Source organism: Choloepus didactylus (genome assembly GCF_015220235.1).
Source record: "Choloepus didactylus isolate mChoDid1 chromosome 11 unlocalized genomic scaffold, mChoDid1.pri SUPER_11_unloc2, whole genome shotgun sequence".
NCBI classification, from domain to species: Eukaryota; Metazoa; Chordata; class Mammalia; order Pilosa; family Megalonychidae; genus Choloepus; species Choloepus didactylus.
In genome coordinates, this window is record NW_023637579.1 from 5,032,381 (window position 1) to 5,175,997 (window position 143,617).

The 143,617-nt window shown below is 46.9% G+C and overlaps 2 protein-coding genes and 1 long non-coding RNA gene across 3 annotated transcripts; 1 reads left to right on the forward strand and 2 right to left on the reverse strand.

Annotated features, from left to right (window-relative positions):
* Positions 1–24,234: 24,234 nt before the first annotated feature.
* On the forward strand, positions 24,235–26,632 carry LOC119524603. The gene is made up of 3 exons (XR_005214861.1): positions 24,235–25,161; positions 25,813–25,977; positions 26,359–26,632. It is a non-coding gene; the product is annotated as an uncharacterized LOC119524603 (long non-coding RNA).
* Positions 26,633–26,711: 79 nt separating this feature from the next.
* Positions 26,712–54,722, reverse strand: LOC119524602 (serine protease 38-like). Its single transcript, XM_037823321.1, has 4 exons — positions 54,667–54,722; positions 29,124–29,398; positions 28,112–28,254; positions 26,712–27,020 (listed from the first exon to the last, which is right to left on the reverse strand). The coding sequence occupies exons 2-4, from the start codon at positions 29,365–29,367 to the stop codon at positions 26,781–26,783; spliced, it is 627 nt and encodes a 208-aa protein (XP_037679249.1). The 5' UTR covers positions 29,368–29,398; positions 54,667–54,722; the 3' UTR covers positions 26,712–26,780.
* A 20,022-nt stretch (positions 54,723–74,744) lies between these two features.
* LOC119524541 (serine protease 38-like) lies at positions 74,745–100,074 on the reverse strand. Its single transcript, XM_037823219.1, has 5 exons — positions 99,864–100,074; positions 99,404–99,566; positions 98,570–98,841; positions 75,512–75,654; positions 74,745–75,032 (listed from the first exon to the last, which is right to left on the reverse strand). The coding sequence occupies exons 1-5, from the start codon at positions 100,072–100,074 to the stop codon at positions 74,781–74,783; spliced, it is 1,041 nt and encodes a 346-aa protein (XP_037679147.1). The 3' UTR covers positions 74,745–74,780.
* Positions 100,075–143,617: the final 43,543 nt, after the last annotated feature.

Consider the following 143,617-nt stretch of genomic DNA (forward strand, 5'->3'; position numbering starts at 1 on the left):
AAAGGTTTTACTATGGGGCATCTGGACCCCGCGCAGACCACTGCTTCTCCCAGACCCCCTCCCTCCCCTGCCACCCCCACCCGCCCCCAGACCGCCCCACCAGCCACAGCGGCCGGGTTCAGTTTCTGCCAAGTATGTGATTTGTTTTGCTGGGGAATTTCTCACGCGTAGCCGAGGAGGTGGGACTGGATTCCCCGAGCTCACCGCAGAGCTGGGAGGACACTTGGGTTGGGTCCCACTTCCCCACCCCAACTGAAGTTTCAGGGGCTGAGCCTGCCTTGCCTAAGAGGCAGCCTCGGGGACCCCTGTGTCCCAGCTGCTCCTACAGCGCGGAGCATCCTTGGAGCCCCCCGAGAGCTCCCCAGGGGTCAGGCTGAGGACAGCTGCCTTCAGTAATGGGGACAGAGGGACAAGGAAGGCCAAAGACTTTCAGCACTGCACACAGTGGTGCTCATATATGCTCGTGACACTAGAGAGGCTAGAATACCAGGACTTGGAGGCGGCCAACTCGGGACGCCTTTCTTCTTGAGGGGCCGCTCTGCCCCCCCTTCTTTGGTAGGCATCAGCTCTGCTGGCAGGTGGCAGCTGCGTGAGCCCTCTGGAATATTCCAGAAGGGAGAGTGGAGGGTGGCTCAGACACAGCCCTGGGAGGAGATGCCCATGGCGGATGCCTCGGGAAAGGGGCTGAGGCCACAGGAGGGCCGTGGCCCTAGTGGGGTGGGGAGAAGGAAGGAGCCGAGAGAGAGTCAGAGGTGGAGCCCCGGGACGGGGTGGTGAGCAGTATCCCAGGGTTGATTCCCCTCGGGGTCCAGGTAAGTCCCAGGGCCTGGTCTAGAGCCGCCATGGCTGTGCACTCTGGGCACATGGAGGCCAGGGCTTTTGCTTGGCTCACCCTGAGAGGTGGCACGTGGTGGCAATTTCCCAACCACCTACCCACGCCTGCCCGGGCCAGCTTCCCAGGCTACCCTCGTGGCAGGGTGGGCAGCCAGAGCTCCGAAGGGCCCTGTCCTCAGGCACCGGCCCCAGAACCGTGGGGGGAGCTGACAGCGGGAGCTCTCCAATGGCCCGTCTGTCCCTGGCCGTTTACTGGGTTGGGACCATGCCTTCCACATCCCCACCAAGTCCTGCCAGGGACCCTGCTTGCTCCAGCTTCCTGCTGTGGGGGTGCCTGGGTGGGAGGGCCCCCCCTCGAGCACCACCCCCATTCCTGGGTCCCTAAGAGGCTTCCAAGGTGCTGTCCTACATGGGAAGGGTGGGTGGTGAAGGGGGGCTCCAAAGCAGGCTGCACACACCTGGACATTGCTTTTCGGACTCAGGGATGGACATCTCTTCCAAGCCCAGGTGGCCTCCATCCCAGGTGGGAGCAGCTTTCCCTTTTACCTCCTCCAGGTGCACCTGACAGGGACCTCAACCCACCCCTCAGCTCTCTGAGCTCTCCCTGCTGCTGTCGCCAAGCCCCGGGGACTGCTGGTTCTGTGTCCTGAGTCCTGGGCAGGGCCTAGGCCTGTCACCCCCTTGACAGCTGGGGAAACTGAGGTTTGGGAGTGGGCTGCCCAGGATACAGGCCTGCCCTGGGCAAGGAGGTTCTGGTGCCCTCAGCACCAGGGGTGGGCTTGAAAAGGGCCAAGGTGTCAGCCCATGAAGGTCCCCCCCACCAGCCTCTGGCGGAAGGTTCCTTAAAACAGCTGGGGCTTGGACTTGAGTGGAGCAGGTCCACGCTTCACCGGGAGCCTGGAATGCAGGGGCCGCCGTGTGGCCAGCTCTGTGCACGTCACAGCCTGTGCTCTCGCCCGGGTCACCCTCATAGCGCTCTCCTGGCCAGCCCTTCTTAACTGGGTCAGGGATGAGGCCATTTCTCCAGACTCCCAGGGCAGGGCCGTGTCCCCCAGACCCCTGAGGCCTCTAGTCTGGAATTTCCAGCTCGGGATTCGTGAATCTCTGCCATCCTTCCTGGTGGGCACAGTGAGCACAGGCAGGAGGTGGGTCACCATCTCAACCAGGACAGAAGGCGGGCACCCTCTGGGACCCCCACTTGGGTGTGCACCCCCCAGAAGTGGCAGGATTAAGCCTGTGGGCTGGTGGGCTGCAACAGCACCCCATCTTTGCCAAGAAGTGCTCCCAGAAGATCAAGGTGGGGGTGTCGGACACCTATGCCTAGGGGGACCTGGGCCAGTTCCCTGTGCAGCCTCCCACCTGGGCATGCTTGCTCCATTCACCTGTCTGTCCATTTTTCTCCCCCCCAGGTACCCGACCTGGCTCTGGTCTCTCCCTGGGTGGGGTGGGAAGGGAGCAGCTCTCTTGCTTCTCTCAGGTTGCAGGACAGCGGGTGGTGCCAGGTAGAGCCTTCTGTTCCCTGACCCAGCCCACCCCAATGCCGGCTGCTCCCCAGCTCCAGGACGGCAGCTGTAGCACCCTCTCCCTACTCACCCACAAACTCCCCCTGGCCCTCTCTGGAGCCCCTCTACCTGGACCACCCTGGCTTTCTCATCTGCCAGGTGAAGTCCCGTCATGCAAAGCTCAGGGCAGCTGCCTCCTCCTGCAGGCAGCCTTCCTAGTTTGCCCCAGGCAGAGAGAGGGCTCCTGTCTGAGTGAGCCCTCATGGCCAAGGCCAAGGATAGGCGGGTGCGTGAACAGTGGCCAGAGAGAGAGGAGGCCGTTCTGCATTCAGGGTGGGCTGGCTGTGTCAAGCCGGGGGCCAGGACGCTCCCTCCCTGTGCAGGGTTCCAGGGTGCGCCCCCAGCCTCTTACACTGACCTGCAGCCCAAGAAGCCCCCCACAGGCGGTAGCCTGGCAACTGGAGGCAGCCTGGGAGAGGGGGAGGTGAGCTGGGAGAAAGGGGGATGCTGAGCAGCCCATAGACAGCCTGACAGCCTGCCTCTCCTCTCCACGGCAGGCCGATCCAGGGGCAGGGGAATATTTATGTAAATAGTGCATGCTGCTGGATTCTCCATGAATGAAATCATCGCCCTGCGGGGAGGCGGAGGGGAAAGCGGGCTGGCTGGGAGGGGCTGGGGAGGGGCTCCGGGACTGGACAGAGCCTGCCTGTGCAGAGGCCTTGGGGAAGATGGGGGGGGGGGCGGCAGTGAGGGGCGGGGCACTGGAGCATCTGACAGACACCAAGGCAAAATCTTGAGAACCCACAGGGCTCCCAGCTGAGTGTACCCCAGAGACGGCCCTGGGGGTGGGGGGTGGGGGTGGGAGAGGGCCTCAGTTGGGGTCCCGCAGCCACTTAGGGCCAGGCCCGCTGCACTGCCAAGGCTCTGTCCTTCCCTTTCCCGCCATCGCCCCAACCAGCTCCCAGAGCCTGCTAGGAAGGAGGGTCACTCATTGGGGTGGTCTGGGGGCCTCACCCCTCCCCAAAGCCAAGCCAGGCTCTGGTGTGACTCTGGGGTCTTTTCCAGAAGACTGAGCCCAACGAGGCAGGGTCTGCATTGCCTGCCCAGGGCTGGGAATACAGCAGGTGCCCAATAACTGCTGAGGGATGGAGTGCCCCGGGATGGAGGAATGGGTGGGTGGGTGGCAGGGGGAGGCGGAGGAGGGGCTAGAGTGGCAGGGAAACGGCTTGTGTTTACCTGAAGATACCCCAGGGCTCGGCCACACCCCACGGGGCTTGAACTCTCCTCACCATGCTGCAGGCCAGGGGTGTCTGCTTCTGTTGCATAAACTCAGGACAATGGAACACTCTCGAAGGCAAGGCAGGCTGATAAGTCAGCAAAGCAAAGAAAATAAGTACCCCCGAGAAAAGTGAGGCCAGGAAGGGTGGGAGCTGGGTGGGAGGCAGAGGGGCTGGGGCGTGGGGTGCCAAAGCCCTTGCCCAGAGGGGGCCGGCGTGGGCCAGGCTCCCTGTGCTGGACGCCAGGGGTCCAGCCACGTCCACGAGGAGGGGGGCAGTGGGAAATGGGGTGTGCAGGAGTCTGGGGTTCCAGGGAACACCCCGCTGGAGACCTGGCTGTGGGAGCCCAGGACACGCAGCCTGGGATGGAGAGGGACCTCCGAGGGGTCCAGGGCAGACAGAGAGGGAGCCCGGGACGTCCGGAGGGGCTGTTACCTTGCAAGGGGCTCGCTGGGAGGGGTGGAGCCACGGCAGGGGCGGGGGCGCGTCTTCTCCGATGGGAGGAGCCACAGGAGGGCTGGCGCCCACGGGGGTGGGAGGAGGGGGGAGAGGGAGGAGGGGGCGTTTCTGCAACGAGCCCCCAGGCTTTGGGCGGGCGCGGGGCCGCGGTTGGCCCTCGCTCTCCCCAGTCTCTTGCTTGCCCCCACCCGTGGGCTGTAGGCGGGAAACTGAGGCACGGACGGGGCTGTGGCCCTGCAGACCCCAAGCCACGTGGGTGCGCGACCCTCTTCCCTCCCGGCCGCCGGCTGCCTCGCCAGCCCCTCCTTCCCCCTCCGCGGCGAGGCATCTGCGCTCCCCGCGTTCCCGGGCGAGATGAAGGATCCCAGGTTCGCGGCCGCCGCCGCGCTCTGGCTCTTGGCCCTGGGTGGAAGGAGCTCTGCAACCACGGAGCATCACGCGAGCGCTGGGCCTCCCCGCAGCCCGCCCTCAGCCCGGAGGAAAACATCTGGGAGGAGGCGAGTCTGCGAGGAGAAGAATGTGCAGCTGAGAGAGAGGGGGACGGGGAGAGGCAGAGGGCTGGGAACGTGGGGGGAGATGAGGGGGAAGGACAGACAGACATGATGTTGGGTAGCAAGGCACTAGGAAGCACAAAGCAAGGCCAGCGACAGGACAAGGGGGAGTGGGCTGGCTGCCCCTGGTGTGAACCCCTGAGGAAGGGGCATCGGGAGGGCAGAGTACTGAGGCTGGTTCAGCCCGGAGCCCGCCATCGGCCCTCCCCTCCCCTCACGCTCTCTGCTGAGGGTCCACCGTGGCCCTTGGGACCCTGCTTTTTTGCCCCCTGCTGAGGACAGGTGACCCCACCCCCCGCCCAATCTTCCCAGGCCTGGAGGACCCAGCCAAGCAGATGTTGCCTGGAGATCCAGCCGTTGATGTCGACTTGCTGTCACCGCAGGCTCTCTCTCAGCCCCCAGTCCTTCCCCTCTGCTCTCTGCGCCCCCTCATAGCCCCCATCTCCACTGTGGGCCCAGTCAGGAATGGGCCCCTTCCCCTCTGCCCTTTCACATCAGCACCCAGGGGCCAGTGGCTTGCACGGGCCTCTGCTCTCTGCATCGGGGCTGGGCAGAGACTGGCTATCGGGATGCCTCGTGTCTCCGAGCCCCAGGGGCCTCCCCGGGGGTGAGGAGGGGCCTCCAGCTCAGAGTCCGGGACTCTGGAGTGGAATGAGGTCGGAAGGCTGCTGGATCCAGCAGTGTATGCGTCACAGCTCCTGGGCTTACCCCTCACCCCGGAGTCTCCCACCCCTGACCTGTGCCCGGTGGGTCAGCCTGGAGCAGCCTCCCGTAGGTGTCCCTCCTAAAACAGCTGGGGGAGTGGCAAGATGGTATAGTAAAGAAAAAACTGCTGGGGAGGGGTCAGGCTGGAGAGGAAGGTTGCACACAAGGGACAGGGCCTTTGGAACTCTGCTGGGTCCCTGATGCATGCTGTGTATGCGATGTGTGCTCGTGAGTGTGTTGGGTTTTGCATGCATGGTGGTGAACGTGCGGTTGTGTTGTGTGTGTAAGGGTGTGCGTGTTGGCGTGTGTTGTGTGTGGTTGTTGAGTATGTGGTTGTGTGTGGTTGTATACGTGGGACTGAGAGGGGGCTGTTGTGTTTACACTGTGTGGAGTGTGCCGTGTCGAGGTTCTGTGTGTGTGAGTATGCATGTTTGCATGTGTTGGGGTTCTGTGCCTTGTGGGGTGTCATGGCCTCTTCCTTGGGGCACCAGGCTGGCATACTGTCCCCACCATGGCCCCCTACAACCTGGCACCCTCTCAGCAGGCCCTTCCCCATGGGACCCCTGCATGGCCAGCTGCACCCTGATATGGGAGCAGGCAGCTCCTTTGAGTCCATCAAGGAGCTCCAGAGGACCAAGGTCCCCAGAGCTGGTGGTCCCCAGCTCAGCCCAAGCCCCCAGCCCCTCCACATGCTGAGTGGCATTTGGTGAAGTCTTGACATTGAGCCCCTGTGGGGGGTGCGTAGGACCCAAGAGGGCAGTGGGTTTTATCCCCTCCCACCATTCTGCTTATGGGGAAACTGAGGCCCAAGATGGTGGAGAAGCAGCACCCAGGTGGCTGGATGCACACACCCCTTCTCCTGACACCCGCATCTGTAGACATGTGGCTCCCCTTTCTGTACCCAGAGCTGGCCAGAATCAGCAACCACGATGCCACCTTGCAGCCACCAGGTGAGGTGGGGAAACTGAGGCTGGCTGTCCTCAGCATGGACAGGGGAGAGGCATTGAGGCTGGCTGTGCATGGGGAGTGGGGCTGGGGTGGGGGACTCTCTGGTGGTGGCCGGGCTCACCCGTCTAGACAAGGGGAGGGGCTCATGCCCCACCCCCATGCTCAGGGCCATGGCCAGCACTGGGTCCCTGTGTCTTCTCCAGGGTGGGCCCCTTGTCAGCAGTGCATGGGTGGAAAGCCAGGGCATCTGTGGTGCCTGCCCCCCACCCCCATCTTGAAGTCCCTGCCTCCTGCTGGCCCTGGTGGGGCAAACTATTTAAAATTGTACCACCCATTTCCCCAGCCCTCCCAAGCCCCCTTCCCAGCTTTATTCTAAGTCCCGACTCCTCTCCACCCTGGACCTCATGGAGGGGCTGGGCAGCCTTTCTGACCTGTCCATCCACGGCCAGCTCTGAGACCCTGAGGTCCTGATGGTGTTCCCCTGGTCAAGGAGATGTGGGTAGGAGTCCGAGGAGGCCACCCTGCCTGGGCAAGAGAAAGAAGGCTCTGTGGCTCATTTTAGACCATCCCTGGTCCCTTCTTCTGGCCTGGGATGCAGATGTGAGACTCGGCAAGCAGCAACCATCTTTGCACCATGAAGAGATGACCAAGAGGGAAAGGCTAAGACACTCACAGTGATCTGGGCCCCAACCTGGTGCCAAGTGATCTTCCTGCAGACCCTTCAGTGAGACATGAACTTGGGCATTGCAGCTCTCGATACTCACGGTGTGTTCTGCAAAACCACAGACCACTCATGCCGTGTGCTCAGTGGCAACACAGCATGTGGACCAGAATGTGCATTTTAATCAGGTCCCTGGAGGGGAGGCATGACATGCAAAAGCTAGAAAAACCACACTCCTGATCCCAGAGGGGTCCCATGTCCCCTTGCCCAGTGGCCAGCTTCTTCCTCCTGCAGGGATGCTCTCTCCTGGAGGGAAAGACCTGGGATCACGTAGCTGTGGGTCTTTCCCCTCCATTTTCATCTAGTCCCACTGCCTGACATACATTTCAGTCCAGTTTCAGCATTTGTTTTTAAAAGGAAAAAAGAATAATTGATTTAGTTCATTAATACTTGGGAGGTGGTAGTCCTGTTCTTAGTGGGGAAATTGTATACAAAAGGAAGAATTAACTTGAAAAAAAATTGTGCTCTGAGTTGGATGGTGAATTCTTTTCTACTTTGAATACCTTTGAGGCACCAGCCCTCAGGCAGCAATCTGTGAGCTGGGAATGACAACATTGTTTTGTGAACTCCTAGTCACACTGCAAAGCCCATCTTGTTTCACCCATGAGGAAGTTGGGGCTCTGAGTGGCAAGGATGTCCCCCCGAGTCAGGTGCAACTCAGCAGAGCCTGGGCCTGTACAGGTGGGACCGAGCCCCACTCGCTTCCTCAGGTACAGTTGGGGGCTCTCCTGTCCCTCGTTCCACTCAGGTTTCAGCCACAGGACACCAGAAACGTGGGCTCCCAGGTACCCACCTCTTTCCAGCCTCCCTGCCTTTGCACAGGCTGTCCCCTCTGCCAGAAAGTGTTCTGCTGTGAACACCGTTTCTGCTTTGTGAACTCCTAGTCACTCTGCAAAGCCCATCTCAAAGTCCTCTTTGCCCATATCCCTTTTCCTGACTGTGGGCCCCTCCAAGGTAGGGCCAGGGTCTGAGTCCCTGGGGCCTGGCCTAGGGCCAGCACAGTGATGCCTCGGTGAATGTGCAAATGAGCAGACAGATAGCGGGAGGACACCCAGCTGGAGAAACTGAGGCTTGGAGAGGGGCGCAGGCCAGTGAAAGCCGGGCCAGAGCCCTTCGTCCCAGCCCTCAGAGGACCCGCACTTTGTCCTCTCCTTGGGCCAGCCAGTGGGGCCACTGACCACCCATGCCCTGCTCCAGGGGAGGACGTAAAGGGTGCAGGCTGGGGCCTGGTGCAGAGCAGCCTGCTGGAGCCCGCCCTGTGAAAGGAATCCTGCAGGAAGCCCTATCCGATCTGGCCCTCTGTAGGAATGCAAAAAACGAGGCTTGGGGGACAGGGTGGAAATGAGAATGCACAAGGGCCGAGACCTGCAGTCCCGGGTGGGGTCTCCCTCCAGGCCCTGCCTCCACCCCCACCCCAGAGCCCCTCCTGGGGAAAGTGGCTGACGCTGAGCCCCAGTATGCCAAGGTCCTGGGGTGGGGGGTGGTGGTGGTGCTTGTGCTTATGCAAGTGGACCTGGGCTCTGGGGGCTTGCTTTTGCAAGCAGTTCCGTCTGGATTTTGGGGCGTGGGGCAGCACAGGTGGGCCTGGTGGAAAACCCAGGGGGAACTCACACGAGCGTGCCCCCAGCCCATCCGAGGGACTTGGAGGCGTGTACCCAGGGTGGGCCAGGAGGTAGAGCCTTAGGCTGAGGTTGCACAGCCTGAGGGGTGAGAGGAGCTGTGGGCTGACCCGGCCCACCATTCCGATCCCTAAACACGAGTCATTGGGGGGCTCTTGGAGGAGGGGGCGCCCTCTGGGAAAGCCAGCTGGGATTCCCCTGCCTTTACACCCCGTGCCTCTCCACCAGGCCTCCTCCCTCCTTGGAATGCCTCCTGATTGCCCCTGGTTCCCTCCAAGCTCCAGGGACCCCACATCACCAAATGCAAGGGCTTCCACGTACAGCCCTAGATTAGCGTGTGCTGGGATGAGTGTGCATGAACCAGCGTGTGAGCAGACAGCCTGAGGCTTCCAGGCCCCGGGAGCCGCACCCCCATCTGCTTCCCCCCATCCCCCCACCAAGGAAAAATCTGAAGCAGTCAGACAAATTCCTCTCCCCAAATCAGCGTTTCAAAGGGACAGGTTTATTTTTCTAAGGTTCAGGAGAAAAATGTCTAAAATGCTCCAAGAGATAAGACGATTCCCTTTGTCTTGTTTTTGTGTCTTGTTCCTTGCCGTTTCCAGAAATTCGCCTGGAAAGTTTTGGAGCTGGGGGTGCATGGGGTGGAGGGGAGCAGGGGGCACAGGCAGAATGGGTGGGCAATGCTGGCAGCCCCCCATCCCCATGTCCTGTCTGTGACAAGGATCTTCTTGTACCACTTCTGGGGAAGAAATTTGGGTGCCCCCACCTCCCTCAACCCCCTGACTCTGGCTCCCAGATTGGCCCCACCTGGGGGCTGTGCCAAAGACCTTAGAAGCCCTTTAGCTGCAAATGACCTGCCTGAAACCTGGGTCTCTCCTTGCACCATGGCCTGGCTGGGAGCTCTCAGATGCACCAGCCCCTGAACTTGGAGCATGAGATGCAGGAGGGGGTGTGGGCTGGGTTTGTGGAGGTCGGTGTGGCTGAGATGGGATAACCCTCATAGAGTGCGGTCGCAGTTGATTCGTCGGGGGGGGGGGTGGCGGCTGGTTGCTAAATTTTAGGCTCTTAGGATTGCTTGGAGGGTACCGGCGGCGGGGGCTCTTTCCCGGAGGCGAGGGCGAGGCGGGGGACTTGGCCAGGTCCCCGGCGTAGGCGTGCAAAGTATGGAGGGCGGCGAGAAAGGAACAGGCGGGACACGTTTCTTTTTAGGGTGAAGAAACCAAGAGAGTTTATTAGGGGAGAGTACAAGCTTATATAGGGCGTTTAGAGGGCAGGGTAGCTGTAGAGGTTAAAGGCTTGGATTGGTTCTGAGAGGGCGCGGAGGTTGATTGAAAAGGGGCGAGAGTTGTTCCGGTAACGGTGTCTGGCAACAATGTATGCGCACTGGTGGTGATGGGAGTTGCACTGGCAACGGGGAGTGTCCGGGCAAGATAAGGGGGTGGGGAAAAGGCGGTTCCCTCCGGCAAGCCTCCCCCAACAGTGGTATTTTGGGTGAGGAAATGGGGCCTGCCTCCGGCCTCACTTTCCCAGGCCCGGGGGGCTGCGGAGGCGCTGTCGCCCGTGCCCACCACCCTCCCCAGGGGCTGATCAGGTCCCCCAGCCCAGGCCCGCCAAGTCGAAGCACGTAATCAGTGTCCCGCAATAGAGCCTCAAATGCCAGGCAGAAAGGGGTCGGGACATCGTGTCTGTGAGCCGTGGGTCTCCAGGGGTCCTCCAGGGAGCAGACCCCCATCCCCACTGCCAACTCCTGTGTCATCTTTTGAGTGCTCTTAACACACCTTCCCTGGGGTCCCTTTCCGGCTCCCCAGCATGGGCCCTCCTTCTTGTGGAGGTTTCAGGTCCTCGATCAGTGGGGGCTTGCTGGGGTCCCCATAGCATCTGCTTTCCTTCTCTCTGAGCCCTCATGGGGCCTGGGGAGGGTCAGAGCTGCTCTCCTCTATCCACTTTCTGCTCTCTTGTCCTCCTGGGGCTGCAGCCATCCATGCCAGGCAAGCCCACCCTGCCTCCAGGGCCACCATCGGAGGGACTGAGGCCCACCCGTGACGGCAGAAGCATGACTGAGGGCAGTCGTAGCCGCGCAGCCACTTTAGCCACTCCCCATTCTGCCTGGACATCACCCAGGGTGGGTGCACCCAGGATCCAGGAGCTGGACGGCCACCCAGAAACCGTGCTTAGGAACCGGATGGTGTAGGCCCTTCGTAGTGGGCCAGGTACACAGGTGGGAGACCCCAGGCTGGCCTTTGGACCCCTTCCCTTCTCCCTGGGCCCTCTGCCTTCCCTAGACCCGAAAGTGCTGGCTCCATAGTGTCAGCTCTGCTGAGCTTGGTCCTAACTGTTGCTCCAGCTGTGGGTTGCTCCTGCTGGTCAGAGAACCTCCAGAATTTGGCCCAGGCTCATGTAGCACCCTTGCTCATGCAACACTCCCACAGGCCTGCCCCGGCCCTGCAGACTTGCTCTCAGAAGCTTCTGGAGCCTCTGTTAGGCCCTGGAACTCTGAGAGGGGGCTTTTGGGGGGCAGCTTTGCACCGGCTGCAGGTTGTCTGCCTGCTGTTTGCCTTCTCTCCCCCTCCCCGACCTCCCATGCCCACCCCAGAGCCCCTGCTGCAGCCTCCTTGCCCTGCCCCTGTGTTCTGAGCTCCATATCTGCTCCTTCCCCTGGCCATGCTGGAACAAGAAACACACCTGAACTGTGGGTGCAATGAGGCTGGAACTGGGGGCTGTACCCGAGAGAGTGCCAGGGAGCAGAGGCAAGCTGGGGCGGCTTCAGGGAGGAGGTGACCCGTGAGTGGGGCTTTGGAAGATGAATGTGTGTTTTTTGGGCAGGAAGAGTTGGGGGGTGGGGGAGCTCCTGGCCCATGAAGACTGCGGGAAATAGTCCTGGTGGCCGGAGCCAGGTGTCCAAGCAGGGCTGGGGAGGTGGACATACTTCAGGGTCAGCAGGGCAACCTTGAGCCTGAGATCAGGAGCTGTTACTTTGTTCTGATCACTCTCCTCTCTCTGTTTTCTCCCCCTCGCCTCGTGAACTCTGCGCATTTCCTCTCAGTCTTTCTGCACTGGGTGAGATGCATGGTTCTTCTTGGGCTCAGCCCTTCTCACTTTGCATCATTGACCCCAAGTGGCCTTGGCTTTCCTCAGGATTCGGATCCATGCCCGCTCTCTGACTAATGCCCACAGCCACACTGTTCCACAGAACGCAGGAACCTTGGAGCCAAGTTCCTCTTGCTGCATCGACTTGAATCCCAGCTGCTCCAGTTATCTGCGGGTGCCCACCAAACATCCCAGTGCTTAGCCATCGGAAACGGCATTTATTTTCCTTGAAAATGTGCGGTTGGAGCAGGAGCTGGCAGGGCTGGGGCTGGCATCCTTGGAGACACTGGGGGCCCACATGTGGCCTTTCCTGGTGTCTCGGGCTTTCTCATGACCTGGTGGCTGGGTTCCACGAGGGAGTGCCCCAAGAGGGGATGTGAGTCACGTGGATGTGACATCACCTTTTGCCCCATTCTCAAAAGACATGTTGTGCCATTTGCAGCAGCTTTCAAATGCCGAAGCAATCCAGGATCCACCTCCCAACTCGTCCCAAGTTTCCAGGGGAGAGAAAACGGACTCCCCACTTCTTGAAGGGGATGTGGCCCAGTTCTAGAACAGCACATGGGATGTGAAAGCTTTCCATAGTCATTTCTGGAAAATGCAATTTGCCACGATGGTACAAACGTGAATTTCACTGTTTCTCCCCAGGATATCTCCACATCAAAGGGGCCCTGCTGTCTACCACCGGGCACTGGGACAGAACCAGCCCTTCCCTCAGCCTCTGACTGATGCCCTCGGTGGCCAGCCCCCAGTCCCCATACCTGTGTCCCTCCCCCATGACCCTCCCCCGTGACCCTCCCCCATGTCTTCCCATGTCCCTCTCCTTGGGACTCCTTCCCTCACCTCATGGTGACTCTACAGCCCCTGCCATCCCCAGCTCCTGTCCCCATGGCCCCTGTCATCCCCTCAGGGATCATATCTTCTCTCCCCACCCCTCACCTCAACGGAGGCCTATGACCAGCTCAATGTGTCTCCCCTGCTGAGGACGAGGCCCAGGTGACCGTGAGTGTTTAGCTGGCATTTGCTGACCCATGCATGGCTCTCCCCACCACCTTCTCACCCCCTCTGAGGTTTGCCCACATCACATGCATCCTTCTAGACCCAGCCAAGCAGCCGCACTCTCCAGGGAGCCTGTCTCACTGTCCTTCCCACTGCCACCCTCTCGGGGTCCTTGTATGAGCTTGGAGGCCTCCAGGATGTCCCCTGGGTGGGGGCTGAGGAAGACAGAAGACAGTGGTCAGAGAGAGGGGCCCAGGCAAGGCCGGGGAATTTGGTGTTGTGGGAAGTTCCAGCTCCACTTGGGGTTCATTCTAGCCTAGTGGATGCAAGACGTGGTGGGACTGGGGTCTGGGGAGGAGAATGGTGGTGGTGGGGGGGGGTCCAAGGACACTGGAGAACCTGGAACCAGACAGATGGAACACCAGAAGAGGAGGAAAGAGGGGCTGGGAAGTTACCGTGTCTTGGGCATTTGCTACAAGGAGGATGCGTGTTGGCCAATGTCCAGTGTAAACTGTGATGCTCACAGCACAACAAATACCTGCAGCCCAAACCCTCCACTCCTTGGAGCAGCCCCTTCTGGTGAGGCTCCCAAAGACACACGTTGTTCCCGACCCCAGGCTGAGCCTGACCCTGATCCAAGGCTGAATCCTGAGCCCATCCCTGACTCTGACTCCAAGTCTCAACCCCAACCTTGACCCTAAACTGACCCTGACCCAGGCTGAGACTCAAACCCACAACCCAGCCCTGACCCTGACCCCAGGCCGAATCCTGACCCTGACCCTGACCCTGACCTTGACCCCAGGCCGGCTCTCTCTGGGGATCTCGTGGTTCAGCTTTGATGGACAGTGGGAGGGTGTGGAGACTGCCGTGTGCTCTGAGCCTCATTTCCCCTCCTGTGTCACAGCCAGGGTGCAGAGGAACTTGCAGCAGTGACACTGGGACGCAGGCAGCCTCTCCACTCCCCCACCCGCCTGCCTGGTCGTCTGGTGCATGCGAGCCCGGATGAAGGAGGGGGTTCTTGGGGAGGTACATCCCCACCGTGGCTCCTGGCCGGCACCTGGGCCTTGCTGCTGGCAGGATCCGCATCCCCAATCCCCGGTGGCTGCCTCGGGACCCCTCCTCAGACCCCAGTCCCTGGCTCCCACTTGTCTCCTAGTCCACAACCCGTCTCTTCCTCTGTGCAACCATGAGCAGGCCCTTGTCTGCAACCTTGTGCCCTCGTTACACTGCGGGACCCCAACATGGGCCTAGAACATTCAGTATTCATTGTGCTGCCCAGCTGGGGCTGGGGGGCGTGGGGAGCCAGCTGGGGTGACTGGGTGACCCCACTCCAGGCTACGGATGCTGGGGCCCCTTGCTCTCTGGCCAGCCCAGGGGGGCTTCCTAAGAGAAGTTTTCCCCGGGTTCCGAAGGGTCACAGCTTGAGGGTGGGAAAGCAGAACAGCCAGTGTGCAGTGGGCCATCACGGGGTGGGTGGGAGTGGGGGCTGGGAGGAGAGGGGCAGACTGGCAGGGGTCTACTGTTGGGTGAGCGCCTCGTCTGTTACCCTGCCCCCCAGGTGGCTGCCTGCTTGCTCTCCAGGCCCCGTGTGGCCGTTTCCTGGTGGCTGTTGACCCAGGACCTCCTGCCCAGCAGAGGCACCCCGGGCTGACCTAGACGGGAGGACAGATGGAGCCGGGGGCTTGACTCACGGGAGGACATGTTCCACCCCACCGATGAGGAAGCCGAGGCTCAGAGCCGCCTGCAGCCACGGGACAGGAAGGAGAGCGCAGTGGCTCCCCCAGCCTGGGCTGTGAGCCGGGATCCCCGCTGTTCCAGTTTGCTAATGCTGCCTTTTTTGCAAAATACCAGAAAATGACTGGCTTTTATAAGGGGGATTTATTTGGTAACAAAGTTACACTCTTAAGGCCATAAAGTGTCCAAGGTAACACATCAACAATCGGGTCCCTTCAACTGGAGGATGGCCAGTGGCGTCCTGGGAAGGCACGTGGCTGGTGTCTGCTCCAGAGTTCTGGTTTAAAAATGGCTTTCTCCTAGGACGCTCCTCTCTAGGCTTCAGCTTCCCTCCAAAATGTCACTCTCAGTTGCTCTTGGGGCGTTTGTCCTCTCTTAGCTTCTCTGGAGCAAAAGTCTGCTTTCAAAGGCCATCTCCAAAATGTCTCTGTAAGCTGCAGTTCCTCTGTCAGCTCCTGTGCATTTTTCAAAGTGTCCCTCTTGGCTGTAGCAAGCTGGCTCCTTCTGTCTGAGCTTATACAGTGCACCAGTCAACTAATCAAGGCCCACGCTGAATGGGTGGGGCCACACTTCCATGGAAATTATCCAATCAGAGTTATCACCCATGGGTCACATCTCCATGGAAACACTCAAAGAACTGTAATCTAATCAACACTAATACATCTGCCCACACAAGATTGCATCAAAGATAAATGGCGTTTTGGGGGACACAATGCACTCCAACTGGCACCCCGCTGAGCACAGAGGTCTGCTGGGACCCGTTCACCTCCACCTTGGCAGGACCTGCCCCTCCACACCTTCCCCCCAACGCCCCCGGGTTGGGCCTCCCCACCCTGCGTCTCCCACTTAGCCCATACTTTCTGCAGGCCACACCTTTGCCTCTTGATCCAAGCTGCACCAAATTTCGAGGCTCAGCTCGTCCCAGGCCGGGTCAGCAGACTGCAGAGAGAACAGCAGGTGCCCGAAGGGACCCTCTTAGCAGCCACAGTGGGAACAGCCGTGAGAGAGCGAACGCTTGCACACCTGCTGGGAGGAGGGGATGTTGAGCGGGGACACAGCAAGGGTCCACGGGAGCTGAGAGAGTGGGGGCTGTGCTCGGGCATCGGGAAGGACTTGGGGTGGGGTGGCCCCCAGGGGCCCTCATGTGGCACAGCAGAGCTACGATCCCCAGGCCCAGCCTCTAGGGAGACTTGAGAAGGAAGCTGTCTCAGTTCCCCAGACCAGTGGGTTTGAAGAGTAGAAGCTCCAAATCAAGGTGCCCACAGGATATGCTTTCTCCAAAGTCTGTGGCATTCTGGGGGTGGCTTGCCAGAAATCCACAAAACCCAATTCCTGCCTCTGTCCCCTGGTCTTCTGTCTCCTTCTGTGTTCTCCTCCTCACTCCTACTGACTCCTCCTAACTGGCTCCCAATTTCCTCTGCTTACAGGTCTCCAGTCACATTGCACTGAAGTCCACCCTGATTCAGTATGGCCTCATCTTCATATCTTAATAGGATCTGGGCCGAGGTGTGGGGATGCTCTTGGGCATGGGAAACTGGAGTGGGAGAGAGGCCTGCTTGGCCCCTGGGGTGCCTCTGAGCATGGCCTGTGCAAGTCAGATTTGCTTACACACAGACCCTGCTCCCAGCCCCAGCAGACCCCCACGATGGAATGAGAAGGGAACCAGGCAGGAGAAGCAGGGTTGAATTGATTCAGGATGGCCAAAGAGAAGGCTGTCCCGGCGGGACCAAGCTTGGAGCAGTTTGGTCCACAGGCCTGCGGGTGTCCCATCAGGCACCCCCGTTTGTCAGAAGACTTGACCAACATCCCCCAGCCTCAGTTTCCCCATCTGTGGAAAGGAGAAGGGCTTGAGCGTATGATGCTAAAACCCCTTCCAACATGACATCAGAAAGAGAGGACCCCAGTGTGTGTGCAGTGGGGGGATGTTTGTCACGTAACAGTAGCTGACTGCTACATCTTCACCGTGTCTTCCTGGGAGGACATCTTTCCTCCCAACCACCCACCATCACTTACTCTCTCTGCTGCAACCAGACTTATTTACACATGCAGAGCCCATGTGCCCCTTTGACAAAGCACATCATGTCCCGTCCAGCATGCTGATCTGTCAGGCCCTTGTCCTCCTCCCACCCCTCCCACACCCACAGCCTTTAGCACAGGCTGTTCCCTCTTCCTTGAACACTCTTTGCTTCCTTGGCTGCCTTCCTGGTCGCACCAGATCAGGTCACGGGCCCCTTTCACAGGCTTCCACAGCCCGGCCCACTTCTGCGGCTTTGCCTGTGGGATCATTTGATCTGAGTCCCTGGTGTCCCACTAGATTATGCTCTCATGACTCGAATCTGGCACACAGCATGTACATGGCAGATACCTCCAGCCCAGAGCCTCACACACACCCCATCAGAACTGGCAGGCCATCAGGGGTTCAGTGCCCACCCCGTGAGTCTGTCTCCATCGTCAGATCCCCACGCCTCCATGGTCTGACTCCTCTCTCGGGCCCAGAGCCCCGGCGCGCTGAAATCTGTGTTATTTCACCTGCTAAATTCCTGCATTCCAGAGCAGGGCTGGGGAAGGTCATAAAAACGTTGTGGTAACCTATATATTATTTTTATGCTGGTGCTTAACACGGCCTCCTTGACACACGTGCGGGAGCACCGTTGTAAATCAGGCCCCCCGGGTCCACCCGTGCACGCTTGCAGGGGGTCGTCCCGGCCCCTCACACGTGAGCTCAGCCCCGCTGGACGCCTCTTGGGAGCCGGGCTGTGGGGCTGACGGCCGAGAGCCCTTGGCCTGGGTCTGGGGTTCAGCTGCTGGCTGCATCCCCGTGCCCCCCCCAAGGCAGCTCCGAGTGCTGGGGGAGGGGCAGGGGAGGCCGCAGCCCCGCCTGGGAGCAGCCTCCAATGCAGTTTGAGGCCAGGGACCCTCAGGAAGCTCATTCTGAATTTGGCAACCGTGTAGGTGGTGCACATGTGAGTGTGTGTGTGGGAGGCTGCAGTCTCCAGAGTGTGTGCATGTGTGTTGTCCTGGGTATGCATGTGTGTGTGAATGTGTGTGTACATGCACAAGTGAGGGTGTTCTCCTGCATGTGTGCGTGTTGTCCTGTGTGTTGTTTGACCTGTGTATATGTGCATTTGTGTGTGTTGAACTGTGTGTGCATGAGTGTGTGCATATGTGTGAATGTGCACATGTGTTTAGGAATGTGTCAGTGTGTTCTCCTGCATATGGGCATGTGTGTGAAAGTGTGCATGAATGTATTGCCCTGTGTGTATATGCATGTGTGTATGTGTTGGTGAGTGCATTCTCCTGAGTGAGTGCATGTGTGTTGTTCTATGTATGCACATGTGAGAATATGCACGTGTGCATGCATGTTCTCTTGCATGTGGGCATGTGTGCGCAAGTGTGAGTGTATTGCCCTGTATGTGTATGCATGTGTGAGTGTGTTAGTGAGTGCATTCTCCCAGGTGTGTGCATATGTGAATGTGTGAGTATGAGCATATGTGCATAAGTGTGTTCTCCTGCATGTGTGCATGAGTGTTGCCCTGTATGTGCATGTGTATGGGTGTGTTGTCTTGTGTGTGCATGCATGTGTGTTGTCCTGTGTGTGAACGAGTGTGTGTTCTCGTGAATGTGGCTTGACCGAAAGGCCTGGCTCCTACCTCCACACGGTTCCTGTGTCCCCAGCTCTGGAGGGAACACGGTGTCTCTCCAGGACCCTTGCCCAGTATATGTCCAGGTTCCAGAGCCTTCCACCTCAGTGGTCTCATCCTCATCCCGGCTATGGTATGGGGCCTCAGTCACCCCATTTGCTGCCTACTGCAGGGCCCGTCTCCCCTCTTTTCTCTGCTGTGGAAGCACGTCTGGGCACCTGTACACCCCCCTGCCAGGGCTCCAGCTCCCAGCATGTCTCCTGGCTGCTGTGCTCCTTTGCACCCCAGCGTAGAGCCCTCTCTGTTGCAGAGTGATGACACTCACCCTTGGCGAGGGTGTGAGTGGGAGGGTTCACTGCTGCAGCCTCCCTGGAGGACAATTTGGCATGATATGCCAACGCTCTTGGACCCAGAAATTCCAGGTGCAGAAGCTCTAGGTAACAATGAAAGGTGGGTCAAAGGTATCTGTGTGCACACAGGTACACGCATGTCCCTCCTGATACAGCTTGCTGGCGGGATGGCAGATCATGCCTACAGAGGGAAATGCCAGCACACCTTGGAAACCACCTGTTAGATGGGTTTTAAGGCTATGTCCTGGTTGCATGATGAACCACCCCAAAACTTAGTGGTTTAACACAATAATTGATAATCGTTTTTTACCTTTATACATTTTGTGGAGCAGGAATTTGGACTTGCCCGGCAGTTCTGGCTTGCGGTTTCTCCTGCGGCTGCTGGGGCACAAACATCAAAAGCGAGGCGATTTGCTAGCTGCCGGAGTGGCCTCTTTAAGCCAAAGATCTGCCTGGCTCACCAGCCTGGGGGAAACGCTCCATGATTGCCTGGTGCCTAGAAACGTACTACTTATTGCTTTCAGCTTCCCTTCCACACCGCCTCCCCCATTGCCCCCACGGCCCCCATTTGTCACCTTTGCCATTAGGCTAGTGACCGTCACAGAGGTGGGGAACCACAAAGCTGACGCAGCAACCCTCCCTTCCTGCAACTCCTGGCCCCTCTCCCGCCCAGGGCATGGACATGCCCTGAGTGGGGTCTTGGCTCAGGACCAGTTCCCGAGATTTGGCTCAGGGCTGGGTGCGGGATACTGATTACGTGCTTCAACCTGGCGGGCCTGGGCCGGGGGACCGGATCCACCCCTGGGGAGGGTAGTGGGTACGGGTGACAGCGCCCTCCACAGCCCCCCGGGCCTGAGAAGGTGAGGCCGGAGGCAGGCCCCAATTCCTCACCCAAAACCAACCGTTGGAGGAAGCTTGCCGGGTAAGACCGCCTCCCTCGTCTAACCACTCAACCCCTCCGTTACAATGCAACGTCCCCTACTGCCAGTGCGCATGCAACAATCATTGTGCAACACCCAACAACCAAAGACAACCTCCGCGCCCTCTCAGAACCAATCCAAGCCTTTAACCTCTACAGCTACCCCGCCCTCTAAACCGCCCGTTATAAGCTCGTACTCTCCCCTAATAAACTCTCTCTCTTGGTTTCTTCACCCTAAAAAGAAACGTGTCCCGCCTGTTCCTTTCTCGCCGCCCTCCATACTTTGCACGCCACCCCGCCGGGGACCTGGCCAAGTCCCCCGCCTTGCCCTCGCCTCCGGGAAAGAGCCCCCGCCGCCGGTACCCTCCAAGCAATCCTGAGAGCCTAGGATTTAGCAACCGGCCGCCACCCCCCCCCCCGACGAATCAACTGCGACCGCAGCTGGGCCCTGGCGGAGGCACACTCACCCCCTCGATTCTAGGCGAGTTGGGGTCTCCTAGAAAAGATGTTCATTTCTTCCCACTCCAACTCTGACCTCTGGCTGAGCTCCGCCTCTGGCTGAGCCTCTCTTTCTGATTACCCCGCTCCCAGATGTGCCCCGCCCCCTTACTGGGCCCCACCCCCTGGCTGAGCTCCACCCTCTTGCTCAGCCCAGCCCCTGGATGAGCCCCACCCCCAGCCTAAGCCCAGACCCTTGACTGAGCCTCCCTTCCAAGTTAGTCCCGCTTCCTGGCTGAGCCCCGCCCCCTGTCTGAGCCCCGCCCCTGGATGAGCCCCGCCCCTAGAAGAACCCCACCCCTGGATAAGCCCCGCCCCTGGATGAGCCCCGCCCCTGGATGAGCCCGCCTCCAGCCTGCTCCCAGACCCACACTGAACCTGACTTCCAGGTGAGGTCTGCCCCCAGGTGACCCCTCAGCCCAGGCAGAAAAAGGTGACGGAGGGGGATGGTTGGGGTAGAAGCCCCAGACAGACTGCTCAGATAGGGCCAGGGAAGGGAATATTCCTTTCTTCAGAGAGATTCCCCCCATTTGCCTTGTGGAGCATGAGTGGAGGGGGGGCCGTGGGGGCATCCAGCTTCCCCTTGTATCCTCACACTCCCGTGGCGACTTCTGGTCTCCTGCTTCCCCTTTCCATGAAGTCTCCATCGATTCTGCAGACAGCCCTCACATCAGCTTGACAGATGCTGTCACAGGGTTAGAAGTACCAGAGACTCTGGCCATGGACCTTCCCAGCTGGATGGCTTGGGGATGTTTGCCGAGAGGCCCTGATCAAAGGTCCCGAGAAGAGGCGGAGAGCCTGGCAGCCAGGGGTCTTGCTCCAAGAAGCTCCCCTCCATCTCCCCTCCACCCTCCTCAGCCTTCCACCTGGCTCTCCAGCTCCCCCCGGGAGAGCTGCTGTTCAAAGTCATGTTCAATCCTAACCCCTGGTCCTGTCGGTGTGAACCCATTTGTAAAGAGGATCTTTGAAGATGTTATTAGTTAAGGTGAGGCCAAACTGCCCATACAATGTCAGGTGCAGTTCTCGTCCTGAGGCCAAACTGAATGGGAGTGGGTCTTAATTCAATAGGGCTGGAGGCCCTAGCAGCAGAGGAAGTTGAACACAAAGAACAGAAGACAGTAGGCAACAGAGGGTGACAGAAGCAGAGACTGAGTTATGGGTGGACGGCAAGCCACCCCCAGAACGCTCCAGATCCAGAGAAAGCACTGCCTGTCAGCGCCTCGATGGACCTCAAGCCTCCAAAACTGAGGGACCGTGAAAGCCTGTGGTTATGTGTCCCACAGCAGCCCTGGTATACGAGGACAGCTGTATGGGGTCGAAAAATTCCTTCCCTGGGAGGACTGGAAAGGATGAGTAGACAAGACGGTGACAGGTGGCACAAGGTGGGGGGAGCTTGGAATGGAACTCTCAGGGTGTGCTAGAGGAGGGCGTCTGGAGCCCAGGTTCAGGGCTAAGATTTTAGAGCAGAGGGATGCAGTGGGGGCTTTTGTCTACCAGGCCCCCACCTTCCCTGGGCTTGGGGAGGATGCGTGCAGATGTGCTGGAAAGTGGGGAGGCGCTGTTAGGGCGGACAGATAATGCTATCTGTGTCCCCAGGCGCTGCAGAGAGGCGCTATCAGCGCTGGCGGAAGGACCAGGCTCCTCCAGAGATATGGACAGGCTGCCGGCACTGACACCTGATAATGCAGCCCTCACCTCCCCGCCGTGCTGGGATGCAGGGCCCACCCAAGCCCTTGTGTGCTCTGGGCTGAGGGCACCTGGGTTGTGAGCACCTGGGCCATGGGCAATAATACTATGGGCACCTGGGTCATGGGCAATTGTGTGGCTTCCGGCCAATCCAGGCCCATGCCCTGACCCGAGGGGCCGGGACATCTTCCCAGTGAACCCTGGCTGCAGCAGGGGAGGGCAGGGCTGCTCGTGCAGGATTGGCCACGGTTGCCCCTGTGGTGACGGTAGAGGGGTGGCGCGGCAGAGCTCAGCTCTGCAGGAAAAGCGTGACACATTATGAAACACATGGAACACATCGGGTTGTAATTCAGAGCAAATGCTGGGGTGCCAGGGGCTGAGCCTTAAACCAAAGCAGGGGGAGACCCCTCCCCAGTTGGAGACAGACCTCAATCCCCCCACACCTGTATAAGCTGCCCCTCTGGGCCCCCGTGGGCCTGCGTCAGGCCTCTGGGGCTGGGGTTCCCCTGCCCTCCCCACAGGTCCCCACACATCACTGTCACCTCACCCTGAACTCCCAGCAGTGGAGGCACGTCACGGGGAGGTGGACCCCTCTCAGTCTGGGTCCACACGCACAACAGGAGACCAGAACGGTCCCTGGCCACCATCCTGGGCACTGCTTTGAGTTCAGACTTCTACTGAGCAGTGTCTGATATTCTGGGGTCCAAACCCTGGCATCGCCACTGCACCTGGAGACCCTGAGGGCTCTGCCCACAGGGGAGGGAGGCAGGGTGGGCCCCCAGCCCCACTGTGTCCCTGTCTGACCACTATATAGACGTACTGGAACAAAACCCATGCCCGGAAGCTCTCAGGGAAGCTGGGGCTGGCGTTCCTGATGCAGGGGGTTCAGCCCCTCCAGTTCCCTCTCTTTCCTGAACCTCAGCCTCCCCGTCAGAGATCTAGGAGAGCTGGGCACCCACCAGGGAAATGGAGGGAGCTGCTAGGCCAGAGACCCCACCGGCCCCCCAGCTGCACAGAAGCATTTTACATGGACATCGGAGGTGGTGTCAGCCTTCTGCTCCAATTCACTTTATTCGAAAGGAAGAGGAGGGTAGAAGAAAGAAAAATAAATGAGTGGCTCCCACAAGGACCACACACGCTGGCTGGCGTGCCGAGCTGCGGACAGGCCGCTCCCCAGCTGGCACGGCCACAGCCCCGGGCTGCCCTCGGGTCAGACAGGCCTCCGCTGGCTTGGGTAAGGAGTCTGCAACCCGTGCAAAGGGCTCTGCAGGGGCCTCTGATTCGGCCCCCTGACCCCACAGGCAGCAAGTTCAGGGGCTGCCGGGCCCTCCTGCTTGCCTCGTCCTGCAGGGCTGCCCAGGTGATCACGGGGTCCCACGTAGCCTCTACCCAGGACAGGGCCCTGGGCTCATCATGCAAGCAGCCTGTCCACCTGAGCAGCAGGGATCTGGGCTGCAGAGTCGGTTTGAGTTTTCCTCTTGCACAGCAGAGTTTTGGTTGGTACTTGGGTGGCCCGAGTATCTGCTCTGTCTCCCCCATCCCCGGCCCCCAAGCAAAGGCTGAACCCCTGGGCCTGAAGCAGTGGAGGTGTCGCTGGAGTGCTGATGTGATCAGGGACCCCCTTATTCCCCACCCACCTTCTCACCGGACCTTGCCTGGCCCCTGGCCCCACAGCTGCTCCCCCTCCAGGACACTGACCGACAGGCCTCCCCATCTCCACTCTCCTGTCCCTTCCTCACCAACTCTGCACAGACTCCTTGGTGGGGCAGTAATCCATCTTTTCTGGACCTGACACCCCTGGCACGCCCTCCTCCTCCCAGGATCCCAGGGTGATCCCCGAAGGCCCTGGGCTCAGGGTGGGCAGGCTGGACCTGGCTCACAGTGGGCGAGGGTCAAAGAGGGCCAAGGCCTAGTCTGTACCCCCTGGAGAAGGGGGTGGCAAGGCTGGAGCCAGCAGCACCCTCTCCTCCCTGCTGGTCAGCCCCACCTCCACCCCAGGACTGTGCACTTGTGGGCTTGACAGAATTCGGGAAGCTGATCTCCTCCACCCTCACCTGGGGGCCTGGGAATCCTTGAGGGGCAGGGAGGCAGCTGGGAGCGTGGAGATCCAGCCCCAAGATCCACCACACCACAGGGGTGTAGGATGGGCCCCAGGCCCCCCAATCAGGAGTGAGCCTGCAGGATGAGAAGCGTCCCCGGGACCAGCTCCTGGCTCCTTCTCCAGATTGGAGGGAGGGTTCCCGGAACAGTGTTGGCTTCAACCCAGAGCCGCCACCCCAGGCCCAGGGAGCACGTCCCCAACCCTTCAGCGGGAGACAATCGATGCGGATGGCGATGGAAAAAATGTTCTCATTGTGAACGTAAACAGTCAGCCCCGACCGCCACCAGATGTTCCTGGAAAATGTTTAGGATCCGAGTCAACAGACGAAATTCCCATCAAACTTTTATTAATCAGAAGGCATTTTTGTCAAGCCCCGCCTGATCCCCTGGATGTGAGCAGGGGCCCGCTTGAGCTGCATTCCCCAGGCAGAACTGGGGGCTCGGGGGCTCCCGGAGGTCAGCCAGAGGGCATGCATGCCGCCCTGCGGTGTCCAGCCTGTCCCGGATCGTGTGACTTCAGATTGGTTTCCCACCCTCATCCCTCCTTTCCCCTCTCACCTCCACCCCCGGGGTGCCCGGGCAGGGCCCTGCGGGGCTGCGGCCTGTCGTTTCCGGAGGTTCTGGACAGCACGCAGTGGTGATCTCTTTTATGGGGTGGGAGGCTCGTAAAGAACCGAGAGCCCCACTTAAGAGCTGAGAAGCTTGGCCAGCTCCCCACGCAGAGAGCTGGGGGTGGGGGTGGAGGAGTCCCAGAGGGGGTCTCCAGAAATCAGCCAGGCTCTCCTGCCCCTCCCTGAGTAAACCAGCATGGGGTTGGGACCCTAGAAACCCCTGAGAACCCACCAAGCCCCCACCCATCCTCCCTGCGCTGCACCACCGGATACCCCTGCTTCCCACTGGGCGTCCTGCTCCAGAGCAGGAGCTCAACTGATGCTTGTAGGGAAAGGGAACAGACGAGAGAGGTGGGGTGCACTCCTCTCCTGGTTCCCCAAGAGGGGCTGGGGATCACAGATTTCTTGGGAGGGCTCCGGGAAGGGGAGGGAAAGCAGGGGAGGGAGGAGATAACTGAGAGTTTAACACTTTAATTCCACGAAGATATATGGGCTGCTTAAAAAAGAATTGTAGGCATGCATAGATGTATTTTGGCCAGTTCTGGGTTCTGGGGTCAGGCTGAGCAGGGGGTGGAGAGAGGTCTAAGAACGGGGGTCCCCACCGCTGGCTCTGGCACCCAGGGAGCGTCAGCTGGGGCCTCAGTTTCCCTTCTGTAAAGGGACAGGGGCCAGCCCCCAGTCCTGCACCCCGGCTGCCCTCCAGCCCCCAGCCCCTGCAGCGCCCTTGGCCGTGGAAGCTTCCTGACGCACTCCCGCCTTCCTGTTGCCGCTCCCGACCTTATCGAGGCTCTGCCGCCCTGGCTGGCCCGGCCGTGGCCCTTGCTGACTCATCCAGCCGCCTCTGAAGATGAATGGCCTGGCTTGGGAAGAACAGAATGTGATCTCCGCCTGGGGTTCTGTGCTGGCCATGGCCTCGTCGGGTGGGTCTGCTTTGCTCATTAAGCCTCGGTGGAGAGTTGCGACCCGGGGGCCTGGGTGGGTGGGTGTGTGCGGTGGGGAGACGCAGGACAGGAGGAGGCTGCTTTTGTGATTAACTGGGAGCTCCTGTCCGCCCCCAGCCCTGGGCCGCTGGGCAGGAATGGGAAGTCCATCCGGAGTGTGGGACGAGGAAGCCAGAGCTCCCAATGACGGGACCTGGGTAGGTGGGGTGGGGAGACCTGAGGCAGCCCCCACCTCTCTGTGCTGTGCCCTCCCCACTTGGGCCTCAGTTTCCTCTTCTTGTGAGGTGGTGGGGGCAGTGGAGGCCTGGCAGAGGAAGGTGGAGGGGGTCTTGCAGAATGGCCAGGGTCAGCAACCAGTTCCAGGATTGGGAATCAGGAGGTGAGGGGCCTTTGCAAGCCGCCCCTGTCTCCACCATCCATCAGGCCACAGCCTGGCCTGAGTCCACACCCATGGGTGCCCTGCAGGCGGCAGGGGGTGGTGCTTATTTTGGTAAGGAGACCTGAGGCTGAGGGTGCAGGGGTCCCGACAAGGCCTGCCTCCAGGGGGCCTCTGCATCCCTGCGCTTGGGACTTCTGTTCTCTGGAAGCACAGTTGACACCCTGTCCCGGCCCCGCCTGGGTTACTGCCAGCTTTTCCAAGGCATGAGTGGTGAATGAGAGCTTGGGAACTGCCGGAACCACGGGACTTGCCGGGGCTGGGGAGGCGGGCCCCTTTCCAAGGGAACTGAACACGGCCTTTGGGAACTCTTCTTAAAATTCTCTGGGGACACTGAAAGCATGGAAGGCCCCACAGAGGTGAGAGAGCAGGTGAGGGGTGGAAGGGGAGGGGACTGGTGGGTGAGGGGGGATGGGAGGGCGAGGGGGGGATGTGTGAGAGCTTGTGAGGATGGGAGAGGCTGAGGGAGGGAGAATGGATCTGGGTGGGTGAGAGTGGGCAGTGGCGGGTGGGGGTGGGAGTGTGAGGCCATGGTGGGGATGGGTGGGGGGTGGGGGTGTGGGGGAGGGTTAGAGTGTGTGTGGAGGGGATCTGTGGGGGATGTGGGTAAGAGTGGGTGGAGGGTGAAGGAGGGGGAGTGGAGGTGAGGCCACAGTGGGGGTGGGCTGGGGACTCTGCTGACCCCTGGGGGTCTTCGCTCGGCCCATGCTCATTGGAGCTCAGCTCTGTCTCTTCCGAAGGTCATAGCTGGTCACCCACACGCATTGAGCACCGACAGCATGCAGGACCCGTCCATGAAAGGGATGGGGGTGGAGAACAGACAGACCCCAACGTCACCAACCTCCTTTGTGGTTCTCTGAGCCTCTATTTACCACCCTGCAAAGGGTTGGCTGGGAACAGGGAACCCTGTTCACACCTTTGGCTTGTACAGTACGAGCAAATCCTGCATTGGCACACATGTATTTATACATATGCATGTAAATTCTCAACCAGCTTCGTGCGCTCCGACGCGGCTCCAGGACCTCCTGTCTCCTCTCCAGGCCTGGGTGCCCCTCACCCCTGGATCAGATTGGGGGATGAGGAATGAGGAAGAAACGGGCCTGGGTGGGCGAGAAGGGCGTGGAGACCCCAGGCAGGCATGGGTGGGGCGGGGAGAAGGGGTTCACAGGGAGAGCAGCAGCTGCAGCAGGGGCGGCAGCAGCAGGGCCAGGGGCGAGGGCACGGCCTGGGCCTGGGCGTCCTGGGCGGCTGCGACGTTCTCAGCGATCCAGTCGGAGAAGTGCGAGACGCGGGTGTAGACGTTGGGGGCTGCGCTGGGCAGGCACACCCTGCCCCGGCTCACCACCCCGAGCTGCAGCCACGTGCGGTTCACCTCGCACACCAGGGGGCCCCCGGAGTCACCCTGGGAAGAGGGGGTTGTGGGGAGACTGGGCAGGGCTGCCCGGGTTGGGGGCCGAGGTTACCCCGCCCCCGAGTGACGTCAGGCGGGGGCTGGGCCGAAGGGTCGCCCCGCCCAAGGCTCCCACCACTGCGGGACACTGATTACGTGCTTCAACTTGGCGGGCCTGGGCTGGGGGACCTGATCAGCCCCTGGGGAGGGTGGTGGGCACGGGCGACAGCGCCCTCCGCAGCCCCCCGGGCCTGGGAAAGTGAGGCCGGAGGCAGGCCCCATTTCCTCACCCAAAATAACACTGTTAGGGGAGGCTTGCCGGAGGGAACCGCCTTTTCCCCACCCCCCTTATCTTGCCCGGACACTCCCCGTTGCCAGTGCAACTCCCATCACCACCGGTGCGCATACATTGTTGCCAGACACCGTTACGGGAGCAACTCTCGCCCCTTTTCAATCAACCTCCGCGCCCTCTCAGAACCAATCCAAGCCTTTAACCTCTACAGCTACCCCGCCCTCTAAACGCCCGATATAAGCTTGTACTCTCCCCTAATAAACTCTCTTGGCTTCTTCACCCTAAAAGAACCATGTCCCGCCTGTTCCTTTCTCGCCGCCCTCCATACTTTGCACGCCTACGCCGGGGACCGGGCCCAGTCCCCCGCCTCGCCCTCGCCTCCGGGAAAGAGCCCCCGCCGCCGGTACCCTCCAAGCAATCCTGAGAGCCTAGGATTTGGCAACCGGCCGCCACCTCCCCCCCCCAGACGAGTCAACTGCGACCGCACACCACCCACATTTCAAGCTTAAAATCCAGAGGAGGGAGGGCTTCGCTCCCGCTCGACGTGATGGGGTCCTGCTCCCCAGAGATGCCCTCTCTGCGTGGGGCTGCCGCCTCCCACCCCCTTGGAGAGCTCGGTGTGGGTGGGGGGCATCCGGTTCATTTCCAAGCCATCCCGCCTTCAAGGCACCTTCCCCCTTCCAGGGAGCTCCGGCCATAGGGCTGTGGGAGGCCGTGGGGGGGCATGGGGGGGTAGGGCCGCTCCCACCGTGCAGGCTTTGGAGGCTCTGCAGGACCGTGGGGAAGCTGTGTGGTGCAGGGCCGTGCTCACCAGGCAGGCCATGGCTTTGTCCTTCCAGTTGGCTGCACACAGGGTCTCCCTGTGGAAGGGGAGGGCCTGGCTCAGGTACAGCTGGCAGTAGGTGTTGTTGACGATGAACACCTGGGCCTCCTGGAGGGTCTTCACAGGATCATCTGTGCAGAGAGGGGCTGGCGCTGGGCTGGCTGTGGGGTGACCCCCCGGCTCCCGCCTGGGGCAGCCTGCAGGACACCCTCCCTCCCCTTGCTCCCTGGCCTGCACGTGTCCTCTCAGCCCAGGGCTTTCCTGGGGGTGGGGGTGAGCGGACCATGGGGTCGAGACCGCGCTGGTGGCCACCGGGTGCCTTCCATCTGATGGGGGCCGGTGGGGGGGGGTGTGTGGGGATGCTGATAGGGAAACGGAATCACAGAGAGGTCCAACTGCCTTCCCCAGGGTTTGGCCCAGCAAGCGGCTGAGCTGGGACTCCAGTGCCTTCTGCCTGCCTCGCAGCCTCTGGAGTGAGACATCTCCACGACCTGGGGAGAGAACAAGGGAGCCACGGGAACCCACACGGAGACATAGGGGTGCAGGCTCAGGGTCTGCAAATAAGTCCTCTCTAGCGTCCATCTCCTTGGCTCGGAAGCGAGGGCCCTGCACCCTGCAGAGTGGCACCGCCGAGAGGGTACAGGGGTGCCGGGCCACTGCGGGGGATGCAGTGGTCAGACTTGAGGCCCCGGCTGGGTCTTGTCTGGGGGGTGGGGGTCTTGGAGCTTGGGGAGGACCTTCTTGGCACATCCCCTTTTCTGAGTTGCGAGATTTGCGGCTGAGGGTGCCTGTGCAGATACTCACCCACACTGATGGAATACAACAGGGTGCAGAGTGCAGGGCCAGAGGTGGGGGGCAGGAGGAGCAGATGGTACCCCCACCCAGGCTTGACGCGGAGGGATGGTTGCAGTGGGGCCAGGGGAGGGACCATGCCCAGTTCCTCACTCCCCCTCCACCCCCACCAGGAGCCCCAGCAGTGCAGCTCCAGCCTTGCCCTCACCTTCGTCCTGCACCTGGCCCCAGCCGGTGATCCAGCACTCGCCCAGTGGCTGCATCTGGAAGGATGGCGGTGGGAGGCTGACCGGACGCACGACAGACGAGAACTGCACAGCCCTCTGCAGCTGCACCAGGGCGATGTCCCTGGCGTGCGTCTGCCTGGGCGAGTACAGAGGGTGCTGGATGAACCGCTTTATTCTGGCCGTCTGGCTCCTCCAGGGCCTCTTCTCGAGGTTGGTGTAGCCCATGAGGACGTGCAAATGCTTGGCGTCGATGGATCTGCGGGGATGGGGGCGGCTCACTTCACCAGCAGTTGCGCCCTGCACCTGTTATTCTCCCACCTGTACCTGGGGTCCCGTGGAGGGTCCCACCTGGCTGCCCACCCAGGCTTCCCCAGTGGCTCCCAGCCCTGGGCATCCTCCAAAGCTTGCCTGCGTGCATCAACTCACCTGGGCAAGCTCCACTTAATCTGGGGTGGGTGGCTTAGGTAAAACCGCCCCTCACCTCATTCCCAGAGTGCCCCCTGCTTGTAACCCATGTGCTTTCACATCTCCACCTATCCTAATCTTTACTTTGTACACATCAGGAGCAGCAGGTATCTGCTGCAGAGATAAGCAAGCTGCTGCAGGGAGAGGAAGGGGCTCACCCAGGACCCCTGAGCTGCCCCGGGAGTGAGAGGGTAGCCCAGCCCACGCCGCCCCCTCCCCCGGCCCCTGCAGACTCACTTGGGGAGGCAGTGGGCAGCCGTCAGCACCCAGCGGGGGCTGAGGATGCTGCCGCCGCAGATGTGGCGGCCCTTGTACTGCAAGCTGACCTGCCAGGGCCACCTGCCCGGAGGAACGTCCTGGCCCCCGGTGATCTTGCCTCCCGTGTCTACGGCACAGCTGCACCCTGGGGGTGGGATGGGGGTGTGGGAGAGGAAGACCACCCTACTTCATCAGCATGCAGCACGCAGGAGCTCTCCATCTTAAAGAGAAACCTGCTCTCAACCCCAGGGCCGCTGCCAGCTGTCGTCGCCACCCTCCTTGCTTTGCTTACCCACCCCCATGTGAGCCCCTCGGACACCTGTGGTCCTTCCCTTTGTGGAGCTGCAGGCTGGGGTGCAGGTGGGGGGAAGGTGGCGGGGAGAGGGTGGCAGGCATGGACAAGTCTCACTTGCAGGCAGCAGCAGCAGCAGCAAGATTAGGGACCCCCGCAGTGCATCCATTGGGGAGAGGGGCCCAGAAGGCTGCCCTGGGACGAGCCGCCAGCCTCACTCCGAGACGGTGCCCCCCGGTGTGCATGGATGCTAGCGCCCCAGGGTCGGCCGGCACAGCGCCCCCTAGTGCCCAGTTCTCCCAGGGAGGCCCCTGTGAGCACCCCTGCCCGGGCTGTGTCCCTGACTCTCATTGGCAATGCGTGAGGTCTTATGATTTAAGATACACAGGCTGTGCACATGTTTCTAGGTGGTTAAGATGGACAGGCCGTGCACTTGTTTCTAGGTGGTTAAAATGCACAGGCCATGCACATGTTCTAGGTGGTTAAGATACACAGGCTGTGCACAAGTTTTCTGGGTGTTTTATATACACAGGCTGTGCACATGTTTCTAGGTGGCTAAGATACACAGGCTGTGCACATGTTTTCTAGGTGGTTAAGATGCACAGGCTGTGCACACGTTTTCTAGGTGGCTTAGATGCACAGGCTGTGCACACGTTTTCTGAGTGGTTAAGATGCACAGGCTGTGCACATGTTTTCTGGGTGGTTAAGATACACAGGCTGTGCACATGTTTTCTAGATGGTTAAGATGCACAGGCTGTGCACATGTTTTCTGGGTGGTTAAGATACACAGGCCGTGCACATATTTTTTTGGGTGGTTAAGATGCACAGGCTGTGCACGTGTTTCTAGGTGGTTAAGATACACAGTCTGTAAGCTTGTTTTCTAGGTGGTTAAGATACACAGGCTGTGCACATGTTTCTAGGTGGTTAAAATGCACAGGCTGTGCAGATGTTTCTGGGTGTTAAGATACACAGTCTGTGCACTTGTTTTCTAGGTGGTTAAGATACACAGGCTGTGCACATGCAAGGTGATTAAGATACACAGGCTGTGCACACATTTCTAAGTTGTAAGATATACAGACTCTACTTGTTTTCTAGGTGTTTCCCCAAGTGCGGTCGCAGTTGATTCGTCTGGGGGGGGGTGGCGGCCGGTAGCTAAATCCTAGGCTCCCAGGCTTGCTCTGAAGGTACCGGCGGCGGGGGCTCTTTCCCGGAGGCGAAGGCGAGGCGGGGGATTTGGCCAGGTCCCCGGCGGGGGGGCGTGCAAGGTGTGGAGGGCGGCGAGAAGGAACAGACAGGACACGGTACTTTGAGGGATGATGAAACCAAGAGAGCTTTATTAGGCGAGAACACAAGCTTATATTGGGCGATTAGAGGGCGGGGTAGCTATAGAGGTCGAAGGCTTGGATTGGTTCAGAGAGGGCGCGGAGGTTGAATGACAAGGGGCGGGAGTAGTTTTGGTAACTGCGCATGCGCACTGACGGTGGGGAAGTTGCTCTGGCAATGGGGAGTGTCAGGGGCAAGATAAGGGGGTGGGGAAAAGGCGGTTCCCTCCGGCAAGCCTCCCCTACGGTGGTATTTTGGGTGAGGAAATGGGGCCTGCCTCCGGCCTCACTTTCCCAGGCCTGGGGGGCAGTGGAGGGCGCTGTCGCCCGTGCCCACCACCCTCCCCAGGGGCTGATCAGGTCCCCCAGCCCAGGCCCGCCAAGTCGAAGCACGTGATCAGTGTCCCGCATTTCCCCCTTTTTTCTAATTAAAGGAAGAAGCTTACCGGAGAGGTCCGCCAAAGGATGAGGGAAGGGGAAGGTTGGGGAGGGGAAAAAGGGTTGACGGTAGCTCAGCAAGGCTGGAGCTCAGCGTTGGTGTGGCACCCGGGTGCTCGACAGGAGCCTTGTTGCTTGCGGGATGGACAAGGATGGGAGGTTTAAAGTTGGAGGTTCAGATAAACTGGAGCTCGAGGTTGGTGTGATGTCCAGGCGATCGAGAAGGGCCTCGCGGTCGGCGGGTTGACCGGTGGCGGTGAGGTTGCGGAGGGTTGGTTGTCATCTTGGAGTAGGGAGCGTCAGAGGTGGCGAGTCGCTGGTACTGGATTTGCACGAACGAGGAAAAAATAGCATCTGTTTGTTTTCTTACAAGTTGGACGATTCTGCGGATAATGCAGGGTCCTAAAGTGAGAGCTAGAATGATCATTAGTAGGGGGCCGAGGAGAGGGAGGAGGTAAGGGAGGAGGGGGGTAAAGATGTGGGACCAATAGCTGGTGGCTTCACGGTCTTTTTTGCGTTGTTCTAGTCCCTCTCGGACCTTTTTTAGGCTGTCCTCGGCGAGACCTGTGGAATTGGCATATACACAGCACTCTTCTCCTAGGGCGGCGCAGAGGCCTCCCTCTTTGAGAAGGAGAAGGTCGAGACCTCGGCGGTTTTGGAGCACTACCTCAGAGAGGGAATTGACAGAATTTTTAAGATGGGAAATAGCGTCTTGTAGGTGACGAATGTCCTCGTCAACAGCCGCCCGGAGGTGAGTTAGGGCGGAGCCTTGACTGGCTAATGCAGCGATTCCGGTGCCAGCGCCTGCAAGACCTAGGAGGGAGGCAATCGTGAGAACGGTGATGGGCTCTCGCTTTTGCAGTGGGGCAGGAGCTGCAGTTGTTTCCAGGCGGAGGAAGAAGTCTTCCTCACTGTGGTATAGGACCCTAGGGATGAGGACAATCAAGAGGCAAGTTTCATGAGTTGTATTGAGGGTTTGTACATTAAGGCAGGGGGTAAGTCCTGTAGAGGAGCAGAGCCATTGGGAGGAGTTGTGGGGAATAAGAAACTTGGCAGAGCTGCTGGGAGAGGAGTAGTTGGCACAAGCTGTGAGGCTGGGAGAGTTACTCGAGCGAGGGCGGATGCACTTTCCTGTAAAGGAGACTGAATGAAAGGTTAAGGGGACGGCAGAGGTATTCCAATTGCATTCCGAAGGGCTGTCCTCTGTGTTTTCTGAAAAAGAGAGGTTGGAGGCGACCGGCTCATACAGGGGGGAGGAAGTGGAGAGGCAAAGCCAACAAGAGGAGGTGAGATTGGGGTTGGAGGAATTCACTGAGGTGAAGGCCGCTTGGATAAGGTCGAGGAGGGGAGAGGAGTAACGAGAGGGGGGTAGGAAAGGTTGGGGTGGTGGTGTTGGCGATGCGCTGTTTGTAGCTGAGGTGCGGTTTCCGGATGCACTGCTTGTACTTGAGGTGCGGCTGGAGGGCTGTGGACTAAGAGGGTTAATGACTTTATTAGGACCAATGGCAGAGGGGTTTTTTAGTACAGCCTCCTTTTTTATTAATATAAGGGAACCCGGGTCGGTCCCTTTTATGTAAATCCAAAAGCCCCAAGTTTGACCGAGGAGCCAAGAGGGATCAGCAGGGAGCTGCACGGTGAGATTTAAATGTGAGCAGTCACCTGTAGGTGCAGTGTGGTGATAACCTCCATAGATACCCCAGGTAATGGGTTCTTCAGGAGGCTGGCAGTTCAGGGGAGCCCATTTTAGAGTTAGGTAAAGATCAGTGGTGTAAGGCTTCCAATAAGTGGCTAATGTTTCACATCCCCAGTATGCACAGTAATATTGGTTGGGAGTATTACAGTAAGGTTTTCCAGAGTTTGAGGATGGGCACATGTAATATTGGGCTTGATTCCAACCAGTGGGGCGTACTAAAGGAGTGGGAAATAAATCAGTTGCGTTGACAAGAAAAGAAGGTCGCCCTGCTGTAACTTGGGTTTGTATAACTGTGGAATCTTCCCATCGTGCCAAGGTCCATTTCCAAGGTTGGTGGGGGGAGTGGGGCTGAGAGATGGCCCGGGTAGAAGAGGCGAGAGCCAACATGATCGTAAGAAGGGAAGCAATACTAGGGTGAGGGTTGTGGAGGTGTAGGGGGCTGGCTTTTGCCTGCCTATAGAGGCGTATAATTTCTCTTATCTCTATATTCTCTGGGGTCTCACTCGGGCTGGGGTTCAGGCTCAGGTGTACTGTTGTCATCTGGTGCACCAGGCTGCGGAGACGACGGCGTTCTCGTCTCGTTAGACGCTTGGTTGCTGGTGGCGGGCCGGATTGCCCTTCCTGGGATCCAGATTGGTTGTGCTGCATCATCTGGGAAAACACAAGCAAACCCGCGCCCCTGGGCGAGGAGTGGGGAGGGACCCTTCCAGGCATTATTCTCTGGGTCCTTCCAGTAAACCATTGGGGCCTGGGTGGGCCTATACGAGGGCCCCCAATGTTTATGTAGGGGCGAAAGCCCTTCTTTATTGAATGTGAGTTGCGGTCGCGGTTACTGCTTCTAGGGGGAGGGGCGGCCGGTAGTTAAGCCCTCAGCTCTCGGGGCTGCTTAAAGGGTACCGGCGGCGGGGGCTCTTTCCCGGAGGCGAGGGCGAGGCGGAGGACGTGGCCGGGGTCCTCGGCGGGAGGCGTGCAAGGTATGGAGGGCGGCGATAGGGACAAGACACTCTTCATCCAGTAGGAGTATGCGCCAAAGAGATTTATTCAGGGGTGATTACAGGATATATAGGCTGGTAAGAAGGGCAGGGCTGGAAAGGAGGTGAAGTAGCCTTAAATGGCAATACTGAAGGGATAGGGGCTAGGATTGGTTCTGAGAGAACGCCGGAACCGTTGCAGCGGGGCGGGGGTAGTTCTGGCCACGGTGCATGCGCGCTGGCGGTGGCAGGAGTGGCCTTGGCACCAGGGAGTGAGTGGGTAAGATAAGGAAGTGGGGAAAGGGCAGTTGGGAGAAAGGCGGTTTCCTCCGGCAAGCCTCCCCTGCCAGTGGCATTTTGGGTGAGGAAAAGGGAGCTGCCTTGACCTCGCTCCCCAGGCTCGGGGGGGCTGCAGAGGGCACTCACGCCCGTACCTACTACCCTCCCCAGGGGGTGATCAGGTCCCCTGGCCCAGGCCTGGCAAGCCGAGGTACAAGCTCAGACACCCGCAGTGAGTAGATTAAGGTGAATAAGGGCTGCTATGATAAGGTCCCCTGGAGTTGCCTGGGGGAGCATTGCCCTTTCTTTTTCAATTTGTGTTTTTAAGCGGCGATGGACTGCTTCCACAATGGCTTGCCCCTGTGGATTATAGGGGATGCCGAAATGATGGGTGATGTTATATAACTGAAGAAAGGCCGCAAAGGAGGCACTGCGATAAGCAGGCCCATTGTCCGTTTTTAGGTCCCAGGGGACTCTCATGAAGAGAATTCCTTGTCTTAGGGCCTTGATACAGTGTTTGGCCGCTTCCCCGGCAAGGGGGACTGCATAACACATGGCCGAGAAGGTGTCAATTATTACATGCACATATTTGAGGCGTCCAAAGGACGGAACGTGAGTTACGTCCATTTGCCATCTAGAATTGGGTTTTAGGCCTCGTGGGTTGACTCCCTGAGGTTGCAGGGGGCCAAGCGGCGCAAAGGGCGCACAAGTGGCACAATTGCGGACAAGATGTTTACAGGTGTCTAGGGGGAGGCCACATAAATGATGTAACGAGGTAGCCGAAAAGTGAAACCTGGAATGCAATAACTTGGCCTGGTTAACAGCATCCCCTGGAGGGGCTGCCGTGTGGGTTAGCATAGCTTGGATATTTTGAGCTGAGACCGCTTGGTCTACTATACTGTTACCATTAGCCAAGGGCCCCGGAAGGCCTGAGTGACTACGAATGTGGCTAACGAACCAAGGATCCTGTCTATACTCTAAGATGCTTCTGAGGTCAGAAAGTGCTTTATCGATGGCCAAGTTCCCGGGGAAAAAGGTGGAAAATGCGAGGACTCGGCAGACCTGATACGTGTAGAGGCTGTCTGTGAAAATGTTTACTGGGTGGTTGCAGTGGGCGTTTAGCGCGTATGACACCGCCAGAATTTCCCCCACTTGAACTGAATGAAGGTTGACATAACTGAATAGGCGGGGTTCCGGGAGGTCCTGAGAATAAGAGAGGAAGGCAAAACGGGTTTTGGAGGCGTCAGTGAAGACGGTAGTGGCACCCGGGATGGGTGCAGAGGAGGGGAAAGGATGGAAGGGGCTGCGGAAGGGAAGCTTGGCGAGTCCCTGTAACAGCCGATGGCTAGGATAGTGGCAGCTGAATTCCCCATGAAATCCTTCCAAGAGGATTTGCATGTCCGGGTTGTCACGTATAAGCAGGCGGGTTTGGCCTGTGTCTAGGGGCCAAACAATTTTTTCTGGCGGCTCTCCGAATACATGAACAGCCAGGGTGACTAGATCTGAAGCTAGGCTGATCCAGAGCCGCACTACGGGGCAAATTTTCCTAAGCCGGCTTTTAGCAGGGTGCACCCAAAGCAGAGGGCCTTCCTGCCACAGGCAGCCCATGGGTGTGCCGGGCGTAGGAAGGATGAGTGCTATAAAATTACCCTCTTTAGTGCTAAACCTGTTAAGACAACAGGCAGCAAGTGCCTTGTTAATAGCGGCAATGGCTTCCTTTGCCTCTTGGGTGAGTTTAATGCGCCGAGAGATTGCTAGCGGCGGGGCTTCAGGAACACTCAGCAGCATAAAAAGTGGTTGGAGCTGCGCGGTGGTGACCGGCAACGCAGAGCGGAGCCAATTGATCTGACCGCAGAGCTGTTGAAGCTCAGTGATAGTGACCCGATCCGGTATGTCCAGCTGGGGAGCGGACGGGGTAATAGTCTTATCAATACTAAACCCTAAGAAGGCTAATGGTGGCACAATTTGAACTTTATCGGGCTGAATCGTAAGGCCGAGGTCAGCTAAATTAGTAATGAGGTCTTTAAGGATTAGAGGAAGTGCCTCGGCGTCCTCAGAGGCCACCAAGATGTCATCCATGTAATGGATGAGCATGGCCCGCTTTCGCAGGGGGGCCACTGCGTGATTAACATACATTTGGCAGATGGCCGGACTGTTACGCATCCCTTGAGGGAGGACTTTCCATTGGTACCTGCTAGCCGCGCCCGCGTGATTGGGGACGGGAACTGTAAAGGCAAAGCGCGGGCGGTCTTGCTCATGTAGTGGGATGGAAAAGAAACAGTCTTTGATATCAATGGTGGCTACATGACAATGGGCTGGGATGGCTACCGGATGGGGGAGGCCAGGCTGCGGGGAGCCCATGGGAAGAATATGCTTATTGATTTCCCGCAGATCATTGAGGAGCCTAAATTTCCCTGTGGCCTTTTTACGAATAACAAACACTGGCGAATTATAGGGACTAGTAGAAGGCTCTATGTGGCCAGCGTCCAACTGCTCCTGGACAAGGGCTTGGAGTGCTACTAATTTATGCGTGGGAAGGGGCCACTGCTCCACCCATATAGGTTCCTCAGTATCCCACTGCAGAGGAACGGGCGCTGGAGGTGTTAAACGAGCAGTGGCGCACATTATTGGGGGGGCTGCGCGGTAAGCACTGCCCCAAAAGCGGCAAGGATATCACGGCCCCATAAAATTTGGTCTATGGTGTGCAGAAATAACGGGCGGAAGGTGCCTGAGTGGCCCTCTTCATCTTCCCACTTAATGGGTCTCATGGCCTGAAGAGAAGTAGAGGTACCGGTGGCTCCCACTACCGAGGGACCATCGAGAACCATGCACATGGTGGCATACTGAGCGGGCATGCAAGAGACTTCTGCCCCTGAATCAAGCGTGCCCGTATACCATTGTCCCTCTATTCTTAACTTACGAGTAGGCTTTTCCGGAGTGATAGGGACTGTCCAGAGAAGCGCTTTGCTGCCGGTGAAATGATTAATTTTATTAGAACTGGCCGGCAAGCTGCCTCTTAGGGGCGGGGCTGAGGCTCGCCCCGCTTGGAGTTTAAAGCGTGCTCAGTGCCCTGGCGCTGACTGCCGTCAGGGCACCATGGATAATAGAAGTTTTTTAAGCTATCCTTGCTAAGATCTCTGGGCCTGCTCTTGCAATCGCGCGCCCAGTGATAGCCACGCTGGCAGCGGGGGCAGGGAGTGGGAGGAGGGCGCCCATTGCGCTTCATGTAAGGCGGGCGTTTGACCTCCGCATTGGGGCACTCCCGGGCAAAATGACCGCTCCGCCCGCACTTAAAGCAACCGGTGGTGGTGGCTAAGGCGGCAGTGACAGTGCCAGAGACAGCCTGGGCTAGGGACGCGGTAGCAGGGTCAAAGGCGCTGCAGGCGAGAACCCAGTCATTAAGAGTTTTTTCTCGCAAGGGGAGAATGGCTTGCTTACAGGGGGAGTTAGCCCCTTCTAGAATGAGTTCCCGGGTGAGCGCTAGCTGGGCTTGGGGGTTGGTAACTTTTCTAGCACAGGCTTCCTCAACTCTGGAAACAAAAGTGGCGAAAGGTTCGTTTGGCTCCTGGAGGAGCTTGGTAAAGTTGTCAGGTCGACGGGCAGAGCAGTTGGCAAACGCGCGTAAGGCGATGCCTCTGAGGACAGTCCAGAAGGCAGCAGGGGCATTAATATAAGCAGACGCATTTAGAAACGCTCCAGTGCCCAAATAGGCTTCGGGGGGATGATAGACTCCAATGGTCGCGTCTTGCTCACTTTGCTTAGCTGCCTCTGCCTGGAAGTGAGCACGCCAGTCAACAAACTGACCTGGGTTAAAAATTGAACGGGCAAGCGAGGCCCAGTCTTGGGGGAGGCAATAGTTCATGGCGAGATCCTGCAATATTTGGGAAGCATATGGGCTACCTAACCCGTCCTCCTTGACGGCCCTGCGAAGCTGCTTGACAGTATCTAAATCAATGGGATACCAGTCGTACGGTTTCTGTGGGGTGGGGATAGGGTTAAGAGGAAAGCAGCGAAAAGCACGAGAGAAAGGAGGACGCGCTTGCAGAGGGCTTGGCGCGGGAGTGGGGGTAGAGGGAGTGTTGCCCCAAAGGTTGCCTTGAGGTGTAGAAGGCAGCCAGGGGTTGTTAGCCGGTGGGGTGGGAGGAGCGGCGGCAGCTGCCGGCAGCGGCTCCGAGGGGGAGCACGCCGGAGGGGGAGGCGGAAGTGGGAGGCCCCAAGTGTCGCAAGATGGCGGCGCGGTAGGTGTGGCCAAGACACAAGATGGCGGACCAGCCCCGCCCTGTGAAAGGGCGGGGTCCAAGGCACAAGATGGCGGACTAGCTCCGCCCTGTGAAAGGGCGGGGTCTAAGGCATAAGATGGCGGACTAACTCCGCCCTGCGGAAGGGCGGGGTAAAGCGCATGCGGCTTCTGACCTAGCTTAAGGCTGACGTCATCGCCGGAGCATTTCCTCCCTTCGATAGAAGAAGAAGGAGGAAGTTCGCCATCTTGGCATGGCGCAGTGTTATTTTGTTTTTTGGGAGTCACGTCGAGCGCGTTGTTAAGCTGCTCGACCAGGGACTCCGTGTCCGAGTCGTGAGTTGAATTATTATCGCTATCTGAATCTGTTGTTCGGGTTGATAGGGCCTCCTTAGCTTTAATGGGGCCTCGATCAGGGGGGAAGGAGCCTTGAAGGCAGGAGCGGATGGTTATTAAGGTGGGGAGCAAACCGGGAGGGAAGCGCTTGCCCTCATGTTCCATGGCGTTGGTGACCCGATCAATAAGGTGATCATAAGTAACAGGGTCCCAAAGATGGCAAGTGGTGAGCCATGGGTTAAAAGGCAGCAGGAGGTCCCAGTATACTTGCAACTGCCGGACAGATACTTTACAGCGGTGTGTGTCTAGGAGACCCGCCAAAGCACGAACCTGGGGTGCTTGTCGTGCTGATAGACGATTACCCATAGCGAAGAAGGAAAAGAGGAAAAAAGAAAAGAAAAAAAAAGAGGATAATTAGTGAGTGAAGAAAATGAGATAAATCGTGGCCGCAAGGCCGAAGGAGACGGCGAGAGCAGAAAGCAGGACCCTGTGGCAGCGTGAGCAATCTGGGGGGGCGGTTGCAAAGAGGCAGAGGGCACCAAACAAAGAGACAAAGGCACAAAGGACTACAGCAAAGTAATGGAGGGGAAGAGGGAGAGCGCTAGGAGGAATGGGGGTCATAGAAGAAAAGGACGAGAAGCAAACGGAAGAATGGGTAGTGGGGAAGGGAGGAGCGGCTTCGGAGCGGCGAGGAAGAGGCGGCCCCTGATGCGGAGCGGCGAGGGAGAAGCGGCTCCGGGAGCGGCGAGGGAGAGGCGGCCCTTACCTTGCAGGCGAGGAAAAGGAGAGCTGGAGAGGCGTCCGGGCGAGCGAGTGGCTTCACGGGACCGCTGCGTGGAGAGGACTTCCAATTGCAGTGCCCCACGTTGGGCGCCAGTTGCGGTCGCAGTTGATTCGTCTCGGGGGGGGTGGCGGCCGGTAGCTAAATCCTAGGCTCCCAGGCTTGCTCTGAAGGTACCGGCGGCGGGGGCTCTTTCCCGGAGGCGAAGGCGAGGCGGGGGGTTTGGCCAGGTCCCCGGCGGGGGGGCGTGCAAGGTGTGGAGGGCGGCGAGAAGGAACAGGCAGGACACGGTACTTTGAGGGATGATGAAACCAAGAGAGCTTTATTAGGCGAGAACACAAGCTTATATTGGGCGATTAGAGGGCGGGGTAGCTATAGAGGTCGAAGGCTTGGATTGGTTCAGAGAGGGCGCGGAGGTTGAATGACAAGGGGCGGGAGTAGTTTTGGTAACTGCGCATGCGCACTGACGGTGGGGGAGTTGCTCTGGCAATGGGGAGTGTCAGGGGCAAGATAAGGGGGTGGGGAAAAGGCGGTTCCCTCCGGCAAGCCTCCCCTACGGTGGTATTTTGGGTGAGGAAATGGGGCCTGCCTCCGGCCTCACTTTCCCAGGCCCGGGGGGCTGCGGAGGGCGCTGTCGCCCGTGCCCACCACCCTCCCCAGGGGCTGATCAGGTCCCCCAGCCCAGGCCCGCCAAGTCGAAGCACGTGATCAGTATCCCGCACCCAAGTAGTGTTTTTTTCATGTATGCTTTTCTTGTTTTATTGGTGGTAGCTGTTAGGTTCAGGGTTCGATTAGTAAATGGTGGTGTTTTAAAAAGTGTGTTTTCTGATGGCTCATGGATAAGATGGAAATAAATTTTGTTTCTTGGGCTCAAGTCCAGCCACCTTGTTAAATTTCCTCAGAATTTCTTTTCAAATTTAGGGGATTAAAAAAATTGTCTTTCCATGGTGAATTTCTAATGGAATTGTTTTATGGCCAGAGACCTTGTCTACATGGTACATTGCGGTCGCAGTTGATTCGTCGGGGGGGGGGGGTGGCGGCCGGTTGCTAAATCCTAGGCTCTCAGGATTGCTTGGAGGGTACCGGCGGCGGGGGCTCTTTCCCGGAGGCGAGGGCGAGGCGGGGGACTTGGCCAGGTCCCCGGCGGGGGTGGCGTGCAAAGTATGGAGGGCGGCGAGAAAGGAACAGGCGGGACACGTTTCTTTTTAGGGTGAAGAAACCAAGAGAGTTTATTAGGGGAGAGTACAAGCTTATATCGGGCGTTTAGAGGGCGGGGTAGCTGTAGAGGTTAAAGGCTTGGATTGGTTCTGAGAGGGCGCGGAGGTTGATTGAAAAGGGGCGAGAGTTGCTCCGGTAACGGTGTCTGGCAACAATGTATGCGCACTGGTGGTGATGGGAGTTGCACTGGCAACGGGGAGTGTCCGGGCAAGATAAGGGGGTGGGGAAAAGGCGGTTCCCTCCGGCAAGCCTCCCCTAACAGTGTTATTTTGGGTGAGGAAATGGGGCCTGCCTCCGGCCTCACTTTCCCAGGCCCGGGGGGCTGCGGAGGGCGCTGTCGCCCGTGCCCACCACCCTCCCCAGGGGCTGATCAGGTCCCCCAGCCCAGGCCCGCCAAGTTGAAGCACGTAATCAGTGTCCCGCAGTACATGTCACTTGAAATGTATTGAAAATTATTGTGGGGTTAAGAGAGGGTCGATTTTCATGAAAATTGCACTCTGTAATTGCTGGTGCAGAATTCTGTTGCTGTCCATTAGATTTAGCTCACATGAAGGGAAAGCTTTACAGGGCCAGTAAGGACCCTCCCTCCACAATGGGTTTCTTTCCAAAGGCTCCTAGCTCAGATATCATATACCTAGACCAGTTTTATTTTTTCTAATATTTGTATGATGTTTCTTTCCATGTGGTTTTGCCATAAACTTCTCACTGTCTTATTATTTTAAGTGCATTTCTTAAAAGCAGCATATAGACCAGGGTTCATGGGCGTAAAAAAATAATAACCCGTTTGACAACCTCTTTCAAGGAGTAAGTATAGTCCCTTTGCATTTACTGTGCTTATTGATATATTTGGACTTGTTTCTGCCATTTCACATTTTGATTTGCATTTTTACCAATTTTGAGTTTTCTTTTGTTCTTTCTTGACTTATTAAATACAGATTTTTGTTTTATCACAATATTTTTTCCCTTATTGATTTCTCCTTTATATATATATATTGGTTTGAATTTTATATATATTGGTTCCTTTCTTTTTAAGTTGTGCCTTATGCTTGTTTGGATTTATTATGTACTGCAGGAAAGCCATGTGCTTTTTTTTTTAAATTCATTTTTATTGAGATATATTCACATACCATGCAGACATACAAAATGTACATTCAGTTGTTCACAGTACCATTATATAGTTGCATTTTCATCACCAAAATTAATTTTTGAGCATTGTCATTACCGCACACACAAAAATAATAATATTAAAAATTAAAGTGAAAAAGAACAATTAAAGTAAAAAAGAACACTGGGTGCCTTTTTTTTTTTTTTTTTTGTCCCCATTTTTCTAGTCATCCTTCCATACACTGGACAAAGGGGAGTGTGGTCCATGTGGCTTTCCCAATCACATTGTCACCCCTCATAAGCTACATTTTTATACAATCACCTTCAAGATTCATGGATTCTGGGTTTGATAGTTTCGGGTATTTACTGCTAGCTATTCCAATTCATTAGAAACTAAAAAGGGTTGTCTATATTGTGCGTAAGAGTGCCCACCAGAGTGACCTCTCTGCTCCTTTTGGAATCTCTCTGCCACTGTAGCTTATTTCATTTCCTTTCACATCCCCCTTTTGGTCAAGAAGATGTTCTCCAGCCCATGACGCCAGGTCTAGAGTCCTCACCGGGAGTCATATTCCACGTTGCCAGGGAGATTCACTCCCCTGTATGTCAGATCCCATGTAGGGGGGAGGGCAATTATTTCACCTGCCGAGTTAAGCCATGTGCTTTTAATCCAATCTTGTGGGAGCAGACCTGTTGTGGGTGGGACCTTTTGATTAGGCTGTTTCCATGGAGATGTGACCCCACCCATTCAAGATTCAAGGTGGGACTTAATCCCCATGCTGGAGCCCTCTATGAGAGGAAAAAAAGGCAGAGATATTTTGAAGAAAGTTCAGAGAAGCTAAATATGAAATCCAGAGTTTGCCCCTGGGAGAAGCTAAGAGAGAGGCTAAGACAGAAGCCCAGAGACATTTTGGAGAAAGCCGCAGGAACCAGAAGCTAAACCCAGGAGAGGCCCAGCAGACTTTGGCCAGGTTCCTTCCCATATGACAGAGGAACCCCAGATGCCATCAGCCTGTCTTCAGAGAACTTACCGTCCTATTGATGCCTTAATTGGGATAGTTTTCGTGGCCTTGGAACTATAAATTTGTGAACTAATAAACCCCTATTGTAAAAGCCAACCCATGTCTGGTATACTGCATTCTGGCAGCTTTAGCAAACTGAAACACCCCTTGAACTTTTTTTTATTGTGCTAACAAAAACAAACACATAATTTCTCATTTAGATCATTTTTTTAAAAATTCTGCTTAAAAAACTCCAGTGGCTTTTGAAATTTCTGAATACATTCTGAAACCAAACTGTGTCCTAAAATTCCTTAAAAATATGGTCCCTGCATGCCTCTCCTTCCTTGGCTATTTTTCTTCAAGCTGTGCTTGTCTTTGTTTCTTTCTTTCTCTTTTTTTAAAAGGCAGCTTTTTTGAGATATAATTTACAGAATACAAAGTTCACCTGTTTAAAGTGTACAATTCAGTGACTTTAAAATATTTATACAGTTGTGCAACCAACATCATGGTCTGATTTTAGAACATGTTTAGCATCCCTAAAAGAAGCCCCATCTATATCCATTAGCAGTTATTCTACATGTCTTCTGTGCCGGTTTGGATGTATTATGTCCCCCAAAACTCCATGTTCTTTGATGCATTCTTGTGTGGGCAGATATATTAGTGTTGATTAGGTTGGAACCTTTGGATTAGGTTGTTTCCATGGAGATGTGACCCACCCAACTGTAAGTGATAACTCTGATTAGATAATTTCCATGGAGGTGTGGCCCCGCCCATTCAGCATGGCCTTGATTGGTTTACTAGAGCCTTAAGTATGCTCAGACAGAAGGAGCTCCCTGCTGTAGCTGAGATAGACATTTTGAAGATGGCTATTGGAAGCTGATGCAGACATTTTGGAGAACACCATTTTGAAAGGCAACCTGGGAGCAAGCAGATGCCAGCCATGTGCCTTCCCAGCTAACAGGTTTTTTGGACGCCAATGGCCATCCTTCAGTGAAGGGACCCAATTGTTGATGCCTTACCTTGGACACTTTATGGCCTTCAGAATGTAACTTTGTAACCAAATAAATCCCCTTTATAAAAGCCAGTCCGTTTCTGGTATTTTGCTTAATGCCAGCATTAGCAAACCAGAACATACTCTATGCTCTGGCTCTAGGCAACCACTTGGCTACTTTCCCTCTTGATAGATTCGCCTATTCTGGACATTCTGTGTAAAGGGGATCATATGATGTGTGGTCTTTTGGGCCTGGCTTTGCTCACTCAGCATGTTTTCAAGGTTCATCCATGTTGTAGCACACAGCAGTACTTCATCCTTTTTGTCTCTGAATAATATTCCAGGTGCGGTATACTGCATTTTGTTTATCCATTCGTCAGTTATTGGACACTTGGGTTGCTTCCACTTCTTAATTATTATGAATAATGCTGCCATAATAAAAAGTTAATGGATGTACATTTATATTTCTCTTTGGTATATAATTAGGAAAGGAATTTCTGACTCCTATTGCAACTCTATGTTTAGCATTTTGAGAAACTGCCAAACAATTTTCCAAAATCCCTGCACCGTTTTATATCCCCACCCCAATACACAAGGGTTCCAATCTTTCCACGTCCCTGCCAGCACTTGTTAACAACTGTCTTTTTTATAAGAGCCGTTCCAGTGGATGTTAAGTGGTCCGGCAGTTTGGTTTTGACTTGCATTTCCCAAATGACTAATGATGTGAAGCATCTTGTTATGTGCCTAGTAAACCATTTGCAAATGTCTATTTCAGTGATATTAATTACATTCCTGTTTTGTGCTACCATCACCACCATCCATTATCAAGACCTTTTCATGATGCCAAACAGAAACCCCATACCCGAAACTCACTGTACCCCTCTCCCCCAGCCCCTAGTAACCTCTAATTTCCTTTCTGTCTCTATGAATTTGCTTATTCCAGATAGTTCATGTAAGTGGAATCGTATAATAGTTGTCCTTTTGAGCCTGTCTTATTTTACTCGACAAAATGATTTCAAGGTTCATCCAGATTATAGCATGTGTTAGAAGTCCATTCCTTTTCACATAAGAACAATACTCCATTGTATGTATATACCACAATTTATTTAGCCATTCATGAACACTTGGGTTGCTTCCACCTTTTAGCTATTGTGGTTAATGTAGCTACAAACATTGGTGTACAGTGTTGGGCGTACATACCTAGAAGTGGAATTGCTGGGTCATATGGTAATTCGATGTCTACGTTTTTGAGGAACCCCCAAACTGTTTCCCAAAAACAAACTCCCAGCACCGTTTGTTGAAGAGATGATTCTTTCCCTGCTGTGTTCTTGGTACCATCTTGAAAATCAATTGACCATAGATGTATGTGTTAATTTCTGGACTCTCAATCTGTTCCACTGATCTATATGTCTATTCTTATTTAAGTACCATACTGTTTTGATTACTGTAGCTTTGTAGTTATTTTTTTCTCTATGTTAGAGAAGCTGTGGGTTTACAGAGCAATCACGCATAAAACACAGAATTCCCATACATCATCCTATTAGTAACACCTTGTGTTGGTGTGGAGCATTTGTTACAACTGATGAAAGCACATTTTTATTATTATACTATTAACTGTAGTCCATGGTTTAATTAGGGTTCACTGTGTAGTACAATTATATGGATTTATTTTGAAATTTTTATTCTGTTATCATATATACAACCCAGCATCTCCCTTTTTAACCACATTCAGATGTATGTTTCAGTGCCATTAATCACATTCACGATGTTGTCCTACCATCACCACCACCACCCATTACCAAATAGGAACTCTGTATATTTTAAGCCTTAACTTCCCATTCTCTACCCCCATCTTGTCCCCTGATAACCAGTATTTTAGATTCTGACTCCTTGAGTTTCTGTAGAAGTTTTGCAATCAGAAAATGTGAGTCCCTGATTTTACCCTTCCTCAAGATTGTTTTGGCTATTTGGGATTACTTGCAGTTCCATATGAACTTGAGCATTGGTTTTTCCATTTCTAAACAAACACAGAACAATAGCTTTTGGGAGTTTCTGTTTTTTTACTCTTATTGTGGCAACATACATGCAACATAAAATTTCCCATTTTATCCACTCTCAAGTATACGATTCAGTGGTACTAATTATATCCACAATGTTGTGGTACCCTCACCACCGTCTATTACCAAAGCTTTTGTATCACCCTAAACAGAAACTCGGTACCCATTAAGCATTAACTCCCCATTCCATACTTCCCCTGCTCTGGTAATCTGTAAATCTATTTTCTGTCTCTATGAATTTGTGTATTCAAGTTATTTCATGTGAGTGAAATCATACTGCATTTGTCTTTTGTACTCAACATGATGTCTTCAGGGTTCATCTATGATGTAGCACGTATCAAGACTTCATTTCTTTTTTATGGCTAAATAATATTCCATTGTATATAGACACCACATTTTGTATATCCACTCATCTGTTGACCACTTGGGTTGCTTCCACTTTTGGCTATTGTGATTAATGTTGCTATGAACATTGGTGTACAAGTATATGTTTGAGACCCTGTGTTCAATTCTTTTAGGTTTATACCTCAAAGTGGGGTGCCAGGTCATATGGTAATTATATACAGGCACACCTCATTTTATTGTGCTTCACAGATACTGTATTTTTTACAAATTGAAGGTTTGTGGCAATCTTCCACAAAGCAAGTCTATGGGCGCCATTTTTCCAACAGCATGTACTCATTTTGCGTCTTTGGGTCACTTTTTAATGAAGGTACGTACACTGCTTCTAGCCATGATCAGGGGTAAGCCTTTTGAATAGACACTTGCCCAACCAGTCTGCTGGCTGGTTGGCCTGCAGGAGTTGGTCAGCTGGTTGCCTATATTTTGGATGAATTTCACCTCCTCATTTGGGAAATGGCTCTCCAAGAAATCAGAGATGAGAGTCTCTGGTGGCAGATCCCAGGGCATGGAGATCCAAAAGGACCTGGTTTAGGTTCTTCTCTAGGGCAAGGGCACTTCCATTGCATCCAAGGTTTCACCCCACTCATCTTGGGATAGGGAAGAGAGTGTAGCCACCATGCAGGTTTTGTATCTTCAAGAGATGCTCAGTGCCCTCGTGCTTCTCCATCAACTCCCAGAAGAAGTGGTCCACATCCTTCAGAGTCACATCATCATGGCTGAAATAGAAGCCCAGACACAGGGAGGTGTAGTAGGCCCACAGATCCAGGTTGACCAGATGACTGGACAGAGACCGCCACTTCAGCAGAATAATTCTGATGGATCTGGGAGCTCACGGTTTGTTGATAATGAGGAGCTAACTACACGTGTGTGCACACACAGACACAGTATTAGCAGGTGCCAGAAGCAGGAGATGGCCAAGAAGATAGTCCTGGAGTTTCAACTGAAGAGGAAGTGGGAGGGTGGTCCAAGGCTGAAGAGGAGGTGATAGAATAGCAGCTCTTCTGGCTCTTCTCTCTGCCTGCAACCCTCTTCCTGAGATACCTGCAAGATCAATTCACATCCCTCATGTCTTTGCTCAAATATCACCTTGTCAGTGAAGGCTACCCTATTTAAAATAACAACCCCTCCCCTGTCACCTTGCTCCTCCTTACACTACTGTATTTCTTTTCTGTGGCACTCATTGCCCTTTCACAAAGTGTATAATCTGCTTATCACCTTCATTGTCTCTCCTCTCCCATTAGAGTATCAGCCCCACAAAAGTAGAGGTGTTTTTGATTTTTATTCAGGCATATGGTAGGTGCTTGTTCTGGTTTGCTAATGCTGCCATCATGTAAAATACCAGAAATGGATTGGCTTTTATAAAGGGGGTTTATTTGGTTACACAGTTACAGTCTTAAGGCCATAAAGTGTCCAAGGTAAGTCATCAACAATAGGGTACCTTCACTGGAGGATGGTCAATGGTGTCCGGAAAACCTGTGTTAGCTCAGAGGGAATGTGGCTGGCATCTGTTTGGTCCCAGGTTGCATTTCAAAATAGCATTCTCCAAAATGTTGCTCTTGGGGTGTTTTGTCCTCTCTTAGCTGCAGCTGCTCTTCCAAAACGTCACTCTCAGTTGCTCTGAGGTCCCTCTGTTTGTGAACTCTTTTTATAGGACTCCAGTGAACTAACTAATCAAGACCCACCCTGAATGGGTGGGGCCAAATTTCCATGGAAATATTCAATCAAGAGGTCACACCCTAATCGAAGTTGTCACTCACAGTTAAGTGGGTCACATCTCCATGGAAACTCAATCAGAAGATTCCAACCTAATCAACACTAATACGTCTGCCCCCACAAGACTGCATCAAAGAACATGGCTTTTTCTTGGGGACATAATATATACAAACTGGTACAGTGCTCAGTAAATTGTTAATCTCAGATTATTCTTAAGGGTGTGTTGTCTCTTTTATGACATATTCTGATTGGTTATTGCTGGTGTAAACAAACGAAATTCAATTCAGTCCATTGCCCTTGCACACAATTCTTAGTATTCTGCTGATTTTCCCATGGATTTTATTGACAATTGCTTTTTATTTGTTTCTGGAAGATGATTATATAATCTTAAGTAATGACTTTTTTCTCATCTTAATCCTTTACAATCATAAAATTTGGCTAGTGATTCTAATCTTTCCCAATCAACTGTGATGTTTGGCATTCAATTTTTGTCAATTTTTAATGAATATATTTCAATTTGTGAGTTTTGGGGAATAGGTATCCCATTCACATGGGCAAAAAATCATAAGAAACAAAAGACAAAGAGTCAAAATCAGGTGTCTGTGCTGGTTTCGATGTATTATGCCCCCCAAAAACACCATGTTCTTTAATGCAGTACTGTGGGGGCAGATGTATGAGTGTTGATTAGGTTGGAATCTTTGGATTAAGTTGTTTCCATGGAGAGTGACCCACCCAACTGTGGGTAATACCTTTGATTAGATTATTTCCATGGAGGTGTGGCCCTGCCTGTTCAGCCTGGGTCTTGATTAGTTTATTGGAGCCCTATAAAGCTAACAAACAGAAGGACCTCAGAGCTGCTGCAGCTTAGAGAGAAATTTTGAAGCCGGCCATTGAAAGCTGCTGCTGACATTTTGGAGAATGCCATTTTGAAATGCAACCTGGGAGCAAGCAGAAGCCACTCATGTGCCTTCCCAGCTAACAGAGGTTTTCCGGATTCCAGTGGCCTTTCTCCGGTGAAGGTACCCTATTGTTGATGCCTTTCCTTGGACACTTTATGGCTTTAAAACTAACTTTGTAACCAAATAAACCCCCTTTATAAAAGCCGATCCATTTCTGGTATTGTGCATAATGGCAGCATAGGCAAACTGGAATAGTATCCTTTACATCTCTTCCTTAAATTAGGCACTGCTCTTGGCTTTTGTACATAAATAAGCATGAATATATGAATAGATGAAAGAGTTCCTCTTCTTCAGGCAAATTTGTTTTGTCTTCTTCATTACAGTTCATAGATATCAGCAGGCTCTTACCTAAATATTGCTTAAAACTGGGGGCACCACGGACCCAGCATCGTGTGGCTGGGAAAGCCTTCTGGACCAAAAAGGGTGGGTGGGTGGGGAAAGAAAAAAAATAAAATTTCAGTGGCTGAGGGATTTCAACTGGAGTTGAGAGGTCACTCTAGAGGGCATTCTCATGCGCTATGCAGATATCCCTTTTTAGTTTTTAGTGTACTGGAATAGCTAGAAGGAAATACCTGACACTGTTGAACTGCAACCCAGTAGCCTTGATTCTTGAGGATGATTTTATAACTATGTGCCTTACATGTGTGACAGTGTGACTGTGAAAACCTCGTGGCTCATACTCCCTTTATCCAGTGTACAGACAGATGAGTAGAAAAGTGGGGACAAAAAGTAAATGAATAATGGGGTGGAGGAGGGGTATGAGATGTTTTTGGTATTCTGTTTTATTTCCATTTTTATTTTTTTATTCTTATTTTTATTCTTTGGTGCGGTCGCGGTTACTGCTTCTAGGGGGAGGGGCGGCCGGTAGTTAAGCCCTCAGCTCTCGGGGCTGCTTAAAGGGTACCGGCGGCGGGGGCTCTTTCCCGGAGGCGAGGGCGAGGCGGAGGACGTGGCCGGGGTCCTCGGCGGGAGGCGTGCAAGGTATGGAGGGCGGCGATAGGGACAAGACACTCTTCATCCAGTAGGAGTATGCGCCAAAGGGATTTATTCAGGGGTGATTACAGGTTATATAGGCTGGTAAGAAGGGCAGGGCTGGAAAGGAGGTGAAGCAGCCTTAAATGGCAATACTGAAGGGAGAGGGGCTAGGATTGGTTCTGAGAGAACGCCGGAACCGTTGCAGCGGGGCGGGGGTTGTTCTGGCCACGGGCATGCGTGCTGGCGGTGGCAGGAGTGGCCTTGGCACCAGGGAGTGAGTGGGTAAGATAAGGAAGTGGGGAAAGGGCAGTTGGGAGAAAGGTGGTTTCCTCCGGCAAGCCTCCCCTGCCAGTGGCATTTTGGGTGAGGAAAAGGGAGCTGCCTTGACCTCGCTCCCCAGGCTCGGGGGGGGCTGCAGAGGGCACTCACGCCCGTACCTACTACCCTCCCCAGGGGGTGATCAGGTCCCCTGGCCCAGGCCTGGCAAGCCGAGGTGCAAGCTCAGACACCCGCAATTCCCCTTTCTTTTCTAATTAGAGGAAGAGGCTTTACCGGAGAGGCCCACTACGGGTGAGGGAAGGGAGAGGTTAGGGAAGGGAAAAAGGGGTTGACGGTGGCTCAGCGAGGCTGGAGCTCAGTGTTGGTGTGGTGCCCGGGCGCTTGACAATGGCTTCGCTGCAGCGGGCTGGGTGAAGGTGAGGGGTTTAAAGTTCAGGGGTTTAGAGAAGCTGGAACTCGAGGCGAGAACGATGTTCAGGTAATTGAGAAGGGTCTCGCGGTTGGCGAGTCGACCGGTGGCGTTGAGGTCGCGGAGGGTTGGCTGTCATCTTGGAGTGGGGGGCGTCAGAGGTGGCGAGTCGCTGATACTGGATTTGCACGAACGAGGAAAAAATGGCATCCGTTTGTTTTCTTACAAGCTGGACAATTTTGCGGATGAGGCAGGGTCCTAAGATGAGAGCTAGAATAATTATTAATAAGGGGCCAAGAAAAGGAAGGATGTATGGGAGGATGGGAGTGAAAAAACTGGACCAATAACTGGTGGCTTCACGATCTCTTTTACGCTTTTCTAGTCCCTCTCGGACTCTTTTTAGGCTGTCCTCGACGAGACCTGTGGAATTGGCATAAACACAGCACTCTTCTCCTAGGGCGGCGCAGAGGCCTCCTTCTTTGAGGAGGAGAAGGTCAAGACCTCGGCGGTTTTGGAGCACTACCTCAGAGAGGGAATTGACAGAATTTTTTAGATGGTGAATAGCGTTTTGTAAGTGATGAATGTCTTCGTCAACAGCCGCCCTGAGGTGAGATAGGGCGGAGCCTTGACTGGCTAGTGCAGCGATTCCGGTGCTAGTGCCGGCAAGACCTAGGAGGGAGGCAATTGTAAGGACGGTGATGGGCTCTCGCTTTTGCAGTGGGGCAGGAGCCGCAGTTGTTTCCAGGCGGAGGAAGAAGTCTTCCTCGCTGTGGTATAAGACCCTAGGGATAAGGACAATTAGGAGGCAAGTTTCTTTATATTCACTGATGACATTCGTGCTGAGACAGGGGGTAAGTCCTGTAGAGGAACAGAGCCATTGGGAGGAGTTATGAGGAATGAGAAATTTGGCAGAGCTGCTGGGAGATGAATAGCTGGCACAGGCAGTGAGGTCGGGAGAGTTACTGGAGCGAGGGCGGACGCACTTTCCCGTATAGGAGACTGAATGAAAGGTCAGGGGGACGGCAGAGGTATTCCAATTGCATTCCGAGGGGCTGTTTTCTGTGCTTTCTGAAAAGGAGAGGTTGGAGGCAACGGGCTCGTATAGTGAGGAAGAGGTGGAGAGGCAGAGCCAGCAGGATGAGGTAAAATTGGGGTTGGAGGAGTTTACTGAGGCAAAGGCGGCTTGGATGAGGCTGAGGAGGGGAGAGGAATAACGAGAAGGGGGCAGAGGAAGCTGGGGTGGTGGGGTTGGCGATGCGTTGTTTGCAGCTGAGGTGCGGCTGGTTGGAGCTGAGGTGTGGCTGGAGAGCTGTGGAAAAAGGGGGTTAATGACTTTATTGGGACCTATGCCAGAGGGTGTTTTTAAAGCAGTATTTTGGTATGGTTGGCTTACAGCCTCCTTTTTTATTAGAATAAGTGATTCTCGGTCGGTTCCTTTCTCATAGATTCTGAAGCCCCAAGTTTGACCGAGTAACCAGGAGGGATCAGTGGGGAGCTGCACTGTAAGATTAAGATGTGTGCAGGATCCCTTACTTTCTTGGCCGAGCCAGTTAACAGTAGGGAGTTTGCACCCTGTAGGGGTCCACTTTAGGGTAAGGTAATGATTAGGAACAGGAGGCTTCCAATTAGTGGTTAATGTTTCACACCCCCAGTATGCACAGTAGTACTCGTTGGGGGAATTACAGTACGATTTTCCAGGATTTGAGGATGGGCACATGTAATATTGGGCCTGAGGATCACTTACCTTTTTAGCGCAGGTTTCTTCGACTCTGGAGACAAAGGTGGCGAAAGGCTTACTCGGCTCCTGGAAGAGCTTGGTGAATTTATTAGGCTGACAGGCAGAGCAGTTGGCAAACGCACGTAAGGTGATGCCTCTGAGGATAGTCCAGAAGGTGGCAGGGACATTAATATAAGCAGACGCATTTAGAAATGCTCCAGTGCCCAAATAGGCTTCAGGGGGATGATAGACTTCAAGGGCTGCGTCTTGCTCACTTTGCTGAGCTGCTTCTGCCTGGAAGTGAGCACGCCAGTCAACAAACTGACCGGGGTTAAGAATGGAACGGGCAAGCGAGGCCCAGTCTTGGGGGATGCAATAGTCCATGCCGAGATCCTGCAGTATTTGGGAAGCATATGGGCTACCTAACCCGTCCTCCCTGACGGCCCTGCGAAGCTGCTTGATAGTATCTGAGTCAATGGGATACCAGTCATACGGTTTCTGTGGGGTGGGGGCAAGGTTAAGAGGAAAGCAGCGGAAAGCACGAGAGAAAGGAGGACGCGCTTGCAGAAGGCTTGGCGCGGGAGTGGGGGTAGGGGGAACGTTGCCCCAAGGGTTGCCTTGAGGTGTAGAAGGCAGCCAGGGGTTGTTAGTCGGCAGGGTGGGAGGAGCGGCGGCAGCTGCCGGTAGCGGCTCCGAGGGGGAGCTCGCCGAAGGGGGAGGTGGGAGTGGGAGGCCCCAAGCATCGCAAGATGGCGGCGCGGTGGGCGTGGCTAAGACACAAGATGGTGGATTAGCCCCGCCCTGTGAAAGGGCGGGGTTCAAGGCATAAGATGACGGACTAGCTCCGCCCTGTGAAAGGGCGGGGTAAAGCGTATGCAGTTTCCGGCTCAGCTTAGGGCTGATGTCATCGCTTGGATTTAATGGGGCTTCGATCAGGGGGGAGGGAGCCTTGAAGGCAGGAGCGGATGGTTATCAAGGTGGGGAGCAAGCCGGGAGGGAAGCGCTTGCTCTCATGTTCCATGGCGTTAGTGACTCGATCAATAAGACGATCATAAGTAACAGGGTTTCAAAGATGGTAAGTGGTGAGTTATGGGTTAAAGGGCAGCAGGAGGTCCCAGTACACCTGCAGCTGCCGGACAGACACTTTACAGCGATGCGTGTCTAGGAGACCCGCTAGAGCACGAACTTGAGGTGCCTGACATGTAGATATACGATTACCCATAGCTGAGGGGGGAGGAGGGGGGGTTACTTCCGAGCCGGGCCGGCCTGGCTGGCGGGGAGGAGGAGGAGGAGTTGTTTACCGAGCAGAGAGAATGAGATAAACTGTGGCCTTGAGGCCGAAGGAGACGGCGAGAGCGGAAAGCAGTGCCCTTTGGCAATGGGAGCAGTCAGGGGGGGCGGTTGCAAAGAGGCACACGGCGCCAAATGAAGAAATAAAAATACAAAGAACTACAGCACAGTAATGGAGGGGAAGAGGGAGAGTGTTAGGAGGAACGGGGGTCATAGAAGTGCGCATACAAGAGGACGCACACTCCTACTGGACGAAGAGAGCGTGGGGGAAAGGAGGAGCGGCTTCGGAGCAGTGAACCTCCTACGGCTCCGGAAGCGGCGAGGGAGAGGCGGCCCTTACCTTGCAGGCGAGGAAACGGGAAGCTGGAGAGGCGTCCGGGCGAGCGGGCGACCTGCCAAACTGTTGTGTGGAGATGCTTCCTCACACGGGGCACCAGTTGCGGTCGCGGTTACTGCTTCTAGGGGGAGGGGCGGCCGGTAGTTAAGCCCTCAGCTCTCGGGGCTGCTTAAAGGGTACCGGCGGCGGGGGCTCTTTCCCGGAGGCGAGGGCGAGGCGGAGGACGTGGCCGGGGTCCTCGGCGGGAGGCGTGCAAGGTATGGAGGGCGGCGATAGGGACAAGACACTCTTCATCCAGTAGGAGTATGCGCCAAAGGGATTTATTCAGGGGTGATTACAGGTTATATAGGCTGGTAAGAAGGGCAGGGCTGGAAAGGAGGTGAAGCAGCCTTAAATGGCAATACTGAAGGGAGAGGGGCTAGGATTGGTTCTGAGAGAACGCCGGAACCGTTGCAGCGGGGCGGGGGTTGTTCTGGCCACGGGCATGCGCGCTGGCGGTGGCAGGAGTGGCCTTGGCACCAGGGAGTGAGTGGGTAAGATAAGGAAGTGGGGAAAGGGCAGTTGGGAGAAAGGTGGTTTCCTCCGGCAAGCCTCCCCTGCCAGTGGCATTTTGGGTGAGGAAAAGGGAGCTGCCTTGACCTCGCTCCCCAGGCTCGGGGGGGCTGCAGAGGGCACTCACGCCCGTACCTACTACCCTCCCCAGGGGGTGATCAGGTCCCCTGGCCCAGGCCTGGCAAGCCGAGGTGCAAGCTCAGACACCCGCACTTTGGAGTAATGAAAATGTTCAAAACTTGATTGTGGTGATGAATGCACGACTCTATGATGGCACTGTGAACAATTGACTGTAACTGTGGATGACTGTATGGTGTTTGCATGTATCTCAATAAAATTGCATTAAACAACCTGGGGGCACCAGATTTCAAGGTCATTGCTCTTTTTAGGAATGTACTTCTTTACTGACTCATTTTCAGTGTTGCTTATTGTTCTAGCTTGCTAATGCTGCCAGAATGCAAAACACCAGAGATGGATTGCCTTTTATAAAAGGGGGTTTATTTGGTTACACAGTTACAGCCTATAGCCATAAAGTGTCCAAGGTAACACATCAGCAATCGGGTACCTTCACTGGAGGATGGCCAGTGGTGTCCGGAAAACCTCTGTTAGCTGGGAAGGCACGTGGCTGGTGTCTGCTCCAAAGTTCTGGTTTCAAAATGGCTTTCTCCCAGGATGTTCCTCTCTAGACTGCAGTTCCTCAAAAATGTCACTCTTAGTTGCTCTTGGGATATTTGTCCTCTCTCAGCTTCTCCAGAGCAAGTCTGCTTTCAATGGCTGTCTTCAAACTGTTTCTCATCTGCACCTACTCTCTCAGCTTCTGTGCATTCTTCAAAGTGTCCCTCTTGACTGTAACTCCTCTTCAAAATGTCACTCTCAGCTGCCCTGAGTTCCTTCTATTTGTCAGCTCATTTATATGGCTCCCCTGATCAATGCCCACCCTCAATTGGTGGGGCCACACCTCCATGGAAATTATCTCATCAGAGTTATCACCTACAGTTGGGCGGGGCACATTTCCATGCGAACAACCTAATCCAAACATTCCAACTTAATCCCCACTAACGTCTGCTCCACGAGATTCCATCAAAGAATATGGCTTTTTCAGGGGGATATAATACATCCAAACTGGCACACTTATTTTTATAATAATAATTTTATTATCTTTATAATAGATGTGATATTTCCATTGGGTTTCATTAGGCCTTATTGCTCAGGGAAGACTGGCTGCAGGTGTGGGAGCCTTCCCTTTCATTGGGTATAATTGTTTGAACCTAATTCAAGCATACTTGGTTCTTGTCTTTGCTTGCTGCACAGCATTCATCCTGAGACTGTCTTCTATTGGATTTCACATTTCCTCTTTTTTTTTTGTTGGTTTACTCCCTCATTTTGGTTGGGTATATTATCTGGTAGCTTTCTGAAAAAAGAGTACATAGGAAGTAAATTTATGGAGATACTAAATAGCTTAGAATGTCTTTATGTTATCCTCAGCTGAATAATAGTTCAGCGGAGTTCAAAGTTGGAAAGTAAATTGGAGAAAGCATAGCCCTATTGTCTTCCTCCGTGGATCTTCTAGAATAATCTCAAGCCATTCTGATTTCTGACAATTTGTAAGTGACTTATTCTCTCTGGAAATCTTTAGCATCTCCTCTTTGTCCTCAGTATCCTGAGATACTGTTCTAATGTGTCTTGGATCAAGTTTCATCCATTTTTGTTCTATGCCTTTTCAATTTGGAAACTCATGCTTTTTCACCCTGGGATGTTGTTTTGGAATTGCTTCATTGATTAGTCCCTCTCTGCAGTTTTCTATGTCCTCTCCTTTGGGGATTCTTAGTTGTTGAATGTTGAACCTCATGTCCTGAGTGTTGCAAATTGTATTATTATTATTTTTTTTAGTTTCATCTCTTTGTCATTTTGATCTAGTTTCTAATAGATTTACTTAACTCTGGTTTCAGTCTCAATTTTTTTTTAATCTGCTGTATTATGTTTATAATTTCTGAGAGCTCTTTTTTGTTTTGTGAATTTTTGCTCTTTATGGTATTCTGTTTTTTTGTTTGTTTGTTTTTGTTTTTGTTTTTGATCTGACAGCTTCTCTTTTCTCTAGGAGGATATTAAGGATTTTCAAAAAGTTTTCTGCGGTCGCAATTGACTCGTCTGGGGGAGGGTGGTGGCCGGTTGCTAAATCCTAGGCTCCCAGGATTGCTCCGAGGGTACCGGCGGCGGGGGCTCTTTCCTGGAGGCGAGGGCGAGGCGGGGGACTTGGCCAGGTCCCCGGCGGGAGGCGTGCAAAGTATGGAGGGCGGCGAGAAAGGAACAGGCGGGACACGTTTCTTTTAGGATGAAGAAAACCAAGAGAGAGAGAGTTTATTAGGGGAGAGTACAAGCTTATATCGGGCGGTTTAGAGGGCGGGGTAGCTGTAGGGGTTAAAGGCTTGGATTGGTTCTGAGAGAGCGCGGAGGTTGATTGAAAAGGGGCGAGAGTTGCTCCGGTAACGGTGTCTGGCAACAATGTATGCGCACTGGTGGTAATGGGAGTTGCACCGGCAACGGGGAGTGTCTGGGCAAGATAAGGGGGTGGGGAAAAGGCGGTTCCCTCCGGCAAGCCTCCCCTAACAGTGGTGTATTTTGGGTGAGGAAATGGGGCCTGCCTCCGGCCTCACTTTCCCAGGCCCGGGGGGCTGTGGAGGGCGCTGTCACCTGTACCCACTACCCTCCCCAGGGGTGGATCCGGTCCCCCAGCCCAGGCCCGCCAAGTTGAAGCACGTAATCAGTGTCCCGCAGTTTTCCTCTCCCAGTGGAATCAGTTTACTCCAGGTTGCTCTTTTCTATTTGTTTTAATCTTTATTTTCCATGTTGGAGTCTTCCATGTCTGGTAACCCTTGGTGATTAAGACTCTTGCAATAAAAGGCTGATTGGAAACCATGGCATGATGATGGCCTGTTGACTTTAGCGGCACTGTAGGGGATATGGGTGAGCCATTTCCTGGGGGAAACCCCAATGTCAGTATCTTTAGGACTTTCCTCATGAGCTGGAAGCCTCTGTAGAAAGAGTCCTCTAAATATTTTTTTGTGGTGGTAAATCACATTGTTCCCAGCCATTCCCTCCCTCTATTTTAAGGTGATTCATACTGGCCATGAGACTTGAAGTGCCTCCTTGCAGGCTGAACATGTCTTTACTCCACTTTTGGGCTTAGGCCAATGGATTGTGATCAGAGGTGACTGTGGCCCTGTCCCTGATTTAAATGTGATGGCACCCTGTGCTTGCCTTCTGGGTTCCTTACCCTGTGATATGAAAATGCTGTATCTGAATGACACTACCCTATCACCCCAAGTCTTGGAAAGAAAGCCAGTCTGAGCAGAGCAAAGCAGAGCCACACTTGAAACCAGAACAAGAAGTAAAGATTCGACCCTGGAAGCCACTGAGATTTTTTGGTTATTTGGTATTCTGCAGCAAAACTAACCATCCCAATGGTTCTGGTAGCCTGATGCAGAAGGAGACTGGGAGTTTCAGCATCCAATATTCTGTATATGCACTGTCACTTAATCCCCAGGCTTTAGGAACCCAAGACCTGCACCGGGCCTGGCATCCCCCAATCTATATTCCCCCCATTTCACCCTCTCAAAGAACGAAACCCTGGATTTCCATTATGATAGGCACGGAGTTGGGGAAGGAATCTAGGCAACATTCCTGCATAAACAGCACTTCTTTCTTATAATCCTCTGTTCCCCTAATCGAGCTTCATGGTTTCATAAACTTCTCATCATCTCACATACTGTGTGTGTATTTTTCCCAGAGTATGAAAAGGACAGGTCTAGGTATTATGGGCCCAGAGGCTTACACAATTTCAGGGGCCTTCCGCAAGAAAAGAATTTAAAATTAAAAATTAAAACTAGGCACAAAGGTGAATATATATTTAGAGTCAGGAAAGACATCATGGCATTTTAAAATGTCAAAAACATTACAGAAAATTATTCTGGAAAAATTAGTAGTTTCATTCATTTCCTGACAACCCTTTATATGTCTTCTTTTCATACAGTGTCTAATCATACATTGACAACAACTGTTTTTTCTCTGATGTCCTTATAGCAGAAGTGGTCATTAGTTTAATGTTATATTTGTAAAGTCAGTAATTAATGGCTGATCACAAGGATATTTAAATTTTCTTCCAATGAGTTCATAAGATTCACTCCTTTTAATTATTATTAGCAAATAATCCAAGTGCCTACTCACTATTCTTATTTAAAATGTATTCTTTCCTCCTAACAATTATTACTTTTAGCATGTTCTGAATATATATATATTTTGGTTAGCACTTGCTTTTCAGTTTCAAAATAATTTTTTATTGGTTTCACTGCTCATCCTTTCTTGTTTTCATTTCATTAATATTTTTATCAAAATTCTCTCAAATTTCTTTTAATAAATAAAAGTTCAAATCACTTTAAATCAGGAATTTGTGATTTCTTGCTTGTTTCATTGGACAAACTTTATTTCAAATCGCCAGTTAAATGGCATATTCATGCTTTATCAACATTTTTAATAAATCCGGAGCATCTCATGTGTTTGGGTTTTTATTCCTCATCTTCAAAAACATATGTGTGTTCTTAATGTGTCATTGTATCCATGTTTCAGATGAATTTGTTTTACTTAGATTCTTTTAAGAAAAATATAAGATAATGGCTATAAAATGCTGCACCTACAAAACAACCCCCCAAACCAAAGCTTTGCAAATACCAAAGTCATCACGACTTAAGTCCTGTAAAGCTTGCTGTTTTTCTGATGAGAATAAATGACGGAGATGCCTGCTACAGCACATATGCCCTGTGTTTATTACTGGTTTTAGTGAGTGCTATGCCCAACTCCGGTAACAGCTGCAGTGTCACATGACTGACTGCAGGCTTCAATCCTTGGAAGTTGTTTCTCTCTTGAATAAAGTCCAGATAGATCATCAGTTGAAAAAGTTGAAAATCACCCATAGGGTTTCCATTACAATACAATAGCAGGGAGGGCATAATGCACACCAGGGTTTGCACATCTAGTATAGAATCTGCAATAATGAATGGTATTTGGCATCTGGTTTACATACTGGATTTACCACTTCATTTTGACCCCTGTACCCTTTATTTCAACTAATTTGCTATAAATGGTTTAAGATGGATTTGTTTTATACTTTTGATGTTTTCCATGTTTTCATGCAAAATAAGTGGTCAGAGTTACACAAGAGATCTATGATATATGTGACATTTCCATTATTTCATGTATACCACTTTTCATTTTGACCTCTGAAAGACAAATCTTTTAGTTAAAATTTAATTAGCACAACTATTCTTAGCGCTTCAAAATAATGTAATTATTCTTTCTTTTCAGGTCTTCAGGATATTTGTTGCTTATGTGTAACCCAAGTAAGCCCAGCTTTTTGTGAGGTGTGGGGTCTTTATGACTTTGGAATGGTCTCAATATATTCCCCCATACTGGAAAAACTGTTTGATGTAAGTCATGTCTCTCTCATTAAAAATATTTTAAGACAAAACCATATATGAAAACTTTTATCTTGGAGTAAGGTAGCCAAGACCTCATATAAGTTTGACCATTCAAAAATTTTAAAAATTCAAGATGGAGGCATCTGGTCAACCAAATGGCAGCATAAGCTGCTCCAGGGTGGTGTTCCCCTACAGGAACTTTGAACAACTAGCAAAAACTGGCAGAGCCGTTTTCCTCGAAGTTCCAGAGAACAGCTAAAGGGTTGGAGTAAGTGAACCAGTGCCATATCAAGAAAATGCAACTTTCAAAATGGTAGGAGAGAAGCTTGTGGTGCCCTCATTGACCCCTCCTTTATCTCTCCCTGACATGGTGTGGGGCAAGCCTGTGCTCCAACTGTGGGTTCCTTGCTCTACTCTGGAGGGAGAATAGTAACCCCTATTGTCCTGTAGGCAAAGGCAGCTTGCTTACACCTAAAACACTTTAAGAAACAATTAAATTGAAGAAGACTAAAGCAAAAAATCATGGGTTTTTAAGTATAGAGTACCTAGGAGCAGAGAAAAGTCTATTTCGTAGGGAGTAGAAGGGACATTTGGATTCTTATACTTGGGAGAATTCCTAAGACCATGAGCAGGCAAAAGTTCAGTACAAGACATAGTAATCAGAAAAGACAGAGAGGACCCTGCAGGCCACTTTCACCTTGGGCTGATTTTCTTGATAGGAGGACTAAAATCTGAAGGAGAACACCAGCCAACACAGGGCAAATGTCCAAAAGTTTCAACTTAATCCCCACTAGTATGTCTGTCCCACAAGATTGCATCAAAGAATATGGCTTTTTTTCTGGGGGAAGAGTGAAAGGTGTTTTTGCATTGGTTTGTTTGTTTTTGTTAGCTCCTGGCACTCAAGGAAATTTCTGTCATATTGCTAGCTGGATACAAAATTAAGGAGCACACAGCCCAGAGACATTAAAATATTAAAATGTACACTGTGCAATAAAAGATTACAAGACAAACAAATAAACAAGACATGATGTCCCATCCAAAAAAACAAGATAGAAATTTCAAAACCATCAACAAAGAAGGCCAGACTTTGGACATAATGGGAAAGACTCAGAAAAAAAATGATCTTCAACAAGCTCAAGAAGATAAAGGAAAAAATGGAGAAAGAACTAAAGGATATCAGGGAAATGATGAATGAATGATATGAGAATCTCAATAAAGAGAGAGAAATTTCAAAAAAGCAATCAAATAGAAATAGTGCAGTTTGAAGACCACAATAACAGAAATGAAAAATTCCCCAGAGGGTTTCAACAACAGACTGGAGCTGGCAGAAGAAAGAATCAGTGAACTCAATTGAAATAATCAGGCTGAATAGCAGGAAAAAAAATGAATTTTGAAAAAGCAAATACAGCCTAAGAAACCTGTGGGACACTGTCAAGTGTACCAATATATTATGGGAGTCTCAGAAGGAGAAGAAAAAGAGAAAGAGCAAAAAGAATACTTATGAGAAGTAATGACAGAAAACTTTCCAAATGTAATTACAGATACAAACATACACATTCAAGAATCACAATGAACCCCAAACAGCGTAGACTTGAAGGGAACCACACTGAGGCACATAATAGGCAAACTGTTGAATGCCAAGGACAAGGAAGGAGTTCTGAAAGCTGCAAGAGAAAAGCAGCATGTTATGTACAAGGGAGTCCCAAAAGATCAGGTTCCAATTTCTCATCAGAAACCATTTATGCAAGAAGGAAATGGGATGAAATACTTAAAGTGCTGAGAGAAAACAATTGGCAACTATGCTGGTTTGAATGTATTGTGTCCCCCAGAAAAAGCCATATTCTTTGATGCAATCTTGTGGGACTGACATACTAGTGGGGATTAAGTTGGAACTTTTGGATTAAATTGCTTGCATGGAAATGTGCCCCACCCAGCTGTGGGTGATAACTCTGATGAGATATTTCCATGGAGGTGTGGCCCCACCCATTCAGGGTGGGCCTTGATCAATGGAGCCATATAAATGGGCTGACAAACAGAAAGAACTCAGTGCAGCTGTGAGTGACATTTTGAAGAGAAGCTACAGCCAAGAGGGACACTTTGAAGAATGCACAGGAGCTGCAGATGAGAGACAGTTTGAAGACGGCCATTGAAAGCAGAGTCTTGCTCCAGAGAAGCTGAGAGAGGACAAATATCCCAAGTGCAACTAAGAGTGACATTTTTGAGGAACTGCAGCCTAGAGGAACGTCCTAGGAGAAAGCCATTTTGAAACCAGAACTTTGGAGCAGACGCCAGCCATGTGCCTTCCCAGCTAACAGAGGTTTTCCAGACACCATTGGCCATCCTCCAGTGAAGGTACCCAACTGCTGATGTGTTACCTTGGACACTTTATGGCCTTAAAGACTGTAACTGTGTGGCCAAATAAACCCCCTTTTATAAAAGCCAATCCATCTCTAGTGTTTTGCATTCTGGCAGCATTAATAAACTAGAACAGCAACCAAGAATTTTATATCCAATAATACTGCTTTTCATAAAATGAGGGAGAGATTAACACATTCTCAGATAAATAAAAACTGAGGCAGTTCACCACCTTTAGACCTGTCCTACAGGCGATGCTAAAGGGAGTCCTTTAGACTGAAAGGAAAGGACACGAGATAATGGATTGAAGCAGCACAAGGAAATAAAGGTAACCATATGGGTAATTATAAACGCCAGAACTATTGCACTGTGACTTTTTTTTTTGGTGTGTAATTTCACTTTTTTTTACTTCTACACATTCTAAAATGCAAATACATAAAAAGTACTGATAAATCTATGGTTTTGGACATATAATAATAAAGATATAATTTGTAACAAGTACAACTAAAAAGTGGGGTCAGAGGGGTATAGGAATAGTGTTTGCATATGCTATTGAAGTTGATAAATTAAAAATTATTGTTATAGATTTTGGATGTTAAAGTCTCATGGTACAACACAATGAGTGAACCCTGCGGTCGCGGTTACTGCTTCTAGGGGGAGAGGCGGCCGGTAGCTGAGCCCTCAGCTCTCGGGGCTGCTCAAGGGGTACCGGCGGCGGGGGCTCTTTCCCGGAGGCGAGGGCGAGGCGGAGGACGTGGCCGGGTCCTCGGCGAGAGGCGTGCAAGGTGTGGAGGGCGGCGATAAGGACAAGACACTCTTCATCCAGTAGGAGTATGCGCCAAAGAGATTTATTCAGGGGTGATTACAGGTTATATAGGCTGGTAAGAAGGGCAGGGCTGGAAAGGAGGTGAAGCAGCCTTAAATGGCAATACTGAAGGGATAGGGGCTAGGATTGGTTCTGAGAGTACGCCGGAGCCGTTGCAGCGGGGCGGGGGTTGTTCTGGCTATGGTGCATGCGCGCTGGCGGTGGCAGAAGTGGCCTTGGCACCAGGGAGTGAGTGGGTAAGATAAGGAAGTGGGGAAAGGGCAGTTGGGAGAAAGGCGGTTTCCTCCGGCAAGCCTCCCCTGCCAGTGACATTTTGGGTGAGGAAAAGGGAGCTGCCCTGACCTCGCTCCCCAGGCTCGGGGGGGCTGCAGAGGGCACTCACGCCCGTACCTACTACCCTCCCCAGGGGGTGATATCAGGTCCCCTGGCCCAGGCCTGGCAAGCCGAGGTACAAGCTCAGTCACCCGCAATTCCCCTTTCTTTTCTAATTAGAGGAAGAGGCTTTACCGGAGAGGCCCGCTAAGGGTGAGGGAAGGGGGAGGTTAGGGAAGGGAAAAAGGGGTTGACGGTGGCTCAGCGAGGCTGGAGCTCAGTGTTGGTGTGGTGCCTGGGCGCTTGACAATGGCTTCGCTGCAGCGGGCTGGGCGAAGGTGGGGGTTTAAAGTTCAGGGGTTTAGAGAAGCTGGAACTCGAGGTGAGAGCGATGTTCAGGTGATTGAGAAGGGCCTCGCGGTTGGCGAGTCGACCGGTGGCGTTGAGGTCGCGGAGGGTTGGCTGTCATCTTGGAGTGGGGGGCGTCAGAGGTGGCGAGTCGCTGATACTGGATTTGCACGAACGAGGAAAAAATGGCATCCGTTTGTTTTCTTACAAGCTGGACAATTTTGCGGATGAGGCAGGGTCCTAAGATGAGAGCTAGAATAATTATTAATAGGGGGCCAAGAAAAGGAAGGATGTATGGGAGAATGGGAGTGAAAAAACTGGACCAATAACTGGTGGCTTCACGATCTCTTTTACGCTTTTCCAGTCCCTCTCGGACCCTTTTCAGGCTGTCCTCGACGAGACCTGTGGAATTGGCATATACACAGCACTCTTCTCCTAGGGCGGCGCAGAGGCCTCCTTCTTTGAGGAGGAGAAGGTCAAGACCTCGGCGGTTTTGGAGCACGACCTCAGAGAGGGAATTGACAGAATTTTTAAGATGGGAAATAGCGTCTTGTAGGTGACGAATGTCCTCGTCAACAGCCGCCCTGAGGTGAGTTAGGGCGGAGTCTTGACTGGCTAGTGCAGCGATTCCGGTGCTAGTGCCGGCAAGACCTAGGAGGGAGGCAATTGTAAGGACGGTGATGGGCTCTCGCTTTTGCAGTGGGGCAGGAGCTGCAGTTTTTTCCAGACGGAGGAAGAAGTCTTCTTCGCTGTGGTATAAGACCCTAGGGATAAGGACAATTAGGAGGCAAGTTTCTTTATATTCATTGATGACATTCGTGCTGAGACAGGGGGTAAGTCCTGTAGAGGAGCAGAGCCATTGGGAGGAGTTATGAGGAATGAGAAATTTTGCCGAGCTGCTGGGAGATGAGTAGCTGGCACAGGCAGTGAGGTCGGGAGAGTTACTGGAGCGAGGGCGGACGCACTTTTCCGTATAGGAGACTGAATGAAAGGTTAGGGGGACGGCAGAGGTATTCCAAATGCATTCCAAGGGGCTGTTTTCTGTGCTTTCTGAAAAGGAGAGGTTGGAGGCAACGGGCTCGTATAGTGAGGAAGAGGTGGAGAGGCAGAGCCAGCAGGATGAGGTAAAATTGGGGTTGGAGGAGTTTACTGAGGCAAAGGCGGCTTGGATGAGGCTGAGGAGGGGAGAGGAATAACGAGAAGGGGGCAGAAAAGGTTGGGGTGGTGGGGTTGGTGATGCGTTGTTTGCAGCTGAGGTGCGGCTGGTTGGAGCTGAGGTGCGGCTGGAGAACTGTGGAAAAAGGGGGTTAATGACTTGGTTGGGACCTATGCTAGAGGGTGTTTTTAATGCAGTATTTTGGCATGGTTGGCTTACAGCCTCCTTTTTTATTAGAATAAGTGATCCTCGGTTGGTTCCTTTCTCATAGATTCTGAAGCCCCAAGTTTGACTGAGTAACCAGGAGGGATCAGTGGGGAGCTGCACTGTAAGATTAAGATGTGTGCAGGATCCCTTACTTTCTTGGCCGAGCCAGTTAACAGTAGGGAGTTTGCACCCTGTAGGGGCTCACTTTAGGGTAAGGTAATGATCAGGAACAGGAGGCTTCCAATTAGTGGCTAATGTTTCACACCCCCAGTATGCACAGTAGTACTCGTTGGGGGAATTACAGCACGATTTTCCAGGATTTGAGGATGGGCACATGTAATATTGGGCCTGGGGATCACTTACCTTTTGAGCGCAGGTTTCTTCGACTCTGGAGACAAAGGTGGTGAAAGGCTTATTCGGCTCCTGGAAGAGCTTGGTAAATTTGTTAGGTCGACAGGCAGAGCAATTGGCAAACGCGCGTAAGGCGATGCCTCTGAGGACAGTCCAGAAGGTAGCAGGGACATTAATATAAGCAGACGCATTTAGAAATGCTCCAGTGCCCAAATAGGCTTCGGGGGGATGATAGACTCCAAGGGCTGCGTCTTGCTCACTTTGCTGAGCTGCTTCTGCCTGGAAGTGAGCACGCCAGTCAACAAACTGACCGGGGTTAAGAATGGAACGGGCAAGCGAGGCCCAGTCTTGGGGGATGCAATAGTCCCTGCCGAGATCCTGCAGTATTTGGGAAGCGTATGGGCTACCTAACCCGTCCTCCCTGACGGCCCTGCGAAGCTGCTTGATAGTATCTGAGTCAATGGGATACCAGTCATATGGTTTCTGTGGGGTGGGGGCAAGGTTAAGAGGAAAGTAGCGAAAAGCACGAGAGAAAGGAGGACGCGCTTGCAGAAGGCTTGGCGCGGAAGTGGGGGTAGGGGGAGCGTTGCCCCAAGGGCTGCCTTGAGGTGTAGAAGGCAGCCAGGGGTTGTTAGTCGGTGGGGTGGAAGGAGCGGCGGCAGCTGCCGGTAGCGGCTCCGAGGGGGAGCCCGCCGAAGGGGGAGGTGGGAGTGGGAGGCCCCAAGCGTCGCAAGATGGCGGCGCGGTGGGCGTGGCTAAGACACAAGATGGTGGATCAGCCCCGCCCTGTGGAAGGGCGGGGCCCAAGGCATAAGATGGCGGACTAACTCCGCCCTGTGAAAGGGCGGGGTAAAGCGTACGCGGTTTCCGGCCCAGCTTAGGGCTGATGTCATCGCCGGAGCATTTCCTCCCCTCGATGGAAGAAGAAGGAGGAAGTTCGCCATCTTGGCGTGGCGCAGTGTTATTTTGCTTTTTGGGAGTCACCTCGAGCGCGTTGTTAATCTGCTCGACTAAGGACTCCGTGTCCGAGTCATGATTTGAATTAGTATCGCTATCTGAATCTGTTGGCTGGGTTGATAGGGCCTCCTTGGATTTAACGGGGCCTCGATCAGGGGGGAGGGAGCCTTGAAGGCAGGAGCGGATGGTTATCAAGGTGGGGAGCAAGCCGGGAGGGAAGCGCTTGCTCTCATGTTCCATGGCATTAGTGACTCGATCAATAAGACGATCATAAGTAACAGGGTTTCAAAGATGGCAAGTGGTGAGCCATGGGTTAAAGGGCAGCAGGAGGTCCCAGTACACTTGCAGCTGCCGAACAGACACTTTGTAGCGATGAGTGTCTAGGAGACCCGCCAGAGCGCGAACTTGAGGTGCCTGGCACGTAGACAGACGATTACCCATAGCTGAGGGGGGAGGAGGGGGGGTTGCTCCCGAGCCGGGCCGGCCCGGCTGGCGGGGAGGAGGAGGAGGAGTTGTTTACCGAGCAGAGAGAATGAGATAAACTGTGGCTGCAAGGCCGAAGGAGACGGCGAGAGCGGAAAGCAGTGCCCTTTGGCAACGGGAGTAGTCGGGGGGGGCGGTTGCAAAGAGGCACACGGTGCCAAATGAGGAAAGAAAGATACAAAGAACTACAGCAAAGTAATGGAGGGGAAGAGGGAGAGTGTTAGGAGGAACGGGGGTCATAGAAGTGCGCATACAAGAGGACGAAGAGAGCTCTCTTTGGCGCACACTCCCACCGGACGAAGAGAGCGTGGGGGAAGGGAGGAGCGGCTTCGGAGCAGTGAACCTCCCACGGCTCCGGAAGCGGCGAAGGAGAGGCGGCCCTTACCTTGCAGGCGAGGAAACGGGAAGCTGGAGAGGCGTCCGGGCGAGCGGGCGACCTGCCGAACTGTTGTGTGGAGACACTTCCTCACACGGGGCACCAGTTGCGGTCGCGGTTACTGCTTCTAGGGGGAGGGGCGGCCGGTAGCTGAGCCCTCAGCTCTCGGGGCTGCTCAAGGGGTACCGGCGGCGGGGGCTCTTTCCCGGAGGCGAGGGCGAGGCGGAGGACGTGGCCGGGTCCTCGGCGAGAGGCGTGCAAGGTGTGGAGGGCGGCGATAAGGACAAGACACTCTTCATCCAGTAGGAGTATGCGCCAAAGAGATTTATTCAGGGGTGATTACAGGTTATATAGGCTGGTAAGAAGGGCAGGGCTGGAAAGGAGGTGAAGCAGCCTTAAATGGCAATACTGAAGGGATAGGGGCTAGGATTGGTTCTGAGAGAACGCCGGAGCCGTTGCAGCGGGGCGGGGGTTGTTCTGGCCATGGTGCATGCGCGCTGGCGGTGGCAGAAGTGGCCTTGGCACCAGGGAGTGAGTGGGTAAGATAAGGAAGTGGGGAAAGGGCAGTTGGGAGAAAGGCGGTTTCCTCCGGCAAGCCTCCCCTGCCAGTGACATTTTGGGTGAGGAAAAGGGAGCTGCCCTGACCTCGCTCCCCAGGCTCGGGGGGGCTGCAGAGGGCACTCACGCCCGTACCTACTACCCTCCCCAGGGGGTGATATCAGGTCCCCTGGCCCAGGCCTGGCAAGCCGAGGTACAAGCTCAGTCACCCGCAGAACCCTAATTCAAACTATGGATTATAGTTAATAGTATAATTATAATAATATTGTTTCATCAGTTGTAACAAAGGGACCACTCTAATATAAGGTGTTAATATGGAAATCTACATGTGAGGTGGGGTATATGGGAGCTCTGTATTTTATGCATGATTTTTCTATAAACTTGCAACTTCTCTAATAAAAAAAAAAACAATGAAAAAACATAAAAATTAGAAAAAAATCCTTGTTGGAGAAGCTTCTCAATTTGTGTTCTGTTTGATTCTCAGTAAATATTACTGGGATCATGGCTTTGAAAAACAAAGTTTGCTTAATGAACAGTGTTGATGAAATTAATGTTCACCTTAACAAGCCACAGTGAAGCTCATGGGATTTAGCAAGGTCAACATGTCATCAAAACGAGGCTGCAGCAAATTTTCTGGCAAAGTCTTGCTGGTTGTGCAGATTGGACGTCTTGTTGCTATTACTTTCTTCTTCCTTCTGCTTCTTCATTTCCTGTTTGGAATATCCTGATTCTCATAAACTGCTTTATCTCTTCTGTTGTCATTTTCCATCTCTAAATAATTTTGGGTTTCATCACCATTATCCTTATTTTCTTCATGATTTTGGCCATCAGAGAGTTTAGTTTCTATTTTGATACAGAAAGAGAGATTTTGTCACTTGGAAGATAGTAACAGTCCTTTTTTTTTTTTTTTCCTTTCTAATTTTGGCCTTTTTTTTTTTGGTTCTGGTTTCCACTGGGTTACTCCCTACCTGCCATTATTTGAACTTTGGTTTGATCAATCATCCTGGAATAATGTACAAAATTAATCTGTAACTAAGACATCCACAAGAACAATTCAATTGCATTATGAAATTGCCACCCCAGCACTGTAATTGATGTCCACTGACTCAGTGTATGATTGGGAATCTTTTCTCTGGAATACTTACTTCTCCAGGCATTTTTGCATGCAATCAAAACAGCAGAGGTATGGCTGTATCTACTGGGACGTAGGAAGCACACAGCCTTGCATGCAGGTATTTTCACTATTTTTAGTACTTTTAGCAGTTTTCAGCCTAATCAACACGGGAACTGTGATAAATTCTGTCTCACGAGATTCCCATCAAACAGGGAAAAGCATGTGGTGTGATTACCGCTGCATATGTTATATTATCAAGTCTGTTCCTGGCAGGAGAGATCCTCTGCTTGACTGTGATTGCTAAGAACAAAGTACTGGTGGGCAGACTGGCTCCTGGCTCTGTGTTCTGCCTACCCACACAGCCCTGCCACAGCTGCACCTTACATCTGCCCTGCATGGGGTGGGGTGTTCTGGTAATACTCTCATGCAAGGACAGCTAGCCATCAGGGCTTGTCAACCATCCACGTGGATGCAGTGTGGGGACATGCCTTCCCAGACAGACCTTCCCTTACCTGGGTGTTCCGGTTTGCTAGAGCTGCCATTATGCAAAACACCAGAAATGGACTGGCTTTTATAAAGGGGATTTACTAGGTTACAAATAACCCAAGTTCTAAGGCCATAAAAGTGTCCAAACTAAGGCATCAACAAGAGTATACCTTCACTAAAGGAAGGCCAGTGGCATCTGGAACTCCTCTGTCAGCTGGGAAGGCGCATGGCTGGCGTCTGCTGGTCCTTTGTTCCTGGGTTCTGGTTGCAAATGGCTTTCTCCAAAATGTCTCTGGGCTTCTGTTTCTCTTAGCTTCTCTCTCTCAGCTCCTGTGCATCTTTGCTTCTTTCTTTCAGGACATTTCTATGTGTCTGGGAGTGCCCTCTTAGCTTCTCTGGGGCAAACGCTGGGTTTCATCTCTTGGCATAGCATCTCCAAAAGTCCTTCTGTCTGCATCTCCAACCATCTCTAAATGTCAGTGTCTGTTTCACTCTTAGCTCTCTTACATACTCTAGTGAACTAATCAAGACCCACCGTAAATGGGCGCAGTCCACCCCTCCATGGAAATAACCCAATCAAAGGTCTCACCCACAGTTGGGTGAGTCACATCTCCAGTCAAACTCAACCAAAAGGTTCCATCTTAATCAAAAGACTAGTAAGTCTACCCCTACAAAATTGCATTAAAGAACATGGCTTTTGTGGGGGACATAATAGATTCAAACCAGCAAACTGGGTCTCCAAAGTGCCATGGAAAGGATGGCTGAAGATGGACCAGGGGAAAGAACCAAATAAAATGAAGTAAGTTCATTCTAATCAACGGCTATTGGAATGCTCAAATTCTGCCCATTTACCAATCCTGAGAATGTAAACACTTGGCTCCTTTCAGCTTTGTGCAGTGGAGATGCTCATTGCTGGGTCACTCCCCTTGCCTCTCCAGGGTTCTGACTGGCTCAACACACAGCACCTCTCAACAGACTCTTTGTGATGTCACATGAGGTGCAGCTATTTATGTTTGTAACCTACTGAGAATTCTAGTGTCAAATCATTCCTAACTTCCTGGAATACACTCTCCTTGGTCAGGAAGTATAATATTTCTGGGATCAGCTCTATTTGGCCATGTTGTATCGCACTTTTGAAAACTTACACCTTCAGTGATTTAAACTGACACATTTATCATGCACCAATTTTTCATACTTGCTTAGGCCTAATTCTGAACTTTCTGTTTGTTCCACTGGTCTGTTTATTCATGCACAGACATGAATCATTGAATCTTTATGGCATGTTATAATTATGGTCTCTACAGGATAGTTTAACATCTGCTGAACTAGCTCCCATCACATCAATGGCCTTCATATTTAGGTTTTTTTTTTCCCTGGATAGTCTTGTCTGTTTATGTTTTGATACAAACTTTGAAATCAACTTATCTAGTTCCAAGGGAAAAAAACCACAACTTTTTGAGTTGTCCTATCTAAAACAGACTACTCATTCATTCAAATTTATTTTTTCTTTTGTTTTTTTTTTTTGTCTTGTTTTTATTTAAAGATTTCCTCATGTAGATTTTCGCATCACGTATCTTGTTAGGCCATTCCTAGGCAGCTTATATTTTTCATTGCTATTGTCATTGATGGATTATCATGATATATTTTCTAGCTGATGTACACACACATACATATACATACATATCGATATTTATACACATGTACAGATTTTGTGATGTTTTTTCTAGCAACTTTACTGAATTTTCTTTGTGGTAGTTCTTGGGTGTTCCAAATATGCTATAAAGTCTTTTATAAGAAGAGATGGTTTAAACTACTGTTTTTCATTTCCTTGGATAGTTTCTCTTCTATGACTGCACTGGCTAATATTTCCAATACAGTGTTACATAATAGTGGAAACAGAGGAACAACCTTTCCTTTTCCTGACCTTAGCAGAAATATATTCAGTGCTCCCTCATTAAGGACAAGGCTGGCTTTTAGACTGAGGTATCTATTTACTATTTTATACGTGTATCATCAGCCATTAATTTCAACCTTATTCTTTTAAAATTGGGAATGGGTTTTGAATGTGCCAAGTCTTTTCATTAACATTACTCCTCTTAGCAAAATAATTAATATGATGGACTTTTTCATTGGAGTTCCTAATAATTAATCATTCTTATATTACTGGAATGAATCCTACTTGGCAATGATATACTATTTTCAAAAATAATGTTGGATTCTGGGACCTAGAATAGGGAACGAGATCTTGTTATTCTGTACAGGTTAATGAAATTCCCTGATACAACCCTGAGTATTTTGGGCAGAACATAAAAGAAGTATTACAAAGTCACCTTGAGGGACTGGTGAAAAACATGGAAATATTAAACTTCTTCACCTGAGGAATTCCTGATATTTTTGCAAGCATTAGGGACTACCAGTTCAGTAGGCCAAGTCTCGATCTTGGGGCTTGCCCTTATGGTGCGTGTTACTGCAAAGGAGAGGCTGAGCCTACTTATAATGGTGCCTAAGAGTCTCCCCCAGAGAACCTCTTCTGTTGCTCAGATGTGGCCTCTGTCTCTAAGCCCACTCAGCAGATAAATTCACTGCCCTCCCCTTACATGGGACATGACTCCCAGGGGTGTAAATCTCCCTGGCAATGCAGGACATGACTACTGGGGATGAATCTGGACCCAGCATTGTGGGATTGAGAAAATCTTCCTGACCAAAACGGAGAAAAGAAATGAAACAAAATGAAGTTTAGTGGCTGAGAGATTTCAAATGGAGTTGAGAGGTCATTCTGGAGGTTATTCTTACACATTATATAGATATCCCTTTTTAGTTTCTAATGTATTAGAATAGTTAGAAGGAAATGCCTGAATCTGTTGAACTACAATCTAGTAGACTTGATTCTGGATAATTGTATAACTATATAGCTTTTATCTTGTGACCATGTGATAGTGAAAACCTTGTGACTGACACTTCCTTCAACCAGTGTATGGGCAGATGAGAAAAAATAATAATAATAAAAAATATAGATAGATAGATAATGGGGGATAAGGGGTATGGGATGTTTTGGGTGTTATTTTTCTTTTTTTTCCTTTATTTTGGAGTAATGAAAATACTCAAAAATTGTGGTGATGAATGCAGAGGTATATGACAATACTATTAGCCATTGATTGTATACTTTGGAAGGATTATATGGTATGTGAATATCTCTCAATAAAATTGCATTTAAAAATAATGTTGGATTGTTTGCTAATCTTTGGTTAGGATTTTTTAATTCATATTTATAAGTTGGATTGTTTTAATCTTCCTTTTCTGTGTAATGTTAAGTTGGATTTATGTATTTACATAAGCTTGCTTCTTAGGGAAAATTTAAAAGTTTTCCTCCTTTTTCTATGTTTTGGAACAGTTTGGGTAGCACTGGGATTGTCTTGGATTTAAAGGTTTGGTGTAAATCCCAAGGAAACTATTTCAGCCAACAGTTTCTACTGGGAAGAGGAAGCTCTTTCTTAAACTTCTCTATTTCTTCTGTGGAATTTGGCCTACTTAAACCATCTATCCCTGCCAGGGATAGTTTTAGTCAGTCACTTTTTTCCCTTCATTTTATTTGTATAGAGCTGTACAATATCTCTTACGATTTCTTAAATGTTCTCTCTTTCAATAGATACTTCCCCCTTGTCAATTCTTGTATTTTGTTTTCTTGTTCTCGTTTTACATCTTGATTAGGTTAGATGGTGATTTTTTTTTCCCTGCTTGTAAAGTTTTTTTTTAAAAAAAACAGATTTTTGAACTAAGTTTTAGTGTTTTTCTGATTCTGGGCTCCTTAATTTCTGCTTTTATCTTTTTTATTTTACTCCTTTGTGCCTGCTTTCAGTTCAAGTTCTCCCTTTCTCAAGTGGGATGTTTAACTATTTTAAAACCTCTTATACATATAGGCCTTTCCCTCGGGCCACAGCTGGCCTGTATCCCCTAGGCTGAGATCTGCAGTGTCTGTATAGTCATTATTTAGGGTTGTGCTTCCCCTTTCACCCCACCGTGGAGAGCAGGTGCCTGCCCCGGGGCTGCCCCCCATGCTGGTGGCTGTGGTGAAGGCTGGCCTGACAGCCTCCTTGCATTCTGGGTATGCCTCTTGCTTTCCCAGTTGTTCTGGAAGCCGTGTCCATAGACACACTGGCTGTCTGCACCCAGAAAAACCTGGGGCTCTGGGGTAGAAAGATGAACACAGGAGCTCTGGGACTCTGGTGTTGTAAATATTTAATGATCTTACCAAAAACTCCAATGCATGCACTTTGCACTCAGCCAAGCTTTGGCCATCCTGTGCCTTGTCCGTGGGCATCCCTGGGTGTCCAGTTTCTTTGTGCTGATGACACTGGCCTCTGCCTTCCTGGGTATGGCACTCTGACCACCCACCCACCAACTCTCTCTTTTGTGTTCGTGCAAACCCTTCCCGGACCCAGCATCCAGGCACAGGTGGGTGGCCTCACCCTTGCTCAGTCAAAGGAACGGCAGAAAGTGGGAAGAGAAGCTGTGCAGGGTCAGGAGCACACAACAAGGCCAGAGAAGGGGTGGGGGTGGGCCCTGCACTACAGGGACAGGGTGAGCAGTGTGACAGCAAGAACCCCGAGGCTGGCACCCAGAGCAGGGCAGAAGCTGGGGGTCGGCTGACGAGGCAGCGGTGTGTCTTCTATCTTCTGATGGATCCATTCTGCAAAATAAGAGACTCTGGCGTAGACTCCTGGATACATAGGGTTTGCACAACCACGGCCCCAGCTCACCACTCCAATTTGCATCCAGGTTCCGTTGTGCTTGCAGACGAGCGGGCCCCCGGAGTCGCCCTGGAAAAGAAGGAGGGCATTTTCCATGACCCTGGAGGCCTGGGACTGTATCTCCTGTGCCTGCCCCTCCCTGGTATGATCAGTCCAGTGCTGACCAACATCTGCACGTGGCAGGCCCCATGGGGACAGGGATTCCCGCTGCCCCACTTTCCTGGTTGCAAACACCGTGTGCTCCAGAGCCCAGTGGGCATGCAGCACTCAGCTGTCCTGTGCAAGGCGGAAGGCATCCACAGAAGCAGTGAGCGCTGGGGCACATCTGGCAGGGAGGAACACAGGACACTGGACACTGAGCAGACCTCTGTCTTTCCTGCTATTGTGCTGCCTGGCCCCAAATGCCATGTGGAAATGAGTCTGGAGCGTGTCTGGGGCCCACAAGCCTGGTGAAAGTGTTCCCCTATGCAAATTCATCCACACACCTGGACATCACCTGCTTCAACCTGCCCCCTGTGCCCGGGCCACTTGCCCCAGATGGAACGCACCTCGCAGACAGTCTTGATGTTGAGCAGATTCCCGGCACACAGCATGTCTGGCATGATGTGGGACGGGCTTCCGTAAAGCAGCTTGCACAGGAATACTGAAATCAGGGGAAGCTGAGCCTCCTGCAGCAGGTCTATAGTGTCACCTGTGGGGAAGGGGCTCAGGGTCAGCAAAAGGCTCCTCTTCAGTGCAGGGCAAGGAGGGGTGGGCACCCCACAGAGAAGCCCACTTGGGCACAGAGTGGTGTTTGGAGCAGCCTTAGCAACTTGGTGTCCATTATCTTCCATGGACAGTCAAAAGCTTCGTGCTTCAGAGAAGCTCCTTCAGGGCTTCTTGTTGGCTGTGAGGTGAGGTTGCCACACAATGACACGACCGCCCAGCCCTGCCCCAGAAGTGAGGCAGAACCATGCCACTTGCCCTGGCCCATGAAATGTGAACATCAATGTCACATAACACTTCTTAGGGGAAGCTATAAGAGCCCCTCCTGCAGCAGCTCATGTTGAAATGGCGCCTCCATCGGCCTGAATCCCTGAGCGACTGCGAGGGTTGAGAAACGAGTTTCCGAGGTTTGGAGATTGTCACTGCTGCATGTCCTCATCTACCATGATGGACATGGAAATTGGTTCCAGAGATCTTCCATGACAAAACCTAACTTGCTCAATACCAGGCTTGGGCTCCATGGTCTACGGAGTTGGCTATCTGATCCGCGGGTTAAAACTGTGCTGTATTTGGGAAAGCTGCAGCCTGCAGTGACTTGGGAATCAGTTCATGGACCCAATGAGCTTGTAGCTCCAGGGAAAGAGGATGGAACACAGAGTGTTAGTAGGGTTTGTTGTTAGTGTTGTTTGTTAGTAGTGTTAGCAGTTGCTGTTGACTGCATTTGGCAAGGTAACATCAGAAGAAGAGGAACTTACAAAAGAATTAGATGGTTTACAGACAGGAGTGAAAGATAATAGAGACCTCCACACATTCAGGATCCTGTACTGTTGGAAGAGGTAGCTGGTTCTCAACCCAATAAAAAGTACAATTAGGAAATACATTGAACTACATAGCCAGTTAAAGCTCAGCCTTGAAGACTTCCACTTCTGGCCATAACGGAGTAACTGGGAATGGAGTTGACCTCCCATCACAAACAGGTAGAAATTAGTGTCTCTCTATGAGACAATGACTTCCACACTGGACAGCTAGCAAGGCAGGACTGGGATCCCTGAGAGAAGAGAACAGGTGTGGTGGAAAGCAGGGAGGTAGATCACAAACAGGGTACAGAAGTCAAACTGAGGAGACAGAGATGGAATTTAAGAAGGTTGAGGTAGCTGAGATTTGCAAGGCAGAGTGCCAGAAAGGAGGGAGTTCTATGGAAAAGGAGCTCTAGAAATTTGCATAGGCCCTCCCTGGAGTCTGTTGCTGAATACTAAGCCCTGCAGAAGAAGAAAAGAGAGAGAACAGGGCAGAAGAAATACGTGAAAATCTAGTGGTGAAGAAATTTCCAAAACAACATACCACAGATCCAAGAAATTCAGGGAACCCCATATTCAAACAAACAAACACACCTAGAAATAGAGTCAAATTGCTGAAACAGTTGTAGAGGAAAATTTTGAAGGCAGCTAGAGAGGGGGAAAATACTACATGTAGAGGACTAAGGATAAGAATTATTACAGGTTTCTCATCAGAAATTATGTATGCCAGGAGACAATGTGCGGGACACTGATTACGTGCTTCAACTTGGCGGGCCTGGGCTGGGGGACCGGATCCACCCCTGGGGAGGGTAGTGGGCACGGGCGACAGCGCCCTCTACAGCCCCCCGGGCCTGGGAAAGTGAGGCCGGAGGCAGGCCCCATTTCCTCACCCAAAATACACCACTGTTAGGGGAGGCTTGCCGGAGGGAACCGCCTTTTCCCCACCCCCTTATCTTGCCCGGACACTCCCCATTGCCAGCACAACTCCCATTACCACCGGTGCACATACATTGTTGCCGGACACCGTTATGGGAGCAACTCTCGCCCCTTTTCAATCAACCTCCGCGCCCTCTCAGAACCAATCCAAGCCTTTAACCTCTACAGCTATCCCGCCCTCTAAACGCCCGATATAAGCTTGTACTCTCCCCTAATAAAGCTCTCTCTCTCTTGGTTTTCTTCATCCTAAAAGAAACGTGTCCCGCCTGTTCCTTTCTCGCCGCCCTCCATACTTTGCACGCCTCCCGCCGGGGACCTGGCCAAGTCCCCCGCCTCGCCCTCGCCTCCGGGAAAGAGCCCCCGCCGCCGGTACCCTCGGAGCAATCCTGGGAGCCTAGGATTTAGCAACCGGCCGCCACCCTCCCCCAGACGAGTCAACTGCGACCGCAACAATGAAACTTTTGCAAAACAGAAGCTAAAAACCTTTCAACTCAGAACTCTGTATGCAATGTAACTATCTTTGAAAAACGAAGGTGACACTGTCTGTGGGGAAGTGGAATTGTGCAGCCCCTCTGGACGACAGTGTGGTGGCTCCTCAGGAAGCTGGGTGTGGAGTCGCCCGCCATGTTATCTGGCAATCCATTGCTGGGTATATGCCCGGAAAAACTGAAAGCAGGGACACAAACAGACATTTCACACCTGGTGTTTATGGCAGCATTATTTATGATTGCCAATGGATGGAGGTGGCTCAAGGGTACATCAACCGAGGAGTGGAAGGGCAAAGTGTGGTGTATACATACGGTGGAATAGTGTACGGCTACAGAAAGGAATGAAGTTGTGAGATATGCAACAAAGTGAATGGACCTTGAGGACATTATGTCGAGCAAAATAAGCCAGAAACAAAAGGACAAATATTGTATGGTCTATGATACTGTTTAAACTTCAACATCTGTGTGAGATCAAAGGAAAAGATGTCTATTTTGTCCAGTTTTTAAATTCTCTGAGCACTCTGTGCTAGTTTGGATATATTATGTCCCCCACAAAAGCCATGTTCTTTGATGCAATCTTGTGGAGGACAGACTTACTAGTCTTCATTATGGTGGAAACTTTTGATTGAGTGTTGCCATGGAGATGTGACTCACCCAGTTATGGATGAAACCTTTGATTACATTATTTCCATGTGACAATGCGATTGGGAAAGCCATATGGATCAAATTCTCCTTTGTCCAGTGTATGGATGGATGAGTAGAAAAATAGGGGCAAAAAAAAAAAAAAAAAAAAGAGGCACAGAGTGTTCTTCTTCAATTTAATTGTTCTTTTTCACTTTAATTTTTATTCTTATTATTTTTGTGTGTGTGGTAATGAAAATGTCCAAAAATTAATTTTGGTGATGAATGCACAACTATATAATGGTACTGTGAACAACTGAATGTACGCTTTGTGTGACTGCATGGTACGTGCATATAGCTCAATAAAAAAAAGGGAAAAAAATATTTCCATGGAGGTGTGAACCTGTGCATTCAGGGTGGGTCTTAATTAGATCACTGGAGTCCTTTAAGGAGTGCTCACAGATTTAAGGATTGCAGAGAGGACAAAATGCCTGAAGAGAAGCTGACAGATTTTGGAGAGAAGCTCAGATCTGACACAGACACTGACACTTACAGATGCTTGGAGATGCAGACAGAAGGAGGTGTGGAGATGCTAAGCTAAGAGATAAAGCCCAGAGTTTGCCCCACAGAAGCTAAGAGAGGACCCCCAGATGCTTAGAGAGAAACTCTCTGGGAGAAAGAAGCAACAATGCACAGGAGCTGAGAGAGAGGAGTGAAGACAGAAGACCAGAGACGTTTTGGAGAAAGCCATTTTGAAACCCAACCTGGGAGCAAAAGACCAGCAGATGCCAGTCATGTGCCTTCCCAGCTGACAGAGCTGTTCCAGATGACACTGGCCTTCCTTCAGTGGAGGTATCCTCTTGCTGATGCCTTAGTTTGGACACCTTTATGGCCTTAGAACTGTAAATCTGTAACCTAGTAAATTTCCTTTATAAAAGCTAATGTATTTCTGGTAATTTGCCTAACGGCAGTTCTAACAAACCAGAACACACACTATTTAATTTAACCTGTCTGGTCAGTTTATTTAAACAACCTAATTACATGGAACCTAGAATAGGGAACGTGATCTTGTTATTCTGTACAGGTTAATGTAATACCCTGATACATTCCAAAGTATTCTGGGCAGAAAATAAAAAATATATATATTTGCAAAGTCTCTTGAGGGACTGGAGAAAAAATGTAGAACTATTAAAACTTCCCCACCTGGGGAACTCCTGAAATTCTCTCAAGGATTAAGGACTCCTGATTTAATAAGCCAAGCCCTCAATCTTGAGGACTGCCCTTATTTCTGTAATGGCGAACCTAAGCCTACTTATAATTATGCCTAAGGTTCACCCCCAGAGAATCTCTTTCGTTGCTCAGACATGGCCTCTCTCTCTAAGCCACCTCAGCCGGTAAACTCACTGCCCTCCCCACTACTTGGGACATGACTGCCAGGGATGTAGGTCTACCTGGCAATGCGGGACATGACTCCCAGGGATGAGCCTGGACCTGGCATCATGGGATTGACAATGCCTTCTTGACCAAACGGGGGAAGAGAAATGAAATAAAGTTTCAGTGGCTAAGAGATTTCAAATAGAGTTGAGAGGTCCTTTTGGAGATTACTCCTATGCAAGCTTCAGTCAGACATTGCAAATTGCCACAGTATGCCAAACCCCAACAAACAGTATTCCTGAAAACCCTAAAGAATATCCTAGGCTCTATCAAAGACAAGATGAAAGTACTACTTAGTAAGTTTATTTTTCAGAAATTTAAAGCCTCCAGATTGTTCCTTTGCCAGATAAGCCTTGAAACCCAGAGGTACCAGTCTCTCCAAGAATATCAACCAGTTTCATTCCACTATCCCATAATGTCGACACCTGTTTTCAGCATGAAAAAGTTAGAATGGTCATTACCCAGATATCCCTGAAGATTGAGAGAAAGATGGAGTTGTAATGGAGATGTTAAGATTTAACAAATGATTATGATTACTGACTCATTCTGTAGATATTTCTTTTTAGGTTCTAGTGTATTAGAGTAGCCAGAAGGAAATGTCTGAAAATACTGAATTGTAATCCAGTAGTCTTGAGCTTTGATATGATTGTATAACTATAGAGCTTTTATCTTGTGACTATGTGATTGTAAAACCCTTGGGACTGACACCCTCTTTATCCAGTGTATGGGGAGATGAGTAATAAAATAAAGACATGCATGAAAAAAAAAGAAGGTGAAATTAGGACTTCCTCAGACAGACAAACTTCTAACTCTTATTCATTGCTGAGGAAACTGTAAAATGGTATGATACTTTGGAAAATTATTTGCAAGTTTTCAGAACAGCATGACCAAATAATTCCACTGTTCCTTATGCAACAAAGAGAAAGGAAAGCACTGTGCACAAAGATTGTTAAAGAAAGTTCACAAGAGCTTTATTCACAATGACCAAAAACCGAAACTAACTTCATAATGAAAACCAGCTACAGAAAAATCAACTAAAATATTCACATATGCTAATTCCAGCTAACAGTACATAGATTTCTCTATCACTTCTCTTGAAGCACTTCTTTCAAACCTAAGATTGTTACTAGACATGAAAATGAATGCTCATGATAATAACTAAGGGTAATTATGTAATTTACAAACATATAATTGAGAAAATAATAACAAAATGGATAGAAAAAAACTGTTGAGTTTGCTTTGGGAGGAAAATTTAACTGATGCTTCATCCAGAAATACTTATGCAATCAACACTTAAAGAGCTGCAAATTGCAGTAGTCTTCATTTCCAGCAGGTATTATAAGCTTCTAAAATCATGTTATTTTAAGCAAGGGGGAAAAAACCTCATAACTATTACAAGAAGGCAAACTGTATGCTATTTTACTATAATAGGCTTTTTTTCACTTCCTGACATTCTGTGTATATATACATAAACACCCCAATGTCAATCAACAGAAGATAGTTAAATGGATTTTGCTGTATTATATTCATGCTATTAAATACTCCTCAACAATAAATAAGCAGGAACTAATGACACTTGTACAAACATGAATAAATCTTGCAGATGATATAGAGCAAAATATACAAGACACATAGAGTACATACTGTATTATTCATTTACATGAAGTTCAAAATCATAAAATAAATCCATGGGGACAGAAATCAGAGCAGTACTTGTCTCAGGAGAATAGGTTTGACTGCAGAACAGTAAGAGGGAGCTTCCTAAGATGATGAAAATGTTCTAGACATTGATTTGAGTTTTGGATCCTTGGATATTTCCATAGAAAAAAACTATCATAAAATATTAAAAAATGAAGTCAGAGAGACTAAGTCAATAGTCAATAAAAGATTAAGTGAATGGGAAACAGGACAATTTTGTGAATTGAGTGTTACCAAGAACTGATTTTTTTTTTATGTTTCAAAAGTTTGCAGGGTATGGCAGAATTGGTAGAAGACAGAAAGTTAAAGAGAAATAAGTACTGTTGTGGAATTGGACCCAAGTAATGTTACCTACGTGGCCTGAATAAAGTTGGGGGCCCCTTTTCAATTATATTTTAGTTTCTTGGCTTTGACTTGGATACCACTGCAAAACGGTGTTATGTGGCCGCTGGCCTTATTTGGATCCCTATTTTTTTAAGCATGCTGGAGACATGTTGTTGCTTTCTGGGTGGCTATCTTACTGAGTTTGGTTAAGGAAAGACTATATATCCTTGTGGGTGCTCCTTGTACAAAGAATGAGGTTATTGCTAGAGCTGGTCCCCAGGGTTTCCGACAGGAAAGGGAAAAATCCGAAGGCAAGCTCTAGCTAGGAGACCGTGAAGCCTGCTACTCTCTTACTTAAGGCCACAGCTTCCCAATCTGTGGGCCTTAGTTTCTGAGGGGCAGTGGATGCTATGCAAAGGGTTCAAGTACTTGTGTATATATCATAAATTGTCTATGAAAGATTTATGATAACGAGTACTCTCAGATGAGGGAAGGCAGAGGGCTGGGATGAGGCAGGATCATTAAAGGAGATAAAAGCTATTGTTCTAATCAATATTCCAATTTCCCTGTCGAATGGTGTGTACATGGATATGGGTGTTATAAACAAACAAGCAAAGTAAAAGAGGATTATGAATGAATGAAGAAGGCAAAATAATAGTATATGTTGTTTATGGGCTCCATCCTATGAGGAAAAGTCTGAAAGAATGCCTGGGAATACAAAATAGCAAATTCAAGGTGGTGGATAGTTTGACGGTGAAAGAAAGCAGAAAAGAAGTTGGGAAGCATAAACAAGTTCAAATATATCTGTAATATACGTTTTAATTAGATTTGTGTGTGTGTGTGTACCCCACATATACACATACGTAAATTAATTGTACAAGACAGGAAAATGCTAATAAAAAGGAAAACAAAACCCAAAGTATATAAAAAAGAGAAAGAGGCAAAGAGGAACATTTTGTATGGGTTTTATATAAGGAAAATCACAAGATTTTATAAACTTTAAACTTCTATTTACCTATTATTAGAAATCAGGAAAATAGCAGGCCATTCCCCAAATCCATACAGTTGTAGAATTTTTCTGAAAGATTCCCAAATACTATTGGGTTAAAGAGAATATCAAAATGGGGAGCACAAATTCTTGAGAAAGGAGTAACAAGAAATGTACTACAATTCAAAGCCTGGTGATGTGAAGATAGAAGTCCTCTTGAGGAAATTTATAATCTTAAAATCACTGATAGAACAAATAGGAAAGATTGAAGATACATGACCCAAACTTTCAACTCAAAAAATTAGAAGAGTTTGACTAGGGAAATTCAAAGAATGTAGAAAAATGAATGAATGGATGAATGAATGACTATATGAACAAAGAGCAAAGCAACCAACCCATCAAGTCCCATTTATTATCCCCCAAAATGTCTAGCAGATAGCTTTACGAAAAAGACAATGGAATTGTGCCAGTTTGAAACTCTTATGGACCCCAGAAGAGCCATGATCTTTTAATCCCATCTTGTGGGGTGGAACTTTTGATTGAATGTTTCCATGGAGTTGTGACCCACCCAACTGTGGGTGAGACCTTTGATTAAATTATTTCCATGTAAGTGTGAACCTGCCCATTCAGGGTGGTCTTAATTAGATCCTGGAGTCCTTTAAGAGAACTCACAGAGAAAAGGAGCTCCAAGAAGCTGACAGAGACATTTTGGAGAGAAGATAAGATATGTAATCCAGAGTTTGCCCCTGGGAGAAGCTAAGAGCCAACACAGACCCAGATGCTTGGAGATGCACTTGGAGATGCAGACAGAAGGACATTTGGAGTCTGCCCCAGAGAAGCTAAGAGAGGATTCCCAGCTTCTCAGACAGAAACACCCCAGGAAAACCAAGCAGAGAGTTGAAAGAAGCTAAGAGAGACAGAAGTCAGAGACATTTTGGAGAAAACCATTTGAAACCAGAGCCTGGGAGCAAAGGACCAGCAAATGCCAGCCACGTGTCTTCCCAGCTGACAGAAGTGTTCCAGATACTGTTGGCCTTTCTTCAGTGAAAGTATCCTCTTTTTGATGCCTTAGTTTGGACACTGTTATGCCTTAGAACTGTACACTTGTAAACTAATAAATCCCCTTTGTAAAAGCCAATCCATTTCTGGTATTTTTGCATAAGCACAGATTTGGAAACTGGAACGTGAATAGACATAGATCATAACTGGAACAGGTATGATCAGGAGTAAAAGAGAGGTCCAAAGTCAAAGGATAAGGGTATATGAATTACAATATTACACAATACCATTACATTCAAAACTTGTAATGCAATGAACAGTTTTCCAGAAAAATATAATCCACCAAAATTAGCCTAAGAATGAATAGAAAAATGGAATGAGCCAGAAGCTATAATAGAAATTAAGACAGCAATAATCATTTATACTCAGAAAAGGTACCAAGATTAGAATGCTTTATGGGCAAATCATATCAGACTTTCAAGGAGTAGCTAATTCACATTTTACAGAAACTATTCCAAGGAATACAAATAGAAGGGCAATTATTCAACTCATTATACAAAGCCAGCAGAACACTGATGCCAAACTAAGACAATGTCAACTAAGAAAAGAAAATCCTAGATTCAACTTACTTATGATCATAGGTAGAAAAATTCAAAATAAAAGTTTTAAATTCTGCCTGTTATTAAATAAATAATACAAAAACCCAAACAGAGTTAATCCTAACAAAGGTATTTAGCATTAAATATTTATTCATGTTATCAACAGATTAAAAGAGAAGAATCATATGATCCTCCAAGAGTTGCTGCAAGCTCAGCTGGAGGGCAATGTGGTGGGGCCACCACAAGCTAAGCATGGGGTTGCCATATGGTCCTGCCACCCTGTTATTGGGTATACACTTGGAAGAGCCAAGAGCAGTGACATGAGTGGACATTGCACAATGGTGTTTATGGTGGCAGTATACACAATTCACATTGGATAGAGGTGGCCTAAGGGTACCTCGTCTGATGAATGGAATGGTGAACTGTGGTGTATACATACACTGGAACATTGGGCAACTACAAAAAGGAATGAAGTTTTGAGGCATGCAACTAGGTGAATGAACATTCAGGACAGTATGTTGAATGAAATAAACCAGAAATGAAATGACAAACATCATAACAGCTCACTAATATGGACTAACTATAATGTGTAAACTCTGAGAATAGAATCTTAAAGTATAGATAAGCAAGGGAAAGCTTATGGTAAAGGTTCCTAGATTGAAAACTCTTTACAGCAGTCACATCTATTCCTGAGTTGTAATGGTTATTTCTAAATTCTGAGATGCTGAGCACTTTGTGTATAACTTGGTCAGTCTCTGGAACATCAGGTATCTGGGTGACACCAGAGACTCAGAGCTAGAGTTTGGCAGCTATGAATATCAGTATTACCCCATACAGCAACTGTTAAAAAAGAAAGCTGAAAAAGAGTTCAGACTTCTATTAGAGATATGAATGAAGTGGATCTGGTTAGGACTAAGGAAAATCAGACTAAAAGGTAAAGAATAATATTAACCATGTTTTGTAACTTCAACTTCTGTGTGAGGCCACAAAAAGAGATGTTTATTTAGTGCAAAATCTATATTTTGTGTAGCACACTATACAGTTTAACTCACATGGTCAGTTTACTCAAACACCACAATTGCATGTAACCTTGAATAGGCAGTGAGATCTTATTGGTTTGTAAAGGTGAGTATGAAGCTCTGATACAGCCCAGAGTAATCTGGGCACAGAATGAAAAAGTATTTGCAAAGCCCCATTGAGGGATTCGGGAAAAATGTGGAAATATCAAACTTCCACACCTGGGGAATTCCTGATACTCTCTCTTGCAAGGATTGGAGTCCACCAATTTAGAAGGTCAAGCCCTCGATTCTGGGGCTTGCCCTTATGAAGCTTGTTACTGTGAAGGAGAGGCTAAACCTGCTTATAATTGTGCCCAATAGTCACCCCCAGAGAACCTCTTCTGTTGCTCAGATGTGGCTTCTCTCTAAGCCAACTCAGCAGGTAAACTCACTGCCCTCCCCCCCTACATGGGACCTGACTCCCAGGGGTGTAAAATCTCCTTGGCAATGAGGGGTGTGACTCTCAGGGATAAGCCTGGTCACAGCATTGTGGGATTGAGAAAGCCTCCTTGACCAAAAGGGGGAAGAGAAATGAAACAAAGTTTCAGTGTCTAGATTTCAAATGGAATCGAGAGATTATTCTGGAGCTTATTCTTATGTGATATATACATATCTCTTTTAGTTTTTAGTCTATTGGAATAGCTAGAAGGAAATACCTGAAACTGTTCAACAACAACCCAGTATCCTTGAATCTTGAAAATGATTATATAACTATATAGTTTGTACAGTGTGTCCGTGTGATTGTGAAAACCTTGAAGATGATTGTATAACTGTATAGCTTTTACGACTGTGATTGTGAAAACCTTGTGGCTCACACTTCCTTTATCCAGTGTATGGACAGATAAGTAGAAAAATGGGGACAAAAATTAAATGAATAATGTGGGTGGGGAGTGGGAATGTGATATTCTGGGTGTTCTTTTTTACTTTTAGTTTTATTCTTATTTTTATTTGTTTTGGAGTAATGAAAATGTTCAAAAGTTGTGGTGATGAATGCACAACTATATGATGGTACTGTGAACAACTGATTGTACACTGTGGATGACTGTAGGGTATGTGAATATATTTCAATAAAATTGAATAAAAAAAGAGTTGCTGAAGGTATTTTAATATTATCAATACCAATTTGTGATTTAAAAAATTAAGTAAACCAGATATAAAAGGAAACTTTCTTAACCTGGCATATATCAATTAGAAATCTCCAGAGACCAATTAGCAAATACAATGTGGGAAAGGATGAGCTGGAACAGTTCTTATTTGAGGAACAATGTGGTTTTCTATCCAGAAAAATCAAAATAATCAATTGACAACAATTAAAAATAATGAGTTCTATAAGATGGCTGGATACAAGAGGTGAGACCAATTAGCAAATGCAATCTGAAAGGATGGTTTCTTAATAGTGATAAAAATTCTAGTCTCTAGGTATAAACCTAAAAAGAAAGCACAAGGACTTTATGGAGAGCACCATAATAATTAACAGACTTCTAAACAGCATAAAAAAAGACTTCTAAATTTAAAATCTGAAGGAAAGCTACACTACTAAATTTACTTAATATACTGAATATTAATTTTGCACTCAAAACAGCTATAACTGCTTTTCTGTATACAACAAAGCCAAACAGGGATAAAACAAAAAACCCGCATTGACAGATAATTATGTTTATTGGTGGATGGGAATTCCAGTTCCCCAAATCTCTGAATGACCCAATGCTTTCTTTCCCGCAGAGAAACAGAAGAAGACTGCACCCTTCCACAAAGCCCAGTAAAAGAATGTGTTCTGATAAAATTATACAACAAAAGCCCTGGGGACTAATTGAGCTTCCTCTTCATATCTTTTGAAATTTGAAATCTCCACCAAGGCAGCTGACCCAGAAAGCCCATCAAGCCCCTAGTTCCTGATGTTTGACCCCAAACAAAATAAAGCCCACCTGCCCTAAACCTGCTCCTATAAGATGATCTCATAAAAATCAAGCTAACTTGCTTTTTCATGTCTATAAAAATTGTTTTTCCAGCCCTAGAGCCCCGAAGCTACTTCCAGGCTTGCAAGTGACCTGGTTTCCTTTGTTGCAGCAGAACTTGGTGTCCCTAATAAAATGCTGTGGTATGCAAACTCAACTTGATTGTCTTTTGACAAATATGAAGGTCCCAGCAAGATAAAGAATGTGTCCTCTGAGGCTGTGGGCTCCAGCGATGGGCCAGATAAGGTGCCCACGACAGACTCTTTTGCGTCTGCTAACTGCCAAGACTCCACATCCCCAAGTAACCCCTTCCTATATCTGAACCCTGCAATTTGCGTTGAGTTCAATTGCCTTTTATTCAGGACTTGGGTTTAGGTACTTGTGGTTTGGATCTGGTTTGGTTCTATCATCAGACCTTCCATTTGGTTTCATTTTATTTTCCCTCCAGCTGTCTAACTTTCTGACATAGGGTTTGGGAATCCATGAGGCCTGCTAAGCCAACTCTCAACCTGGGTCCCATGTGAGCACTTTGCCAGTCCTCTCGCTCCTGTGTAGTGAGCCTCATTTTCTACCCATTTTGCTGCTCGTGTTCAGCTCCACAAACCCGTCTGGAACTTCCACTCACCGGGGGATTCTGCTAAGGCAGAACCAAAAGGCTAGGACCCGAGAGACATTCCATCTGACAGCAGCTCTTTTTGCTCTAAATCTCCCTGTCCTCCTCCTGCTAAAACTTCTGCTTCTTACATATCCTCGCACTATGGACCTCTGATTTTCTGACTTTCAGTTCACGGGTGGATCTGATGAAGGATGTTTTGTCTTTGCAGGGGCCACTTTGAGCAACTTTCCAGGAACAAAATCATGCACTTGAGGGGTGCCTTTAAAAAAAAAAGGGTTATCCTACGTTTCTTAAAATTTTTTTTTATTTTTTTAAATTTTTTATATAGTTGATTGAAAAAAAGTTAATTAAAAAAAATGAAAAAAATATGTGAAGCCCACTTGAGGAGGTGGTGGAGAATGCAGAGGTGTTGGGCTTCCCCACCTCTATGGTTGTTGATGTGATCACAGACATAGAGGACTAGTGGTTTGATGGGCTGAGCCCTCAATCACAGGACTTGCCTTTGGGAAGACTGTTGCTGGAAAGGAGAGGCTAGGCCTCCCTATATTTGTGCCTAAGAGCCTCTCCCGAATGCCTCTTTGTTGCTCAGATGTGGCCCTCTCTCTCTAGCTAAGCCAACCTGGCAGGTGAAATCACTGCCTGCTCCTCTATGTGGGATCAGACACCCAGGGGAGTGAATCTCCCTGGCAACGTAGAATATGACTCCCGGGACGAATGCAAACCCGGCATCATGGGGTGGATGTGAAAGGAAATGGGATCTTGACCAAAAGGGGGATGTGAAAGGAAATGAAATAAGCTTCGGTGGCAGAGAGATTCCAAAAGGAGCCGAGAGGTCACTCTGGTGGGCACTCTTACGCACAATTTAGACAACCCTTTTTAGGTTCCAAAGAATTGGGGTAGCTGGTGGTGGATACCTGAAACTATCAAACTACAACCCAGAACCCATGAATCTCGAAGACAGTTGTATAAAAATGTAGCTTATGAGGGGTGACAATGGGATTGGGAAAGCCATAAGGACCACACTCCACTTTGTCTAGTTTATGGATGGATGAGTAGAAAAATAGGGGAAGGAAACAAACAGACAAAGGTACCCAGTGTTCTTTTTTACTTCAATTGCTCTTTTTCACTCTAATTATTATTATTGTTATTTTTGTGTGTGTGCTAATGAAGGTGTCAGGGATTGATTTAGGTGATGAATGTACAACTATGTAATGGTACTGTAAACAATCGAGAGTGCGATTTGTTTTGTATGACTGCGTGGTATGTGAATATATCTCAATAAAATGAAGATAAAAAAAAAAAAAAAGCAGTAGGCTCTCATGGCACCCTGGCTGGCCCCTCCTCCATCCCTCACCGGCTCAGCGTGGAGCCCACTCTTGCTCCCAGTGTGGGTCCCTGGTCCCAGTTCCGGGGTGGGGGGTGGGGGCAGAGTAACCCTAGTGCACATATGGGAGTGTGTATGTCTGGCCCAGTCTGTCTGGTGGTGGACTGAGGGTCCCGCTGTCCCAGAACTCACCCTGGGTGTGGAAGGCACTACTGAACTCTCTTATAGAACATGTGGGAGAGCAGTCAGGTGGCTGCCTGGGGCAAGGAGTTGCTGGCTGTACCATACACAGTGCAGTGCCCAGGCTGCGAGGAAACTTTCCTAGGGAAGAGGGGAGGTTAAGAACTGTATAAACAGTGGAATTCCTAGGCCACAAATGCATCCCTAAGATGAGATGCTTGTGCAGGAAGGATCAGGGAGGTCCCTATGCTTTGGCCTGGAGCTATTGTCTCCACTGATTTTATGGATAAGGGCTGAAGGAGGGCACTCACACAGGGCAATCTGCTTGAAAACAAAAATAATCTCTTTTTGTTAGCTCCGGACAATCAACGAAAGCGCTGTAATAATATTACCTGGATACAAACTAAAGGAATAGATGCCTCAGAGTCTAAATTCCAACAGTAACACATTAAAATAGGCAAATGTCCAGGTTTCAACAAAAAGTCACAAAACATACAAAGAAGCACAAAGTGAGAGCCCAGGTAAAGGAGAGAATTTCAATGAGGAGGACCAAACCTCAGACATACCCAACAAAGACTTAAAAAATAGTCCTAAATATGCTCAAAGAGCTAAAGAAAAACATGGACAAAGAACTAAAATAAATCAGGAAAATAATAGATGACCACGAAGAGGTGGAAATGATGAAAAGGAACCAAACAGAACTGAAAACCATGGTAACAGAAATTTAAAACTCCTCAGAAGGGTTTAACAGCAGATTGGAGCTGGCAGAAGAAAGAATCAGAGGACTTGAAGATAAGACCACTGGAATCATTCAGTCTGAGGAGCAGAATGAAGAAAAGTAAACAGAGCCTAAGGAATTTGTTACACACCATCAAAAGTACCAAAATATTTATTATGGGAGTCCCAGAAGGAGAAGAAAGAGAGAAAGGAGTAGAGAGAATATTCAAGGAAATATTGGCTGAAAACTTTACAAATTTAACAAAAGGCATAAATATATATGTACATCCAAGCCACTCAACAAACTCCAAATAGGATAAACCCAAATAGACTCACACCATGGCGTATCATATTCAAAGTGGCAAATGCAAAAGACAGAGAACTCTGAAAACTGCAAGACAGAAGCAACTTGTCACATACAAGGGAGCCTCCATAAGATTAAGTGCTGATTTCTCAATGGACACCATGGAGGCAAGAAGGCAGTGAGATGACATATTTGAAGTGCTGAAAGCAAAAAAATTACCATCCAAGAATTCTATATCCAGGAAATCTGTCTTTTGAAAATGAGGGAGAGATTAAGACATTCATAGATAAACAGAGCTGAGGGAATTTATCACCACTGGATCAGCACTACAAGAGAAGCTAAAGAGAGTTCTGCAGGTTGAAAGGAAAGGAGAATAGACAATGGATGGAAGCCACATGAAAAAATAAAGATTGCTGGTGAGGGCAATAAAATGGGTAAATATAAATGCCAGTACCATTGTAAAAAAAAAAAAAAAGGTTATCCTACGTTTCTTAAAATTTTTTTTTATTTTTTTAAATTTTTTATATAGTTGATTGAAAAAAAGTTAATTAAAAAAAATGAAAAAAATATGTGAAGCTCCCTTGAGGAGGTGGTGGAGAATGCAGAGGTGTTGGGCTTCCCCACCTCTATGGTTGTTGATGTGATCACAGACATAGAGGACTAGTGGTTTGATGGGCTGAGCCCTCAATCACAGGACTTGCCTTTGGGAAGACGGTTGCTGGAAAGGAGAGGCTAGGCCTCCCTATAATTGTGCCTAAGAGCCTCCTCCCGAATGCCTCTTTGTTGCTCAGATGTGGCCCTCTCTCTCTAGCTAAGCCAACCTGGCAGGTGAAATCACTGCCCACTCCCCTACGTGGGATCAGACACCCAGGGGAGTGAATCTCCCTGGCAATGTGGAATATGACTCCCGGGGAGGAATGCAGACCCGGCATCGTGGGACGGAGAACATCTTCTTGACCAAAAGGGGGATGTGAAAGGAAATGAAATAAGCTTCAGTGGCAGAGAGATTCCAAAAGGAGCCGAGAGGTCACTCTGGTGGGCACTCTTACGCACACTTTAGACAACCCTTTTTAGGTTCTAAAGAATTGGGGTAGCTGGTGGTGGATACCTGAAACTATCAAACTACAACCCAGAACCCATGTATCTTGAAGATGTAGCTTATGAGGGGTGACAATGCGATTGGGAAAGCCATACTGACCACACTCCCCTTTGTCTAGTTTACGGATGGATGAGTAGAAAAATGAGGGAAGGAAAAAAACAAACAAACAAACAAAGGCACCCAGTGTTCTTTTTTACTTTAATTCGTCTTTTTCACTTTAATTATTATTCTTGCTATTTTTGTGTGTGTCGTAATGAAGGTGTCAGGGATTGAATTTGGTGATGAATGCACAACTACGTAATGTTACTGTGAACAATCGAATGTACGCTTTGTTTTGTATGACTGCGTGGTATGTGAATATATCTCAATAAAATGAGTTAAAAAAAAGAGAGAGAAATGCAAAGTTGTATGAGCATTTAGAGGAGAGAGAGTGTGAGCCCATCTGTATAGAGAAGAAGGAAATGTCTGCGAAGGAGATGCCATCTGAGTTCCACCTTAATGCTTGGATAGGATGTCAACTAAGAAGACAGTGGTGGGAGTGTAGTCCAAACTGAACCAGCTTGAGCAGAGACAAAGATGAAACACCATAAGACTGATTCAGGGAACACTGGGTTACTCTGACCCCAAAATGGGAGATGGTAGAGAGAAGACTGGAAAGATAAAATAAGATGGAGGCTGTTGAGTGAGGAACTGGACAGACTGTAGTGAAGGGGCAGTCCCTGATATTTTTGGAACAGGGAAATGACTTGAATAATTCCATGCTTTAAGATAGGTTAAATTATTCATCTATGATGGCTTTCACTGACCTCTTTGGACTTGATTTCTATTAGAACTCTTTACACTTTTTACCATATACTCAATGGAATGCTAACCCACAAGCCTGAAAGTAAGTAGTATGTGGCAAGTGTAAATTGTTCCACCTGATTTAGTGGCTTAACATTTCAACTTTTAATAAGCATTTCTCTTAAATGTTAAACTCTTAACTGCGAAGGAAGTCAGGACACCATAAATTCATTATTTCCATATTTTAGCAAAAGAACTGACCCTACAAGTAGCCATCTACTTGGTGTAATTTTACTGGTACCCATAAAGTTCTCCAATTCCTCTAAAATGTCTCCTTACCTGTTCACTGAAAATCATTTAGTGGAATAAAACGTATGATATAAAATTCAAGTATTCCCAGGAGAGGGAACAGTGACATAATCACTGAGAGCAATTTTTGGTAAACGGAAAGAGGGCACAGATACTCAAAGAAGTAGCACAGAGAGGGAAGATGGGGAATGTGCAGTGCATGAGCCTTCAGTGACAGTTTTGCTGTCTTCAATTGTAAGGGGAAAAGACAAAAGATCACCCCCCACCCCCCACTTTTTTCTCACTCTTCATTCCCTTCCCATCAGGTGGGCCTTTATTTCAAATGCAGAAATTCTAAGCCTTAAACTTTCATGGCTGAAGCCTCATATTAAGACATTTAGTACTTTTCACTGCATCAATCCATTTGTATGATTTTTATTGATTGATTCAGTGTTACTTATTAGTAGCAGCAAAGGAAATCATTCTGCCATCCAACCTCTCCAAATTTTCCCACTACACTCCTTGGTTTAAAACTAAGCTCTTTTATATCCCTCTTTTAAAAAATTCTCCTCACTCGGTCCTCCAGGTCCTAGGGATAGATTAGCATTCTCCTGGCTCCCCAGTGTTCTAATAGCACCAGTATACCACTCCTCACCCTTTTGTTAGACTCCTTGTATTTTAAGGGCTTCTTGCCTGTGCCACCTCCTACCTTCCCATCACTATTCCTGTATCAATCTGGTCACTTCCATTTATATGAAATTCTTGAAAACGCAAACTAATCTATAGTGACAGAAAGCAATCGGTAGTTGCCTGAGGGTGGAGGCAAGAATCAAGGTTACTTTTGGGAGTGATGCAAGTATTCTGTATCTTGATTGTGGTGGTAGAGAAACACAGATTTATCAATGCTCAATAAACTACAGAATGACAGGGGGGAAGAAAAGGGGGGGGGGACCCAAGAGTGGGACTTGAAAGCTGGTAAAGTACAATCTGCCTCCAGAATAGGTTCACTCAAAGGTTCATTAGAAAAAGAAAAGGCCAGACACAGAGCAAAGGGGAGCAGACTCCAAACTAAAGGGACACCACCCCTATCTCCCTACACCCAGCCCTTCCCCCACAGCTGCCCTAACCTGCTGACCCGATCAGGAGAGATGAACGGGGCTGCCAGCTCCAGCACAATCTAAACCTGGGACCTGAACTGAATTATACTTAACATTCTTCCCAAATAAGACTATAATTAATGATCTTCCCTTGATTCCTGCCTCCGCCCCCAGGCAACTACCGATTACTTTCTATCACTGTAGATTAGTTTGTGTTTTCAAGAATTTCATATAAATGGAAAATTATACATTGTGACACAACAGGTATTCTTGACTAACCAAAGGCCAATATTAATCCTTTAACTTTGCCCTTTTCCAAGACAATTCAAAGACCTTAGAGCACTTTATTTCCATTTACTCTCAACTTATATGCTATTATTTATGTATATTCTCTCTTTATGTATATTTAAGCCCAATGAAGTATTATTGTTTTAAACAGTCAATGTTCATTTGGATTTCACAAATATTTACCAGTTTTGCTGCATCACTGAGGTGCCATTCATAGAAGAATTTAGAATTCTTTTGGGTGCATATGGTTTGGGTTATCTGACCATTATCAGCTTGCACACATGTTGGTCAGAAACTGAGATGCTAAATACTGGATGGCAAAAGCTGGTAGACTGACCTGGAATAAATCTGAGACTCAAATAGGGTAACATTTCTGTAAGATTATGTGAAACAGCAAAGAAAATCTTGAAAGTCTTCTCAACAAATTACGATGGGAAAGCTTTAGCCTTCATATTAAATAAATAACCTCAACTTGTCCCATCTGCCAAGAACAAAAATTCTGATAAAATGTAAGAGTGGAGCAAGGTGAGAAAGGCAGCTCTTATATATTAACTAGTGTAACTGAGAATTTAGGATTTAAGGGATGATTATCATTACTGAATCATTATACAGATATTCCTTTTTACTTCCTGGTATATTTGAGTAGACAGAGGGAAAAACGTGAAATCTCGGATAATGATTGTGTAGCCTTTATCTCGTGCCCTTGTGATTGCAAAAACCTTGTGACTAACCTTCATTGTACCCATTTTATCCATTTTTTTGACTTTTGAGTCTTGTGACCACTAAAGATGGCTCCTAATATTTATTAATGAAAGGTCTTGGGTCAGCCCAGAACTAACACACCCCAAGTTCAAAGTTATCTTGATAAACGAAGCTGGATCTAACCAAGATGGGCCTGCCTGACATGTGCAGTAGCTTAGACTTTAACCTACAAATCACGTATACCTCATTATAATACTAAAAATCACACCCATCATATTAAGGCTGACATTTTCTTACATACATTCTATGGCTAAGCATGTAATCAATCCGTGCTGCTCAATAATTAGATCACCTCTAAGTACATCATCTGGAGGCATTGTGCTCATTATCCTAAAACCTGCCCATCTTTTGAAACCATAAAACTATCTGAATTACCACAGTTTGGGGACACAGATTTTTGGACCCATAGGCCATCTGCTCTCCTGCTTTGTGCTGAGCAATAAATTCTTTCTTTCTTTGAAACTCTGTTGTCTGGAATTAACTAGCAAGTTTTGTATTTCTGTGTTTCTGTGTTTTTATACCTGACTCATGGCTGAAAATTTTTAATTGAAGTTATAAGCTCTCTATTTGCACCTGCTGGTATGTTTGTTGCATATTTTCCTACCTCAGGATGATAATACAAAATTAACAAATAAAAATCCTTAAAACAGCTCTGTTCAAACTGCTTAAAAATAAAGAAGTGTTTATATATAAATTATAATATATAATTAATACTCCTAAAGTCCCAGAAGTTAAGGAAACCAAACTTCTAATACTTCCATTGTAAAAAGAGTACTTGTAGAACTAAAAAATCTAAATGTTTTAAAAATTCAAGTGCACATATCTAGGTAAAACTCTGGCAAACAGGACTACTTCAATACTATTTTAAAAATAAAAACAGCCATGTCTTCCGAGTTATCAATGTTAAGTTCAATACAAGCAAACAATTTTATTCTACTGGGGTATGTTTTTCCTAAATTTATACAGGTCTACTGATCAAGTAAGCTAGCATTATATCTACTGGATGTTTAAAATGATGGAAAGTGTAAATTTGTATTTAACCTAACTGAGTTATCTTGCTCACAAACTTTGTTTCAAGAGTTATTGTGTTTTGTAGGATGTAGGCTTGAAGACAATTTCCAAGATCTTTTTGAAACTTAAGTATACAAAATCTAGGCTGCCTTACCCAAGATTTCTCTACAGCAGACTCTACATACCCTTCAACCCAGAGATTTGATATACTGGAAGAAGCATCAGCAAAAGACTGCTTTAGAACCTAGATAGAAAAGACCTTATCAAGTCTTATTGACCATTACTATGCCAGAAAACTAGTCGATTGGTTGCTGGGTCCATGTGTCACAACTAAAACATGCTCCAAGCCCTTGGGAGGTTACTCCCATTTCGGATCACAAGCTAAAATTGACATGAGGATTCCAGAAGCCAACAGCATCTGATGTAGACAGCTTCTGCTCAAGGTGATGGAGCAAGCTGATGACACCCAAGATTATGGATGAAGACATTCCCGAATTTCCTCATCTTATTCTCTGTCTCTTCCTTTTCACTGTCTGTCTACGTGTTCTCTTATTCATCCTATACCCCTTACAATGCCCCATCTCCATCCCTGATAATGTCCTACTTTCACCATGAATTCCTTTCATCTCCTCTTCACCCTATTTCTCCCCTACATACTCTGCCCTTGACCACAATTCCTTTGTCCTTCTAGCACACCGTATAGCAAATGAAACCCATCAGAGTAACTGCTGGGTCTGTGCCCATCCCCACTTTGTCTGCAAACAGATCTTCCTCTAATAACCATCCCCTTTACACTTGTAGACTTGGCCCTGACAGTACATCCAATCAGATAGATCTCCTTTTTGGAATGACTCTTGGCTGTGCCTTAAGATCCCCCAAGACTAGCATTAGGATGTGGTGTCTTTAACCCAAGGAAGGTGGTGTTTTACCAGAAACCAGACAGATAAAAGGTCACCCTATGGGGCAGAGTAATGGTTCAGTTTCTATACGGCAAGACTCCTTTCACTTTCATGAGCCAGCAGCATGCTATAGGGGTCAGAGTCACTTTAGAGACACCATTTTCCTCCAAATACCCCAAAGTTTTAATAACGTAAGAACTCATTCCATTCAAGGCACAGATTTCTGGTGGGCCAAAAGGTCAGGCAAAGGAAACTGCTGATTAAATGGCATTAAAATATCAGATAACAATGAAGATGATGACGGTTATGATTTTCCTTTTATAATTTATACCCAATTAGTTCTACACGTCAATATTCCTTAAAGGCAATAGAAAACCTTATTAAGCTCTTCAAGGACATTATTTTGCATGTGGACACAGACATACAAAGTACCACCTGTAAGTTGGGTTATTTCCTGTTGTGTAGCTTATGCTGTTCCCCAAATGGCTATTACTGAGAAGTTTCCAAAAAGGAAAATTAGATACATGAGAGCTCTCAGACCTCTTCTCATACTATAGAAACTTGTGAAGAGACCACTGCCAAACTAGAGAGAACTCTAAATGGATCATGGAAAAACCCAGACCCAATAGTATCACTGGAAGACACACTATAAGATTACAAATACTATCAGCAAAATAACTTAAGAGTGAGAGACGTCTAGCTCCCACCTAGGGAAGGCCATCAGCTCACCAGCTGAGGAAGTATTGGAACTTCTCAAAAGGACTATAAAATTGATTAGCATTCGACTAGATTCTGGCTTCCCAAGCAGGTGTGTGTGTGCACTAGTGGAGACCCAGGATTGTGCATTTGTAAATAATAGTCAAGAGGAAGTTTATCAAGAGGTAGTGGCAGCAGAAGCCCATGTTAGAGGAGCAGGCAAGTCAGCTTATGCATCTCCCGAAGTCTCTTTTGGGTTGGCGTCGAGGGTTGTGGGGACTTTGACTCAGATGTGTCTTAACAGGGGTGCTTGTTATCCTCTTAATCATATTTGTAATACCCCTCAGTCGTTGTCTGATCTCTCCCCTCTCAAATGCTGCTATGCAGCCTCTACCTTGATAACTGATGCATGAATGAGACAACGAAAATTTTGAACTTCAGCTAACCCATGAAATCAGTGATGAAACAGGAGAGACTTTTAGTATGAATGAGAGACTAACAACATCTTTGGCCAAGCCCTTATAACCGAGGGAATGACCAAAAGGGAGGAACTTGATAAAATTATAGAGAGCAACCCTTGGGATCCCTCAGAGCCAAAATACCCATGCCCTGCTTCCTCTTTGAACTCCACTTTTCTATCTTTTGAAATGTTAAATCCCCCCCCAAGGCAACTGATCCAGATGGCCAATCATGATGTTTGTCCCAATATAAAATAAAGCCCTCTTGCTCCTGTAAGATGAACAAACCCACAGCCACTCAACAGGAGTCATCTACCTTCCTTTCTATGGCTATAAAAATCGTTTGCAATCCCTAGAACCTGGAAGCTACTTCCATGTTCGCAAGTGATTTGACTTCCTTTGCTGCAGCAAAACTTTGGTGTCCTTAATAAAATGCCGTGGCCTGCAAACAACTCTGGTTTGCCTTTTGGCAGTTCTCTTACCTTTTCGGGAGATTAGTCCCCATCCTGTAGCCCAGCAAGTCAGATTCTGAAGGTTCACGTTTGGAGGTGCTAGGCAGATGGGGAGCACAGACTCAGAAAACACAATCCGGCTTTTCAGCTGCACTAGTGCGACGTCGCCTCCAATGGGGTGGTATAATTTGTAGGTAGGGTGCAAAATCACTCTATTCACCTCGAACCACTGGGTGTGTTGGGTAGCAACCCCGAGGTCAATGAGGCCCACGTACATATCGTATGCGCCCATAGCCTTGTCCCTGTGGGGACAGAGAACAAGAGCACAGTGCTCCTGGAGAGCAGTAACTGCTGACTCGCAGCCCCCTGCCCAGCTTCAGCTCACATGCCTAGAGGGCCCTAAAGCATGGCAGCCTGGGTAGCCAGGCTCACTCAGCCCGGATATGTAAAACCATGTGCTTTGCACCACAGTAGGGTCCTAGGTGCCTTGCAGAATTGCCACCCAAAGGAGTCTGGGCTTGGTTCTAGGAAGGACCAGGGGGCCCATGAGGGTCCACTGGCCACCAACAGCCCAGGCTGCTGACCTTGTTCGGTGTACAAGGCAGCCTCTTGACCCCCCTTCTTGTACAACTTGGCTCCATACCTCAACACAAAGAGCTGATGCCTTCATGTCGCAGCTCCTCCGTGTCCCTGCGGGAGTTGTGTGCCGGGTTCTACCCTTGCCCACCCAGTCACCCATCTCTAGAGAAGTCCTAGCACCCTCATCTCTTCCAAATGGCCAAGATCCACATTGTTCACCCCTTTGGTCGCCCGGGGGTGCTCAGAACCCACGGAGCATGGCCCGGCAAGCTCGGGGACACTCACTTGTCGAAGCAGTGGGCTGCTGACAGAATCCAGTACTCATTCAGGATGGATCCGCCGCAGATGTGGATCCCTCCATAGTGCACACTAACCTGCCATGGCCACTTCATCTCCGGTGCAGGGCTGCCCCCCAAGACCTTCCCCTGCAAGTGAGGTTGGCCACAGGCTGCAGGGAGAGAGGCAGAGCAGGAGGGGAGCAGGGTTGCTGAGGGATAGGGACAGGATATGGGGGCTTAAGGCATGGGAAGGTGATGCAAAGCGATGGAAGTGAGGAAGCTGAGCAGGTGAGCGAGGCAGGACAGACGAGGGACAGAGATGGAGGGGGCCAAGATCCCAGTCCAGCCCGAGTTAGGAGACCACGGCAACCCCAGGGTCCTGGGGGCTGGTCCATCTGGGTGGGGTGGGGGGGCTGGTCCCTGGGTCCCCGCCTGCGCGGGGATCAGGGCTGGGGCCAGGGTCGTACCCACATCTCCGCTCAAGGACATGACCTCATTGACCTTCCACCGCGGGGTCCCGGGCCCCACTGCGGCCTGGGCGGGGGTCCCAGGACGGGAGGCAGCCGCCCCTCCCGGTGGTGGTGGCAGCAGCAGCAGCAGCAGCAGGAGGAGGCGGCCTGGGACCCCAGGCCACAGCGCGCGAGGCCCAGTGTGCAGGCGCCATGACAGGACGGCCATGAGGCCAGACACGTGACTGGACAGCCCCGGACACGTGATCACGCCCACTGGGGTCACGTGACAAAGCCTCCTCCAGCCCTGGGCGCGGAGCAGCGCCCCCTGCAGGCTGGGAGATGTGGCGGCGTCCTCCCCTCCCTCCCCCGGGACTGGGTCACCCAGAGCATTCTGGGGTGTCTACCAACATCCAGCTTGGCTGTATGCAGCAGCCACAGCGTGTCCACGCGTGCAAGGACTTTTCAAGCTCTTCTAGATCTTCTTTGCTGATTCCGCCTTGAACAGGGCAAGTTGCATGGCTGACAGAGATGAAAAAATTGGAGAGGTGCACTACACCACTAAGATCTCTGTCAAAAATATTCAGCTCTGCTGTAGCCCGAAAGCAGCCGTAGACAATATGTACACCAATGAATGCGTCTGTCTCCCAATTAAACTTTATTTGTGCACCCTGAGACCTGAATTTCATGCAATTTTTACATCTCACAAAATCTTCTTTTTTTAAAAAAAAACAAAAAGTGCTCAGTTCATGAGTTGTACAAAAACAGGCAGTGGGCCAGATTTGACCCTCGGGGCTGTACTTTGCCAGCCTCTGCTCCACATGTTCATATATTTCTTGATATTAACCCCTGGTCTTTTGTATGTATTGCCAATAATTTCTCTTCCCTGACTGTTACTTGACTTTTTAATATTGTTTAATTTGTTTCAAGAGTGTTTATAATCACTCAATGGAGAATTTTTATGGTGGATGCTTTAAATCCTTGTCCAGTAGTTCTTGTATCTCTGTCATTTTGATGATGTCAGCTCTCAATTGTGTTTTCTTACTTGAGTTGAGATTTTCTTCCTTCTTAGCATGATGAGTAATTTTGGACTGTATCTTGTGTATCTGGAGTATTATTTCATGAGACTGTATTTCCTATTTCAGTCTTCTATTTTAGCAGGTGATCAACCGGTTTAGGCTCTGGTTTTGTGGACTGTGGTTCAAAGGCCAATTTAGTGTATAAAGTCTCTGCAGCGCTATTTGGTCTACCCCACTTGCGTGTTTCCTGGATGACAGGACCGCAGCCCACAATATTCTCAGTGCTAGCTGGGGACAGGAAACAGTGTCACCTCAGTTTTGCAGATGGGGCAGAAGACAGGGCTCTGCCCACATATTCAGCTTAGGCGCTTTCATCTTTCTGCAGGGGGTTGTGGAGATCAGACAACATTGATTCTCAACCAGGAGTGATCTTCCCAGGGAATATTTGGTAATATCTGGAGACATTTTTGATATCACAGCTTGATGTTACTGGCGTCAAAGACATTATGCAGGGATGCTGCTAAACATCCTACAATGCACAGGACAGCCACAACAAAGAGTTTTCCAGCCCCAAAAGTCAGTAGTGCTGAGGTTGAGAAGCCCTGGTTTGCAGGCTCCATGGGGTTGGGGCATCAGCTCCTTACTGCAGGGGGATGACTTAGAAGACAGCCTTCCATCCAACGAGCTCTGCCTCTGCAGCACCTTTTGGAGTGGGGGAAGGGTGCAACTCTTTGATGATGTTTACCTCGAGAATAGGCAGGTATGCTTAAAAGATTTCTGTTCTGCTGAGCCACCCTTTTCCTGGTCCTTTGGCTTTTCTTGGAGATACTTTGTGTGTGTTTCACTGGCGTTTCCAGGTTTCAAGCTTCTTTTTTCCAAAGCAGGATATTTGGAAGACAAGAGAAAACCCCAGGGAACTCAGCACTGGGTGGCTCCTGGCGTCTTGAAGTCCCTAGCTAGTCTACTTTATTTTCTCCAGCTTTCAGAGTCTATGTCAGGTAATTAGGTGTTTTGTCCAGGGATTTTGTGTGTGTGCCTGTGATTAATGAGGAGTAAAATAGAATGCGTTCATCATTCTTGTCTAGAACACTAAGGAACTGGAAATCCTTAAAGGCTACACGATTTTTCTTCTCCCAGCTGAGTTTGTTTCCTCTGAATTGCTGTTCCCAATTTGATTGATTTGGTGTTTCTTTTTCATGTTAGAGGCGTTCCTTAGACGTCTGGTATCCCTTGGTTTTCTACTTGTGATGAAGACGGTTGCAATTAAAAGATGAAACTCTGGGGTGCAGGTAGGACTTGCTGAAATTGGACGTCACAGCAAGTGAGCTGGGTGAGCCAAGACAGAGTCACTGATATCCGTATCTTCAGGACATCCATCTTCAGGGCTTGTCAGGTTCTCCAGAGAAGAGTCCCAAGCTGCAGAGTTCTGATAGCTCAGGCAGAAAGTGGCCATGTGTCTTGACATTCTGCATTAAGCATGTAGCAAGTCTCCTAGCCTTCTGATTTTGGTATCCAGGGCTCTACACTGTGCCTAGAACTCCCCAATGTTGATGACCTATTTCGCCCTCTGCAGAAAGTAAAACATGAGAATTGCGCAAGAGTCAGTAAGGTACATCAGGCCAGAGATGTGGAAGGCAGGAGGAAGCCTAGGGTTATAACTGCTTCTCAAACAGGTTTTGCATCCAGTACTCTTTTGATTTAGTATTTCCTCTCTTCACCAGGCATCTTTTGAGAATTCTGGGTTATAAATCATGATGTTTTCAACTTTCTTCATGGCAGACTCAGTTAAGTCAATTACTATTTGCACATCTACCAATCAGCTGTCAGAAACTTTTTTTATTAAGGTATCATTTGCACACAGTAAAATCCACCCAGTTATGCAGGTTTTGACAAATGCATACAGTCATATAACCACTGCAATCCAGATATAGAACAGTTTCGTTGCCTGCCCCCTAAATCCCTGTTCCCCTTGATGGTCAAGCCCTCCTCTCACCCCTGCTTGTAACCTCAGTGTTCCATCCATGTAGTTTTGCCTTTTCCAGAATGTCAAATGTCATATATGCAACCTTTTGAGTCTGGCTTCTTTTACTTACTTTCTTTTACTTTTACTTTCATCCATGTGCTGGCCAGTGAAACCATATGGGCCTGGAATTTTCTTTTCTGGAAGGCTTTTAACTATGAATTCAACTTCTATATTAGATATAGGAATATCCGGGCTATTGATTTCTTCTTGAGTGAGTTTTGGTGCTTTCTGTCTGTCAAGGAAATTGTCCATTTTGTTTAAGTTGTTGAATTTATGGGAATGAAATTATAAGTATTCTCTTATTTTCCTTTCAATATCTGAAGTAATGACCCTCTTTCATTCCTGGTATTGGTAATTTGTTTCTCTTTCTCTCCCTCTCATCAGTCTGCTAAGAAGTTTGTTGATCTTTCAAAAATCCAGCTTTCAGTTTCATTTATTTCCTCTATTATTTTTCTATTTTCAATTTAATTGATATTTACTCTTTTCTTTATTTCCTTCCTTCTGCTTGCCTTGGGTTTGATATGCTCTACTTTTCCTAGTTTCATAAGGTGGAAGCTTACATCACTGATTTGAGAACTTTCCACTTTTCTGATATAAACATTTAATGCTATGTATCTCAACACTACTTTAACTGCATTCCACACATTTTGATATGTTGTGCATTCATTTTCATTCCATTCAAAATATTTTGTAATATCCTCTGAGACCTTCTCTTTGGCCCGTGGGTCTGCTACCTGTACTTGTATGTATTTCTGAAATTTCTGTGGTGTTCCACAAGTCTGCCTATCATGCACCAGCAGGGATTATAGAGTACTTACAGCATATTGATTCCTAAGTATGTTTTAATATCTGGAAGGACTAACTCTTACTCCATCACAGTTCACTTTCTTTAAAAATTCATTATATTGAGATATATTCACATACCATGCAGTCATACAAAACAAAACATACATCAGTTGTTCACAGTACCATTACATAGTTGTGCATTCATCACCTAAATCAATCCCTGACACCTTCATTAGCACACACACAAAAATAACAAGAATAAAAATTAAAGTGAAAAAGAGCAATTGAAGTAAAAAAGAACACTGGGTGCCTTTTGTTTTGCTTTGTTTTGTTTGTTTGTTTGTTTGTTTTCTTCCCCTATTTTTCTACTCATCCATCCATACACTGGACAAAGGGGAGTGTAGTCCATATGGCTTTCCCAATCCCATTGTCACCCCTCATAAGCTACATTTTTATACAACTGTCTTCGAGATTCATGGGTTCTCGGTTGTAGCCTGATAGTTTCAGGTATTTACTGCTAGCTATTCCAATTCACTAGAACCTAAAAAGGGTTGTCTAAAGTGTGCGTAAGAGTGCCCACCACAGTGACCTCTCGGCTCCTTTTGGAATCTCTCTGCCACTGAAGCTTATTTCATTTCCTTTCACATCCCCCTTTTGGTCAAGAAGATGTTCTCCGTCCCACGATGCCGGATCTAGATTCTTCCTCGGTGGTCATATTCCACGTTGCCAGGGAGATTTACTCTCCTGGGTATCAGATCCCACGTAGCGGAGAGGGCAGTGGTTTCACCTGCCAAGTTGACTTAGCTAGAGAGAGAGGGCCACATATGAGCAACAAAGAGGCATTCAGCAAGGAGGCTCTTAGGCACAATTATAGGGAGGCCTAGCCTCTCCTTTGCAGCAACCGTCTTCCCAAGGGTAAAACTTATGGTAGAGGGCTCAGCCCATCAAACCACCAGTCCCCTATGTCTGTGAGCACATTAGCAACCATCGAGCTGGGGAAGCCCAATACTCCTGCATTCTCCACCAGCTCCTCAGGGGGGCTCTGCATATTTTTTTCATTTTTTTTAATTAACTTTTTTTTTAAAATCAACTGTATAAAAAATAAATAAACTTAAAAAAAACATACAATAAAAAAAATTGCAAGCAGACCGTAACAAGAGAGTAAGAAAAAGACAACTAACCTAAGATAACCACTTTACTTCCGACAGGTTCCTACTCTACCCCTAGAAAATAACCTAGTAACAAGTTCAACATTTCTGTCAACTTGTTCCTACCATACCCATCAGAAATTAGCAGACCATAGTCATTCCTGGGCATTCCCAGAACATTAAATTTGCCCACGATAGCTAATCTGTTCTTATTGGGTTATCATTCCCCCTTCCTTAATTGCTCTCTATCACTAGTTCCCCTACATTCTACATTATAAACCATTTGTTTTACTTTTTTCAATGTTCACATTAGTGGTAGCATATAATATTTCTCTTTTTGTGCCTGGCTTACTTCACTCAGCATTATGTCTTCAAGGTTCATCCATGTTGTCATGTGTTTCACGAGATCATTCCTTCTTACTGCCGCGTAGTATTCCATCATGTGTATATACCACATTTTATTTATCCACTCATCTGTTGAAGGACGTTTGGGTTGTTACCATCTCTTGGCAATTGTGAATAATGCTGCTATGAACATTGGTGTGCAGATATCTGTTCGTGTCACTGCTTTCAGATTTCTGAGTATATACTAAGAAGTGCAATCTCTGGATCAAAGGGTAACTCTATATCTAGTTTTCTAAGGAACTGCCAGACTGACTTCCAGAGTGATTGAAACATTATACAGTCCCACCAACAGTGGATAAGAGTTCCATTTTCTCCACATCCTCCCAGAATTTGTAATTTCCTGTTTGTTTAATGGCAGCCATTATAATTGGTGTGAGATGGTATCTCATTGTGGTCTTAATTTGCATTTCTCTAATAGCTAGTGAAGCTGAACATTTTTTCATGTGTTTCTTGGCCATTTGTATTTCCTCTTCAGAGAACTGTCTTTTCATAACTTTTGCCCATTTTATAATCGGGGGGTCTGTACTATCGTCATTGAGTTGTAGGATTTCTTTACAAATGCAAGATATCAGTCTTTTGTCAGATTCATGGTTTCCAAAAATTTTTTCCCATTGAGTTGGCTGCCTCTTTACCTTTTTGAGAAATTCCTTTGAGGTACAGATACTTCTAAGCTTGAGGAGTTCCCATTTATCTATTTTTTCTTCTGTTGCTTGTGCTTTGGGTGTAAAGTCTAGGAAGTGGCCACCTAATACAAGGTCTTGAAGATGTTTTCCTACATTATCTTCTAGGAGTTTTATGGTACTGTCTTTTATATTGAGATCTTTGATCCATTTTGAGTTAATTTTTGTGTAGGGTGTGAGGTAGGGGTCCTCTTTCATTCTTTGGATATGGATATCCAACTCTCCCAGCCCCATTTGTTGAAAAGACTGTTATGTCCCAGTTCAGTGGCTTTGGGGGCCTTATCAAAGATCAGTTGGCTGTAGATCTGGGAATCTATCTCCAAATTCTCAATTTGATTCCATTGATCAATTTGTCTACATTTGTGCCACTGCCATGCTGTTTTGACAACTGTGGCTTTATAATAAGCTTCAAAGTCAGGGAGTGTAAGTCCTCCCACTTCATTTTTCTTTTTTAGAGTGTCTTTAGCAATTCGAGGCATCTTCCCTTTCCAAATAAATTTGATTACTAGCTTTTCCAAGTCTGCAAAGTAGGCTGATGGAATTTTTATTAGGATTGCATTGAATCTGTAGATGAGTTTAGGTAGAATTGACATCTTAATGATGTTTAGCCTTCCTATCCATGAACATAGAATATTTTTCCATCTCTTAAGGTCCCCTTCTATTTCTTTTAGTAGAGTTATATAGTTTCCTTTGTATAGGTCTTTTACATCTTTGGTTAAGTTTATTCCTAGGTACTTGATTTTTTTAGTTGTTATTGAAAATGGTATCTTTTTCTTGATTTTCTCTTCAATTTGTTCATTTCTAGTGTATAGAAACATTACTGACTTACGTGCATTGATCTTGTATCCCACTACTTTGCTGAATTTGTTTATTAGCTCTAGTAGCTGTATTGTCGATTTCTTAGGGTTTTCCAGATATAAGATCATATCATCTGCAAACAATGACAGTTTTACTTCTTCCTTTCCAATTTGGATGCCTTTTATTTCTTTGTCTTGCCGGATTGCCCTGGCTAGCACTTCCAGCACAATGTTGAATAACAGTGGTGACAGCGGGCATCCTTGTCTTGTTCCTGATCTTAGAGGGAAGGCTTTCAGTCTCTCACCATTGAGTACTATGCTGGCTGTGGGTTTTTCATATATGCTCTTTATCATATTGAGGAAGTTTCCTTCAATTCCTACCTTTTGAAGTGTTTTTATCAAAAAGGGATGTTGGATTTTGTCGAATGCGTTTTCAGCATCTATTGAGATGATCATTTGATTTTTCTCCTTTGATTTGTTAATGTGTTGTAATACATTGATTGATTTTCTCATGTTGAACCATCCTTGCATGCCTGGAATGAAACCCACTTGGTCATGATGTATGATTTTTTTAATGTGCCTTTGGATTTGATTTGCAAGTATTTTGTTGAGAATTTTTGCTTCTATATTCATTAGGGAGATAGGCCTGTAGTTTCCCATTTTTGTAGCATCTTTGCCTGGTTTCAGTATCAGATTGATGTTAGCTTCATAAAATGAGTTAGGTAGTGTTCCATTTTCTTTGATGTTTTGAAAGAGTTTGAGTAAGATTGGTATCAGTTCTTTTTGGTAAGTTTGGTAGAATTCCCCTGTGAAGCCATCTGGCCCTGGGCATTTATTTGTGGGAAGCTTTTTGATGACTGATTTTATCTCTTTGCTTGTGATGGGTTGGTTGAGGTATTCTGTTTCTTCTCTGGTCAGTCTAGGTTGTTCATATGTTTCCAGGAAATTGTCCATTTCCTCTATGTTATCCAGTTTGTTGGTATACAGTTGTTCATAGTATCCTCTTATAATTTTTTAAATTTCTTCAGGATCCACAGTAATGTCAACTTTCTCATTCATTATTTTGTTTATATGGGTCTTCTCTCTTTTTGATTTTGTCAGTCTAGCTAGGGGCTTGTCAATCTTATTGATCTTCTCAAAGAACTAACTTTTGGTGTTATTTATCCTCTCTATTGTTTTTTTGTTCTCTATGTCATTTATTTCTGCTTTAATCCTTGTTATTTCTTTTCTTCTACTTGGTTTAAGATTGGTTTGCTGTTCATTTCCTAGCTTCTTCAGTTGATCCATTAGTTCTTTGATTTGGGCTCTTTCTTCTTTTTTAATATATGCATTTGGTGCTATAAATTTCCCCCACAGTACCACTTTTGCTGTATCCCATAGGTTTTGGCATGTTGTGTTTTCATTTTCATATGTCTCTATATACTTTTTCTATATATTTTTCTTGCTATTTCTTCTTTAACCCACTGATTGATTAAGTGCATGTTGTTTAACCTCCAGGTATTTGTGAATTTTCTAAGTCTCTGACGCTTATTGACTTCTAATTGTATTCCATTGTGGCCAGAGAATGTGCTTTAATAATTTCATTTTTTTTTTTAAATTTATTGAGGCTTGTTTTATGTCCCAGCATATGATATGTTCTGGAGAAAGTTCTGTGAGCACTAGAGAAGTATGTGTATCCTGGTGATTTGGGATGTAATGTTCTATATGTGTCTGTTAAATCCAATTCATTTATCAGATTGTTTAGGTTTTCAGTTCCCTTATTGGTCTTCTGTCTGGGTGATCTATCTATAGGAGAGAGTGATGTGTTGAAGTCTCCCACAATTATTGTGGAAACATCAATTGCTTCCTTTAGTTTTGCCAGTGTTTGTGTCATGTTTTTTTGTGTCACCTTGATTGGGTGCATAAACATGATTGTTATTTCTTGTTGAATTTAGCCTTTTATTAGTATGTAGTGGCCTTCTTTCTCTCTCATAACATCCTTGCAGTTAATGTCTATTTTATCTGAGGTTAATATTGCTACTTCTGCTTTATTTTGGCTGTGGCTTGCATGAAATATTTTTTTCCATCCTTTCACTTTCAATTTCTTTGTGTCCCTGTGTCTAAGATGAGTCTCTTGAATGTGACATATTGATGGTTCATTTTTTTTTGATCCATTCTGCCAATCTTTATCTTTTAATTGGGGAGTTTAATCCATTTACATTCAATGTTATTACTATGAAGACATTTCTTGAATCAGCCGTCTTATCCTTAGGTTTATGTTTGTCAGATATATTTTTTCCCTCTCTCTCTTAATGTTCTTTAATGTACCCAAACTGAATCTCTTTAGTACTGAACCTTTCTCCATATCTTTCTCTCCTTTCTTTGTTTCTCTGTCAGTAGGGCTACCTTTAGTATCTCAAGTAGGGCAGGTCTCTTGTTAGCAAATTCTCTCAGCATTTGTTTGTTTGTGAAAAATTTAAGCTCTCCCTCAAATTGGAAGGAGAGTTTTGCTGGATAAAGTAAAATTTGGAAATTTTTGGTTGGAAATTTTTCTCTCTCAGAATTTTAAATATGTCAGGCCACTGCCTTCTCGCCTCCATGGTGGCTGCTGAGTAGTCACAACTTAGTCTTATGCTGTTTCCTTTGTAAGTGGTGAATGGCTTTTGTCTTGCTGCTTTCAGAACTTGCTCCTTCTCTTCCATATTTGGCAGTGTGATCAGAATATGTCTCAGAGTGGGTTTATTTGGATTTATTCTATTTGGAGTTTGCTGGGCATTTATGATTTGTGTATTTATGGTGTTTAGAAGATTTGGGAAGTTTTCCCCAGCAATTTCTTTGAATACTCTTCCTAGCCCTTTACCCTTCTCTTCTCCTTCTGGAACACCAATGAGTCTTATATTTGGATGTTTTATTTTGTCTATCATATCCCTGAGGTCCATTTTGATTTTTTCAATTTTTTCCCCATTCTTTCTTTTGTTCTTTCATTTTCCGTTCTGTCGTCCTGTAGGTCACTGATTTGCTGTTCAGCTTCCTCTAGTCTTGTACTATGAGTATCCAGAATCTTTTTAATTTGGTCAACAGTTTCTTTTATTACCATAAGATCATCTATTTTTTTATTTACTCTTGCAATTTCTTCTTTATGCTCTTCTAGGGTCTTCTTCATGTCCTTTATATACTGTGCTATGCTTTTCTTCATGTCCTTTACATCCTATGCCATGCTCTCATTGTTCATCATTAGTTCTTTGATTAATTGCTCCAAGTACTGTGTCTCCTCTGATCTTTTGATTTGGGTGCTTGGGCTTGGGTTATCCATATCATCTGGCTTTTTCATATACTTTAAAATGTTCTGTTGTTTTTGGCCTCTTGGCATTTGCTTAACTTGATTGGGTTATTTTAGGATTTGTAGACCAATTCAAACCCTTATCTCTAATTCATCTTATCTACAGCTTCGTGGAGTACACTTTAACTAACCTGAAGGTGGTGTCCATGAGTCACCTATTCCCCTCAAGCCAGTTCTCCCCCACTTTGTCTTTGTGGTGAGTGGGGGTGTGAGTCTTATGGGGTCCAATTGGTGCATCAAGCTTGCTTTGACCACCCTGTGTATGGGGCATGTGTCTGAGTGGTTGGGGGGGGCAGTTTTAATAATCAAATCTCCCTGGTGTTCCTGGAGATTTAAAGCTGTTGCAATAGTCTAATCCTTCAGTTCAGTCTTGCCACAGTTTGTCTCTGCTGCTGACCCACAAGTCCTTGGTATTGGCTTATGGTCCCTGTGACTTGCGAGTGGGTCCCTCTTCCAAGCCATGCACTCCTAGGTCCTCTGCTGAGGAATGACTGTGCTATGTCACAGGTGAGTGCTGTTCCCCCCAGGTGTTTCTGGGCTGCAAGGCTCTGTAGGGGCATTCCCAGTCTGCTGAAAGGATGGCTGAATGAGGCATGTTAATTTCCCTCTTTTCACACAGCTCTGCCTTCCCAACTCTGGGAAAATTAGCTGAGAAAACGTGAAAGGCTAATGTCCATGCCTGATATTGTGATGTGTGTGTGTGTTTTTGGAAACACTTCCAATCACACTGAGTTGTTTGGAGCAGCTCTGGGCTGTGGAGCTGGTGCCAGGCACCAGTGTTCCCTGCCCACTGGGAAGATGACTGCAAGGGATGTCCCCCTTTTCTTGGGAATTTGTGGTGTTTAGCAAATTTTCTCAGCCACTGGACTTATTGCCTTATGTCTCAGAGCTCTCTTAGCTCTGCTCTTGTCTGGGCCCAAATTGCAAGTCTTTGAGGCTTTCTGTAATGGGATCTCAGCTGTTCCACATGTTCATGAGTGTTGTATGAAGTATGCCCACAGTCAAATTGCTCTGCCGTGTCTGGTCCATGCAGTTCCTGGCTTTCTACCTACTGCCCTGGAGGAGTAACTAAAACCTACACCTCACCACTCTGCCATCTTGCCCCACCTCCCTTCCCACTGTTCACTTTTAATGTTTCCTAGGGATTCTTGCTTGTGCATTATTTCTTTATAAACCTTGAAATCAACCTCTTTAGCTCTAGAAAAAGTGTGTTGATATTTTCATTAAAATTGCATTCATCTTACATATTAATTTGTGTGTAAAACAAATTTTTATGATGTTGACTTGTCATATCCAAGAATATGGGATATACATCTATTTATTTTTTGTGTTTTAAGACTGTTCTTCAGCATTTCTTATATAACTTTAATATATTTCTTGTTAAGACTATTCCCAAGGGATATATGTCTTCTTCATTACTGTAATAGGTGCTATCCTCTCTTTCGTTATATATTCTAATTGGCTTTGTTTTATATAGGAAAGCTGTTGCTTCTTTGTATGCTACTTTACTGAGTTTCTTTTCCATTTGTAACAGTTTCAAAATGATCCCTTTTTTATTATCTAATTGTAAGGATTCTTAAAATATTCTGGATACAAGTCCCTTACCAGATATATGATTTACAGATATTTTCTCACAGTAAGTGGGCTGTCTTTTCACCTTCTTGATGGTGTCCTTTGATGCACAAAAATTTAAAGATGTGATGAAGTCAAATTTATCTAGTTTTTATTTTGCCCATTGTGCTTTTGGTGTCTGTTCCTGTTTGCTGATGCTGTCATTTGCAAAATACCAGAAATGGATTGGCTTTTATAAAGGGGGTTTATTAAGTTATGAGTTTACTGTCCTAGGTGTCCAAACTAAGGCATCAACAAGATGATACCTTCACTGAAGAATGGCCGATGGTGTCAAGAACAACTTTCTCAGCTGGGAAGGCATGTGGCTGGTGTCTGCTGTTCCTTTGATCCCAGATTGTGTTTCAAATGACGTTCTCCAAAATGTCTCTGGGCCTCTCTTAGCTTCTCTGGGGCAAACTCTGGACTTCCTCTCTTAGCTTAGCATCTCCAAACATCCTTCTGTCCAGTCCAACCATCTCTAAGTGTCAGGGAGCATCTGATCCTTGGCTTAGCATATCCAGGGGAATTTTTCCTCTCTTAGCTTCTCTGGAGCAAACTCTGGGCTGGCATCTCCAAAAGTCTCCAAGCATCTGCTTTCAATGGCCATCCCCAAAATGTCTCTCTTAGCTCCTCTGAGCTCCTTCTGTCTTTGAGTTCTTACAGGACTCCAGTGATTTAATTAAGACTCACCCTGAATGAGTGGAGTCCATATCTCCATGGAAATAATTCAATCAAATGTTTCACCCACAGTTGATTGAATCACATCTCCATGGAAACAATCAAAAGATTCCAACCTAATCAATACTAATACATCTGCCCCCACAAGATTGCATTAAAGAATATGGCTTTTGGGGGGACATAATATATCCAAACTGGCAGTGTCCTATCTAAGAAGGCCCAGAAAGCCCAACCCAAGGGAACAAAGAGTTATTATGCTTTCTTCCAAATGTTTTGTTGCTTTAGCCCATACACTTAGATCTATGATCCATTTTGAGTTAATATTTGTATATTATGTGAGGTAGGGTTGCAACTTAATTCTTTTGCATGTGGATATCTGGTTGTCCCAGCACCAAATGATGAGACTATTCTTTTGCCATTGAATGGGTCTTGTCAAAAATCAATAGACTCTCAATTGTATCACATTGATCTATATGTCTATCCTTCAAGCTAGTTCCACACTGCACTGATTACTGTAGCTTTGGCATTTTGAAGTCAGGAAGTATGAGTCCTCCAACTTTGTTCTTCTTTTTCAATATTGTTTTGAGTGTTCTGAGTCCTTTTCATTTCCATATGAATTTTAGGATTAGCTAGTCAGTTTCTACAGAAAAGTTAGCTGGGATTTTAATAGGGATTGCACTGACTCTGTAGATCAATTTGGCAAGTATTGCCATCCTAACAATATTAGATCCCCTAATCCATAAACATGGGCTATCTTTCCATTTATTCAGATCTTTAATTTCTTTCAAGAATGTTTTGTGGCTTTCAGTGTACAAATCTTTCACTTCTTTTATCAAACTTATTGCCAAGTATTTTACTCTTTGTGATGCTATTGTAAATGGAATTGTGTTCTTAATTCCCTTCTCAGGTTGTTCATTGCTAGTGTGCATTGCTCTTGCATCCTGCAAGTGATATTAGTTTTCATAGATTTTTAGTGACTTCCTTAGGATTTTCTATATAGAAGATCATGCCATCTGCAAATGGAGATCACTTTACTTTTTGCTTTCCAATTTGGATGCCTTCTATTTCTTTCTCTTGGCTGGTTAGAGACTCCAGTACAATGTTGAATAGAAGTGGTGAGAGTGCACATCTTGTTCCTGATCTTAGGGGGAAAGCATTCAGTCTTTCACCATTAAGTAGGATGTTAGCTGTGGAGTTTTTGCAGGAGCTCTTTATCAAGTTGAGGATATACCTTTCTTTTTTTTTTTTTTTAATCTTCATTTTATTCAGATACATTCACATACCACGCAGTCATACAAAACAAATCGTGCATTTGATTGTTCACAGTACCATTACATAGCTATACATTCATCACCTAAATCAATCCCTGACACCTTCATTAGCATACACACAAAAATAACAAGAATAATAATTAAAGTGAAAAAGAGCAATTAAAGTAAAAAAGAACACCGGGTGCCTTTGTTTGTTTGTTTGTTTCCATCCCCTATTTTTCTACTCATCCATCCATAAACTAGACAAAGTGGAGTGTGGTCCTTATGGCTTTCCCAATCCCATTGTCACCCCTCATAAGCTAATTTTTATACAATTGTCTTCGAGATTCATGGGTTCTGGGTTGTAGTTTGATAGTTTCAGGTATCCACCACCAGCTACCCCAATTCATTAGAACCTAAAAAGGGTTGTCTAAATTGTGCGTAAGAGTGCCCACCAGAGTGACCTCTCGGCTCCTTTTGGAATCTCTCTGCCACTGAAGCTTATTTCATTTCCTTTCACATCCCCCTTTTGGTCAAGAAGATGTTCTCCATCCCACGATGCCAGGTCTACATTTGAGGATATACCTTTCTATTCCTAGTTTGTTGAGTTTTAATTTTTATCATGAGTGTTTGATTTTGTCAAATTCTTTTTCTGCATCTGTTGAAATAATCATGTGGTTTTATCCTTTCTTCTATGACTGTTTTGTATTACATTAATTTTTTGGATGTTAACTCAACCTTGCATTCCTGGGATAAATCCCACTTGGACATGGTGTATAATCCTTTTAATATGCTGCTGGATTCAGTCTGATAGTATTTTATTGAGAATTTTGAGAGATATTAGTCTCTAGTTTTCTTTTCCTGTGATATCTTTACCTGGTTTTGGTATCAGGGTAATATTCAAAGAATGAATTGAGAAGTGTTCTTTCCTCTTCAATTTTTGGAACAGTTTATTAAGGATTGGTATTAATATCTAAAATGTTTGGTAGAATTCACCAGTGAAGACAGTGGGTGTGGACTTTTGTTAATAGGAAGTTTTTAAACTACTAATTCAATCTTTTTACTTGTTGTAGGTCTATTCATATATTCTATTTCTCTTGAGTTCATTTCAGTAATTTGTAACTTTCTAGGAGTTCGGTCAATTCATCTATGTTATATAATTTGTTGGCATACAGCTGTTCATAATATTCCCTTATAGTCTTTTTTACTTCTGTAAGATTGGTACTGATGACTCCTCTTCCAGACTTGATTTTAGTGCTTTGAGTTCTCTCTCTTTCTCTCTGTTTCTCTCTTTCTCTCCCCTTCCCTGGATTGTTTAGCCAAATCACACTGATTGTTTAGGGTTCACCTATATATTTCAATTGCCTATAAAAAGACACAATTTTAAATTCTTTTCCAATTCTTCAGGTTAGTTTTTCTTGTTGGAATGTTTGTGCTAATACTTCCAATATTGAGTTAAATAATGGCTTACTTGCTCCATGGTGAATGAATTTAATGTTTTTCCTTTAAAAATGTGATGACTTGTGAGTGGAGTATATATATTCTATCATGAATATGATGCATCCATAAATCCCTATTTTTAAGTGTTTTAATAAAAATGGCTTTGTTTTACTTTAGTGTCTTCATTTTCCTTATTTACTGTAGTGTTAAAATTTTCATTGCTATTTATTCTTTCACCTTTTCAATGGAAAGATAAAATGCATCCCTGGTTCCACCTTTTATATTGGGAGGGAAGTCAGTGCTGTAACCTTTAAAAGGTTTGTCATACAGAGTTCCTTTTCTCATTTCAAGCTCCATTACTTGGTTTTTGAATGGTTCTTGTGACTGTGTATAGACTCCACCCCTGTACATGCAAAGGAACGAGGGAGCCCTGGTATCACAAGGACAAATGCAGAAATATTAGGGCCTCTCATTTTGTAAACTTGTAGTGAATTTACCAATATCTCAGAGGTACTTGTCATTAAGTAGAGTCTGTTCTGTCTGTGCATCTAATGTCTGAACATCTTTCTTCTCATCAGCCTACTTCAGGACCACCAGCTAGACCCATGCCCTGACTTCAGAGTTCTGGCACTGTGAACTCTATTTTTCACCTTTTCACTCAAACTCCACCCCCTCCCAGACCCAACATCCAGACCCCCAGCCTGGAGCAGTCACTGCTGTGGATGGTCTCAATCCCTGAGAGGCAAAGAACAATTTGGAGAAGTAAACTCATCCCACCCAATAAAGGGCAAAACGAAGGATTGGGGGATGCACTTTGGAAGGTAGACCTTAAGGAAGGATATACCTTTCACATCATCATGAAGAGATGTTGCAATTATCAGAGTGCTGGACACGGTCCTGTAGTGCAAAACCCTGGAGGTTTGCTTGGTTGAGTGAAAGGGGTAGATACACCAACAACTCTTCCAAAGTCTTACTGATCCACTCCATATGGTAGGCAAATCTGATGAAAACATTTGGATATAGAATGTTTCCATTTGCCCTTGAGCACTTTGGGCCCATATCATAATTCTGAAAGGTAGTCATTTTCTTTAAGTATGACAGCCAAGCAATTTGCCACCCTCACCCTGGGAAGAAAGAAGGAGTTTGCTTTGAGCTGAGAAAGGGGAGGGTCTTCCCATCTCCTGCACCACAACTAAATTCAGGCATGACTAAGTGTCCATTGTAGGTTAGGCTGAGAGCTGACCATGGTCTGCTCTGGCTAGCCCACTCTCCAAATGTTCTTGCCCTAGAGACATGTTGAACCTGACTGGCCAACAGATCCAGGCTCCACCAGTCCAGGGGTGATGTTCCTCTGCATGTGAGCATGCAGGTTTCACCAATACTGTCTTGCAAAGCTGAAATCCCTGCAGGACAAAAGAGAGTTGTTGGAGAAAGGACACTTGACTAGCTCTCCTGCCACAATCCAGCAGGGCCAGGATGCCGAAGAGTGCGGCTCCCTCTGGCTTCAGACCATAGTGATCCAATGAAGCTTGTACCCCTGGGCTGTTCTCATCAACAAGGGCACCCCTCAGTGGGGAAGTTGGGCTGCTTTCTCCACATGCCCCTCCCTGCCCCAGCTGAATCACTGCAGGTGCTTTTTCATCACCCAGACGAGAGTGTGTGTTCTAGTTTGCTAATGCTACTGGAATGCAAAACACCAGAGATGGATTGGCTTTTATAAAAGGGGGCTTGAGGCGGGGCAAGATGGCGGACTGGTGAGCTGTATGTTTTAGTTACTCCTCCAGGAAAGTAGGTAGAAAGCCAGGAACTGCGTGGACTGGACACCACAGACCAATCTGACTTTGGGCATACTTCATTCAACACTCATGAAAACGTGGAACTGCTGAGATCAGCGAAATCTGTAAGTTTTTGTGGCCAGGGGACCCGCACCCCTCCCTGCCAGGCTCAGTCCCATGGGAGGAGGGGCTGTCAGCTCCGGGAAGGAGAAGGGAGAACTGCAGTGGCAGCCCTTATCAGAAACTCATTCTACTGATCCAAACTCCAACCATAGATAGACTGAGACCAGACACCAGAGAATCTGAGAGCAGCCAGCCCAGCAGAGAGGAGACAGGCATAGAAAAAAACAACACAAAAAGCTCCAAAATAAAAGCGGAGGATTTTTGGAGTTCTGGTGAACATAGAAAGGGGAAGGGCAGAGCTCAGGCCCTGAGGCTCATATGCAAATCCCGAAGAAAAGCTGATCTCTCTGCCCTGTGGACCTTTCCTTAATGGCCCTAATTGCTTTGTCTCTTAGCATTTCAATAGCCCATTAGATCTCTGAGGAGGGCCCTTTTTTTTTTTAATCCTTTTTTCTTTTTCTAAAACAATTACTCTAAGAAGCCCAATACAGAAAGCTTCAAAGACTTGCAATTTGGGCAGGTCAGGACAAGAGTAGAACTAAGAGAGCTCTGAGACAAAAGGCAATAATCCAGTGGCTGAGAAAATTCACTAAACACCACAACTTCCCAAGAAAAGGGGGGTGTCCGCTCACAGCCATCATCCTGGTGGACAGGAAACACTCCTGCCCATCGCCAGCCCCATAGCCCAGAGCTGCCCAAGACAACCCAGTGTGACGGAAGCGCTTCAAATAACAGGCACACACCACAAAACTGGGCGTGCACATTAGCCTTCCCTGCAACCTCAGCTGATTGTCCCAGAGTTGGGAAGGTGGAGCAGTGTGAATTAACAAAGCCCCATTCAGCCATCATTTCAGAAGACTGGGAGCCTCCCTACACAGCCCAGCAGCCCAGAACTGCCCTGGGGGGACAGCACTCACCTGTGACATAGCACAGTCATCCCTCAACAGAGGACCCGGGGTGCACAGCCTGGAAGAGGGGCCCACTTGCAAGTCTCAGGAGCCATACGCCAATACCAAGGACTTGTGGGTCAGTGACAGAGACAAACTGTAGCAGGACTAAACTGAAGGATTAGACTATTGCAGCAGCTTTAAAACTCTAGGATCACCAGGGAGATTTGATTGTTAGAGCCACCCCCCCTCCCTGACTGCCCAGAAACACGCCCCATATACAGGGCAGGCAACACCAACTACACACGCAAGCTTGGTACACCAATTGGACCCCACAAGACTCACTCCCCCACTCACCAAAAAGGCTAAGCAGGGGAGAACTGGCTTGTGGAGAACAGGTGGCTCGTGGACGCCACCTGCTGGTTAGTTAGAGAAAGTGTACTCCACGAAGTTGTAGATCTGATAAATTAGAGATAAGGACTTCAATTGGTCTACAAATCCTAAAAGAACCCTATCAAGTTAAGCAAATGCCAAGAGGCCAAAAACAACAGGAAATTCTAAAGCATATGAAAAAACCAGACGATATGGATAACCCAAGCACAAGCACCCAAACCAAAGGATCAGAAAAGACACAGCACCTAGAGCAGCTACTCAAAGAACTAAAGATGAACAATGAGACCATAGTACGGGAAACAAAGGAGATCAAGAAGACCCTAGAAAAGCATAAAGAAGACATTGCAAGACTAAATACAAAAACGGATGATCTTATGGAAATTAAAGAAACTGTTGACCAAATTAAAAAGATTCTGGACACTCATAGTACAAAACTAGAGGAAGGTGAACAATGAATCAGTGACCTGGAAGATGACAGAATGGAAAATGAAAGCATAAAAGAAAGAATGGGGAAAAAAATTGAAAAAATCGAAATGGACCTCAGGGATATGATAGATAATATGAAATGTCCAAATATAAGACTCATTGGTGTCCCAGAAGGGGAAGAAAAGCGTAAAGGTCTAGGAAGAGTATTCAAAGAAATTGTTGGGGAAAACTTCCCAAATCTTCTAAACAACATAAATACACAAATCATAAATGCTCAGCGAACTCCAAATAGAATAAATCCAAATAAACCCAGTCCGAGACATATTCTGATCACACTGTCAAACACAGAAGAGAAGGAGGAAGTTCTGAAAGCAGCAAGAGAAAAGCAATTCACCACATACAAAGGAAACAGCATAAGACTAAGCAGTGACTACTCAGCAGCCACCATGGAGGCAAGAAGGCAGTGGCACGATATATTTAAAATTCTGAGTGAGAAAAATTTCCAGCCAAGAATACTTTATCCAGCAAAGCTCTCCTTCAAATTTGAGGGAGAGCTTAAATTTTTCACAGGCAAACAAATGCTGAGAGAATTTGCTAACAAGAGACCTGCCTTACTGGAGATACTAAAGGGAGTCCTACAGACAGAGAAACAAAGAAAGGACAGAGAGACTTGGAGAAAGGTTCAGTACTAAAGAGATTTGGTATGGGTACAATAAGGGATATTAATAGAGAGAGGGGAAAAATATGACAAACATAAACCAAAGGGTAAGATGGCTGATTCAAGAAATGCCTTCACGGTTATAATGTTGAATTTAAATAGATTAAACTCCCCAATTAAAAGATATAGATTCGCAGAATGGATCAAAAAAAATGAACCATCAATATGTTGCATACAAGAGACTCATCTTAGACACAGGGACACAAAGAAACTCAAAGTGAAAGGATGGAAAAAAATATTTCATGCAAGCTACAGCCAAAAGAAAGCAGGTGTAGCAATATTAATCTCAGATAAAATAGACTTCAAATGCAGGGATGTTTTGAGAGACAAAGAAGGCCACTACATACTAATAAAAGGGGCAATTCAACAAGAAGAAATAACAATCATAAATGTCTATGCACCCAATCAAGGTGCCACAAAATACATGAGAGAAACACTGGCAAAACTAAAGGAAGCAATTGATGTTTCCACAATAATTGTGGGAGACTTCAACACATCACTCTCTCCTATAGATAGATCAACCAGACAGAAGACCAATAAGGAAATTGAAAACCTAAACAATCTGATAAATGAATTAGATTTAACAGACATATACAGGACATTACATCCCAAATCACCAGGATACACATACTTTTCTAGTGCTCATGGAACTTTCTCCAGAATAGATCATATGCTGGGACATAAAACAAGCCTCAATAAATTTAAAAAGATTGAAATTATTCAAAGCACATTCTCTGACCACAATGGAATACAATTAGAAGTCAATAACCATCAGAGACTTAGAAAATTCAGAAATACCTGGAGGTTAAACAACACACTCTTAAGCAATCAGTGGGTTAACGAAGAAATAGCAAGAGAAATTGCTAAATATATAGAGACGAATGAAAATGAGAACACAACATACCAAAACCTATGGGATGCAGCAAAAGCAGTGCTAAGGGGGAAATTTATAGCACTAAACGCATATATTAAAAAGGAAGAAAGAGCCAAAATCAAAGAACTAATGGATCAACTGAAGAAGCTAAAAAATGAACAGCAAACCAATCCTAAACCAAATACAAGAAAAGAAATAACAAGGATTAAAGCAGAAATAAATGACATAGAGAACAAAAAAACAATAGAGAGGATAAATATCACCAAAAGTTGGTTCTTTGAGAAGATCAACAAGATTGACAAGCCCCTAGCTAGACTGACAAAATCAAAAAGAGAGAAGACCCATATAAACAAAAAAATGAATGAAAAAGGTGACACAACTGCAGATCCTGAAGAAATTAAAAAAAATTATAAGAGGATATTATGAACAACTGTATGGCAACAAATGGGATAATGTAGAAGAAATGGACAATTTCCTGGAAACATGTGAACAACCTAGACTGACCAGAGAAGAAATAGAAGACCTCAACCAACCCATCACAAGCAAAGAGATCCAATCAGTCATCAAAAATCTTCCCACAAATAAATGCCCAGGGCCAGATGGCTTCACAGGGGAATTCTACCAAACTTTCCAGAAAGAACTGACACCAATCTTACTCAAACTCTTTCAAAACATTGAAGAAAATGGAACACTACCTAACTCATTTTATGAAGCTAACATCAATCTAATATCAAAACCAGGCAAAGATGCTACAAAAAAGGAAAACTACCGGCCAATCTCCCTAATGAATATAGATGCAAAAATCCTCAACAAAATACTTGCAAATCGAATCCAAAGACACATTAAAAAAATCATACACCATGACCAAGTGGGTTTCATTCCAGGCATGCAAGGATGGTTCAACATAAGAAAATCAATCAATGTATTACAACACATTAACAAGTGCAAAGGGAAAAATCAATTGATCATCTCAATAGATGCTGAAAAAGCATTTGACAAAATCCAACATCCCTTTTTGATAAAAACACTTCAAAAGGTAGGAATTGAAAGAAACTTCCTCAACATGATAAAGAGCATATATGAAAAACCCACAGCCAGCATAGTACTCAATGATGAGAGACTGAAAGCCTTCCCTCTAAGATCAGGAACAAGACAAGGATGCCCGCTGTCACCACTGTTATTCAACATTGTGCTGGAAGTGCTAGCCAGGGCAATCCGGCAAGACAAAGAAATAAAAGGCATCCAAATTGGAAAAGAAGAAGTAAAACTGTCATTGTTTGCAGATGATATGATCTTATATCTAGAAAACCCTGAGAAATCGACGATACAGCTACTAGAGCTAATAAACAAATTTAGCAAAGTAGCGGGATACAAGATTAATGCACATAAGTCAGTAATGTTTCTATATGCTAGAAATGAACAAACTGAAGAGACACTCAAGAAAAAGATACCACTTTCAACAGCAACTAAAAAAATCAAGTACCTAGGAATAAACTTAACCAAAGATGTAAAAGACCTATACAAAGAAAAGTACATAACTCTACTAAAAGAAATAGAAGGGGACCTTAAAAGATGGAAAAATATTCCATGTTCATGGTTAGGAAGACTAAATGTCATTAAGATGTCAATTCTACCCAAACTCATCTACAGATTCAATGCAATCCCAATCAAAATTCCAACAACCTACTTCGCAGACTTGGAAAAGCTAGTTATCAAATTTATTTGGAAAGGGAAGATGCCTCAAATTGCTAAAGACACTCTAAAACAGAAAAACGAAGTGGGAGGACTTACACTCCCTGACTTTGAAGCTTATTATAAAGCCACAGTTGCCAAAACAGCATGGTACTGGCACAAAGATAGACATATAGATCAATGGAATTGAATTGAGAATTCAGAGATAGACCCTCAGATCTATGGCCGACTGATCTTTGATAAGGCCCCCAAAGTCACTGAACTGAGCCATAATGGTCTTTTCAACAAATGGGGCTGGGAGAGTTGGATATCCATATCCAAAAGAATGAAAGAGGACCCCTACCTCACCCCCTACACAAAAATTAACTCAAAATGGACCAAAGATCTCAATATAAAAGAAAGTACCATAAAACTCCTAAAAGATAATGTAGGAAAACATCTTCAAGACCTTGTATTAGGCGGCCACTTCCTAGACTTTACACCCAAAGCACAAGCAACAAAAGAAAAAATAGATAAATGGGAACTCCTCAAGCTTAGAAGTTTCTGCACCTCAAAGGAATTTCTCAAAAAGGTAAAGAGGCAGCCAACTCAATGGGAAAAAATTTTTGGAAACCATGTATCTGACAAAAGACTGATCTCTTGCATATATAAAGAAATCCTACAACTCAATGACAATAGTACAGACAGCCCAATTATAAAATGGGCAAAAGATATGAAAAGACAGTTCTCTGAAGAGGAAATACAAATGGCCAAGAAACACATGAAAAAATGTTCAGCTTCACTAGCTATTAGAGAGATGCAAATTAAGACCACAATGAGATACCATCTAACACCGATTAGAATGGCTGCCATTAAACAAACCGGAAACTACAAATGCTGGAGGGGATGTGGAGAAATTGGAACTCTTATTCATTGTTGGTGGGACTGTATAATGGTTCAGCCACTCTGGTAGTCAGTCTGGCAGTTCCTTAGAAAACTAGATATAGAGTTACCATTCAATCCAGCGATTGCACTTCTCTGTATACACCCGGAAGATCGGAAAGCAGTGACACGAACAGATATCTGCACGCCAATGTTCACAGCAGCATTATTCACAATTGCCAAGAGATGGAAACAACCCAAATGTCCTTCAACAGATGAGTGGATAAAGAAAATGTGGTATATACACACGATGGAATACTACGCGGCAGTAAGAAGGAACGATCTGGTGAAACATATGACAACATGGATGAACCTTGAAGACATAATGCTGAGCGATATAAGCCAGGCACAAAAAGAGAAATATTATATGCTACCACTAATGTGAACTTTGAAAAATGTAAAACAAATGGTTTATAATGTAGAATATAGGGGAACTAGCAATAGAGAGCAATTAAGGAAGGGGGAACAATAATCCAAGAAGAACAGATAAGCTATTTAACGTTCTGGGGATGCCCAGGAATGACTATGGTCTGTTAATTTCTGATGGATATAGTAGGAAGAAGTTCACAGAAATGTTGCTATATTAGGTAACTTTCTTGGGGTAAAGTAGGAACATGTTGGAAGTAAAGCAGTTATCTTAGGTTAGTTGTCTTTTTCTTACTCCCTTGTTATGGTCTCTTTGAAATGTTCTTTTATTGTATGTTTGTTTTCTCTTTAACTTTTTTTTCATACAGTTGATTTAAAAAAGAAGGGAAAGTTAAAAAAAAGAAAGAAAAACAAGGAAAAAAAGATGTAGTGCCCCCTCGAGGAGCCTGTGGAGAATGCAGGGGTATTTGCCTACCCCACCTCGATGGTAGCTAACATGATCACAGACATAGGGGACTGGTGGTTTGATGGGTTGAGCCCTCTACCATAGGTTTTACCCTTGGGAAGACGGTTGCTGCAAAGGAGAGGCTAGGCCTCCCTGTGGTTGTGCCTAAGAGCCTCCTCCCGAATGCCTCTTTGTTGCTCAGATGTGGCCCTCTCTCTCTGGCTAAGCCAACTTGAAAGGTGAAATCACTGCCCTCCCCACTACGTGGGATCAGATACCCAGGGGAGTGAATCTCCCTGGCAACGTGGAATACGACTCCCGGGGAGGAATGTAGACCTGGCATCGTGGGACGGAGAACATCTTCTTGACCAAAAGGGGGTTGTGAAAGGAAATGAAATAAGCTTCAGTGGCAGAGAGATTCCAAAAGGAGCCGAGAGGTCACTCTGGTGGGCACTCTTACGCACAATTTAGCCAACCCTTTTTAGGTTCTAAAGATTTGGGGTAGCTGGTGGTGGATACCTGAAACTATCAAACTACAACCCAGAACCCATGAATCTCGAAGACAGTTGTATAAAAATGTAGCTTATGAGGGGTGACAATGGGATTGGGAAAGCCATAAGGACCACACTCCACTTTGTCTAGTTTATGGATGGATGAGTAGAAAAATAGGGGAAGGAAACAAACAGACAAAGGTACCCAGTGTTCTTTTTTACTTCAATTGCTCTTTTTCACTCTAATTATTATTCTTGTTATTTTTGTGTGTGTGCTAATGAAGGTGTCAGGGATTGATTTGGGTGATGAATGTACCACTATGTAATGGTACTGTAAACAATCGAAAGTACGATTTGTTTTGTATGACTGCGTGGTATGTGAATATATCTCAATAAAATGAAGATTAAAAAAAATAAAAAAAAAAGAAGGGAAAGTTAAAAAACAAAAACAAACAAACAAAAAAAAAAAACAAGGAAAAAAAGATGTGGTGCCCCCTTGAGGAGCCTGTGGAGAATGCAGGGGCATTCGCCTACCCCACCTCGATGGTTGCTAACATGACCACAGACATAGGGGACTGGTGGTTTGATGGGTTGAGCCCTCTACCATAGGTTTTACCCTTGGGAAGACGGTTGCTGCAAAGGAGAGGCTAGGCCTCCCTGTGGTTGTGCCTAAGAGCCTCCTCCCGAATGCCTCTTTGTTGCTCAGATGTGGCCCTCTCTCTCTGGCTAAGCCAACTTGAAAGGTGAAATCACTGCCCTCCCCCCTACGTGGGATCAGATACCCAGGGGAGTGAATCTCCCTGGCAACGTGGAATATGACTCCCGGGGAGGAATGTAGACCTGGCATCGTGGGACGGAGAACATCTTCTTGACCAAAAGGGGGATGTGAAAGGAAATGAAATAAGCTTCAGTGGCAGAGAGATTCCAAAAGGAGCCGAGAGGTCACTCTGGTGGGCACTCTTACGCACACTTTAGACAACCCTTTTTAGGTTCTAATGAATTGGGGTAGCTGGTGGTGGATACCTGAAACTATCAAACTACAACCCAGAACCCATGAATCTCGAAGACAGTTGTATAAAAATGTAGCTTATGAGGGGTGACAATGGGATTGGGAAAGCCATAAGGACCACACTCCACTTTGTCTAGTTTATGGATGGATGAGTAGAAAAATAGGGGAAGGAAACAAACAGACAAAGGTACCCAGTGTTCTTTTTTACTTCAATTGCTCTTTTTCACTGCAATTATTATTCTTGTTATTTTTGTGTGTGTGCTAATGAAGGTGTCAGGGATTGATTTAGGTGATGAATGTACAACTATGTAATGGTACTGTGAACAATCGAAAGTACGATTTGTTTTGTATGACTGCGTGGTATGTGAATATATCTCAATAAATTGAAGATAAAAAAAGGGGGGGGCTTATTTGGTTACACAGTTACAGTCTTAAGGCCATAAATTGTCCAAGGTAACACATCAGCAATTGGGTACCTTCACTGGAGCATGGCCAGTGGTGTCCAGAAAACCTCTGTTAGCTGGGAAGGCACATGGCTGGCGTCTGCTCCAAAGTTCTGGTTTCAAAATGGCTTTCTCCCACATTCCTCTCTAGGCTGCAGTTCCTCAGAAATGACACTCTTAGTTGCTCTTGGGGTATTTGTCCTCTCTTAGCTTCTCTGGAGCAAGAGTCTGTTTTCAATGGCCGTCTTCAAACTGTCTGTCATCTGCAGCTCCTGTGCTTTCTTCAAAGTGTCCCTCTTGGCTGTAGCTCCTCTTCAAAATGTCACTCACAGCTGCACTGAGTTCCCTCTGCCTGTCAGCTCATTTATATGGCTCCACTGATCAAGGCCCACCCTGAATGGGTGGGGCCATGCCTCCAAGGAAATTATCTCATCAGAGTTATCACCTACAGTTGGGTGGGGCACATTTCCATGCAAACAACCTAATCCAATCATTCCAGCTTAATCCCCACTAATATGTCTGTCCCACAAGATTGCATCAAAGAACATGGCTTTTTCTGGGGGACATAATACATTCAAACTGGCACAGTGTGAGAGCAATATCCCTAGAGCCAGTGCTCTCACTTGCAAGCTCTTTTTTGGTTAAGTAGTACCTAAAAGGTTAAAACATTTGAAAGTCATTAACTTTGACCTCCCATTTCTGCCACAACCACTGTCACTCCTTGGTGGCCCTCATTTCACAAGAACAGATGTTTCTATCATCTCTAGACCTGGTAAGTCATCTTGGACTCTTCCTAGGCTAAGACTATAATAACTGCTAGAGTGATCATCAGGCTACACATGCATTTGAATCTCCTGGAGACATTGTGAATTTATACCTGTTAGACGAAGGGGTCCTGGCAAGCAGGCAATTATATAATTTCTTCTTATTTCTTCAACTTCCATGGAATCCATGGGGTGTAATATAAAAACCAGGAAGCCATCACTGAAGCTGAATGAGACTTAAGGCATGCTACAGTAGCATGCATATGTCCCTGTATCCATGTACAAGTCTTTACCAAGTGCCTATGATTCATAGTAAGTATACAATGTTGCTTAAGAAATTCTTACTTCTCAAACATGAGAGAAGCACAAGCATAGACAGGGCTAATGCCCATGTTGAGAGTCATTCAACATTCCAAAACAGTCAAATGGAAGAGGTGATAGTTGACATATTAGAATGAATGCTTCTAACTTTTCCCCATTTACAGTGATGTTTGCTGCAAGCTTCTTGTTGTGGTTGGTGGTTTTGAATACTCTTCATCCAGTTAGGAAATTTCCCTTCTATTTCTACTTATGATGAATTTATGAAAAATATTAAGAAATTCTTTCCTACATCTATTAAAATGAACTTTGCCTTTCTTTAATTCTATTAATATGAATTGTATATTTTATAATATTATTCTATCATTATATTCCTGCAATAAAGAAACTAAGAAAACCAAAGGAAAAGGAATAGGAGAGAGGAAATAAGAGTATCATTATATGTAATCTGCTTTCCAAATCCAAAAGAATCTAAAGACAAATTATTAGAAGTAATTGTTGAATTTAGCAAAGGTGCTGGATCAAAGATCAAATATAAATAATTATATTTGCATACATAAGCAGCATACAGCTAGAACATGAACTTAAATGACACCATTTACCATACAACCATAGCATAAAAGTTGATGTATTTAAGATTATCTAACAAGGGATATCAAAATCTGCATGAGAAAAATTATGAAACTTCATTGAAAGATGTTAAAGACAAATGAATGGAGAGATATCCAATGTTCATGTGGAAGAGTAAAGGTCCAACAAGGAAAAGACAGGAAATTTACATACAGGATACAAAATTTTATTATTCTATTATAATAATTAAAATGCACTTGTGTATATTCAGGGGCAAAAATTGACTGATAATGGAATAGAGCCAGAATTAGATCCTTACCTATATGGAACTTTGATACATAAATGAGGTAGCAGGGGAGACCCATGGGGAAGGAGGTTCTTAGAATAGAGGTTCTTATAATAAATGATTCTTGTAATAAATTGTTATTGGAAAAGTGGTTATCCACATGGTAAAATGAAACAGAGACTCTACCTTGCACACCTTATGCAAAAATAAACTTTAGTGCATCAAGTACTTAAATCACAAAGGGGACACTTTAAAACTTTTAGTTTAAAATACAGATGAGCAGGTTTCCAATAATGGCTATTTAATAAGAATCAGTCCTTCCAATGAAGACAACTAAAATTTCATGACAAACACAAAAGTGATCTCCAAAGAAGTGAGAAACATCTAAAACATGGTGAGAAATCACCAGATGAAGATTTAGGAGAATTTGGAGAGCCAGAAGGAAGCCAAGCATTCTGGGTCATTTCTGCCCTTTCAGAAAGGGCAGCTAAGTGACTTTGTGCTATTTTTGGCAGGCTTTTGGTTCAGGGAAACAAAAGTAGGAGTCCAGAGCCCTTCAAGTGTGTGGATGTTGGTAAATCACACCTACTTTGGGCTGAGAATATGAAGGGATGCAATCTATGAGTGAGGGTGAGCCAGAAGTAAGTCAGTCCATTTGTGGACTGCAGCCCAGTTTTGAATCATCTAGGTGGCTCAGAAAATCTCAAATTCTGAATTTGGAGTAAGGCGACGCCAGATTTCTAATTCTCCCATGTGTCTATCAAAAGCAAACATTAATCCTCTAAAGATAATGATAATATAACCCTTAGCCTTAAATTATTTCTACAAATAAATTTTAAATACCCTTCCAGCACACAAGCAAAGTTAGCCAGAAACACAAGACAATATAGCATGACTGAAAACCAGAAGAAACAACCTTCAACAGAAATGGACCCAGAAGATTTCCTGACACTTGAATTATCAGGCTGAAACTGTAAAACAAATATGCTCACTATTTCAAGGAGATAAAACCACACTTGTAAAATTATACAAGAACTGGAAACTAAATTTTACAAAGAAGACTTGAAAAGGGGCCAAATAGAGTTTCTGGAAATGAAAAATACAAAAGCCAAAATTCAGAACTTGTTGAATGGCTTTAACAACTGTTTAGACTCAGCTGAAGGGAAACTCAGTGAACTAGAACAAAAGTCAGAAGAAAATACCCAGAATGGGAAGGATAAGAAAGGAAAATTCAGAAGAGAAATTAAAAGGCAGAAATACAGTGAGAAGGTCTAAGTTATGTTTAAAAAGGGTCCAAGAAGGAGAGAATAGAGAATGAGGCAGAGGTAATATCTGAAGAAAAAAATGACTAGCTACTTCCAAAACTGATGAAAGACATTAAATCACAGTATTAGGAAGTCCAACAAATACAAAATAGGATAAATAAAATGAAATCCACACCATGGTGTAGGATAAGGAAGACAAAGTTAAAAGAAAATCTTAGAATGCAGCAAAAGGGAAAAAAGACAAATTACCTCAAAAAGACTGAGGGTTAGATAATTTCTTACTAGCTACAATGGAAATTAGAGTACTGCTATATATTCTACTATATATTCTTCAAGCTGAAAGAAGATAACTGATAACTTAAAATTCTTTATTCAGAGAAAATAAACTTCAATCAAATATGGTAAATGGTGAACACCTTTTTGTCTTGAGTTTAGTGACAATTTCTTAATAAACATATAGCAATTTTATCTATAGATAAAAGTTTCTGACCTTATTAAAATTAAGAACTCTTAATCAAAAGACATATTAAAAATGGAAAAACAAGTTAACTTGGAAAAGAAATTTGTAGCCTACAATACTGTTGGGTGTTGAATCATGTCATCCACAAATGGAATGGCATATCAGGTCTTACTCCTAGTCCTGGGTTATAAACCCATTTGTAAATAGGACCCTTGAAAATGTTATTATTGGTTAAAGTGTGCCCAAATGGAGTGAGTGTGCCTCTTAATCCAATATGGCTGCAGTCCTTATAAGCAAAGGAAATTGGTTCCAAGGCCACAGGGGGAAGCCAGAAGTCAACAAACTTGGAAGAGAAAGGAGAGGACATTGCTATGTGACATGAGGCAGGGGATCAAGCCAGGGAACCCCAAAGATTGTGGCAGGTCAGCTCATGAAGACTACTTACCTCAGGAGGAAGAATGCCCACTGGCCTCTGAAATCGTTAGCCAATACATTCCTGCTGTTAAGCCAGTCCATTGTGTGATATTTGTCATAGCAGCCAAGGAACTAAGACAAATAATGATAAATAATTTGTTTTAAATGTATACTGACCTATAGATCAATAAGAATATGACTTATTCGTCAAATAGAAAAATGGGCAGAAGACAGACATAGACATTCACAGAAAATGAAACATTTTCCAAGTTAGCATAAAAAGAGATGCTCAATCTCATCAGTAATCACGGAAATGCAAATCATGAAAATGATGAGACACTGTTTTACACCTGCTTAATGACAAAAACCAAGTGTGAGAGAGGACATGGATCAAGAAGTTGTTGGTAGTATTATGTCAATAATGAAGTGAACTAGTCTTCATTTCCTAGGTCTGCTATAACAAAGTAACACAAATGAAGTGTCTTAAAACAACAGAAATTTGTTGTCTCACCATTCTGGAGACCAGCACTCTGAAATCAAGGCATGTCATTAAGGTGACACTCTCACGTCTGTAGGGAAGAATCTGTTCCCTGCCTCTCTCCTGGCTTCTGGCAATGACTGGCATCCTTGACATTCATTGACTTGTGACATAACTCACCCTCTGCCTCCATCAAAACCTAGTCATCTGTCTGTCTGTCTGTCTTTGTGTCCTCTCCCCTGCTTATAAGGACACAAGTCATATTGGATTAGGGGCCCACCCTACTCCAGTATGACCTAATTTTACCTTAACTAATTCCATTTGCAATGACCTTATTTCCAAATACGGTCACATGCACAGGTGTTGAGGGTGAGGACTTCAACATATCTTTTTGGGAACACAATTCAACCCACAACAGTCAGAATGAGCTAGACTCTCTTGCAGTTTTAAATCATCCCCAAATTTCAGGATGACACAATAAGAAAGCTTTATTTCCCTATTATACTACACACCCAACATGGATCTTGAACAAAAGTTAAAGAGGTAGCCCCTCTCTTGGACATGGCAGAGGAATAAGGTGGCAGAGAACTTGGATTTTAAGATTTCTGTCCAGAAACAGCAAACTTCACTACTGCTCAAATTCCATTGGCAAAGCAAGTCACATGGTCAACCCTGACAGCAACAGGTACTGGATATATAGTCACATGTAGGAAGAGACCTCATGGGGAGGGCCACTGACTATTTTGAACAATAATGTAATTCCCCACAAGCTACATTTTTAATTGAGGTGAAATTCACATAACAGAATTACCCATCTTAAAGTGAACAAAGCCATCTGAAAGTCAACAATTCAGTGACATTTAGTACATTCACAATGTTGTGCAACCACTACCTCTATACAGCTCTAAGTTATTTTTTTCTTCCCCAAAGAAGACCCAAAACTCATTAACGAGCTACTTCCAATTCCCAACCTCTTACAGTGCCTGGCAACCACCAATCCTCTTTCTATTTCCATGGATTTAACTCTTCCAATGGCTGAATAATATTCCATTGCATGGTGTCTTAGTTTCCCAGCTCCTAAAATAAATACCATACAATGTGTTGGTTTAAACAATGGAAATTTACTGGCTCAGGGTTTTGAGGCTAGGAGAATTCCAAAATCAAGGTGTAAGCAAAATGATGCTTTCTCCCCAAAAGAATATGGTGTTTTGTGGCTGGCTGCTGGTGGTCCTTAGTGCCTTCACTTTTCTGTCATATGACAATGCACAAGGTTGTGTCTTCTTTCTCTTTCAGCTTCCATTGACTTCCATTGTTTTGCTTCCTGTGGCTTTTTCTAGGACTGAATTTCATTCTGATTATAAAGGCTCCAGAATCAGATTAACAGACTCCAGAATCAGATTAAAGCCCAAACTGATTCTCTAAAAACAACATTTTCAAAATATCCTGTTTACAATTAGCTCACACCCACAGCAATGGATTAAGATTAAGAACATGTTTTTTTCTAGGGTATATAATTCAACCCCAACATATAGTGTCTTATTTTGTCAGGACTGTGGTAACAAACTACTACAGATTAGAAGGCTTTAACAGAAATTTATTATGTCACAGACCTGGGGGCTAGAAGACTGAATTTAAGGTGTCAGCAGGGCCAAGCTTCCCCTTAAAGGAGAGAGTATGTTCCATGATTCTCCCCTGGTTTCCAGTGGGTGACTGGCAATCCATGACATTCCTTGGCTTGGCGCATAACTCAGTCTCTGCCCTCCATCACTTGACCATCCCTCTCTCTGTCTCTGTCTTACTGTGTCCCAGGACATGAGTAGTATTGGATTAAGAACCCACCCTAATCCATTTTGGGTTCATTTTAACTACTAACATATTTAAAGATCTTATTTACAAATATGTTCACATTCAGAGACCTGAAGTTAGGGATTTAGGAAATGGACATGTCTCTGGGGGAGAAAATTGAATCCTTAACATTTGGTATAGCACAATCTGTTTATATATTATCCATTGATGGATGCTAAGCTGTTTCCAACTTTTGCCTATTGTGAATAGTATTGCTATGAATGTCTGTGTAAAAGTATGTGCTTGACTACTGATTTTTAATTCTTTTGGATATACCTAGGAATGGAAGTGCTGTATCACATGATAATTCTATATTAAATTTTGGGGAAACTTTCTACCTGTTTTCTACAGAGGTGGAACCATTTTTTTTCCCAACAGCAATGTATCAGTGTTTCACTTTCTCCACATCCTCACCAATTACTTGTTATTTTCCTTTATTTTTAATTATAGCCATCCTCATGGGAATGAAGTGGTAATTCACGGTGGATTTGATTTACATTTTCTTAATAACTACTGACACTGAGCATGTGCTTGTTGGCAATTTTCATATCTTTACTGGAGAAATGTCTATTTAAGTCCTTTGCACATTTTTAAATTGGGTTGTCTTTTTTTTCTTTTTCTTTTTTTTTCAAAAATAATAAGAATAAGAATTAAAGTGAAAAAGAACAATTGAAGTGAAAAAGAACACTAGGTGCTTTTTTTTTTTTTTGCCCCCATTTTTCTACTCATCCATCCCTACACTAGACAAAGAGCTGTGTGGTCCATATGGCTTTCAAATTGGGTTGTCTTTTTGTTGTTGTTTTGTGAGAGTTCTTTATATATAAACTAGATATTAAACCCATATATATATATACATATGATGTGAAACTAATTCTCTTTTATTGCTCATGCTTTGATGTAAAGTCTTAGAAACCACTGCCCAACACAAGGTCCCAAAGATGTTTCTGTATGTTTCCTATTAGAAGTTTTATAGTTTTAGTTCTTACATTCAGGTTTCCAATCCATTTTGAGTTAAAGTTTGTGGATGGTGTGAGGTTGGGGGTCTACCTTCAATCATTTGCATGTGGATATACAGTTCTCCCAGTACTATTTGTTGAAGTGACTATTTTTGCTCCACTGAATGCACTTGGTAAGTTTCTTAAATATCAATTGGCTAAAGGAGTGAAGGTTTATTTTTGAATTCTCAATTCAAATCCATTGGTCTTTATGTCTGTCCTTGTGCTAGTGTTATGCTGTTTTGATTCCTGCAGCTTCGTAAAAAGTTCTAAAATCAGGAACTATGAATCCTATAACTTTGTTCTTCTCTTTCAAGATGGTTTTGGCTATTTAGGGCTGCTGACCCTACCCAATAAATTTGATAGTTGCCTTTTCCATTTCTGTGAAGAAGTCTGTTGGAATTTTGATTAGAATTGTGTTGAATCAGAATATAACTTTGAGTAGAATTTACATATTGACAATATCTGGTCTTCCAATCCATGAACATGGAATGTTCTTCCATTTATTTGGGTCTTTAACTTCTTTTGGCAATGTTTTTTAGTTTTCATGTATACGTCGTTTACATCTATGGCTAAATTTATTTCTAGATATTTGATTCTTTTAGCTTCTCTTGTAAATGCAATTTTTTCTTGATTTACTCTTTGGATTGTTCATTACTAGTATATAGAAACACTGGTGATTTTTGTGTGTTGATGATGTAGTCCACCATTTTGCTGAATTCTTTTATTAGCCCTAGTAGCTTTGCTGTGGCTTTTTCAGGGTTCTGTATGTATAGGATCATGTCATCTACAAACAGGGAGAGTTTTACCTCTTTCCTATTTGAATGCCTTTTATTTCTTTTCTTTGTGTAATGATTCTGGTTAGAACAATGGTGACAGTGGGTATCCTTGTCTTGTTCCTGATCTTAGGGAGAAAGCTTTCAGTCTCTCACCACTGAGTGTGAGGGTTAACTGAGGATTCTTCATATATGCCCTTCATCATGTTAAGGATGTCCCTTAGGCTTTGCTCACTTTTAAAAATTCTTCTATCTGTTCTTCCAACCATATGATTTTGATTGCTCTATCTTCTAGTTCACTGATTCTTTATTCTTTTGTTCAAATCTGCTATTGTATCCTCTAGAGTATTTTAAATCTCCATTATTGTGGTTTTTATCCCTGTAAGTTCTTTTATACTAATTTTTAGGCTTTCTAATTTTTTTTTGTTCACACATTGTCTTCTTAATATCCTTTAACTTTATATCCATATTTAGTTTATTTCTATCCATATTTTCCTTCAGCTCCTTGAATTGAATTAAATTTGTTTTAACTGCTTTGATTAATTGTTGAATTGTTTGTGTTTCTTCTGAAATTTTAATTTGTTCCCTTGATTGAACTATATCTTCCTGTTTTCTTTATATGGCATGTGATCTTTTGTTGGATATTTGATTATTTTTATGTTCTATTTTGATGTGCCAACTCTGAAAGTCAGTTTCTCTCTCTTCCCTAGGATTATATGGTAGATTGGATATGTGTTAAGATTCTTCTTTGATATTGGGTCCAGATAATACTGAGCCTTCAGAATAGTCTGAGTTTAACAGATCAGATTTTCTCAGGTCTTTCTTCAGCACATTCTCTTGCTCTGGGCATGCACTACAACTTTTACATTTCCCCTCCAGGAGATTTCCTTCTTCTGTTCCTCCTCTGGAAATCCTGGTGTGCCAGTTTGTATATATTATATTCCCCAAAAGCCATATTCTTTAATGCAAACTTCTGAGGTCAGACATTAATCTTTTGATTGAGTGTTTCCATAGAGATGTGACTCAATCAACTGAACAAGACCTTTGATTAAAATATTTCCATGGATATATGGACACTGTCCATTAAAATGGGTCTTAACTAAATCACTGGCATCCTATAAGAGCTCACAGACAGAAGGAGCTCAGTGCAGCAGCTGAGAGATACTTTTGGAGAGATGCTTGGGAGCCGACACTTGGAGATACTTTGAGATGCAGACAGAAGGACATTTAGCTATGAGATGAAGCCCAGAGTTTGCCCCAGGATATGCTAAGACTGGACCCCCAGTGCTTAGACAGAAACATCCTGGGAGAAAGAACCAAGAATGCACAGGAGCTGAGAGAGGAGCTGGAACACAACCTGGGATCAACAGAAGCCATAATGTGCCTTCCCAGCTAACGGAGGTTTTCTGGACACCATCGGCCATCCTTCAGTGAAGGTATCTTCTTATTGATGCCTTAATTTGGACACTCTTATGGCCTTAGAACTGCAAATTTGTGACATAATAAACTCCCTTTATAAAAGCCAATCCATTTCTGGTATTTTGCATAATGGCAGCATTAGCTGGGATGTTCTGTTTGGTTTATGCAAATTTTCCTCTGGAGTGACTATTATTTTGCTCAACTGCTCTCCCATGCCCAGGGCCTCCTTTTCACTACAGCTTTCAGTCCTGCATGCACCATGCCTTACAGTGGTTCAGTTTTCCTCTTTTTCTGTGCAGATTTTCTGCCTCCAATAACTTCCATGTTAGGGTATCCTGCCCCAGGGAGCAAGTTGGTTTTCTTTTTTTCTGATTCAGCCTTTGCTTGGATGCTGTTTACCCTAGATTCTTTCCCAGACTTCTGGGAAAGTTGGATAGTTGCTTTTTTTTTGAAGCTTCTGGGGGTAGGAGGCATTGGCTGGGGACTTCTTACTCTATTGTCTTGCTCCAAAACACCTCTGAAAAAGAAGAACAAAGTTGGAAGACTGACACTAAATATTTTCAGTGCTTACTATAAATCTATAGTAATCAAGATAGCATGGAATTGGTGAAAGGATAGACAGACACATAGATCAATAAAACAAAACTGAGTGTCCTGAAATAGATCCATATATATATGGTCAGTTGATTTGTTGACAAAGAGAAAAAGTCAATTCAAAGGAGAAAGGACAGTCTTTTTCAAATATGTTGTTGGAACAGCTGGACATCATATGCACACACACATACACACACACATCTACCTCTATCTCAAACGAAAATGAACACAATATGGACCACAGATCTAAATGTAGTATGTAAAACTTTAAAACTTGTAGAACAAAACAGCAGAAATTCTTTGCGTCCATAGGTTAGGCAAAGATAAAGCAGTAGTCCATACCTAGGAGCAAAATCTGTATTAGATTTTATTGGTGCATAAGAAAATACCACAAACTGGAAGCTTAAGAAAAACATGTATTTATTATCTCACAGTGCTATAGGTCAGAAGTCCAGAATTGTGTGGTTGAGTTCTCTGTGCAGGGCATCATATGGTCAAAATAAAAGTGTCATCCAGACTGAGTTCTCATCTCAAGGCTCTGGGTGAAAATTCATTTCCAGAGGTTTCTCTTGTTGTTGGCATGATTTACATTCTTGAAGATGCAGCATGAAGGTCCCTTTACTCTGCTGTCTCTTAGCTAGGGGATGCTTTAAGCTTCTAGAGGTCATCTGCATTTTCATCGTGTGGCCCCTCCACCTTCAAGTCAGCAACAGTGCATTAGATCCCTCTCATGCTTTGAACATCTCCAACTTTCCCTTCTATTACCAGCTGGAGAAAACTCTCTGCTTTGAAAGGGTTCACATGATTATGTCAGGTCCACCAGAATAATCTATCTCTAAGTCAAATGTGTCATGTAACATAACACAATCTGTTTTAGTTTTCTGGGCTGTTCAAGCAACTGCCATTCATTGGGTTGGCTTAAATAATGGGAATTTAATGATTCATGGTTTTGAGGCTAGGAAAAAGTCCAAATCAAGGCATCATCAAGCAGTGTTTTCTTCCTGAAGACTGTGGCGTTCTGGGACTGGCTGCCACTGATCCTTGCTCCTGGGCTTCTCTGTCACATGGCAATGCACATGGCGGCCTCTGCTGACCTCTCCCTTCTCTTCTGGGCTCTGTTGAATTTCAGTTTTTGGCTGCTCCTGTGGCTTTCTCTCTGTCTGAATTTCATTCTGCTTATAAAGGACTCCAGTAGTAGGGCTAAGACCCATCCTGATTGAGCTGGGTTGAACCTTAACTGAAGTAGCCTCATTAAAAGGTCCTACTTACAATGGGTTCACACCCACAGGAATGAATTAGGTTTAAGAACATGTTTTTCTGGGGTACATAGTTCCAAACCACCACATACCACCCTCCGGGACCCCAAAAGACATGTTCTTTCTACATGCAAAATACATTCATTCCATCACAACATCCCCAAAGCCTTAAGTCATTTCAGTAATAATGCGAAGTACAAAGTCTTATCAAAATTGGTTATGGGTGTGATCTCTCTTGGGCACAATTCCCTTCAGTCTGTGGACCTGTGAGAACTAGAAACAAGTAATCTTTGTTTTCAATATACAGTGGAGGGACAAAGGATATATATTCCCATTCCAGAAGGAAGAAATTGGAAGGAAAACAGGGATCATGGGTTGCAAACAATCCTGAAACCCAGCAGGGCAAACTTTATTAGATTTCAAAGTCTGAGAGTCATCTGTGGATCAATGTCTTGTACTTTGGGCCTGATGGAGTGGCAGCCTCACCATTTCCAAGCACTTGTGCAGTGGCCATGTTCTCCCCAAACACTGGGGTGGAGGCTCCACCATCTCTGTTCTAGTTTGCTAATGCTGCTGAAATGCAAAACACCAGAAATGGATCGGCTTTTATAAAGGGGGGTTTATTTGGTTACACAGTTACAGTCTTAAGGCCATAGAGTGTCCAAGGTAACGCATCAACAATTGGGTACCTTCACTGGAGGATGCCCAATGGTGTCCAGAAAACCTCTATTAGCTGGGAAGGCATGTGGCTGGCATCTGCTCCAAAGTTCTGGTTTCTAAGTGGCTTTCTCCCAGGACATTCCTCTCTAGGCTGCAGTTCCTCAAAAATGTCACTTTCAGTTGCTCTTGTGGTGTTTGTCCTCCCTAGCTTCTCCGGAGCAAAGGTCTGCTTTCAACAACCGTCTTCAAACTGTCTCTCATCTGCAGCTCCTCTCTCAACTCCTGGGCATTCTTCAAAGTGTCCCTCTTGGCTGTAGGTCCTCTTCAAAATGTCACTCTCAGCTGCATGGCACTTCTTCTGTTTGTCAGCTCATTCGTATGGCTCCAGTGATTTAATTTAGACCCACCCTGAATGGGTGGGGTAACACCTCCATGGAAACTATCCAATCAGAGTCATCACCTGTTGGGTGGGTTGCATCTCCATGGAAACACTCAAAGAATTACAATCTAATCAACACTGATACATCTGCCCACACAAGATTACATCAAAGTTAATGGCATTTGGGGGGACATAATACATTCAAACCAGCAAGGTCTCTAAGCACTGGGGTGGCAGCACTCTTCCTAAATAATGGATGGAAGGCCCACCAGCTCCAAGCACAAGAGTGGACTTTTGCTTTCCATGCACATGAATAGGCCCACTTTCTTGGCCTGAGGAGATAGGTGTCATCAGTTCAGACCTCAGCTTCCAGGGTTCTACCCTTGAAATTGTTCTTCCTTCAATTTGTCCCTTCTTTGTCCCTTTCAGTCCAGGCTGGCAGTGGATCTGTTCATACAAATTTTGCAAATTTGTCAGCTTTGTATGCAGTTCACAGGGGTCCCGACCATCAGACAGTAGATCTTTCTATAGATCTTTCCTGCATAACTGCATTTCCAATCCTGACTTTCACTGAAATGGCCGACTGTTGCCATGTTCAGTTAAACCCTCACACGAAGCCCTCTTCTCCAGGATCTTACTTTCTGGATGCTCAGGGAGATCCCTGGTAGAGCCACTTCTGGCCTTAGCCTCAGTGCACCCTGGATAAGCACAGTATCCAAACCACCCATTTCAGGTTTCTTTGTCCTTAAGAGTTCAGTTTTCAGTTCCTACTTTTCCTCTCACATTTCACTATAAACTGCAAGGAGAAACCAGGCTGCACCTTCCACACTGAGCTTGGAAATCTCATCTAAATATCCAAGTTCATTGCTTTCAAATTCTGCCTTCCATCTGACATCAGAGCTCGATTTTGCCAAGTTCTCTGCCACTTGCAAACAAGAATTGCCTTTCCCCATTTCCAATGACACATTCATCAGTTCCCTCTAAGTCCTCATGAGAAGTACCTTTAGCATCCACATTTCTGCCAGCAGTCTCTTCAAAGCACTCTAGACTTTTTCTATCAAACATTTCACAATTCTTCCAACCTCTACCCAATTACCCAATTCCGAAGCTGGTTCCACATTTTTGGCATTTGCAATAGCAGCACCCCACTCTTCTGGTACCAAAATCTGTTTTTGTTTCCTAGGCTGCTTACACACATACCATAAAATGGTTCAGCTTAAGCAATGGGAATTTATTATCTTACAGTTTTGAAGCTGGAAAAATGTCCAATTCAAGGTGTCATGAAGATGATGCTTTCCTCTGGAAGAGTGAAGTTCTGGGGCTGGCTGCTGGTGATCCTTGGTTTCTCTGTCACATAATCAGGCACATGGCAGCATTCCCTCGCTTCCTTTCTTTCTCATGTCTGAATTCATTGTGCTTATAAAGGATTCCAGTAGCAGGATTAAGACCCATCCTGAATGAGGTGTGTCACACCTTAACTGAAGTAGCCTCATTACAAGGTCCTACTTAAATAGGTTCTCACCCACAGAAATGGGTTAAATTTAAGAATATGTTTTTCTGGGATACATCCAGCTTCAAACCACCACACTGCATATATGTATAATTGTTGTGTCTTCATGATAAATAGACCTTTTTATCATTTTTAATGTTCCTCTTATCTCTAGCAGTATTTTTAAAATTCTATTTTGACTGATATATGTACAGCAACTCCAGCTTTTTATGGTTGCCATTGGCACAGCATATCTTTTTCCATTGATTTACTTTCAATCTATTTGTTTCTTTGAATCTGAAGTGTGTCAGCTTTGAACAGCATAGAGTTGGATCTTTTTTTCCAGTCTGATAATCTCTGCCTTTTGATTGGATGGATTATCTAATCCCTTCATTTTTAATGTTATTATTGACATGGTTGGATTTATGTCTGACTTTTTGCTTTTGTTTTCTGTACATCTCATACCTATTTTTCTTTCCCTTCTTACTGACTTCTTTTTCATTAATCGAATGTTTTCTAGTGTAACATTTTAATTCATTTGATAATGTTTAACCATAAATTTTTGTTATTTTTTTAGTGGTTGCTGTGGTTCTAATATAGATCTCTTAACTGCAGTTTCTATTTTCTGTTGTTTTTTTCTGCATCACACTTTCCTGTATCATATGCCTCATAATTTTTTGTTGAAAATAATATATTGTACCAACTTTGGCCACCCTACTGTGGGGCTTATTGTTGTTGTTATTGTTTTCCTTCTTGATTTTTTATTCGCTTAATGACTTGTCTGGACTAGTTCAGTGAAGTCAATTTTCCCTGCATATGTAGGCTCTTGTGCTCCTTGGTGAACACAGCTTTGTATGTGCACAGTCTTCCTGACCACCAGGGATGCCTGTGGTTTTAGCCAGCTCTCTGTTTCCCTGATCTCTCCACTAAGGTTCTGGCTGGTCTGCCTCTGTGGGTATGTACCCAGCTGTTAGCTTCCACTAATGGCTCACAGATTGCTCTATTGTTTTCAGTAACTTCCTCAGGCATAAAATGCTCCACAATCTGATCCAACTGAATTCAATCGCCTTGGCAGGGCATGGTTTTCCCAGTTTTTTAAGGTTTGCTCTGATCCTCCCCTGGGCAGAACCTCTGAGCTATGGAGCAGGAGCTACGTTGGGGGAATGGGGGGAAGATACAGGAGTTATAGCCAAGTTACCAGCACTGCCTAATATAGAACTGCTGTAGCCAAGTGTTCTAGTTTGCTAATGCTGCCAGAATGCAAAACACCAGAGATGGATTGGCTTTTACAAAAGGGGGTTTATTTGGTTACACACTTACAGTCTCAAGGCCATAAAGTGTCCAAGGTAACACATCAACAATCAGTTACCTTCACCAGAGGATGGCCAATGGTGTCCGGAAAACCTCTGTTAGCTGGGAAGGCATGTGACTGGCGTCTGCTCCAAAATTCTGGTTTCAAAATGGCTTTCTCCCAGGACGTTCCTCTCTAGGCTGCAGTTCCTCAAAAATGTCACTGTTAGTTGCACTTGGGGTATTTGTCCTCTCTTAGCTTCTCTGGAGCAAGAGTCTGCTTTCAATGGCTGTCTTCAAACTGTCTCTCATCTGCAGCTCCTGTGCTTTCTTCAAAGTGTCCCTCTTGGCTGTAGCTCCTCTTCAAAACATCACTCTCAGCTGCACTGAGTTCCCTCTGCCCATCAGCTCATTTATATGGCTCCAATGATCAAGGCACATCCTGAATGGGTGGGGACATGCCTCCATGGGAATATCTCATCAGAGTTATCACCTACAGTTGGGTGGGACGCACCTCCATGCAAATCCAATCAGCACCAAAACGTCTGCACCACAAGACTGCATCAAAGAATATGGTTTTTTCTGGGGGACGTAATACGTTCAAACCGGCACACCAAGAGATGAAGAGGATGGGATCTGCTGGTGTTCATGCTGCAGAATATACCCAGAATAGCTCTTCTTCCCTAAGAAGTTGGTGGAGATGGGAGTGTCTACTCAGCCAGTGAGAGTGCCAGAGTTCTCATGCAGCACGGAACTGTGTGGTAAAGAGGGAGTGCATTTTCACCATCTGACCAGCCAGATCCTCCCTATGTAGTGAGAGGTGGGGAAGGGGAAATAGCATGGAGCTGTAGAAAATGGAATGTGCAAATCCAGCTGGCAAATCCACTCTGAATAAGATCCAGTGAAATCCCTATCAAAATCACAGCTGCCTGTTTTGCAATCAAAACTGATTCTGAAATTCATGCAGTAATTCATTACTGTATGAATTTTTCAATCTTTTTCAATCTTGAAAAAGAAGAACAAATTTGGAATATTCATTTTGAAATTCCTGGTTTCAAAACTTACTACAAAACTACAAAGCCACATGAACACAGTGTGGTACTGGCATAAGGATACACATATAAATCAATGGAACACAGTTGAGAATCCTGAAATAACCCCTTACACTTTTAATCAATTGACTTTTCTACAGAAATGCCAACACAATTCAATGGTAGAAAATAGTGTTTTCAACAAATGGTATAGGGCAAGTAGATAGCCACATGCAAAAGAATGAAATTGTACCTCTACCTCAAAGTTGGTAGGGGTATACAAAAATTAAGTAAAAAATGGACCGTACAATAGTAACATTATAATAATATGTTTCCATTAAATATAACAAAGGCAATATACCAAAATTAAACATGTATGAGAGGGGGATTAAGGGAGGGATATGGGATTCTTGGTAGTGGTATTGTTTTTTGTCCTTACTATTATATTGTATTGTATGACATTTTAATTTTTATTATCTTTTTTATTATTCCCCAAAAAGAAAATACTTTTTCATAATAATCAATATGTTCAAGTGCTGACTGTGGTGATAATTGTACAACTATGTGATGATGCCATGAACAAACTGATTGTACACTGTGGATGGTTGTTGTTATGTGAATATATCTCTATAAGATTGTAGGAAAAAATATAAATAGAAGTAAAAGTGCTGGAGAAAACATGGAGAGAGGGATGTACCTATTTACTGTTGATAAGGAGGCAGAATGGTGTAGCCTTTCTGGAGGTCAGTGTGGTGGCTCCACAAGAAGCTAAGTATATGGGGCCATAAGGTCCTACAACCTCATTATGGGGTATGTATTTGGAAGATCCGAGAGCAGAGACATGAATGGACACTTGCACACTGGTGGTTATGGAGGCAGTATTCATGATATGCAGTGGGTGGAGGTGGCCTAAGGGTACACTGACTGAGGAACAGAAAGGTGAACTGTGGTGTATGCATGCAATGGAATATTGAGCAACTACAAGAAGGAGTGAAGCTATGAGACAAGCAACAAGGTGAATGGATCCTGTAGACAGCACGTTGAGTGAAGAAACCAAGGTAAACACTATAATACCTCACAAATATGGACTAGCTACAATGTGTAAACCCAGAATTGAATCTTAGAGCACAACCTAATAGGGAAATGATTACTTTAATGGTCCCGAGATTGTAAGCTCTTACAGCAGTCAAATCTATTCCTGAATTGTAATGGCTATCTTCAAACTCTGAGATGTTGATCCCTTAATACATAACCTGATTAGTCTCTGGAACATTGGGTATCTGTGTTACACCTGAAATTCAGAGCTAGAGCTTGGCAGATATGAATATCAGTACTTACACTTACAGTAACTGTTAAAAAAAAAAAAAAAAAGCTGAAACAGAGCCCAGACTTCAATTAAAGATATGAATAAAGCAGATCTGGTTGAGACTAGAACAAATCAGGCCAAAGGGTAGAGGTTGAAACTGACTGTGTTCAAACTTAAATTTCCATGTGAGACCAAGGGAAGAGATGTTTATTTGGTGCAGAATCTATATTTTCTAAACAATATAACTTCTACAGTCAGTTTGTTCAAACACTACAATTACATGGAACTTTGAATAGGAAGTGAGCTATGGTAGGTCTGTATAGATTAGAATGAAATAGCAACACATCCTAAAGTAATTTGGGTGGAGAATAAATATATATATGTGGAGCCCCCCTGAAGAGCTGGGGGAGAATGCAGAAGTGTTGGACTTCCTCACCTGGATTGTTGCTGATGTTCTC

Bases quoted from the DNA above. Each gene is read 5' to 3' on its own strand.
- LOC119524602 (XM_037823321.1), bottom strand. From the start codon at position 29,367: ATGGGCTACACCAACCTCGAGAAGAGGCCCTGGAGGAGCCAGACGGCC. The intron at 28,255-29,123 runs GTGAGGGCAAGG...CTCTCTGCACAG, and splicing joins GGGCCAGGTGCAGGACGAAG to ATGATCCTGTGAAGACCCTC. The intron at 27,021-28,111 runs GTGAGCACGGCC...CCCTCTTCCCAG, and splicing joins ACAAAGCCATGGCCTGCCTG to GGTGACTCCGGGGGCCCCCT.
- LOC119524541 (XM_037823219.1), bottom strand. From the start codon at position 100,074: ATGGCCGTCCTGTCATGGCGCCTGCACACTGGGCCTCGCGCGCTGTGG. The intron at 99,567-99,863 runs GTACGACCCTGG...CTCTCCCTGCAG, and splicing joins GTCCTTGAGCGGAGATGTGG to CCTGTGGCCAACCTCACTTG. The intron at 75,655-98,569 runs GTAAGAGAACTG...CCTTCCCCACAG, and splicing joins GGGACTAATCTCCCGAAAAG to GTGACACTATAGACCTGCTG.